Source organism: Oncorhynchus keta, unplaced genomic scaffold, assembly GCF_023373465.1.
Source record: "Oncorhynchus keta strain PuntledgeMale-10-30-2019 unplaced genomic scaffold, Oket_V2 Un_scaffold_5147_pilon_pilon, whole genome shotgun sequence".
Lineage (NCBI taxonomy): Eukaryota > Metazoa > Chordata > Actinopteri > Salmoniformes > Salmonidae > Oncorhynchus > Oncorhynchus keta.
Genome location: NW_026290952.1, coordinates 432,233 through 555,000, shown reverse-complemented (window position 1 = coordinate 555,000; position 122,768 = coordinate 432,233). Strand labels below are relative to the sequence as shown.

Genomic DNA, 122,768 nt, shown 5'->3' with positions numbered 1-122,768 from the left:
GGAGACAGAGAGGAGACAGAGAGGAGACAGAGAGGCAGAGAGGAGATAGAGAGGAGACAGAGAGGAGGCAGAGAGGAGACAGAGAGGAGACAGAGAGGAGACAGAGAGGAGACAGAGAGGAGACAGAGAGGCAGAGAGGAGACAGAGAGGAGACAGAGAGGAGACAGAGAGGAGACAGAGAGGCAGAGAGGAGACAGAGAGGAGACAGAGAGGAGACAGAGAGGCAGAGAGGAGGCAGAGAGGAGACAGAGAGGAGACAGAGAGGAGACAGAGAGGAGGCAGAGAGGAGACAGAGAGGAGGCAGAGAGAGGAGACAGAGAGGAGGCAGAGAGGAGACAGAGAGGAGGCAGAGAGGAGACAGAGAGGAGACAGAGAGGAGACAGAGAGGAGACAGAGAGGAGACAGAGAGGAGGCAGAGAGGAGACAGAGAGGAGACAGAGAGGAGGCAGAGAGGAGACAGAGAGGAGACAGAGAGGAGGCAGAGAGGAGACAGAGAGGCAGAGAGGAGACAGAGAGGAGACAGAGAGGAGACAGAGAGGAGGCAGAGAGGAGACAGAGAGGAGACAGAGAGGAGACAGAGAGGAGACAGAGAGGAGGCAGAGAGGAGACAGAGAGGAGGCAGAGAGGAGACAGAGAGGAGACAGAGAGGAGACAGAGAGGAGACAGAGAGGAGGCAGAGAGAGGCAGAGAGACAGGAGGAGCAGAGAGGAGACAGAGAGGAGACAGAGAGGCAGAGAGGAGACAGAGAGGAGACAGAGGGAGGCAGAGAGGAGGCAGAGAGGAGACAGAGAGGAGACAGAGAGGAGGCAGAGAGGAGACAGAGAGGAGACAGAGAGGAGACAGAGAGGAGGCAGAGAGGAGACAGAGAGGAGACAGAGAGGAGACAGAGAGGAGACAGAGAGGAGACAGAGAGGAGACAGAGAGGAGACAGAGAGGAGACAGAGAGGAGGCAGAGAGGAGGCAGAGAGGAGACAGAGAGGAGGAGACAGAGAGGAGACAGAGAGGAGACAGAGAGGAGACAGAGAGGAGGCAGAGCAGAGAGGAGACAGAGAGGCAGAGCGGAGACAGAGAGGAGACAGAGAGGAGACAGAGAGGAGACAGAGAGGAGACAGAGAGGAGGCAGAGAGGAGACAGAGAGGAGACAGAGAGGAGACAGAGAGGAGACAGAGAGGAGACAGAGAGGGAGACAGAGAGGAGACAGAGAGGAGACAGAGAGGAGACAGAGGAGACAGAGAGGAGACAGAGAGGAGACAGAGAGGAGACAGAGAGGAGACAGAGAGGAGACAGAGAGGAGACAGAGAGGAGACAGAGAGGAGACAGAGAGGAGACAGAGAGGAGACAGAGAGGAGACAGAGAGGCAGAGAGCAGAGAGGAGACAGAGAGGCAGAGAGGCAGACAGAGAGGGAGACAGAGAGGAGACAGAGAGGAGACAGAGAGGAGACAGAGAGGAGGCAGAGAGGAGACAGAGAGGAGACAGAGAGGAGACAGAGAGGAGACAGAGAGGAGACAGAGAGGAGGCAGAGAGGAGACAGAGAGGAGACAGAGAGGAGACAGAGAGGAGGCAGAGAGGAGACAGAGAGGAGACAGAGAGGAGACAGAGAGGAGGCAGAGAGGAGAGAGAGGAGACAGAGAGGAGGCAGAGAGGAGTGCATCTGGAGAATAGGAGTATGAATATTATAGTTCAATGTGGTCATCAGTTGTCTGACCAGGGACTGGGTCAATGTCTTCCGGTTGACCTTTGACTCCTTACAAGAGGAGTTTGACTGGGTTGGCTTCGCAAAGTAGCCTTGTCCTGTGGTTGTTTGCAGTTGTCCAAAGATAACCTTTGAAAGAGCAACAGAAAATGGGACGACAACTCTTTTACTCTTTATACGACACAAGCGTGAGCCGGTATTGTGTTACTGTCTCCAGGCAGAATCCCAATCTGGCAGTATCAGATTTCCAGGACTCGGGTGAGGCAGAGCTGCTTTGGGAACAACATTAGACCAGACTGTCTGTTTATCTGTCTGTACACAAACACCATGATTACGTGCCCAATGCAGCCCCACAGACCCTGTCCGTTTGTCTTGCTCTCCCATGTCTCCCAAGGCTGAGCCGATCCTTGATCTGATGCAACCAAGATTTTGATTGAACTCTCTCTCTCCCTTTTCAACACAACAGAGACAGGCGTGACGTTCACCTCCATCTTCACCTCTCCTCTTCTCGCTCTCCTCCTCTTCTCCCTCCACCTCCTCAGATATGCCTTTTCATGTGTAGCGCCAAATGGTCCGACCGTGAGAAACACCTGCAGAACGGACAGAAATGATGTCGTTAGCTTGTTGCCATGGTAGGAGGAACTATTGTTGAGTCAACAGTCTAACTGCTGCTGTTAGCTAGCCGCTAGTGAGTCAAGGCAATTCTAATGCACATGCAATTAAACATGTAATTCATAATCAACATTTCAATCCACATGTTCAACAGGGCTGGTAATGACTGCAGCTGCATTCTGAATAGGAATGGAATCTGTACATGGATCTGTTCAACCAGTGATGGAGATGTAACACGAACAACGTTTCTTCTACCATTAAGGCACAATTAGTTGAGCTGTCTGCCTGTATAAGAGATGTAACACAGACAACGTTTCTTCTACCATTAAGGCACAATTAGTTGAGCTGTCTGCCTGTATAAGAGATGCAACACAGACAACGTTTCTTCTACCATTAAGGCACAATTAGTTGAGCTGTCTGCCTGTATAAGAAATGCAACACAAACAACATTAGAACTAAATTAGTACAACATATTGAAATTGGACTGATATATTTGTTCGAGACCCACGTCAACAGAATAAAACATGAAATCACATTATGTACTAAATATGTAGATTTTATTCAATCATATTCATTACTTTTTCTTCTTTACTTTCCTCATTGATACAAATAAGGAAATATTTATGCCTGACTCATACTTCTGGATGAATGGAGATGTTAGACACACAGGTCCTGTCTGACTCATATGTCTGGATGAATGGAGATGTTGGACAAACAGGTCCTGTCTGACTCATACGTCTGGATGAATGGAGATGTTGGACACACAGGTCCTGTCTGACTCATACGTCTGGATGAATGGAGATGTTGGACAAACAGGTCCTGTCTGACTCATACGTCTGGATGAATGGAGATGGATGTTGGACACACAGGTCCCTGTCTGACTCCTACGTCTGGATGAATGGAGATGTTGGACACACAGGTCCCTGTCTGACTCCTACGTCTGGATGAATGGAGATGTTGGACACACAGGTCCCTGTCTGACTCCTACGTCTGGATGAATGGAGATGTTGGACAAACAGGTCCTGTCTGACTCATACGTCTGGATGAATGGAGATGTTGGACAAACAGGTCCTGTCTGACTCATACGTCTGGATGAATGGAGATGTTGGACAAACAGGTCCTGTCTGACTCATACGTCTGGATGAATGGAGATGTTAGACACACAGGTCCTGTCTGACTTATACGTCTGGATGAATGGAGATGTTGGACAAACAGGTCCTGTCTGACTTATACGTCTGGATGAATGGAGATGTTGGACACACAAGGTCCCTGTCTGGATGAATGGAGATGTTGGACACACAGGTCCCTGTCTGACTCATACGTCTGGATGAATGGAGTTGTTGGACACACAGGTCCCTGTCTGACTCATACGTCTGGATGAATGGAGTTGTTGGACACACAGGACAGGCAGGTGAGGTGACACACAGATGAGGTGTTGTTGTGAACATCAACATACTGTATTACTGTACAGCTAAGACAAGATGAGGTAAACACTGGTGCCCCAAGCTCCTCACACGTTGTCATGGTAATATAGTCTCCTATAAAAAAAGAATAACCTGAGGGCTCTGAACAGTTGTCATGGTAATATAGTCTCCTATAGACACCAGTATAACCTGAGGGTTCTGAACAGTTGTCATGGTAATATAGGCTCCTTGAGACAACAGTATAACCTGAGGGTTCTGAACAGTTGTCATGGTAATATAGTCTCCTATAGACAAATGTATAACCTGAGGGTTCAGAACAGTTGTCATGGTAATATAGTCTCCTATAGACACCAGTATAACCTGAGGGTTCAGAACAGTTGTCATGGTAATATAGTCTCCTATAGACACCAGTATAACCTGAGGGTTCAGAACAGTTGTCATGGTAATATAGGCTCCTTGAGACACCAGTATAACATGAGGGTTCAGAACAGTTGTCATGGTAATATAGGCTCCTTGAGACAACAGTATAACCTGAGGGTTCTGAACAGTTGTCATGGTAATATAGTCTCCTATAGACAAATGTATAACCTGAGGGTTCAGAACAGTTGTCATGGTAATATAGTCTCCTATAGACACCAGTATAACCTGAGGGTTCAGAACAGTTGTCATGGTAATATAGGCTCCTTGAGACACCAGTATAACCTGAGGGTTCAGAACAGTTGTCATGGTAATATAGGCTCCTTGAGACACCAGTATAACCTGAGGGTTCAGAACAGTTGTCATGGTAATATAGGCTCCTTGAGACAACAGTATAACCTGAGGGTTCAGAACAGTTGTCATGGTAATATAGGCTCCTTGAGACACCAGTATAACCTGAGGGTTCAGAACAGTTGTCATGGTAATATAGGCTCCTTGAGACACCAGTATAACCTGAGGGTTCAGAACAGTTGTCATGGTAATATAGGCTCCTTGAGACACCAGTATAACCTGAGGGTTCAGAACAGTTGTCATGGTAATATAGGCTCCTTGAGACAACAGTATAACCTGAGGGTTCTGAACAGTTGTCATGGTAATATAGGCTCCTTGAGACAACAGTATAACCTGAGGGTTCTGAACAGTTGTCATGGTAATATAGGCTCCTTGAGACAACAGTATAACCTGAGGGTTCTGAACAGTTGGACAGTGGATCTCTGTTCGTGTTTTTACTACGCTTCAGTTGTTTTTATACATTTCTTAAGGACTGGAAGACCAGCTCCTGGAGGGCTAAAATACATCCTTATCAAAACAAATCAAACAGTTGGGAGCAGAATGCAAACACATTGGAACCTAGACCGGACCCTGAAATGAATTTCTTAGTAAAGTTCATTTTTGTAGTCTTTTTTTTAGGCCTCTTTTAAGGCGTTCAAGTCCTCCCAACATGAAGGGTGCCTTTCTGATCTTTATGGTCTGGACTTAACATCACTACTATATGCCCTGTTCTACAGTGTTGCTTACTAGGGCTGGCTGCATCAGCCTGTTAAGTACTGTAACTGCCTTGCCAAACACTGAGCGTGAGTAACGCATGCCTCGCCTTCAGAGTCGATACACTTAACAGGCTTGTGTTGCTGCGTGTGTGTGTGTGTGTCTGTGTGTGTGTGTGTCTGTGTGTGTGTGTGTCTGTGTGTGTGCGTGTGTCTGTGTGTGTGTGTGTCTCTGTGTGTGTGTGTGTGTGTGTGTGTGTGTGTGTCTGTGTGTGTGTCTGTTTGTGTGCGTGTGTCTGTGTGTGTGTGTGTGTGTGTGTGTGTGTGTGTGTGTGTGTCTGTGTGTGTGTGTGTGTGTGTGTGTGTGTGTGTGTGTGTGTGTGTGTGTGTGTGTGTGTGTGTGTGTGTGTGTGTGTGTGTGTGTGTGTGTGTGTGTGTGTGTGTGTGTGTGTGTGTGTGTGTCTGGTTGTGTGTGTATGTGTGTGTGTCTGTGTGTGTGTGTGATGCCCTTGTGTTTTGACATACCTGTCACAGTGGTCACACTTAAAAGGCTTTGCACCCGTGTGTTTGCGGTAGTGTCTCGTCAGCTCATCGCTCCGGGCGAACCGCCACTCACAGCCCTCCCATGAGCACTTGTAGGGCTTCTCACCTGAGGACAGGAACAAACACTCCTGTTCAGTACTCATTCACCAATCACACGCATGTTTAACACTTATCCACCAATCATACGGATGGTTATAGCAAGCATCCACCAATCCCACCGCCCCCATCTCACGTATTAGAGCCTGATTATTACCACCTGGGTAAAGTGATATAACCATTAGAGTTTATGATGAACAGGATCGACGTTGTACAGAGCGGCTGCATGGCACCATCAAATCAAACATTAACATTGGGCTCAGTCAACTAGATGGGGGCATATTCCCACCGTACTGTGTTTCACATGCAGCTAAGTTGATAGGAGACTTCCATTTAGGAGTGTGTGTGTCTGTAGCAGCAGACTGGCCATCTGGCATTTCGGGCAAATGCCAGAAGAGCTGGTCCATTTTTTGCCCATTGGGCCTATCTGACTTGGGTTTTTTTTGCGCAAAATAATAATTTCTCAAATAATGGGCGTCTTAAGGAAAACATGAGCCGCTGTGTTAGAAACGCCATGGCTGATTCTGGTGCCAGTCTGCCCCTGTGTGTGTGTGTGTGTGTGTGTGTGTGTGTGTGTGTGTGTGTGTGTGTGTGTGTGTGTGTGTGTGTGTGTGTGTGTGTGTGTGTGTGTGTGTGTGTGTGTGTGTGAGAGAGAGAGACACACATTACATTACATGTTAGGTGTGTGTGTGTGTGTGTGTGTGTAGTGTGTTTTCATGGATGTGGAGGAGTTCCCAGTGGTCTCTTATCCTGCTGAACGGGCAGAAACGAAAAGGAGGAGAAGAGGAGGAGGAGAGGGGCAGGGATACTGGTGGGAGGTGTGTAGTAATTAGGCCAATGGTGTTGCTTAATGGGAGTTACTCTATATTTACAATCTGCCAGCTGCCTCCCTCTCTAAGGAGATGTCACACACATCCACCAATCATCCCAACTAGACCGCATAACACAGACATCAGACTAAATACAGTCTCATAGAGACATCAGATTAAATAAAGTCTCATAGAGACATCAGACTAAATACAGTCTCATAGAGACATCAGACTAAATACAGTCTCATAGAGACATCACAAGGAAAAACCCTGTCCTAACCCGGACGACGCTGGGCCAATTGTGTGCATCAGCCTTGTGTGCATCAGCCTGGGATCGAACCCGGATCTGTAGTGACCACCTTTAGCACCGCGATGCAGTGCCTTAGACCGCTGTGCCACTCAGGAGGGCAAAGCTTTTAAGTAGTTGATGACATGTGTGTCAGTGTTTGTTGGTTTGTACTAGTCTACAACACTATATATAATCTATATACTATAATATAACCTATATAATATATATATATATATATATATATATATATATATATACTATATTATAAATACTATAATATAACCTATATAATATATATACTATAATATAACCTATATAATATATATATATACTATATTATAAATACTATAATATAACCTATATAATATATATACTATAATATAACCTATATAATATCATCTATATACTATAATATAACTTATATAACATAACCTTTATAATATAATATATATATAGTATAATATAACCTATATAATATCATCTACATACTATAATATAACCTACATAATATAATATCCTCTATATACTATAATATAACTTATATTATATAACCTATATAATATATATACTATAATATAACCTACATAATATAATATAATCTATATACTATAATATAACTTATATTATATAACTTATATAAAATCATCTATATACTATAACATATAATATAACCTATATAATATATATAATATAATCTAACCTATTTAATATATATACAGTATACTATAATATAACTTATATAATATAGCCTATATAATATATATACTATAATATAACTTATATAATATAGCCTATATAATATATATACTATAATATAACTTATATAATATATCCTATATAATATAACCTATGTAATATATATATATTATAATATAACTTATATGATATAGCCTATATAATATATATAATATAACCTATATAATATACTATAATATAACTTATATAATATAACCTATATAATATATAAAATACCATATAACCTATATAATATATATACTATAATATAGCGTATATAATATAGCCTATATAATATATATAATATAACCTATATAATATATATAATATAGCCTATATAATATATAATATAACCTATATAATATATATATACTATAATGTAACTTATATAACCTATATAATATATATAATATAACCTATATAATATATATAATATAGCCTATATAATATATTTAATATAACCTATATAATATATATACTATAATATAACTTATATAATATAAAATATATAATATATTTAATATAACCTATATAATATATATATACTATAATGTAACTTATATAACCTATATAATATATATAATATAACCTATTTAATATATATATACAGTATACTATAATATAACTTACATAATATAGCCTATATAGTATATATACTATAATATCACTTATATAATATAGCCTATATAATATATATACTATAACGTATATAATATATATACTATAATATAACGTATATAATATATATACTATAATATAACTTATATAATATATATACTAGAATATAACTTATATAATATATATACTATAATATAACGTATATCCATCCATCGCATCCGCTACAAGACCATGGTGCTTGCCTACGGAGCTGTGAGGGGAACGGCACCTCAGTACCTCCAGGCTCTGATCAGGCCCTACACCCAAACAATGGCACTGCGTTCATCCACCTCTGGCCTGCTCGCCTCCCTACCACTGAGGAAGTACAGTTCCCGCTCAGCCCAGTCAAAACTGTTCGCTGCTCTGGCTCCCCAATGGTGGAACACACTCCCTCACGACGCCAGGACAGCGGAGTCAATCACCACCTTCCGGAGACACCTGAAACCCCACCTCTTTAAGGAATACCTAGGATAGGATAAGTAATCCTTCTCACCCCCCTTAAAATATTTAGATGCACTATTGTAAAGTGGCTGTTCCACTGGATGTCATAAGGTGAATGCACCAATTTGTAAGTCGCTCTGGATAAGAGCGTCTGCTAAATGACTTAAATGTAAATGTAATGTAATGTATATAATATATATACTATAATATAACGTATATAATATATATACTAGAATATAACTTATATAATATATATACTATAATATAACTTATATAATATATATACTATAATATCACTTATATAATATAGCCTATATAATATATATACTATAATATAACTTATATAATATAGCCTATATAATATATATACTATAACGTATATAATATATATACTATAATATAACGTATATAATATATATACTATAATATAACTTATATAATATATATACTATAATATAACTTATATAATATATATACTATAATATCACTTATATAATATAGCCTATATAATATATATACTATAATATAACTTATATAATATAGCCTATATAATATATATACTATAACGTATATAATATATATACTATAATATAACGTATATAATATATATACTAGAATATAACTTATATAATATATATACTATAATATAACTTATATAATATATATACTATAATATAACTTATATAATATATATACTAGAATATAACTTATATAATATATATACTATAATATAACTTATATAATATATATACTATAATATAACTTATACAATATATATAATAGCTCCCCGGTGTGTTTGGATGGTTTAATGAGGCACGGTTTGTTCCAGCAGTTGTCACACGTTTTATATCTCTTCAAGAGCTCCATCCAATCCACATAACACTTGCTTCATCAGCTTTCAGAATGCAATTAAGAAAGGAAGGAAGCATTTTGTGGTTTGCAGTGCTTTTATAATGACCTGCCTGCTATCTCCCCAACCGAGCTGCTGGAGAACGGAAAGGTACATTACCATAATAAAGCAAATGGGATGACGTGTGTCAGCAGGTGAAGATATATTTAGGAGGACTAGCCCCCTCTTCCTCTTGGGGCCAGCCTTCTTTGGTGTTACTCTGATGTTGTCCATAAGGAATTCACTACTCAACTACTTAAAATACCAGAGGCCATTCTTATATTCAGAGGCTAGCTGAGTGGTTGGTAACAGAGGCCATTCTTATATTCAGAGGCTAGCTGAGTGGTAGGTAACAGAGGCCATTCTTATATTCAGAGGCTAGCTGAGTGGTTGGTAACAGAGGCCATTCTTATATTCAGAGGCTAGCTGAGTGGTTGGTAACAGAGGCCATTCTTATATTCAGAGGCTAGCTGAGTGGTAGGCAACAGAGGCCATTCTTATATTCAGAGGCTAGCTGAGTGGTTGGTAACAGAGGCCATTCTTATATTCAGAGGCTAGCTGAGTGGTTGGTAACAGAGGCCATTCTTATATTCAGAGGCTAGCTGAGTGGTTGGTAACAGAGGCCATTCTTATCTTAGAGGATAGCTGAGTGGTAGGCAACAGAGGCCATTCTTATCTTTAGAGGCTAGCTGAGTGGTTGGTAACAGAGGCCATTCTTATATTCAGAGGCTAGCTGAGTGGTTGGTAACAGAGGCCATTCTTATCTTAGAGGATAGCTGAGTGGTAGGCAACAGAGGCCATTCTTATCTTTAGAGGCTACCTGAGAGGTAGGTAACAGAGGCCATTCTTATCTTTAGAGGCTAGCTGAGTGGTAGGCAACAGAGGCATTCATATCTTTAGAGGCTCGCTGAGTGGTTGGTAACAGAGGCCATTCTTATCTTTAGAGGCTAGCTGAGTGGTAGGTAACAGAGGCCATTCTTATCTTTAGAGGCTAGCTGAGTGGTAGGTAACAGAGGCCATTCTTATCTTAGAGGATAGCTGAGTGGTAGGCAACAGAGGCCATTCTTATCTTTAGAGGCTACCTGAGAGGTAGGTAACAGAGGCCATTCTTATCTTTAGAGGCTAGCTGAGTGGTAGGCAACAGAGGCATTCATATCTTTAGAGGCTCGCTGAGTGGTTGGTAACAGAGGCCATTCTTATCTTTAGAGGCTAGCTGAGTGGTTGGTAACAGAGGCCATTCTTATCTTTAGAGGCTAGCTGAGTGGTTGGTAACAGAGGACATTCTTATATTTAGAGGCTAGCTGAGTGGTTGGTAAGAAAGCCCATTCTTATCTTTACAGGCTAGCTTTGTGGTGGGTAACAGAGGTACAAGGTGTGTAACAGAATACTTATCACTCACATCCAACTCATTCCCCAAAACAGGTTCACATTTACCCTATCCTCCCCTCTCCTCTAGCCCCATCCTCCTCTCTCCTCTAGCCCCATCCTCCCCTCTCCTCTAGCCCCATCCTCCCCTCTCCTCTAGCCCCATCCTCCCTCTCCTCTAGCCCCATCCTCCATTCTCCTCCAGCCCCAACCTCCCCTCTCCTCTAGCCCCATCCTCCCCTCTCCTCTAGCCCCATCCTCCCCTCTCCTCTAGCCCCATGCTCCTCTGCCCCTCTAGCCCCATCCTCCCCACTCCTCTAGCCCATCCTCCTCTCTCCTCTAGCCCCATCCTCCTCTGTCCTTCCCTCTCCTCCTCTGTCCTCTCCTCTCCTCTCTTCCTCTGTCCTTTCCTCTAGCCCCATCCTCCGCTCTCACCTGTCCTTTCCTCTCCTCTAGTTCCATCCTCCTCTGTCCTTTCCTCTAGCCCCATCCTCCTCTGCCCTCTCCTCGAGCCCCATCCTCCTCTCTCCTCTAGCCCCATCCTCTCCTCTGTCCTTTCCTCTCCTCTGTCCTTTAATCTCCTCTAGCCCCATCCTCCCCTCTCCTCTCCTCTGTCCTTTCCTCTCCTCTAGCCCCATCCTCTCCTCTCCTCTCCTCTCCTCTCCTCTCCTCTCCTCTCCTCTCCTCTCCTCTCCTCTCCTCTGTCCTTTCCTCTCCTCTCCTCTGTCCTTTCCTCTCCTCTAGCCCCATCCTCCCCTCCCCTCTCCTCTGTCCTCTCCTCTCCTCTAGCCCCATCCTCTCCTCTGTCATTTCCTCTCCTCTAGCCCCACCCTCCCCTCTGTCCTTTCCTCTCCTCAAGCCGCATCCTCCCCTCTGTCCTTTCCTCTCCTCTAGCCCCATCCTCTCCTCTCCTCTGTCCCTTCCTCTCCTGTAGCCCCATCCTCCCCTCTCCTCTGTCTTTTCCTCTCCTCTAGCCCCATCCTCTCATCTGTCATTTCCTCTCCTGTAGCCCCATCCTCTCCTCTCCTCTGTCCTTTCCTCTCCTCTAACCCCATCCTCTCCTCTCCTCTGTCCCTTCCTCTCCTGTAGCCCCATCCTCCCCTCTCCTCTGTCTTTTCCTCTCCTCTAGCCCTATCCTCTCCTCTGTCCTTTCCTCTCCTGTAGCCCCATCCTCTCCTCTCCTCTGTCCTTTCCTCTCCTCTAGCCCCATCCTCTCATCTGTCATTTCCTCTCCTGTAGCCCCATCCTCCCCTCTCCTCTGTCCTTTCCTCTCTTCTAGCCCCATCCTCCCCTCGGTCATTTCCTCTCCTCTAGCCCCATCCTCCCCTCTGTCCTTTCCTTTCCTGTAGCCCCATCCTCTCCTCTGTCCTTTCCTCTGTCCTTTCCTTTCCTGTAGCCCCATCCTCCCCTCTCCTCTGTCTTTTCCTCTCCTCTAGCCCTATCCTCTCCTCTGTCCTTTCCTCTCCTGTAGCCCCATCCTCTCCTCTCCTCTGTCCTTTCCTCTCCTGTAGCCTCATCCTCCCCTCTGTCCTTTCCTCTCCTGTAGCCCCATCCTCCCCTCTCCTCTCCTTTCCTCTGTCCTTTCCTCTCCTCTAGCCTCATCCTCCCCTCTGTCCTTTCCTCTCCTGTAGCCCCATCCTCCCCTCTCCTCTCCTTTCCTCTGTCCTTTCCTCTCCTCTAGCCCCATCCTCCCCTCTGTAATTTCCTCTCCTGTAGCCCTCTCCTCTCCTCTCCTCTCCTCTCCTCTCCTCTCCTCTCCTCTCCTTTCCTCTCCTCAAGCCATATCCTCCCCTCTCCTCTCCTCTAGCCTTAAAAACAAGAGAGGCAGATTTAGGTCTGGCCCACTCCCTCCCTTCCTCACACCGGCCAATTATAGTCCCGGGAGGCATGGATGCCTGACTCAGTCTCCTAGCAACCGGGTAAGGGATGAAACACGAGGAGGAGGCAGCTAGTGCAGCTGGCTGGATCTGGCATTGGCAGCACACGCCGCTGTGCCACAAGCCAATTACCACTCACGCTGGCAGAAGAGAATGCAGTTGCCTAGCAACCTGCACTGTAACGCTGTACATTCTTGATGGGGGTAGGGGGTGTGGTGGTTGTGAGGGGGGAGGCATAGTGGAGACAGCATCGATACAGGCTGAGACCAGTGCCTAGAGCACAGAAGATAACCACTCCAGCTACACACTCCTCCATTGATACGCTATGGTTGCCTAGCAACACACACACACAACCCAGCCTCTCAGGTGGCTGAGTTGTGGTTAACTGCATTTCCTCCATTAGCTGGAGATGGACCGGGGTATCGTGGTCTCTGAGGTCATTATGGGGGCACTGGGAAAGCACTTTACAGACCAGTACTACTCACTCCTACAAGTTTACTGTTACACTAGTCAATGCTGGCTCCCTTTATATGAGCAGAGAGGGAGAGTGTGTGGGTGTGTGTGCATGTGTGTGAGAGAAAGGGAGAGATGGAGGAGACAGAGAGAGGAAGGGAGGAGGCAGGATAGAGAGGGAGAGTGTGTGGGTGTGTGTGAGAGAAAGGGAGAGATGGAGGAGACATAGAGAGGAAGGGAGGAGGCAGGACAGAGAGGGAGAGTGTGTGGGTGTGTGTGCATGTGTGTGAAAGAAAGGGAGAGATGGAGGAGACAGAGAGAGGAAGGGAGGAGGCAGGACAGAGAGGGAGAGTGTGTGGGTGTGTGTGAAAGAAAGGGAGAGATGGAGGAGACAGAGAGAGGAGGGGAGGAGGCAGGACAGAGAGGGAGAGTGTGTGGTGTGTGTGAGAGAAAGGGAGAGATGGAGGAGACAGAGAGAGGAGGGGAGGAGGCAGGACAGAGAGGGAGAGTGTGTGGGTGTGTGTGAAAGAAAGGGAGAGATGGAGGAGACAGAGAGAGGAGGGGAGGAGGCAGGACAGAGAGGGAGAGTGTGTGGGTGTGTGTGAGAGAAAGGGAGAGATGGAGGAGACAGAGAGAGAGGGGAGGAGGCAGGACAGAGAGGGAGAGTGTGTGGTGTGTGTGAGAGAAAGGGAGAGATGGAGGAGACAGAGAGAGGAGGGGAGGAGGCAGGACAGAGAGGGAGAGTGTGGGTGTGTGTGCATGTGTGTGAGAGAAAGGGAGAGATGGAGGAGACAGAGAGAGGAGGGGAGGAGGCAGGACAGAGAGGGAGAGTGTGTGGGTGTGTGTGAGAGAAAGGGAGAGATGGAGGAGACAGAGAGAGGAGGGGAGGAGGCAGGACAGAGAGGGACGTGTTTTACTCTTCCCCTCTTCAAAATCGAATTGCACAATTCCTTATCTGCGTTCAAACCTCCATTCATAAAACTCACTGCAGGGACGTGTAATTTCCACAAAGTCTGCTTGATTCCAGCTCTATTGTTAATCTCTTCTCTGTCAGTCATTTATGGGAATAACAAGTGAAGAAAAGAGGGGTTTGAGTAACACCGTCTCTTAAGTCATGTCCTGATGATTGAACGAGTGGAGGCCCATGGCACTATGTCTCAGACTGAAGTGTTCCTACCTCTCCTCCTCAGTGCTCGGTCCCTGTCTTGGTGCTGTCAGTGGCTAAAGTAACTATTTCAGCTAGCTGTAACAGTGACCCTGTGCTTTTAGAGCCAGCATGTCACGTGTTTACGGACATATTCAATCAATCCCTATACCAGTCTGCTGTCCCCACATGCTTCAAGAGGGCCACCATTGTTCCTGTTCAAAGGAGGCTAAGGTAACTGAGCTAAACGATTACCGCCCCGTAGCACTCACTTCCGTCATCATGAAGTGCTTTGAGAGACTAGTCAAGGACCATATCACCTCCACCCTACCTGACACCCTAGACCCACTCCAATTTGCTTACCGCGCAAATAGGTCCACAAACGATGCAATCTCAACCACACTGCACACTGCCCTAACCCATCTGGACAAGAGGAATACCTATGTGAGAATGCTGTTCATCGACTACAGCTCGGCATTCAACACCATAGTACCCTCCAAGCTCGTCATCAAGCTCGAGACCCTGGGTCTCGACCCCGCCCTGTGCAACTGGGTACTGGACTTCCTGACGGGCCACCCCCAGGTGGTGAGGGTAGGCAACAACATCTCCACCCCGCTGATCCTTAACACTGGGGCCCCACAAGGGTGCGTTCTGAGCCCTCTCCTGTACTCCCTGTTCACCCACGACTGCGTGGCCACGCACGCCTCCAACTCAATCATCACGTTTGCGGACGACACAACAGTGGTAGGCTTGATTACCAACAACGACGAGACGGCCTACAGGGAGGAGGTGAGGGCCCTCGGAGTGTGGTGTCAGGAAAATAACCTTACACTCAACGTCAACAAAACTAAGGAGATGATTGTGGACTTCAGGAAACAGCAGAGGGAACACCCCCCTATCCACATCGATGGAACAGTAGTGGAGAGGGTAGTAAGTTTTAAGTTCCTCGGCGTACACATCACAGACAAACTGAATTGGTCCACTCACACAGACAGCATCGTGAAGAAGGCGCAGCAGCGCCTCTTCAACCTCAGGAGGCTGAAGAAATTCGACACTGACTCAACTCCAGCCACTTTAATAATGGGAATTGATGGGAAATGATGTAAAATATATCACTAGCCACTTTAAACAATGCTACCTTATAATGTTACTTACCCTACATTATTCATCTCATATGCATACGTATATACTGTATATACTCTATATCATCTACTGCATCCTTACGTAATACATGTATCACTAGCCACTTTAACTATGCAACTTTGTTTACATACTCATCTCATATGTATATACTGTACTCGATACCATATACTGTATCTTGCCTATGCTGCTCTGTACCATCACTCATTCATATATCCTTATGTACATATTCTTTATCCCCTTACACTGTGTATAAGACAGTAGTTTTGGAATTGTTAGTTAGATTACTTGTTGGTTATTACTGCATTGTCGGAACTAGAAGCACAAGCATTTCGCTACACTCACATTAACATCTGCTAACCATGTGTATGTGACAAATAAAATTAGATTTGATTTGATTTAACAGTACAGGTGGACTGAGATGTTTCTAACTCTCCTCACTCTGTCACTGTCTTGGTGTTTTATGTCTCTGAGTGACTAAAACAACTGTTCCAGCTATATCCCTCACTCTCGTTCACGTGTTCCAGCTATATCCCTCACTCTCTTTCACGTGTTCCAGCTATATCCCTCACTCTCTTTCACGTGTTCCAGCTATATCCCTCACGCTCGTTCACGTGTTCCAGCTATATCCCTCACGCTCGTTCACGTGTTCCAGCTATATCCCTCACTCTCTTTCACGTGTTCCAGCTATATCCCTCACTCTCATTCACGTGTTCCAGCTATATCCCTCACTCTCTTTCACGTGTTCCAGCTATATCCCTCACTCTCTTTCACGTGTTCCAGCTATATCCCTCACTCTCTTTCACGTGTTCCAGCTATATCCCTCACTCTCTTTCACGTGTTCCAGCTATATCCCTCACTCTCTTTCACATGTTCCAGCTATATCCCTCACTCTCTTTCACGTGTTCCAGCTATATCCCTCACGCTCATTCACGTGTTCCAGCTATATCCCTCACTCTCTTTCACGTGTTCCAGCTATATCCCTCACTCTCTTTCACGTGTTCCAGCTATATCCCTCACTCTCTTTCACGTGTTCCAGCTATATCCCTCACTCTCTTTCACGTGTTCCAGCTATATCCCTCACTCTCTTTCACGTGTTCCAGCTATATCCCTCACTCTCTTTCACGTGTTCCAGCTATATCCCTCAATCTCTTTCACGTGTTCCAGCTATATCCCTCACTCTCTTTCACATGTTTCAGCTATATCCCTCACTCTCTTTCATGTGTTTCATTGACCACATACTACTCAAAATGCATGGCCGATGCATAGCTTCATTCTAAATGGGAAGCTAGTGTGGATATTGGAGCAGACCAGTTGAGGCTGTAGAACTGACATGGAGGGTTAGAGTCCGGGTCCATTCCATTTCAATTCAGGAAGTAAACAAAAATTCTAATTCAAATTCTCCTCAATGCCTTTCAATAAGATTTATTGTTGTTGTTGTAATAATCTGAATTGGTTTGGTTTACTTTTTGAATTGACTAGAATTTAAATTAAATTGACCACAAACCTGGTTATAATACAGGTGTTTGAGAAGTGCGAGATTTAGCCTATAGAAAGAGTACGTAGAGGCAGACTAAAATATACTGGGAAACCACGGCTTATCCAGGTCAATCCATCAATCACGGGGCAGTTAGTCACTCAGCGGACAGTTTCCTGACAGAGGTGTGAGTGGTTTGGGATTGAGATTGAGGAGAGTGAGAATTATGGCCATTTCCCCCTCTGGAAATCTGCTGAGGAAGTAGTGTGGTAACCTTGAGAAAGAATACTGATAGCAGAGTATACTGAGGGCCCTGGCAGCGCTGAACAGTACAGTAAACAGTAAACAGTAAAGTACTCATTTTGGCTGCTGGAGCCAGCATTCTAAGTTTAGGTGGTAATTATATTTTAGGGGCAATATTCTGTAATTGGTACTCAAGCAGTTGAACATTTGAGGAGCCAGTGAGCACTGGCCCAGGGTCAGGGTGAGGGTTAGGGTTAGGGTGAGGGTGAGGGTCAGGGTCAGGGTCAGGGTCAGGGTCAGGGTGAGGGTGAGGGTGAGGGTCAGGGTTAGGGTGAGGGTCAGGGTCAGGGTGAGGGTCAGGATTAGGGTGAGGGTCAGGATCAGGTTTAGGGTCAGGGTCAGGGTTAGGGTCAGGGTTAGACGAGGAAGAGGATGAAGAGGGTTAAGGTCAGGGTTAGGGTGAGGGTGAGGGTCAGGGTTAGATGAGGAAGAGGATGAAGAGGGTTAGGGTTAGGGTGAGTGTCAGGGTGAGGGTCAGGGTTAGATGAGGAAAAGGATGAAGAGGGTTAGGGTTAGGGTGAGGCGAGGAAGAAGATGAAAAGGGTTAGGGTTAGGGTGAGGGTCAGGGTCAGGGTTAGATGAGGAAGAGGATGAAGAGGCTGAGTAGGGTTAGGGTCAGGGTTAGGGTCAGGGTTAGGGTGAGGGTCAGGGTTAGGGTCAGGGTTAGATGAGGAAGAGGATGAAGAGGGTTAGGGTTAGGGTGAGGGTGAGGGTTAGGGTTAGGGTTAGGGTTAGGGTGAGGGTCAGAGGATGAAGAGGCTGAGTAGGGTTAGGGTCAGGGTTAGGGTTAGGGTCAAGGTTAGGGTTAGGGTTAGACGAGGAAGAGGATGAAGAGGCTAGTAGGATTAGGGTTAGACGAGGTAGAGGATGAAGAGGCTGAGTAGGATTAGGGTTAGACGAGGTAGAGGATGAAGAGGCTGAGTAGGATTAGGGTTAGACGAGGAAGAGGAAGAGGATGAAGAGGCTGAGTAGGAGGTAGAGGATGATAAAGAAGATCTGTTCTTTAACTGATAAATGAGGCTCCATTAACAGAAAAGGCCATGATGAGTACCAGGTATGATTAAAGAGAACCTGAGCTAAAAGTAAGAAACATGAACCATGGATGGACGTCTAAGAAGGTAAGGTATGATGTGTAGTAGTTCTGACGGTCTGGTGGTCTAGTCTGTCTGAGAGCTCGCCCTGCCTGTTAACGACTCAGATGATCTACCCCTTTGATAAATGATACTTATGTTTTCAGATTAAGTGAATTTCCCTGGGCAGAAGTGAGCAGTATTTCCCTGAGAAAAAGTGAGCAGTATTTCCCTGAGAAAAAGTGAGCAGTATTTCCCTGAGAAAAAGTGAGCAGTATATTTCCCTGAGAAAAAGTGAGCAGTATATTTCCCTGAGAAAAAGTGAGCAGTATTTCCCTGAGAAAAAGTGAGCAGTATTTCCCTGAGAAAAAGTGAGCAGTATATTTCCCTGAGAAAAAGTGAGCAGTATTTCCCTGAGAAAAAGTGAGCAGACCCCTCCTGTCTCAGCCTCCAATATTTATGCTGCAGTAGTTTGTGTGTCGAGGGGCTGGGGTCAGTTTGTTATATCTGGAGTACTTCTCCTGTCTTATCCGGTGTCCCGTGTGAATTTAAGTTTGCTCTCTCTAATTCTCTCTTTCTTTCCCTCTCTCTTTCAGAGGACCTGAGCCGTAGGACCATGTCTCAGGACTACCTGACATGATGACTCCTTGCTGTCCCCAGTCCACCTGGCCGTGCTGCTGCTCCAGTTTCAACTGTTCTGCCTGCGGCTATGGAATCCTGACCTGTTCACCGGATGTGCTACCTGTCCCAGACCTATTATTTGACCATGCTGGTCATTTATGAACATTTGAACATCTTGGCCATGTTCTGCTATAATCTCCACCCGGCACAGCCAGAAGAGGACTGGCCACCCCTCATAGCCTGGTTCCTCTCTAGGTTTCTTCCTAGGTTTTGGCCTTTCTAGGGAGTTTTTCCTAGCCAACGTGCTTCAACACCTGCATTGCTTGCTGTTTGGGGTTTTAGGCTGGGTTTCTGTACAGCACTTTGAGATATCAGCTGATGTACGAAGGGCTATATAAATACATTTGATTTGATATTTCCCTGAGCAAAAGTGAGCAGTATTTCCCTAATATTTATTTCCTATCACATACTTAATTAAGCTTGCCTAGTGCAGTGGGATGGAACAGAATAGTCCCAAAAGTGCCGTCCATTTGGTATTCAAGGCAGGCTCAATCTGATGCTCAAAGTATCTGAAATAAAAACCAATGCAATTTCGACTGTGCTGTAGACTGCAGAGTAGTGCTGATGAGTGTCACCTGTGTGTGTCCTCTGGTGGGCCTTGAGGTGGGAGCTCTTGGTGTAGACCTTCCTGCAGCCGTTAAACTGGCAGCGGTGGACCCTCTTCTTGTTCTCAGAGATACCCTCCACGCCCATCACACACGTGCCCCCCTGCTCGCCGTCGCTGTGCCCGCCTGTGGTGTCACGCCTTGTGGGCAGCGGTGGCGCGTATGTCGCTGCCAGCATGGCGGCGCTCAGCCCCACCTTCCTCGCCACCAGTTTGAGAGTGAGCGTGCCGTCCGCGGATGCCGTCAGAGTCTGGTGGGGGTCGGGCTTGACCAGGTGGCGTCCCAGCTCCGGGGACGAGGGCGGCGTCAGGGAGGTGACGGCGCTCAACTGGGCTGGGTGTACCCCTCCCCCTCCAGACCCTAACCCCATCCCGTCTCGAAGTTTGTCAGACTTCAAGGCCCCAGAGAGGTGCTTCCGAGAGGGGCAGAGCAGGGGCGGTAGAGGAGGGCTGGGGGGGTCCGGGAGGCTGGGGAGGAGGGGGTCTAGTAGTTCTTCTTCACTGTCCTCCTTCAGGTAGGCCGGGGTGAGCAGGCAGTCAAGCTCCTCGTCAAAGAGGTCCGACAGCCTCTTGGGCTCCGTCTGTAGATAACGCTCCAACTCCAGGCATGTCTGAAGGGAGAAGGGAGAGACAGGGGTCAGACTCACACATAAACCCTATGTCTTAACACTGATATACAGGTACTCGTATAGTGGTACTGCTATTCCCAGACTGGTTTACTCATAACCTTGGCTGAAGCACATGCTACATAGAATCACTACAGTGCAGATTTCAGTGGAATAATGGAATACTGTGCTGCTGATGGTGAACATCCCTCTAAAGCTGAGTGGATATTTCCTGTTCGGATTTGTTCACTAGATCACATCATTCAATTAAAACAACCTGACAACTCCCATAATTACTACACCAGTCAGAGCTGGGTGATATGTGGAGCTCTCTCATCAACTGATATCATGTATCCAAGTGAGCGGGCAACGAAGGCAATTGATTGATGAATAGCTCACCCCTGATGCCCTTAATTTCCCTTTGTGCCCACCACAGGAGGTTGGTAGCACCATAATTGGGGAGGACGGGCTGGTGGTAATGACTGGAGCGGAATCAGAGGAATGGTATCAAATATATCAAACACATGGATGCCATTCCGTTTGATGCCGTCCTCCCCTCAGCAGCCTCCTGTGGATTCCACTCTCATACCCTCATCATTCTGTATGTCTTTGTGACTGTGTACAGGTAGATCAGAGAAGTCACATCCCTGATTGGCAGATGAGTGACCACCCTGATTAGAAGCACCTGCTGCTCATTGGTTGTTCACCTGTGTTCCCTCCAAATGCTGTTGTGAATGAAAATGATTTGTACCTACACACTGAAGGCTGCCGGGCCGAAACGTCTGTGTACGCTGTCCCCTGATGCAGTGAAAATCCTTTAAAAAAAACACATTTTATGCGACATCTTTTTGAGTGTGGACCCATCAAACCTTTTTATATATATGGAGAAAGACTGCTGCTGTGTTTTTAGAACCCCAGGGAGGATAGTAGATGGTGGAACCAGCCCCACATTACCAGGCCTGGCAGCTCTGCAGAGATGGCTCATTACACACAGATTGATTACAATGGCTGGAGTGGGGAGAGGAGCCCTGAACCGACTAACCTCTCTCTCTCTCTCTCTCTCTCTCTCTCTCTCTCTCTCTCTCTCTCTCTCTCTCTCTCTCTCTCTCTCTCTCTCTCTCTCTCTCTCTCTCTCTCTCTCTCTCTCTCTCTCTCTCTCTCTCTCTCTCTCTCTCTCTCTCTCTCTCTCTCTCTCTCTCTCACACACACACACACACGCACAAGTCTCTCTTTATTGAGCACAGATAAGCCACGCGTGCAGTTTTACAACCCTCAGATAGGGGAAAGGACAGATTTATTAAGTCATCAGTCTGGGGATTTCCTTCTGGTTTGGCCGTATGCTAAAATAACAGAATATTCCATCATGAACCACCTGCATTTACCTAGTAGACCAACTCCATCAGACAAAGCCTGGCTCTCTTCAAGAGGGGACGTGTTGGGTTGGAGATGTAGGGACGCTGTTCAGACGCTGTTCAGCACAGCAGTGCTCTCCGCACAAAACCATAAAGGCGTTTTGTCTGACGGCAGGGCCGCCCTCCCTCCCTCCTCCTCTCTCTTTCTCTCTGATAGCTGTGAGTTGTGTTTGGCATGTAGAGGCTAAAGTACTCTGACAGTGGCAATGGGAGAAAACAGCCCTGCCGCCGGGCCTTATACCAACCATTTCAACTGAGCCAGAGGAGAATGACAGACAGCTCCATTATGGAGGTGGAGGCTGTACAGACGGCATCCATCTGACAGAGGAAGTTCATAGAACTCTTGTTTCTGTGTTCTGCACTCTAAAAATACTACAGTTCTTTATTATTTGTATCTGTTGCTGGGTGATACTTTTTTGGGGGTGGGGGTGGGGCTGTTAAACTAATTTGCATATTAACGTAAAATTGTAAGCACCCCCAAGAGTGTGTCAATAGAGAAATGCTACGGAAATGTCTTTCTTACCTGTTATAATGGGGACTTATTTTAAGATGCTTTAAAAAAATAACCTTTTCCGTGGTTTTACTGCTCCCTTGATTGCTGCGGTCATTGTAAAATGTAATTGGAATGAACTGAATTTACGAGAGAGGCAATTTAAGTGTTGGCGACATTAAGAAGTGATAAGAAAATGGTATGCTTCAATCTTCACTGAATTCAAATCATCGATACAGCCATTGGTCACTGTCTGAGTCTGCTAACACTAGAGAGCTCAATATGCTAATGCAGTGTATAGTTCATGATGTGGACATGTTCAGCTTTCATGATTCATTTCAAGCTATTGCTCTCCCTCCCTCCCTCCCTCCCTCCCTCCCTCCCTACTCATGGGGTTATGAGTAAAGAAAGAAAGAGGGGGAAGTAAAAATGGACGAGGAAGAGAGATGGCTGAAGAGGGAAGAGGGGAAAAGAGATGGAGAGAGAGACATGAGGGACAGAAATGAGGTATGGAAGAGAAACAGATGGATGAAGGAGGGGCTGAGGAAAACCGAGAATAGCCGGGGGTGCGAAGGTGTGAAAAAAGGGGAGACCGAGAGCGAGAGAGGGAGCGAGGGTGTGAAAAAAGGGGAGACCGAGAGCGAGAGAGGGAACGAGGGCTTGCCTTGGCTCTCACAGTGGGAAGTAAAACCAATCCTGGGCCTGTGACATTCACCGTAACGGTATCCTCACAGCAGGCTAACTAACATACGTCCAGGAGCCTTGCACTCTGAATCCTCACCTCAGGGAAAGGAGAGATGAGACTGTACTCTGAATACCCACCTCAGGGAAAGGAGAGATGAGACTGTACTCTGAATACCCACCTCAGGGAAAGGAGAGATGAGACTGCACTCTGAATACCCACCTCAGGGAAAGGAGAGATGAGACTGTACTCTGAATACCCACCTCAGGGAAAGGAGAGATGAGACTGTACTCTGAATACCCACCTCAGGGAAAGGAAATGAGACTGTACTCTGAATGGGAAAGACTGAGACTGTACTCTGAATACCCACCTCAGGGAAAGGAGAGATGAGACTGTACTCTGAATACCCACCTCAGGGAAAGGAGAGATGAGACTGTACTCTGAATACCCACCTCAGGGAAAGGAGAGATGAGACTGTACTCTGAATACCCACCTCAGGGAAAGGAGAGATGAGACTGTACTCTGAATACCCACCTCAGGGAAAGGAGAGATGAGACTGTACTCTGAATACCCACCTCAGGGAAAGGAGAGATGAGACTGTACTCTGAATACCCACCTCAGGGAAAGGAGAGATGAGACTGTACTCTGAATACCCACCTCAGGGAAAGGAGAGAAGACTGTACTCTGAATACCCACCTCAGGGAAAGGAGAGATGAGACTGTACTCTGAATACCCACCTCAGGGAAAGGAGAGATGAGACTGTACTCTGAATACCCACCTCAGGGAAAGGAGAGATGAGACTGTACTCTGAATACCCACCTCAGGGAAAGGAGAGATGAGACTGTACTCTGAATACCCACCTCAGGGAAATGAGACTGTACTCTGAATACCCACCTCAGGGAAAGGAGAGAGACTGTACTCTGAATACCCACCTCAGGGAAAGGAGAGATGAGACTGTACTCTGAATACTCACCTCAGGGAAAGGAGAGAAGACTGTACTCTGAATACCCACCTCAGGGAAAGGAGAGATGAGACTGTACTCTGAATACCCACCTCAGGGAAAGGAGAGAAGACTGCACTCTGAATACCCACCTCAGGGAAAGGAGAGATGAGACTGTACTCTGAATACTCACCTCAGGGAAAGGAGAGAAGACTGCACTCTGAATACCCACCTCAGGGAAAGGAGAGATGAGACTGTACTCTGAATCCTCACCTCAGGGAAAGGAGAGATGAGACTGTACTCTGAATACCCACCTGGGAAAGGAGAGATACTGTACTCTGAATACCCACCTCAGGGAAAGGAGAGATGAGACTGTACTCTGAATACCCACCTCAGGGAAAGGAGAGATGAGACTGCACTCTGAATACCCACCTCAGGGAAAGGAGAGATGAGACTGTACTCTGAATACCCACCTCAGGGAAAGGAGAGATGAGACTGTACTCTGAATACCCACCTCAGGGAAAGGAGAGATGAGACTGTACTCTGAATACCCACCTCAGGGAAAGGAGAGATGAGACTGTACTCTGAATACCCACCTCAGGGAAAGGAGAGATGAGACTGTACTCTGAATACCCACCTCAGGGAAAGGAGAGATGAGACTGCACTCTGATGAGACTGTACTCTGAATACCCACCTCAGGGAAAGGAGAGATGAGACTGTACTCTGAATACCCACCTCAGGGAAAGGAGAGAAGACTGTACTCTGAATACCCACCTCAGGGAAAGGAGAGATGAGACTGTACTCTGAATACCCACCTCAGGGAAAGGACAGATGAGACTGTACTCTGAATACCCACCTCAGGGAAAGGACAGATGAGACTGTACTCTGAATACCCACCTCAGGGAAAGGAGAGATGAGACTGTACTCTGAATACCCACCTCAGGGAAAGGAGAGATGAGACTGTACTCTGAATACCCACCTCAGGGAAAGGAGAGATGAGACTGTACTCTGAATACCCACCTCAGGGAAAGGAGAGATGAGACTGTACTCTGAATACCCACCTCAGGGAAAGGAGAGAAGACTGTACTCTGAATACCCACCTCAGGGAAAGGAGAGATGAGAAAGGAGAGATGAGACTGTACTCTGAATACCCACCTCAGGGAAAGGAGAGATGAGACTGTACTCTGAATACCCACCTCAGGGAAAGGAGAGATGAGACTGTACTCTGAATACCCACCTCAGGGAAAGGAGAGATGAGACTGTACTCTGAATACCCACCTCAGGGAAAGGAGAGATGAGACTGTACTCTGAATACCCACCTCAGGGAAAGGAGAGATGAGACTGCACTCTGAAAACGCACCTCAGGGAAAGGAGAGATGAGACTGTACTCTGAATACCCACCTCAGGGAAAGGAGAGATGAGACTGCACTCTGAATACCCACCTCAGGGAAAGGAGAGATGAGACTGCACTCTGAATACCCACCTCAGGGAAAGGAGAGATGAGACTGTACTCTGAATACCCACCTCAGGGAAAGGAGAGATGAGACTGTACTCTGAATACCCACCTCAGGGAAAGGAGAGATGAGACTGTACTCTGAATACCCACCTCAGGGAAAGGAGAGATGAGACTGTACTCTGAATACCCACCTCAGGGAAAGGAGAGATGAGACTGCACTCTGAATACCCACCTCAGGGAAAGGAGAGATGAGACTGTACTCTGAATACCCACCTCAGGGAAAGGTGGGATGAGACTGCACTCTGAATACCCACCTCAGGGCAAGGTGGGATGAGACTGTACTCTGAATACCCACCTCAGGGCAAGGTGGGATGAGACTACACTGTAGTGGTTCCGTATCAGTAAGTGTAGGTCTCTAACCAGTACAGCCAGAAGAGAACTGGCCACCCCTCTGAGACTGGTTCCTCTCTACCCAGTACAGCCAGAAGAGGACTGGTCTCCCCTCTGAGACTGGTTCCTATCTACCCGGTACAGCCAGAAGAGGACTGGTCTCCCCTCTGAGACTGGTTCCTCTCTACCTGGTACAGCCAGAAGAGGACTGGTCTCCCCTCTGAGACTGGTTCCTCTCTACCCGGTACAGCCAGAAGAGGACTGGTCTCCCCTCTGAGACTGGTTCCTCTCTACCCGGTACAGCCAGAAGAGGACTGGTCTCCCCTCTGAGACTGGTTCCTCTCTACCCGGTACAGCCAGAAGAGGACTGGTCTCCCCTCTGAGACTGGTTCCTCTCTACCCGGTACAGCCAGAAGAGGACTGGTCTCCCCTCTGAGACTGGTTCCTCTCTACCCGGTACAGCCAGAAGAGGACTGGTCTCCCTCTGAGACTGGTTCCTCTCTGGTCTACCTCTGGTACAGCCAGAAGAGGACTGGTCTCCCCTCTGAGACTGGTTCCTCTCTACCTGGTACAGCCAGAAGAGGACTGGTCTCCCCTCTGAGACTGATGGTTCTCTCTACCCGGTACCCAGGTTGGTCTCCCTGAGACTGGTTCTGAGCCAGAAGAGGACTGGTCTCCCCTCTGAGACTGGTTCCTCTCTACCTGGTACAGCCAGAAGAGGACTGGTCTCCCCTCTGAGACTGATTTCTCTGGTTCCTCTACCTGGTACAGCCAGAAGAGGACTGGTCTCCCCTCTGAGACTGATTTCTCTCTACCTGGACTACAGCCAGAAGAGGACTGGTCTCCCCTCTGAGACTCTGAGACTGGTCTCCCCTCTGAGACTGGTTCTCTCTACCTGGTACAGCCAGAAGAGGACTGGTCTCCCCTCTGAGACTGGTTTCTCTGAGACTGACCTGGTACAGCCAGAAGAGGACTGGTCTCCCCTCTGAGACTGATTTCTCTCTACCTGGTACAGCCAGAAGAGGACTGGTCTCCCCTCTGAGACTGATTTCTCTCTACCTGGTACAGCCAGAAGAGGACTGGTCTCCCCTCTGAGACTGGTTCCTCTCTACCCGGTACAGCCAGAAGAGGACTGGTCTCCCCTCTGAGACTGGTTCATCTCTACCTGGTACAGCCAGAAGAGGACTGGTCTCCCCTCTGAGACTGATTTCTCTCTACCTGGTACAGCCAGAAGAGGACTGGTCTCCCCTCTGAGACTGGTTCCTCTCTACCTGGTACAGCCAGAAGAGGACTGGTACTGAGCCAGAAGAGGACTGGTCTCCCCTCTGAGACTGATTTCTCTCTACCTGGTACAGCCAGAAGAGAGGTTTAAAAGCATTATGATTGGTGTTGAGGAGGAGACTGTTTGCCAGTGGAGAGGTTTAAAAGCATTATGATTGGTGTTGAGGAGGAGACAGTTTGCCAGTGGAGAGGTTTAAAAGCATTATGATTGGTGTTGAGGAGGAGACAGTTTGCCAGTGGAGAGGTTTAAAAGCATTATGATTGGTGTTGAGGAGGAGACAGTTTGCCAGTGGAGAGGTTTAAAAGCATTATGATTGGTGTTGAGGAGGAGACTGTTTGCCAGTGGAGAGGTTTAAAAGCATTATGATTGGTGTTGAGGAGGAGACTGTTTGCCAGTGGAGAGGTTTAAAAGCATTATGATTGGTGTTGAGGAGGAGTCCAGTGGAGAGGTTTAAAAGCATTATGATTGGTGTTGAGGAGGAGACAGTTTGCCAGTGGAGAGGTTTAAAAGCATTATGATTGGTGTTGAGGAGGAGACAGTTTGCCAGTGGAGAGGTTTAAAAGCATTATGATTGGTGTTGAGGAGGAGACAGTTTGCCAGTGGAGAGGTTTAAAAGCATTATGATTGGTGTTGAGGAGGAGACAGTTTGCCATGGGAGAGGTTTAAAAGCATTATGATTGGTGTTGAGGAGGAGACAGTTTGCCATGGGAGAGGTTTAAAAGCATTATGATTGGTGTTGAGGAGGAGACAGTTTGCCATGGGAGAGGTTTAAAAGCATTATGATTGGTGTTGAGGAGGAGACAGTTTGCCATGGGAGAGGTTTAAAAGCATTATGATTGGTGTTGAGGAGGAGACAGTTTGCCAGTGGAGAGGTTTAAAAGCATTATGATTGGTGTTGAGGAGGAGACAGTTTGCCATGGGAGAGGTTTAAAAGCATTATGATTGGTGTTGAGGAGGAGACAGTTTGCCATGGGAGAGGTTTAAAAGCATTATGATTGGTGTTGAGGAGGAGACAGTTTGCCATGGGAGAGGTTTAAAAGCATTATGATTGGTGTTGAGGAGGAGACAGTTTGCCAGTGGAGAGGTTTAAAAGCATTATGATTGGTGTTGAGGAGGAGACAGTTTGCCAGTGGAGAGGTTTAAAAGCATTATGATTGGTGTTGAGGAGGAGACTGTTTGCCATGGGAGAGGTTTAAAAGCATTATGATTGGTGTTGAGGAGGAGACAGTTTGCCATGGGAGAGGTTTAAAAAAAGCATTATGATTGGTGTTGAGGAGGAGACAGTTTGCCAGTGGAGAGGTTTAAAAGCATTATGATTGGTGTTGAGGAGGAGACAGTTTGCCAGTGGAGAGGTTTAAAAGCATTATGATTGGTGTTGAGGAGGAGACAGTTTGCCAGTGGAGAGGTTTAAAAGCATTATGATTGGTGTTGAGGAGGAGACAGTTTGCCAGTGGAGAGGTTTAAAAGCATTATGATTGGTGTTGAGGAGGAGACTGTTTGCCATGGGAGAGGTTTAAAAGCATTATGATTGGTGTTGAGGAGGAGACAGTTTGCCAGTGGGAGAGGTTTAAAAGCATTATGATTGGTGTTGAGGAGGAGACAGTTTGCCAGTGGAGAGGTTTAAAAGCATTATGATTGGTGTTGAGGAGGAGACAGTTTGCCAGTGGAGAGGTTTAAAAGCATTATGATTGGTGTTGAGGAGGAGACAGTTTGCCATGGGAGAGGTTTAAAAGCATTATGATTGGTGTTGAGGAGGAGACAGTTTGCCAGTGGAGAGGTTTAAAAGCATTATGATTGGTGTTGAGGAGGAGACAGTTTGCCATGGGAGAGGTTTAAAAGCATTATGATTGGTGTTGAGGAGGAGACAGTTTGCCAGTGGAGAGGTTTAAAAGCATTATGATTGGTGTTGAGGAGGAGACAGTTTGCCAGTGGAGAGGTTTAAAAGCATTATGATTGGTGTTGAGGAGGAGACAGTTTGCCAGTGGAGAGGTTTAAAAGCATTATGATTGGTGTTGAGGAGGAGACAGTTTGCCAGTGGAGAGGTTTAAAAGCATTATGATTGGTGTTGAGGAGGAGACAGTTTGCCAGTGGAGAGGTTTAAAAGCATTATGATTGGTGTTGAGGAGGAGACAGTTTGCCAGTGGAGAGGTTTAAAAGCATTATGATTGGTGTTGAGGAGGAGACAGTTTGCCAGTGGGAGAGGTTTAAAAGCATTATGATTGGTGTTGAGGAGGAGACAGTTTGCCAGTGGAGAGGTTTAAAGAGCATTATGATTGGTGTTGAGGAGGAGACAGTTTGCCAGTGGAGAGGTTTAAAAGCATTATGATTGGTGTTGAGGAGGAGACTGTTTGCCATGGGAGAGGTTTAAAAGCATTATGATTGGTGCATTGAGGAGGAGACAGTTTGCCAGGGAGAGGTTTAAAAGCATTATGATTGGTGTTGAGGAGGAGACAGTTTGCCAGTGGAGAGGTTTAAAAGCATTATGATTGGTGTTGAGGAGGAGACAGTTTGCCAGTGGAGAGGTTTAAAAGCATTATGATTGGTGTTGAGGAGGAGACTGTTTGCCAGTGGAGAGGTTTAAAAGCATTATGATTGGTGTTGAGGAGGAGACAGTTTGCCATGGGAGAGGTTTAAAAGCATTATGATTGGTGTTGAGGAGGAGACAGTTTGCCAGTGGAGAGGTATAAAAGCATTATGATTGGTGTTGAGGAGGAGACAGTTTGCCAGTGGAGAGGTTTAAAAGCATTATGATTGGTGTTGAGGAGGAGACAGTTTGCCATGGGAGAGGTTTAAAAGCATTATGATTGGTGTTGAGGAGGAGACAGTTTGCCAGTGGAGAGGTTTAAAAGCATTATGATTGGTGTTGAGGAGGAGACAGTTTGCCAGTGGAGAGGTTTAAAAGCATTATGATTGGTGTTGAGGAGGAGACAGTTTGCCAGTGGAGAGGTTTAAAAGCATTATGATTGGTGTTGAGGAGGAGACAGTTTGCCATGGGAGAGGTTTAAAAGCATTATGATTGGTGTTGAGGAGGAGACAGTTTGCCAGTGGAGAGGTTTAAAAGCATTATGATTGGTGTTGAGGAGGAGACAGTTTGCCAGTGGAGAGGTTTAAAAGCATTATGATTGGTGTTGAGGAGGAGACTGTTTGCCATGGGAGAGGTTTAAAAGCATTATGATTGGTGTGAGATAAGCCTGGGCTAGAAGGACTTTCCACCATATTATTTACAACTTTCCTTTTAAACCCAGGAAGGGAAGTGAACAGTGCACACTAGTCAAGGGGTTAGAGAATTGGGATGCAGACAGGGTGTCTGAGGGGTTTATTGGAAGGTAGAAGATGGAGAGAGGATGGAGGGCTGGGAGAGACAGCAGACTCTCTCTCTCACTAAAGGAATGTTGTTCAAGAGGAGTTATTCAGAATTTTCTTCACTTGTCTGTGTATCTTTCTCTGCAATGTGTGTGGTTTTCCTCTCTTTGTCAGGTTTAAAAGCAGTGCTCTGGCATCGCTCGGAGGCTGATTTCTCCCAAAGGGCAAGATGGGGCGGCAGGTAGCCTAGTGGTTAGAGTGTTGGACTAGTAACCGAAAGGTTGCAAGATCAAATCCCTGAGCTGACAAGGTACAAATCTGTTGTTCTGCCCCTGAACAAGGCAGTTAACCCACTGTTCCTAGGCCGTCATTGAAAATAAGACTTTGGTCTTAACTGACTTCTCAAGTTAAATAAAGGTCAAACAAAAGATAAAGAGGACTTAACAAGCCACTTGGACTGACAGAATAATTAACTGACACGGATCTAAAAAGTCAACATGGATCGTCTCCACACAAAGATGTCTTTAAGTCTCTCAGGTTTAAAGCAGACTCCTTTTCTATGCATGACTTAAAAGAAAAGAGAAACCCTCTTTGGACCGCCAAGTTGGAGCGGAACTGAGGAGAAGTTATCCAATGACCTGCTGCACAAGCAAAGTTGTCCAAAGACAGATCTTTCCACTCCAACCTGGCGGCCCATTTAGTGCTAACAGTGAAGACATGCCCACAGCCAACAGTTGGATTCAGCCATGACCCTGTCTGAGTCAGCATGTTGGGCAAACAAACGTTCCGTGATGACATTTTGCTGCCATGATAACAAAGCCTTTGGGCGGAGCTGAGCTGTGTGTTAGTGAGTTAGTCCCCAAGCCACCAGGGATATTATTTATGACTGGAGAACTGACCTGTTTCTCTCTGCCCCATGGCAAAATGTGTTGAACAAACCCCTCAATGGCTATCTAGTATTCTTATGCTTGACAGAGGCTCTCTCCAATACTAGTTTTTGTTTCCTTTCTCACACCAAGCTAGTCAGTGGTTTACCCAGACAGAGTGAGTCATGTGTCACACGCTGAAGTGAGAGCAGCTCAGAATAGCAGAGTGAAATAGGCAGCGAGAACAAAACACCACAGAGCCAATCGTCAGGCTGGGGTGAACGATACAGATAACAACGTTTTTCCCCTATATATATCCTATCTAACTGATACATATAGTAGCGTATCCTGCCTCTGTCTTAGCCTCTACCACTGCAGTACAACTGTTACCTCATCTATCTCAACACAGCCTTCCCCCAACATTAATTTCTGACCCACATGGGCACCACTAGTGCCCTCCCTGCAGATAGCAAGCCTGCCAACACAGGCTATCCCTCCTCTCTCCCCCTTTAGCATCCCTCCCCTCAGCCCAGCACACAGCATGTCATTAGTATCAAAGTGCTAGCTAAGCTACCACCCACAGTTGGCTGCCTGGCTAACTGCTGGAGAGGCTGGTAAAAACACAGGTTAGCCTATAAAAACACACAGATTTCACAGACCCCTGACTTGAGGCCAGACACAAGACACTTAAGTGAGATAAGGTGGATATGGGTCATTAACGTTGTGAAGATTTAATCCTGTTGCTTCAATTATTAGCCTGTTAGTGGCCAGCCTGTTAGTGGCCAGCCTGTTAGTGGCCAGTGTAGTGGCCAGCCTGTTAGTGGCCAGCCTGTTAACTTGTATGATTCTTGCCATTCTCCTTGGACCTCTCATCAACGAGCTGTTTTCAGCCACAGAACTGCCGCTGACTGGATGGTTTTTGTTTGTCGCACCATTGTCGGTGAACCCTAAAGAGTCCGTGGGAGAGAACCATTTTCGGTGAACCCTAGAAAGTCCGTGGGAGAGAACCATTTTCGGTGAACCCTAGAGAGTCCGTGGGAGAGAACCATTTTCGGTGAACCCTAGAGAGTCCGTGGGAGAGAACCATTTTCGGTGAACCCTAGAGAGTCCGTGGGAGAGAACCATTTTCGTGAACAGGGTGGTGTACCTAATAAACTGAGTGTATAGTGGCATCACTATTAGCTCCATGAAATCTGCAACGACATGGGTCATCTGTCAAGTCAGGTGACTGTTCTGTCTACCAATGAGAAGCTTTGATGTGCTGCCTCACTCTGATGTGACACCAGCCAAATGACTCTTCTCCAGCAGCCTGACTCAAGCAGAATCGTTTGGTCGCCTGGCTCCATCCCTGTGTGTGGGTGTGTGTGTGTGACCCTCCCAGAGGGTGATTTATGACTTTGCTGAGCAATACTTAGAAATGTCCCTCCTGCCTCCCCACATCCTATCCCCTTCCCCATGCTCCTCAGCCCCTCTCCTCCTGCCTGCACCTGCACTCAGCCAGGTGAAGATCTAAGAAGCTGTAGAGAACAGAGAGATACACAGCATGACCAAAAGCATGTGGACACCTGCTTGTCGAACATCTCATTCCAAAATCATTGGCACTAATATGGACTTGGTCCTCCCTTTTCTGCTATAACATCCTCCACTCTTCTGGGAGGGCTTTCCACTAGGTGTTGGAACATTTCTGCTGGGACTTGCTTCCATTCAACCACAAGAGCATTAGTGAGGTCGGGCACTGATGTTGGGCGATTAGGCCCGGCTCGCAGTCAGCGTTCAAATTCATCCCAATGGTGTTTGATGGGATTGAGGTCAGGGCTCCACACGGATCTCGACAAACTCTTTCTGTATGGACCTCGCTTTTTACATGGGGGCATTGTCATGCTGAAACAGGAAAAGGCCTTCCCCAAACTGTTGCCACAAAGTTGGAAGCACAGAATCGCCTACAATGTCAATGCCTAGCCAGAACCATGAAAAACAGCACCAGACCATTATTCCTCTTCCACCAAACTTTGCAGTTGGCACTATACATTGGGACAGGTAGCCAAACCCAGATTCATCTGTCGGATTGCCAGATGGTGAAGCGTGATTCATCACTCCAATGGCAGCCGACGCTTGTCATTGTGCATGTTAATCTTAGGCTTGTGTTCGGCTGCTCGGCCATGGAAACCCATTTCATGAAGCTCCAGACGAACAGTTATTGTGCTGACGTTGCTTCCAGAGGCAGTTTGGAACTCGGTAGTGAGTGTTGCAACTGAGGACAGATGACTCTTATGCACTACACGCTTCAGCACTCGGCAGTCCTGTTCGGTGAGCATGTGTGGCCTACCACTTCGCGGCAGAGCCGTTGTTCTCCTAGACGTTTCTCCTAGATGTTTCTACTCCTAGACATTGCTCTTAAACATTTCTAGAATAACAGCATTTACAGTTGCCTGGGGCAGCTATAGCAGGGCCGGAATTGGACAAACTGACTTCATGGAGAGGTGGCATCCAATGAAGGTTACACGTTGAAATTCACTGATTTCTTCATTAAGGCCATTCTACTGACATTGTTTTTCCTATGGAGATTGCATGGCGATGTGCTCGATTTTATACACCTGTCAACAACAGGTGTGGCTGAAATAGCAGAATCCACTAATTTGAGGTGGTGTCCACATACTTTTGTAAATATAGTTTACTAGCAGCAGCACAGGCTTGACTGACTTGACTGTTCACAGGAAAGAAGACAGTACTCCATTTTCCGTACTGATCTGAGTGAGAGAACACTTAGACTATAGCCTCTGTTTATTACCATTTTTAAACTACTGAGCCAAGCCTAAACAAATATTTCACATTCATTTTTTTATTTTATTTAACCTTTATTTAACTAGGAAAGTCAGTTAAGAACAAATGTATATTTACAATGACGGCCTACACCGGCCAAACCCAGACGACGCTGGGCCAATTATGTGCCGCCCTATGGCGGTTAGGGTTGCAAAGGGATTAGGGTTGCAAAGGGTCGGAAAATTCTAGGTCTTGGGGATAGTTTAACCAAAATATGCTACAATTCAATGGAATTGCAACCCTCTTCATGCACAGTGCATTCTTCCATCACATGTACAGCTGATTCTCAAGATCTTTCACACTAATGAGATGCTATTGAGCCCACACTACTACCTTGTCAGAGCCAAGGACTTCATGCTTTCTGGTACATTGTGATTACAATACTGGGTGGGGTGAATATATTTTATATGACATACATAATTTTTAGTTAACTAGTATATAGTAGCCTACTACAAAGTGTGTTTAAATCATTTCTAACTTGTTAACAATTTCTGCTAGTTAGTTTTTGCTACCATGTGGGTTTTAGCTTGCTTGAGCCTGCTAACTGAGGAGTGTTAATTCACCTGTTTCCATACATGCTTTATTTAAAACATGTATCTTACAAAGGAGTTGTTTAATCTAACTGTTTAACTATTTATCTGTACATGGAATTGTATGGTTTTTTAAACTCAATCTTTACAGGAAAATGCCACGGCACTATCTGATGTGTGGAGACATTTCACTGCAGCTAATGTAGAAGGAAAAGCTATGTATATTTGCAAATACTGGGCCAAATTATAGGTGAAGAATGCAACAAAGATGCAGAATCATCTGGCCAAGTGCATAAAGTTCCCTCAGCGCTCACAACAAGCAACCTCTGACAGAAGTCCCTCTACTTCTATTCGAGGTCAGACAACTTATCGATAGCAACAGCTCATGTCCTCCTGGAATCAGACACCTTATTGATAGCAACAGCTCATGTCCTCCTGGAATCAGACACCTTATTGATAGCAACAGCTCATGTCCTCCTGGAATCAGACACCTTATTGATAGCAACAGCTCATGTCCTCCTGAAATCAGACACATTATCGATAACAACAGCTCATGTCCTCCTGGAATCAGACACCTTATCGATAGCAACAGCTCATGTCCTCCTGGAATCAGACACCTTATCGATAGCAACAGCTCATGTCCTCCTGGAATCAGACACCTTATCGATAACAACAGCTCATGTCCTCCTGGAATCAGACACATTATCGATAACAACAGCTCATGTCCTCCTGGAATCAGACACCTTATCGATAACAACAGCTCATGTCCTCCTGGAATCATACGTTTCTTTACTCAATGGAGGAACGCAGTCAGAGAAATGCTAATGAATGTCTTGCTCGAGCTGTGTATGCAACTGGTCCACCTCTGATGCTCACAGGAAATGTGTATTGGAAGAGATTTCTGAATGTTCTTGGCCCAGCATACACCCCTCCAACCAGACATGCTTTATCTACTCATTTGCTGGATGCAGAGTTCAAGTGAAGGTCAAGCAAATCATAGAGAAAGCAGCTTATATTGCAATCATCTCTGAGAAGTTGTCGAATGTTCATGGGCAAGGAATAATTAACTACATCATCTCCACCCCTCAACCAGTATTCTACAAGAGCACAGACACAAGGGACAACAGACACATCGGTCTCTTCATTGCAGATGGGCTGAGATGGGCAGTCATCAATGACCTTGGGCCACAAAAGGTATTGCATTGGTGACAGACAACGCTGCGAACATGAAGACTGCTTGGTCTAAAGTGGAGAAGTCCTACCCTCACATCACACCCATTGGCTATGCTGCTCATGCATTTATTCTGCTCCTCAAGGACATCATGGCACTGAAAACAATGGATACACTCTACAAGAGAGCCAAGGAAATGGTTAGGTATTTGAAGGGTCATCAAGTTATAGCAGCAATCTACCTCACCAAACAAAGTGAGAAGAATAAGAGCACCACATTGAAGCTGCCCAGCAGCACCCGTTGGGGTGGTGTTGTCATCATGTTTGACAGTCTCCTGGAGGGGAAGGAGTCTCTCCAAGAAATGGCCATATCACAGTCTGCCGATATGGACAGCCCCATCAAGAGGATCCTCGTGGATGATGTATTTTGGGAGAGAGTGGTAAGTAGCCTGAAACTCCTGAAAACTATAGCAGTAGCCATTGCATGAATTGAGGGAGACAATGCCATCCTGTCTGATGTTCAGACTCTGCTTGCAGATGTAAGAGAAGAAATCCGTACTGCCCTGCCCACTTCACTGGTGCTCCAAGCAGAGGAAACTGCAGGTCTGAAATACATCAAAAAGCGTGAAGACTTCTGCCTGAAGCCCATACACGCCACAGCGTACATCTTGGACCCCAAGTATGCTGGCAAGATCATCCTGTCTTGTGCAGAGCTCAACAAGACCTATGGTGTTATCACTACCATATCTCGCCACCTTGGCCTGGATGAGGGAAAGGTTACTGGCAGTCTGGCGAAGTACACTTCCAAACAAGGGCTTTGGGATGGAGATATGCCATAAGCAATATGGCAGTCGTGCCAACATACAGTATCTCATCAGCTACCTGGTGGAAGGGACTTTGTGGATCTGAGGCTCTTTCCCCTGTTGCCTCCATCATCCTCCAAATCCCACAAACATCATCCACCTCAGAGCTCAACTGGTCTTTGTTTGGGAACAGACACCCCAAAGCACACAACAGGCTGACCAATACAAGGGTTGAAAAATTGGTGGCCATCCGGGCAAATTTGAGGCTTTTTGAGCCTGACAACGAGCCATCCTCAACAGGGTTGGAAAGTGACAGTGAAGATGAGGCCTCAGAGTCTGATGATCAAGAGGTGGACATTGAGGAGATCCAGGGAGAAGACATGGAAGCCTGAGAGGAAAACAACCAAAGCTTTAGTTTCTAGACTATCATTTTACAGAAGATGAATGTTGAAAATGTTTTTGGGAGATGCGATGGATCATTGGGGATCATTCAATATTCCCTTTCTTTTGTTAAGTGAAATCATCCCATGTGAAGAGTCAACTCATTTAATTAAAGTTAAATTCTTGACTAAACAGTTTTTTATATTTCTATTGGAAGGATTTAATCATTTGCAATTATGTCTACTTATGGTAAGGTAAAAGGTTTATGTTTCTGTCTCCATATGATATGGTAAATATATCCAATGCGAAAACATCTACATTTAAATGTTATTAATTAGCATATATTTCCATTAATTCCCATATATTCCCATTAATTCCCACAGAAAGTTTCCACCTCTGAATATTCCCCAAAATGTGCAAACCCTAGTTGTGATACAGCCTGGATTCGAACAAGGGTGTCTGTAGTGATGCTTCTAGCACTGAGATGCAGTGCCTTAGACCGCTGTGCCACTCTGGATCCATGGGGTGGTAGAGGTTGGGTTCAGCGAGATCTAACACCTTCTGCCACCACTTAAGAGGCGTTAGAGACCGGTGCAGCCAAGCAGAGCAGAGATGTGAGATAATTACACACACAGCCCTTATCAGACGACATTACCCTCACAATATAATCTCCCAGATCCTTCAGGGCATGTTTAAAGGGCTTTGCTACCAGATCCTTCATGGCAGGATTAAAGGGCTTTGCTACCAGATCCTTCAGGGCAGGATTAAAGGGCTTTGCTACCAGATCCTTCAGGGCAGGATTAAAGGGCTTTGCTACCAGATCCTTCATGGCAGGATTAAAGGGCTTTGCTCCTATATCCTCCAGGCCAGGATTAAAGGGCTTTGCTACCAGATCCTTCAGGGCTGGATTAAAGGGCTTTGCTACCAGATCCTTCAGGGCAGGATTAAAGGGCTTTGCTACCAGATCCTTCAGGGCTGGATTAAAGGGCTTTGCTACCAGATCCTTCAGGGCTGGATTAAAGGGCTTTGCTACCAGATCCTTCAGGGGGGCTTTACTACCAGATACTTCAGGGCAGGATTAAAGGGCTTTGCTCCCAGATCCTTCAGGGCAGGATTAAAGGGCTTTGCTACCAGATCCTTCAGGGCAGGATTAAATGGCTTTGCTACCAGATCCTTCAGTGCAGGATTAAAGGGCTTTGCTACCTGATCCTTCAGGGCAGTTTTAAAGGGCTTTGCTACCAGATCCTTCAGGGCAGGATTAAAGGGCTTTGCTACCAGATCCTTCAGGGCAGGATTAAAGGGCTTTGCTACCAGATCCTTCAGGGCAGGATTAAAGGGCTTTGCTACCAGATCCTTCATGGCAGGATTAAAGGGCTTTGCTCCTATATCCTCCAGGCCAGGATTAAAGGGCTTTGCTACCAGATCCTTCAGGGCAGGATTAAAGGGCTTTGCTACCAGATCCTTCAGGGCAGGATTAAAGGGCTTTGCTACCAGATCCTTCAGGGCTGGATTAAAGGGCTTTGCTACCAGATCCTTCAGGGCAGGATTAAAGGGCTTTACTACCAGATACTTCAGGCAGGATTAAAGGGCTTTGCTCCCAGATCCTTCAGGGCTGGATTAAAGGGCTTTGCTACCAGATCCTTCAGTGCAGGATTAAAGGGCTTTGCTACCAGATCCTTCAGGGCAGTTTTAAAGGGTTTTGCTACCAGATCCTTCAGTGCAGGATTAAAGGGCTTTGCTACCAGATCCTTCAGGGCTGGATTAAAGGGCTTTGCTACCAGATCCTTCAGGGCAGGATTAAAGGGCTTTGCTACCAGATCCTTCATGGCAGGATTACAGGGTTTTGCTACCAGATCCTTCAGGGCAGGATTAAAGGGCTTTGCTACCAGATCCTTCATGGCAGGATTAAAGGGCTTTGCTACCAGATCCTTCAGGGCAGGATTAAAGGGCTTTGCTACCAGATCCTTCAGGGCAGGATTAAAGGGCTTTGCTACCAGATCCTTCAGGGCAGGATTAAAGGGCTTTGCTACCAGATCCTTCAGGGCAGGATTAAAGGGCTTTGCTACCAGATCCTTCAGGGCAGGATTAAAGGGCTTTACTACCAGATCCTTCAGGGCAGGATTAAAGGGCTTTGCTCCCAGATCCTTCAGGGCTGGATTAAAGGGCTTTGCTACCAGATCCTTCAGTGCAGGATTAAAGGGCTTTGCTACCAGATCCTTCAGGGCAGTTTTAAAGGGCTTTGCTACCAGATCCTTCAGTGCAGGATTAAAGGGCTTTGCTACCAGATCCTTCAGGGCTGGATTAAAGGGCTTTGCTACCAGATCCTTCAGGATTAAAGGGATTTGCTACCAGATCCTTCAGGGCAGGATTAAAGGGCTTTGCTACCAGATCCTTCATGGCAGGATTAAAGGGCTTTGCTACCAGATCCTTCAGGGCAGGATTAAAGGGCTTTGCTACCAGATCCTTCATGGCAGGATTAAAGGGCTTTGCTACCAGATCCTTCAGGGCAGGATTAAAGGGCTTTGCTACCAGATCCTTCAGGGCAGGATTAAAGGGCTTTGCTACCAGATCCTTCAGGGCAGGATTAAAGGGCTTTGCTACCAGATCCTTCAGGGCAGGATTAAAGGGCTTTGCTACCAGATCCTTCAGGGCAGGATTAAAGGGCTTTGCTACCAGATCCTTCAGTGCAGGATTAAAGGGCTTTGCTACCAGATCCTTCAGGGCAGGATTAAAGGGCTTTGCTACCAGATCCTTCAGGGCTGGATTAAGGGCTTTGCTACCAGATCCTTCAGGGCTGGATTAAAGGGCTTTGCTACCAGATCCTTCAGGGGGCTTTACTACCAGATACTTCAGGGCAGGATTAAAGGGCTTTGCTCCCAGATCCTTCAGGGCAGGATTAAAGGGCTTTGCTACCAGATCCTTCAGGGCAGGATTAAATGGCTTTGCTAGATCCTTCAGTGCAGGATTAAAGGGCTTTGCTACCTGATCCTTCAGGGCAGGATTAAAGGGCTTTGCTACCAGATCCTTCAGGGCAGGATTAAAGGGCTTTGCTACCAGATCCTTCAGGGCAGGATTAAAGGGCTTTGCTACCAGATCCTTCAGGGCAGGATTAAAGGGCTTTGCTACCAGATCCTTCATGGCAGGATTAAAGGGCTTTGCTCCTAGATCCTCCAGGCCAGGATTAAAGGGCTTTGCTACCAGATCCTTCAGGGCAGGATTAAAGGGCTTTGCTACCAGATCCTTCAGGGCAGGATTAAAGGGCTTTGCTACCAGATCCTTCAGTGCAGGATTAAAGGGCTTTGCTACCAGATCCTTCAGGGCTGGATTAAAGGGCTTTGCTACCAGATCCTTCCAGGGCAGGATTAAAGGGTTTTGCTACCAGATCCTCCAGGGCAGGATTAAAGGGTTAAGGATTAAAGGGCTTTGCTACCAGATCCTTCAGGGCTGGATTAAAGGGCTTTGCTACCAGATCCTTCAGGGCAGGATTAAAGGGCTTTACTACCAGATACTTCAGGGCAGGATTAAAGGGCTTTGCTACCAGATCCTTCAGGGCTGGATTAAAGGGCTTTGGATCCTTCAGTGCAGGATTAAAGGGCTTTGCTACCAGATCCTTCAGGGCAGGATTAAAGGGCTTTGCTACCAGATCCTTCAGGGCAGGATTAAAGGGCTTTGCTACCAGATCCTTCAGGGCAGGATTAAAGGGCTTTGCTACCAGATCCTTCAGGGCAGGATTAAAGGGCTTTGCTACCAGATCCTTCATGGCAGGATTAAAGGGCTTTGCTACCAGATCCTTCAAGGATTAAAGGGCTTTGCTACCAGATCCTTCAGGGCAGGATTAAAGGGCTTTGCTACCAGATCCTTCAGGGCAGGATTAAAGGGCTTTGCTACCAGATCCTTCAGGGCAGGATTAAAGGGCTTTGCTACCAGATCCTTCAGGCAGGATTAAAGGGCTTTGCTACCAGATCCTTCAGGGCAGGATTAAAGGGCTTTGCTACCAGATCCTTCAGGGCAGGATTAAAGGGCTTTGCTACCAGATCCTTCAGGGCAGGATTAAAGGGCTTTGATCTTCAGGGCAGGATTAAAGGGCTTTGCTACCAGATCCTTCAGGGCAGGATTAAAGGGCTTTGCTACCAGATCCTTCAGGGCAGGATTAAAGGGCTTTGCTAAGATCCTTCAGGGCTGGATTAAAGGGCTTTGCTACCAGATCCTTCAGGGCTTCAGATCCTTCAGGGCAGGATTAAAGGGCTTTGCTACCAGATCCTTCAGGGCAGGATTAAAGGGCTTTGCTACCAGATCCTTCAGGGCAGGATTAAAGGGCTTTGCTACCAGATCCTTCAGGGCAGGATTAAAGGGCTTTGCTTTTCAGGGCTACCAGATCCTTCAGGGCAGGATTAAAGGGCTTTGCTACCAGATCCTTCAGGGCAGGATTAAAGGGCTTTGCTACCAGATCCTTGGGCAGGATTAAAGGGCTTTGCAGATCCTTCAGGGCAGGATTAAAGGGCTTTGCTACCACCTTCAGGGCAGGATTAAAGGGCTTTGCTACCAGATCCTTCAGGGCAGGATTAAAGGGCTTTGCTACCAGGGCAGGATTAAAGGGCTTTGCTACCAGATCCTTCAGGGCAGGATTAAAGGGCTTTGCTACCAGATCCTTCAGGGCAGGATTAAAGGGCTTTGCTACCAGATCCTTCAGGGCAGGATTAAAGGGCTTTGCTCTCCTTCAGGGCAGGATTAAAGGGCTTTGCTACCAGATCCTTCAGGGCTGGATTAAAGGGCTTTGCTACCAGATCCTTCAGGGCAGGATTAAAGGGCCTTGGGCTTAAAGGGCTTTGCTACCAGATCCTTCAGGGCAGGATTAAAGGGCTTTGCTACCAGATCCTTCAGGGCAGGATTAAAGGGCTTTGCTACCAGATCCTTCAGGGCAGGATTAAAGGGCTTTGCTACCAGATCCTTCAGGGCAGGATTAAAGGGCTTTGCTACCAGATCCTTCAGGGCAGGATTAAAGGGCTTTGCTACCAGATCCTTCAGGGCAGGATTAAAGGGCTTTGCTACCAGATCCTTCAGGGCAGGATTAAAGGGCTTTGCTACCAGATCCTTCAGGGCAGGATTAAAGGGCTTTGCTCCTATATCCTCCAGGGCAGGATTAAAGGGCTTTACTACCAGATACTTCAGGGCAGGATTAAAGGGCTTTGCTACCAGATCCTTCAGGGCAGGATTAAAGGGCTTTGCTACCAGATCCTTCAGGGCTGGATTAAAGGGCTTTGCTACCAGATCCTTCAGGGCAGGATTAAAGGGCTTTGCTCCCAGATCCTTCAGGGCAGGATTAAAGGGCTTTGCTACCAGATCCTTCAGGGCTGGATTAAAGGGCTTTGCTACCAGATCCTTCATGGCAGGATTAAAGGGCTTTGCTACCAGATCCTTCAGGGCAGGATTAAAGGGCTTTGCTACCAGATCCTTCATGGCAGGATTAAAGGGCTTTGCTACCAGATCCTTCAGGGCAGGATTAAAGGGCTTTGCTACCAGATCCTTCAGGGCAGGATTAAAGGGCTTTGCTACCAGATCCTTCAGGGATTAAAGGGCAGGGGGCTTTGGATCCTTCAGTGCAGGATTAAAGGGCTTTGCTCCATATCCTCCAGGGCAGGATTAAAGGGCTTTGCTCCTATATCCTCCAGGGCAGGATTAAAGGGCTTTACTACCAGATACTTCAGGGCAGGATTAAAGGGCTTTGCTACCAGATCCTTCAGGGCAGGATTAAAGGGCTTTGCTACCAGATACTTCAGGGCTGGATTAAAGGGCTTTGCTACCAGATCCTTCAGGGCAGGATTAAAGGGCTTTGCTCCCAGATCCTTCAGGGCAGGATTAAAGGGCTTTGCTACCAGATCCTTCAGGGCTGGATTAAAGGGCTTTGCTACCAGATCCTTCAGGGCAGGATTAAAGGGCTTTGCTACCAGATCCTTCAGGGCAGGATTAAAGGGCTTTGCTACCAGATACTTCAGGGCTGGATTAAAGGGCTTTGCTACCAGATCCTTCAGGGCAGGATTAAAGGGCTTTACTACCAGATACTCCTCAACCATGCTGATCTATTTCAGACAGAGTTATACCACCAGTCTGACAGGGACCAACGTGTGGAGTTAACAGGAGTTATACCACCAGGAGTTATACCACCAGGAGTTATACCACCAGTCTGACAGGGACCAACGTGTGGAGTTAACAGGAGTTATACCACCAGGAGTTATACCACCAGGAGTTATACCACCAGGAGTTATACCACCAGTCAGACAGGGACCAACGTGTGGAGTTAACAGGAGTTATACCACCAGGAGTTATACCACCAGTCTGACAGGGACCAACGTGTGGAGTTAACAGGAGTTATACCACCAGGAGTTATACCACCAGGAGTTATACCACCAGGAGTTATACCACCAGTCAGACAGGGACCAACGTGTGGAGTTAACAGGAGTTATACCACCAGGAGTTATACCACCAGGAGTTATACCACCAGGAGTTATACCACCAGTCAGACAGGGACCAACGTGTGGAGTTAACAGGAGTTATACCACCAGGAGTTATACTACCAGTCAGGCAGGGACCAACGTGTGGAGTTAACCTGTGACCTGGCCTTCTCTTCCTGGGGCAGCCAATCAAAAACGTTGACAGTGAAGTGCCGTCAGCACTGAGTACAGAAAGGGGAGCTTCAATCAAAGAAAGAGCTGAGGTCAAGCTTCCTGCTATACTCCACAGACCCCACATGTTCTGACCAGTTTGGATGTCAGAGACTAACTCCAGCCCTCTTATGAAGCACACAAAGAGACGACCCCGCCAGACATCTCTAAACTATGACAACCAGTCATGGAGGGAAGGAACAGGGAAGTACAAAGTCATTCACCTCCAGGGAAAGGCCACCGCTCACAGAGTGCAGAGAGATGTCAGACCTGGTGACCTGGTGACCTGGTCTAAACGGAGAGGAAAGACATTTCCCGTTGCTTTTCTGACGCAGCATCGTGAGCTGCTCACCCTACTATCCCCACACATCTTTCTTCAGCCAATGATCCAGCATGGCAGCTCATTTCAGGTGGCTGCTAACCTGGCTTTTATCCCAAATGGCACCCTATTCTCTTTGGGTCTGTGTCAAAAGTAGTGCACTACATAGGGATTAGGGTCCTGGTTAAAAGTAGTGCATTATATAGGGATTAGGGTCCTGGTTAAAAGTAGTGCACTACATAGGGAATAGGGCTCTGGTCTAAAGTAGTGCACAACCCCATCTCACAGTTAGGCTTACATCATAATTCAATGCCAATAAAAACAGCAGGGAGTTATACACTTCCACTGGACACATGCTGTCAGTATACAACCTATTGTCAGTATACAACCTATTGTCAGTATATAACCTATTGTCATTATACAACCTATTGTCAGTATATAACCTATTGTCAGTATATAAACTATTGTCAGTAAACAACCTATTGTCAGTAAACAACCTATTGTCAGTATACAACCTATTGTCAGTATACAACCTATTGTCAGTATACAACCTATTGTCAGTAAAACAACCAGTATACAACCTGTCAGTAAACAACCTATTGTCAGTATACAACCTATTGTCAGTATACAACCTGTCAGTATACAACCTATTGTCAGTATACAACCTATTGTCAGTATACAACCTATTGTCAGTAATAACCTATTGTCAGTAAACAACCTATTGTCAGTATATAACTGTCAGTATACAACCTGCATTGTCAGTATATAACCTAGTTTCTGTACAACTAGTATATAACAACTGTCAGTATACAACCTATATAAGTATATAACCTGATTGTCAGTATTTGACCTATTGTCAGTATACAACCTATTGTCAGTATACAACCTATTGTCAGTATACAACCTATTGTCAGTATACAACCTATTGTCAGTATACAACCTATTGTCAGTATACAACCTATTGTCAGTATACAACCTATTGTCAGTATACAACCTATTGTCAGTATACAACCTATTGTCAGTATTGTCAGTATATAACCTATTGTCAGTATACAACCTATTGTCAGTATACAACCTATTGTCAGTATACAACCTATTGTCAGTATACAACCTATTGTCAGTATACAACCTATTGTCAGTATACAACCTATTGTCAGTATACAACCTATTGTCAGTATACAACCTATTGTCAGTATATAACCTATTGTCAGTATACAACCTATTGTCAGTATACAACCTATTGTCAGTATACAACCTATTGTCAGTATACAACCTATTGTCAGTATACAACCTATTGTCAGTATACAACCTATTGTCAGTATATAACCTATTGTCAGTATACAACCTATTGTCAGTATATAACCTATTGTCAGTATACAACCTATTGTCAGTATACAACCTATTGTCAGTATATAACCTATTGTCAGTATACAACCTATTGTCAGTATACAACCTATTGTCAGTATATAACCTATTGTCAGTATACAACCTATTGTCAGTATACAACCTATTGTCAGTATATAACCTATTGTCAGTATACAACCTATTGTCAGTATACAACCTATTGTCAGTATACAACCTATTGTCAGTATATAACCTATTGTCAGTATACAACCTATTGTCAGTATACAACCTATTGTCAGTATACAACCTATTGTCAGTATACAACCTATTGTCAGTATACAACCTATTGTCAGTATACAACCTATTGTCAGTATACAACCTATTGTCAGTATATAACCTATTGTCAGTATACAACCTATTGTCAGTATACAACCTATTGTCAGTATACAACCTATTGTCAGTATACAACCTATTGTCAGTATACAACCTATTGTCAGTATACAACCTATTGTCAGTATACAACCTATTGTCAGTATACAACCTATTGTCAGTATACAACCTATTGTCAGTATACAACCTATTGTCAGTATACAACCTATTGTCAGTATACAACCTATTGTCAGTATACAACCTATTGTCAGTATACAACCTATTGTCAGTATACAACCTATTGTCAGTATACAACCTATTGTCAGTATACAACCTATTGTCAGTATACAACCTATTGTCAGTATATAACCTATTGTCAGTATACAACCTATTGTCAGTATACAACCTATTGTCAGTATATAACCTATTGTCAGTATACAACCTATTGTCAGTATACAACCTATTGTCAGTATACAACCTATTGTCAGTATATAACCTATTGTCAGTATACAACCTATTGTCAGTATACAACCTATTGTCAGTATACAACCTATTGTCAGTATACAACCTATTGTCAGTATACAACCTATTGTCAGTATACAACCTATTGTCAGTATATAACCTATTGTCAGTATACAACCTATTGTCAGTATATAACCTATTGTCAGTATACAACCTATTGTCAGTATATAACCTATTGTCAGTATACAACCTATTGTCAGTATACAACCTATTGTCAGTATACAACTGTCAGTATATAACCTATTGTCAGTATATAACCTATTGTCAGTATAACAACCTATTGTCAGTATAACAACCTATTGTCAGTATACAACCTATTGTCAGTAAACAACCTATTGTCAGTAAACAACCTATTGTCAGTAAACAACCTATTGTCAGTAAACAACCTATTGTCAGTATATAACCTATTGTCAGTAAACAACCTATTGTCAGTAAACAACCTATTGTCAGTATACAACCTATTGTCAGTATATAACCTATTGTCAGTAAACAACCTATTGTCAGTAAACAACCTATTGTCAGTATACAACCTATTGTCAGTATATAACCTATTGTCAGTATACAACCTATTGTCAGTATACAACCTATTGTCAGTATATAACCTATTGTCAGTAAACAACCTATTGTCAGTATACAACCTATTGTCAGTATACAACCTATTGTCAGTATACAACCTATTGTCAGTATACAACCTATTGTCAGTAAACAACCTATTGTCAGTATACAACCTATTGTCAGTATACAACCTATTGTCAGTAAACAACCTATTGTCAGTATACAACCTATTGTCAGTAAACAACCTATTGTCAGTATACAACCTATTGTCAGTATACAACCTATTGTCAGTATACAACCTATTGTCAGTATACAACCTATTGTCAGTATACAACCTATTGTCAGTAAACAACCTATTGTCAGTATACAACCTATTGTCAGTATATAACCTATTGTCAGTATACAACCTATTGTCAGTATACAACCTATTGTCAGTAAACAACCTATTGTCAGTATACAACCTATTGTCAGTATACAACCTATTGTCAGTATACAACCTATTGTCAGTATACAACCTATTGTCAGTATACAACCTATTGTCAGTATACAACCTATTGTCAGTAAACAACCTATTGTCAGTATATAACCTATTGTCAGTATACAACCTATTGTCAGTATACAACTGTCAGTATATAACCTATTGTCAGTATACAACTGTCAGTATACAACCTATTGTCAGTATACAACCTATTGTCAGTATACAACCTATTGTCAGTATACAACCTATTGTCAGTATACAACCTATTGTCAGTAAACAACCTATTGTCAGTATACAACCTATTGTCAGTATACAACCTATTGTCAGTATATAACCTATTGTCAGTATATAACCTATTGTCAGTATACAACCTATTGTCAGTATACAACCTATTGTCAGTAAACAACCTATTGTCAGTATACAACCTATTGTCAGTATACAACCTATTGTCAGTATACAACCTATTGTCAGTATACAACCTATTGTCAGTATACAACCTATTGTCAGTATACAACCTATTGTCAGTATACAACCTATTGTCAGTATACAACCTATTGTCAGTATACAACCTATTGTCAGTATACAACCTATTGTCAGTAAACAACCTATTGTCAGTATATAACCTATTGTCAGTAAACAACCTATTGTCAGTATACAACCTATTGTCAGTATACAACCTATTGTCAGTATACAACCTATTGTCAGTATATAACCTATTGTCAGTAAACAACCTATTGTCAGTAAACAACCTATTGTCAGTATACAACCTATTGTCAGTATACAACCTATTGTCAGTAAACAACCTATTGTCAGTATACAACCTATTGTCAGTATATAACCTATTGTCAGTAAACAACCTATTGTCAGTATATAACCTATTGTCAGTATACAACCTATTGTCAGTATATAACCTATTGTCAGTATACAACCTATTGTCAGTAAACAACCTATTGTCAGTAAACAACCTATTGTCAGTAAACAACCTATTGTCAGTATACAACCTATTGTCAGTAAACAACCTATTGTCAGTAAACAACCTATTGTCAGTATACAACTGTCAGTATACAACCTATTGTCAGTAAACAACCTATTGTCAGTATACAACCTATTGTCAGTATATAACCTATTGTCAGTATACAACCTATTGTCAGTAAACAACCTATTGTCAGTATACAACCTATTGTCAGTATATAACCTATTGTCAGTATATAACCTATTGTCAGTAAACAACCTATTGTCAGTATATAACCTATTGTCAGTAAACAACCTATTGTCAGTATATAACCTATTGTCAGTATATAACCTATTGTCAGTATACAACCTATTGTCAGTAAACAACCTATTGTCAGTATACAACCTATTGTCAGTATACAACCTATTGTCAGTATACAACCTATTGTCAGTAAACAACCTATTGTCAGTATACAACCTATTGTCAGTATATAACCTATTGTCAGTAAACAACCTATTGTCAGTATACAACTGTCAGTATATAACCTATTGTCAGTATACAACCTATTGTCAGTAAACAACCTATTGTCAGTATACAACCTATTGTCAGTATACAACCTATTGTCAGTATACAACCTATTGTCAGTAAACAACCTATTGTCAGTAAACAACCTATTGTCAGTAAACAACCTATTGTCAGTATACAACCTGTCAGTATATCCTATTGTCAGTATACAACCTATTGTCAGTATACAACCTATTGTCAGTAAACAACCTATTGTCAGTATACAACCTATTGTCAGTATATAACCTATTGTCAGTAAACAACCTATCAGTATACAACCTATTGTCAGTATACAACCTATTGTCAGTATACAACCTATTGTCAGTATACAACCTATTGTCAGTAAACAACCTATTGTCAGTAAACAACCTATTGTCAGTATACAACTGTCAGTAAACAACCTATTGTCAGTATACAACCTATTGTCAGTAAACAACCTATTGTCAGTAAACAACCTGTTGTCAGTAAACAACCTATTGTCAGTATACAACCTATTGTCAGTATACAACCTATTGTCAGTAAACAACCTATTGTCAGTATACAACAGTATACAACCTATTGTCAGTATACAACCTATTGTCAGTATACAACCTATTGTCAGTATACAACCTATTGTCAGTAAACAACCTATTGTCAGTATACAACCTATTGTCAGTATACAACCTATTGTCAGTATACAACCTATTGTCAGTAAACAACCTATTGTCAGTATACAACCTATTGTCAGTATACAACCTATTGTCAGTATACAACCTATTGTCAGTATACAACCTATTGTCAGTATACAACCTATTGTCAGTAAACAACCTATTGTCAGTAAACAACCTATTGTCAGTAAACAACCTATTGTCAGTATACAACCTATTGTCAGTATACAACCTATTGTCAGTATACAACCTATTGTCAGTAAACAACCTATTGTCAGTATACAACCTATTGTCAGTATACAACCTATTGTCAGTAAACAACCTATTGTCAGTATACAACCTATTGTCAGTATACAACCTATTGTCAGTATACAACCTATTGTCAGTATACAACCTATTGTCAGTAAACAACCTATTGTCAGTAAACAACCTATTGTCAGTAAACAACCTATTGTCAGTAAACAACCTATTGTCAGTATACAACCTATTGTCAGTAAACAACCTATTGTCAGTATACAACCTATTGTCAGTATACAACCTATTGTCAGTATACAACCTATTGTCAGTAAACAACCTATTGTCAGTATACAACCTATTGTCAGTATACAACCTATTGTCAGTATACAACCTATTGTCAGTATACAACCTATTGTCAGTATACAACCTATTGTCAGTAAACAACCTATTGTCAGTATACAACTGTCAGTATACAACCTATTGTCAGTATACAACCTATTGTCAGTATACAACCTATTGTCAGTATACAACCTATTGTCAGTAAACAACCTATTGTCAGTATACAACTATTGTCAGTATACAACCTATTGTCAGTATACAACCTATTGTCAGTATACAACCTATTGTCAGTATACAACCTATTGTCAGTAAACAACCTATTGTCAGTATACAACTGTCAGTATACAACCTATTGTCAGTATACAACCTATTGTCAGTATACAACCTATTGTCAGTAAACAACCTATTGTCAGTATACAACCTATTGTCAGTAAACAACCTATTGTCAGTAAACAACCTATTGTCAGTATATAACTGTCAGTATACAACCTATTGTCAGTAAACAACCTATTGTCAGTATATAACCTATTGTCAGTATATAACCTATTGTCAGTAAACAACCTATTGTCAGTATACAACCTATTGTCAGTATACAACCTATTGTCAGTAAACAACCTATTGTCAGTATACAACTGTCAGTATATAACCTATTGTCAGTATACAACTGTCAGTATACAACCTATTGTCAGTAAACAACCTATTGTCAGTATACAACCTATTGTCAGTATATAACCTATTGTCAGTAAACAACCTATTGTCAGTATACAACTGTCAGTATATAACCTATTGTCAGTATACAACCTATTGTCAGTATATAACCTATTGTCAGTATACAACCTATTGTCAGTATACAACCTGTCAGTATATAACCTATTGTCAGTATACAACCTATTGTCAGTATACAACCTATTGTCAGTATACAACCTATTGTCAGTATACAACCTATTGTCAGTAAACAACTGTCAGTATACAACCTATTGTCAGTATACAACTGTCAGTATACAACCTATTGTCAGTATATAACTGTCAGTATACAACCTATTGTCAGTAAACAACTGTCAGTATACAACCTATTGTCAGTAAACAACCTATTGTCAGTAAACAACCTATTGTCAGTAAACAACCTATTGTCAGTATACAACCTATTGTCAGTAAACAACCTATTGTCAGTAAACAACCTATTGTCAGTAAACAACCTATTGTCAGTATACAACCTATTGTCAGTATACAACCTATTGTCAGTAAACAACCTATTGTCAGTATATGTCACGTTCTGACCTTTATTTTCTGTGTTTTGTGTTTAGTTAGTATGGTCAGGGCGTGAGTTGGGTGGGTAGTCTATGTTTGTTTGTCTAGGTTTTGGGAATTTCTATGTTTCGGCCTAGTATGGTTCTCAATCAGAGGCAGGTGTCATTAGTTGTCTCTGATTGAGAATCATACTTAGGTAGCCTGGGTTTCACTGTGTGTTTGTGGGTGATTGTTTCCTGTCTCTGTGTGTGCACCAGATAGGACTGTAATTTGAGTTTTCACATTTTTTGTTTTGTTAGTTTGTTCATGTGTACCTGATAGCATTAAAAAGTACCATGGAAAATTACCACGCCCGTATTGGTCCTCTGATCCGTTTCGCCTCTCCTCTTCGGAAGAAGAGGAGGAAACTCGTTACAGAATCACCCACCACAATCGGACCAAGCGGCGTGGTAAAGGACAGCGACAGACAGCAGCAGCAGCAACAACAACAGCGGCCAGCATCAGAGCTGAATCTGGACTACACAACTTGGGAGGAGATAGATAGGTGGGCGGTCGACCCAGGAGAGTGCCGGAGCCCGCCTGGGATTCGATGGAGCAATGCAAGGAAGGTTACAGGAGAATGAGGTTGGCTGGGAAAAATCGCAGCCCCAAAGCAGAGCTGGAGGCAGCGAAAGCTGATCGGCGGCAATATGAGGAGCCAGCACGGCAGTGCGACAGGTATTGGCAGCCCCAAATTTTTTTGGGGGCACACGAGGTGTGGTACTAAGCCAGGTAGCAGACCTGAGCTCACTCCTCGTGCTTATTATGAGCAGCGCATTACTGGTCAGGCACCGTGTTATGCGGTTGAGCGCACGGTGTCGCCAGTGCGTGTCCATAGCCCGGTGCGCTATAGGGCAGCCCCCCGAGAGTGCCATGCGAGTGTGGGCATTGAGCCAGGGCGTATGGTGCCTGCTCAGCGGGTCTGGTCGCCGGTACGCAGTCTTGGTCCAGGTTATCCTGCGCCGGCTCTGCGTGCTGTGTCTCCGGGCGCTGGGAGGGTGCAGTGCGTCCTCTGCCTGCGCTCCGCTCGTACCGGGCAACTGTGGGAGTGGAGCCTAGGGGAGAGGTGCGTGTAGTAAGCACTAGATCTCCGTGCTTACCCACAGCCCGGTTCAACCTGTGCCTGCACTCTTGAGGGTCCGGGCTCGAGTAGTTGTCCAGCCTGGGGAAGTGGTGCCAGGTTGCGCACCAGAGCTCCAGTGCTCCCCCACAGCCCGGTCTTTCAGGCTCCTCCTAACACCAAGCCTCCTGAAAGTCTCCCCAGCCTGGTAGTTCCTGTGGCAGCCCCACGCACCAGGCTGTCTCTCAGTCTCCTCCCTGCAGGTGCTCCCGCCTGTCCGGCGCCGCTGCCGGAGCGTTCCGCCTGTCCGGCGCCGCTGCGGGAGCCTCCCGCCTGTCCGGCGCCGCTGCCGGGCCTCCCGCCTGTCCGGCGCCGCTGCCAGCCTCCCGCCTGTCCGGCGCCGCTGCCAGCCTCCCGCCTGTCCGGCGCCGCTGCAAGCCTCCCGCCTGTCCGGGCCTCCCGCCTGTCCGGCGCCGCTGCCAGCCTCCCGCCTGTCCGGCGCCACTGCCGGAGCCTCCCGCCTGTCCGGCGCCGCTGCCGGAGCCTCCCGCCTGTCCGGCGCCGCTGCTGGAGCGTCCCGCCTGTCCGGCGCCGCTGCCTCCTGTAGCAGCTCCACGCACCAGGCTGTCTCTCTGTCTCCTCTCTGCAGGTGCTCCCGCCTGTCCGGCGCCGCTGCCGGAGCCTCCCGCCTGTCCGGCGCCGCTGCCGGAGCCTCCCGCCTGTCCGGCGCCGCTGCCGGAGCCTCCCGCCTGTCCGGCGCCGCTGCAGGAGCCTCCCGCCTGTCCGGAGCCTCCCGCCTGTCCGGCGCCGCTGCCGGAGCCTCTCGCCTGTCCGGCGCCGCTGCGGAGCCTCCCGCCTGTCCGGCGCTGCTGCCGAGCCTCCCGCCTGTCCGGCGCCGCTGCGGGCGTCCCGCCTGTCCGGCGCCGCTGCTGGAGCGTCCCGCCTGTCTGGCGCCGCTGCCGGGCGTCCCGCCTGTCTGGCGCCGCTGCCGGGCGTCCCTCCTGTCCGGCGCCGCTGCCGGAGCCTCCCGCCTGTCCGGCGCCGCTGCAGCGTCCCGCCTGTCCGGCGCCGCTGCCGGTAGCCCCTCAGCCCAGAGGCGCCAGAGCCCCTCAGCCCAGGGCGCCAGAGCCCCTCAGCCCAGAGGCGCCAGAGCCCCTCAGCCCAGAGGCGCCAGAGCCCCTCAGCCCAGAGGCGCCAGAGCCCCTCAGCCCAGGCGCCAGAGCCCTGTCCCTTTGTCCAGAGCCCCTGTCCCTCTGTCCAGAGCCCCTGTCCCTCTGTCCAGAGCTTCTGCCCCTCTGTCCCGAGCTGCCCCTCTGTCCAGTGGGGTCATTGAGAGGGGTTGCCATGGTGAAAAGCCACGGAGGCGGACAAAGACAATGGTGAAGTGGGGTCCGCGTCCCGCGCCAGAACCGCCACCGCGGACAGATGCCCACCCAGACCCTCCCCTATAGGTCAGGTTTTGCGGCCGGAGTCCGCACCTTTGGGGGTACTGTCACGTTCTGACCTTTATTTTCTGTGTTTTGTGTTTAGTTAGTATGGTCAGGGCGTGAGTTGGGTGGGTAGTCTATGTTTGTTTGTCTAGGTTTTGGGAATTTCTATGTTTCGGCCTAGTATGGTTCTCAATCAGAGGCAGGTGTCATTAGTTGTCTCTGATTGAGAATCATACTTAGGTAGCCTGGGTTTCACTGTGTGTTTGTGGGTGATTGTTTCCTGTCTCTGTGTGTGCACCAGATAGGACTGTAATTTGAGTTTTCACATTTTTTGTTTTGTTAGTTTGTTCATGTGTACCTGATAGCATTAAAAAGTACCATGGAAAATTACCACGCCGCGTATTGGTCCTCTGATCCGTTTCGCCTCTCCTCTTCGGAAGAAGAGGAGGAAACTGTTACAGTAAACAACTGTCAGTATACAACCTATTGTCAGTAAACAACTGTCAGTATACAACCTATTGTCAGTAAACAACTGTCAGTATACAACCTATTGTCAGTAAACAACCTATTGTCAGTAAACAACTGTCAGTATACAACCTATTGTCAGTAAACAACTGTCAGTATACAACCTATTGTCAGTAAACAACCTATTGTCAGTAAACAACCTATTGTCAGTAAACAACTGTCAGTATACAACCTATTGTCAGTATACAACCTATTGTCAGTAAACAACCTATTGTCAGTAAACAACCTATTGTCAGTAAACAACTGTCAGTATACAACCTATTGTCAGTAAACAACCTATTGTCAGTAAACAACTGTCAGTAAACAACCTATTGTCAGTAAACAACCTATTGTCAGTAAACAACCTATTGTCAGTAAACAACTGTCAGTATACAACCTATTGTCAGTATACAACCTATTGTCAGTATACAACCTATTGTCAGTAAACAACCTATTGTCAGTATATAACCTATTGTCAGTATACAACCTATTGTCAGTATACAACCTATTGTCAGTATACAACCTATTGTCAGTATACAACCTATTGTCAGTATATAACCTATTGTCAGTATACAACCTATTGTCAGTATACAACCTATTGTCAGTAAACAACCTATTGTCAGTATACAACTGTCAGTAAACAACCTATTGTCAGTATACAACTGTCAGTATACAACCTATTGTCAGTATATAACTGTCAGTATACAACCTATTGTCAGTATATAACTGTCAGTATACAACCTATTGTCAGTATATAACCTATTGTCAGTAAACAACCTATTGTCAGTATATAACCTATTGTCAGTAAACAACCTATTGTCAGTAAACAACTGTCAGTATACAACCTATTGTCAGTATATAACTGTCAGTATACAACCTATTGTCAGTAAACAACTGTCAGTATATAACCTATTGTCAGTATATAACTGTCAGTATATAACCTATTGTCAGTATATAACTGTCAGTATATAACCTATTGTCAGTATATAACTGTCAGTAAACAACCTATTGTCAGTATATAACCTATTGTCAGTAAACAACCTATTGTCAGTATACAACCTATTGTCAGTATATAACCTATTGTCAGTAAACAACCTATTGTCAGTATATAACCTATTGTCAGTAAACAACCTATTGTCAGTATACAACCTATTGTCAGTATACAACCTATTGTCAGTATACAACCTATTGTCAGTAAACAACCTATTGTCAGTATATAACCTATTGTCAGTAAACAACCTATTGTCAGTAAACAACCTATTGTCAGTAAACAACCTATTGTCAGTATATAACCTATTGTCAGTAAACAACCTATTGTCAGTATATAACCTATTGTCAGTAAACAACCTATTGTCAGTAAACAACCTATTGTCAGTATACAACCTATTGTCAGTATATAACCTATTGTCAGTATATAACCTATTGTCAGTATATAACCTATTGTCAGTATATAACCTATTGTCAGTATATAACCTATTGTCAGTAAACAACCTATTGTCAGTATATAACCTATTGTCAGTAAACAACCTATTGTCAGTATACAACCTATTGTCAGTATATAACCTATTGTCAGTATATAACCTATTGTCAGTAAACAACCTATTGTCAGTAAACAACCTATTGTCAGTAAACAACCTATTGTCAGTAAACAACCTATTGTCAGTAAACAACCTATTGTCAGTAAACAACCTATTGTCAGTATATAACCTATTGTCAGTAAACAACCTATTGTCAGTATATAACCTATTGTCAGTAAACAACCTATTGTCAGTATACAACCTATTGTCAGTAAACAACCTATTGTCAGTATACAACCTATTGTCAGTAAACAACCTATTGTCAGTAAACAACCTATTGTCAGTAAACAACATATTGTCAGTATACAACATATTGTCAGTAAACAACCTATTGTCAGTATATAACCTATTGTCAGTAAACAACCTATTGTCAGTAAACAACCTATTGTCAGTATACAACCTATTGTCAGTATATAACCTATTGTCAGTATATAACCTATTGTCAGTAAACAACCTATTGTCAGTATATAACCTATTGTCAGTATACAACCTATTGTCAGTATATAACCTATTGTCAGTAAACAACCTATTGTCAGTATATAACCTATTGTCAGTAAACAACCTATTGTCAGTAAACAACCTATTGTCAGTATACAACCTATTGTCAGTATATAACCTATTGTCAGTATACAACCTATTGTCAGTAAACAACCTATTGTCAGTATATAACCTATTGTCAGTAAACAACCTATTGTCAGTATATAACCTATTGTCAGTAAACAACCTATTGTCAGTATACAACCTATTGTCAGTATATAACTGTCAGTAAACAACCTATTGTCAGTAAACAACCTATTGTCAGTATATAACCTATTGTCAGTAAACAACCTATTGTCAGTATACAACCTATTGTCAGTAAACAACCTATTGTCAGTAAACAACCTATTGTCAGTAAACAACCTATTGTCAGTATACAACCTATTGTCAGTATACAACCTATTGTCAGTAAACAACCTATTGTCAGTAAACAACTGTCAGTATACAACCTATTGTCAGTAAACAACCTATTGTCAGTATACAACCTATTGTCAGTATACAACCTATTGTCAGTATACAACTGTCAGTATACAACCTATTGTCAGTATACAACCTATTGTCAGTATACAACCTATTGTCAGTATACAACCTATTGTCAGTATACAACCTATTGTCAGTATACAACCTATTGTCAGTATACAACCTATTGTCAGTATACAACCTATTGTCAGTATACAACTGTCAGTATACAACCTATTGTCAGTATACAACCTATTGTCAGTATACAACCTATTGTCAGTATACAACTGTCAGTATACAACCTATTGTCAGTATACAACCTATTGTCAGTATACAACCTATTGTCAGTATACAACCTATTGTCAGTATACAACCTATTGTCAGTATACAACCTATTGTCAGTATACAACCTATTGTCAGTATACAACCTATTGTCAGTAAACAACCTATTGTCAGTATACAACCTATTGTCAGTAAACAACCTATTGTCAGTATACAACCTATTGTCAGTAAACAACCTATTGTCAGTATACAACTGTCAGTATACAACCTATTGTCAGTAAACAACCTATTGTCAGTATATAACTGTCAGTATACAACCTATTGTCAGTATATAACTGTCAGTATACAACCTATTGTCAGTATACAACCTATTGTCAGTATATAACCTATTGTCAGTATACAACCTATTGTCAGTATACAACCTATTGTCAGTATACAACTGTCAGTATATAACCTATTGTCAGTATACAACCTATTGTCAGTAAACAACCTATTGTCAGTATACAACCTATTGTCAGTAAACAACCTATTGTCAGTATACAACCTATTGTCAGTATACAACCTATTGTCAGTAAACAACCTATTGTCAGTATACAACCTATTGTCAGTATATAACCTATTGTCAGTAAACAACCTATTGTCAGTATACAACCTATTGTCAGTATATACAATACAACCTATTGTCAGTAAACAACCTATTGTCAGTATACAACTGTCAGTAAACAACCTTGTCAGTATACAACCTATTGTCAGTATACAACCTATTGTCAGTATATAACCTATTGTCAGTATACAACCTATTGTCAGTATACAACCTATTGTCAGTATACAACCTATTGTCAGTATATAACCTATTGTCAGTAAACAACTGTAGTATACAACCTATTGTCAGTATACAACCTATTGTCAGTATATAACCTATTGTCAGTATACAACCTATTGTCAGTATACAACCTATTGTCAGTATACAACCTATTGTCAGTATACAACTAACAACTGTCAGTATACAACCTATTGTCAGTAAACAACCTATTGTCAGTATACAACCTATTGTCAGTAAACAACCTATTGTCAGTAAACAACTGTCAGTATACAACCTATTGTCAGTATATAACTGTCAGTATACAACCTATTGTCAGTATATAACTGTCAGTATACAACCTATTGTCAGTAAACAACCTATTGTCAGTATACAACTGTCAGTATACAACCTATTGTCAGTAAACAACCTATTGTCAGTAAACAACCTATTGTCAGTATACAACCTATTGTCAGTATACAACCTATTGTCAGTATATAACTGTCAGTATACAACCTATTGTCAGTATATAACTGTCAGTATACAACCTATTGTCAGTATACAACCTATTGTCAGTATACAACTGTCAGTATACAACCTATTGTCAGTATATAACCTATTGTCAGTATACAACCTATTGTCAGTATATAACTGTCAGTAAACAACCTATTGTCAGTATACAACCTATTGTCAGTATACAACCTATTGTCAGTATACAACCTATTGTCAGTATACAACCTATTGTCAGTATATAACTGTCAGTATACAACCTATTGTCAGTATATAACTGTCAGTATACAACCTATTGTCAGTATACAACCTATTGTCAGTATACAACCTATTGTCAGTATACAACTGTCAGTATACAACCTATTGTCAGTATATAACTGTCAGTATACAACCTATTGTCAGTATACAACCTATTGTCAGTATATAACTGTCAGTATACAACCTATTGTCAGTATACAACCTATTGTCAGTATATAACTGTCAGTAAACAACCTATTGTCAGTAAACAACTGTCAGTAAACAACCTATTGTCAGTAAACAACCTATTGTCAGTAAACAACCTATTGTCAGTAAACAACTGTCAGTAAACAACCTATTGTCAGTAAACAACTGTCAGTATACAACCTATTGTCAGTATACAACCTATTGTCAGTAAACAACCTATTGTCAGTAAACAACCTATTGTCAGTATACAACCTATTGTCAGTATACAACCTATTGTCAGTATACAACTGTCAGTATACAACCTATTGTCAGTATATAACCTAGTAAACAACCTGTCAGTAAACAACCTATTGTCAGTAAACAACTGTCAGTAAACAACCTATTGTCAGTATACAACCTATTGTCAGTATATAACCTATTGTCAGTATACAACAAGTAAACAACCTATTGTCAGTATACAACCTGTCAGTAAACAACCTATTGTCAGTAAACAACCTATTGTCAGTAAACAACTGTCAGTAAACAACCTATTGTCAGTAAACAACCTATTGTCAGTAAACAACCTATTGTCAGTATACAACCTATTGTCAGTAAACAACCTATTGTCAGTAAACAACCTATTGTCAGTATATAACCTATTGTCAGTATACAACTGTCAGTATACAACCTATTGTCAGTATATAACCTATTGTCAGTATACAACCTATTGTCAGTATACAACCTATTGTCAGTATATAACTGTCAGTATACAACCTATTGTCAGTATACAACCTATTGTCAGTATATAACTGTCAGTATACAACCTATTGTCAGTATATAACCTATTGTCAGTATATAACTGTCAGTATACAACCTATTGTCAGTATATAACTGTCAGTATACAACCTATTGTCAGTATATAACTGTCAGTAAACAACCTATTGTCAGTATACAACCTATTGTCAGTATACAACCTATTGTCAGTATATAACTGTCAGTATACAACCTATTGTCAGTATATAACTGTCAGTATACAACCTATTGTCAGTATACAACCTATTGTCAGTATACAACCTATTGTCAGTATACAACCTATTGTCAGTATATAACTGTCAGTATACAACCTATTGTCAGTATACAACCTATTGTCAGTATACAACCTATTGTCAGTATACAACCTATTGTCAGTATACAACCTATTGTCAGTATACAACCTATTGTCAGTATACAACCTATTGTCAGTAAACAACCTATTGTCAGTATATAACTGTCAGTAAACAACCTATTGTCAGTATATAACTGTCAGTATACAACCTATTGTCAGTATATAACCTATTGTCAGTAAACAACCTATTGTCAGTATACAACCTATTGTCAGTATACAACCTATTGTCAGTATACAACCTATTGTCAGTATACAACTGTCAGTATACAACCTATTGTCAGTATATAACCTATTGTCAGTATACAACTGTCAGTATACAACCTATTGTCAGTATACAACCTATTGTCAGTATACAACTGTCAGTATACAACCTATTGTCAGTATACAACCTATTGTCAGTATATAACCTATTGTCAGTATACAACCTATTGTCAGTATACAACCTATTGTCAGTATACAACCTATTGTCAGTATATAACCTATTGTCAGTATACAACCTATTGTCAGTAAACAACCTATTGTCAGTAAACAACCTATTGTCAGTAAACAACCTATTGTCAGTAAACAACTGTCAGTAAACAACCTATTGTCAGTAAACAACCTATTGTCAGTAAACAACCTATTGTCAGTAAACAACCTATTGTCAGTAAACAACCTATTGTCAGTATATAACTGTCAGTATACAACCTATTGTCAGTATACAACCTATTGTCAGTATACAACTGTCAGTATACAACCTATTGTCAGTATATAACCTATTGTCAGTATACAACCTATTGTCAGTATACAACCTATTGTCAGTATACAACCTATTGTCAGTATATAACCTATTGTCAGTATATAACTGTCAGTATACAACCTATTGTCAGTATATAACTGTCAGTATACAACCTATTGTCAGTATATAACCTATTGTCAGTATACAACCTATTGTCAGTATACAACCTATTGTCAGTATACAACCTATTGTCAGTATATAACCTATTGTCAGTATACAACCTATTGTCAGTATACAACCTATTGTCAGTATACAACCTATTGTCAGTATACAACCTATTGTCAGTATATAACCTATTGTCAGTATACAACCTATTGTCAGTATACAACCTAAGTATACAACCTATTGTCAGTATACAACCTATTGTCAGTATACAACCTATTGTCAGTATACAACCTATTGTCAGTATACAACCTATTGTCAGTATAACTGTCAGTATACAACCTATTGTCAGTATACAACCTATTGTCAGTATACAACCTATTGTCAGTATACAACCTATTGTCAGTATACAACCTATTGTCAGTATACAACCTATTGTCAGTATACAACCTATATACAACCTATTGTCAGTATACAACCTATTGTCAGTATACCTATTGTCAGTATATAACCTATTGTCAGTATACAACCTATTGTCAGTATACAACCTATTGTCAGTATACAACCTATTGTCAGTATACAACCTATTGTCAGTATACAACCTATTGTCAGTATACAACCTATTGTCAGTATATAACCTATTGTCAGTATACAACCTATTGTCAGTAAACAACCTATTGTCAGTATATAACCTAGTTATAACCTATTGTCAGTATACAACCTATTGTCAGTATACAACCTATTGTCAGTATACAACCTATTGTCAGTAAACAACCTATTGTCAGTATACAACTGTCAGTATACAACCTATTGTCAGTATACAACCTATTGTCAGTATACAACCTATTGTCAGTATACAACCTATTGTCAGTAAACAACCTATATACAACTGTCAGTATACAACCTATTGTCAGTATACAACCTATTGTCAGTATACAACCTATTGTCAGTATACAACCTATTGTCAGTATACAACCTATTGTCAGTATACAACCTATTGTCAGTATACAACCTATTGTCAGTATACAACCTATTGTCAGTATACAACCTATTGTCAGTATACAACCTATTGTCAGTATATAACTGTCAGTATACAACCTATTGTCAGTATACAACCTATTGTCAGTATACAACCTATTGTCAGTATACAACCTATTGTCAGTATATAACTGTCAGTATACAACCTATTGTCAGTATACAACCTATTGTCAGTATACAACCTATACAACCTATTGTCAGTATCAGTCAGTATACAACCTATTGTCAGTATACAACCTATTGTCAGTATACAACCTATTGTCAGTATATAACCTATTGTCAGTATACAACCTATTGTCAGTATATAACTGTCAGTATACAACCTATTGTCAGTATACAACTGTCAGTATACAACCTATTGTCAGTATATAACTGTCAGTAAACAACCTATTGTCAGTAAACAACTGTCAGTATACAACCTATTGTCAGTATACAACCTATTGTCAGTATACAACCTATTGTCAGTATACAACCTATTGTCAGTATACAACTGTCAGTATACAACCTATTGTCAGTATACAACCTATTGTCAGTATACAACCTATTGTCAGTATATAACCTATTGTCAGTATATAACTGTCAGTATACAACCTATTGTCACTATATAACCTATTGTCAGTATATAACCTATTGTCAGTATACAACTGTCAGTATACAACCTATTGTCAGTATACAACATATTGTCAGTATATAACCTATTGTCAGTATACAACTGTCAGTAAACAACCTATTGTCAGTATATAACCTATTGTCAGTATACAACCTATTGTCACTATATAACCTATTGTCAGTATATAACCTATTGTCAGTATATAACTGTCAGTATACAACCTATTGTCAGTAAACAACCTATTGTCAGTATACAACTGTCAGTATACAACCTATTGTCAGTATATAACCTATTGTCAGTATACAACCTATTGTCAGTATACAACCTATTGTCAGTATACAACCTATTGTCAGTATACAACCTATTGTCAGTATACAACCTATTGTCAGTATACAACCTATTGTCAGTATATAACTGTCAGTATACAACCTATTGTCAGTATACAACCTATTGTCAGTATACAACCTATTGTCAGTAAACAACCTATTGTCAGTATACAACCTATTGTCAGTATACAACTAACAACCTATTGTCAGTATATAACCTATTGTCAGTATACAACTGTCAGTATACAACCTATTGTCAGTATATAACCTATTGTCAGTATAAGTATACAACCTATTGTCAGTATATAACCTATTGTCAGTATATAACTGTCAGTATACAACCTATTGTCAGTATACAACCTATTGTCAGTATACAACCTATTGTCAGTATACAACCTATTGTCAGTATATAACCTATTGTCAGTATACAACCTATTGTCAGTAAACAACCTATTGTCAGTAAACAACCTATTGTCAGTAAACAACCTATTGTCAGTATACAACCTATTGTCAGTATACAACCTATTGTCAGTATATAACCTATTGTCAGTAAACAACCTATTGTCAGTATACAACCTATTGTCAGTATACAACTATTGTCAGTATACAACCTATTGTCAGTATACAACCTATTGTCAGTATATAACTATTGTCAGTATACAACCTATTGTCAGTATAAACAACCTATTGTCAGTATACAACCTATTGTCAGTATACAACCTATTGTCAGTATACAACCTATTGTCAGTATACAACCTATTGTCAGTAAACAACCTATTGTCAGTATACAACCTATTGTCAGTATATAACCTATTGTCAGTAAACAACCTATTGTCAGTAAACAACCTATTGTCAGTATACAACCTATTGTCAGTATACAACCTATTAAACAACCTCAGTATACAACCTATTGTCAGTATAGTATACAACCTAATACAACCTATTGTCAGTAAACAACCTATTGTCAGTATACAACCTATTGTCAGTATACAACCTATTGTCAGTATACAACCTATTGTCAGTATATAACTGTCAGTATACAACCTATTGTCAGTCAATACAACCTATTGTCAGTATACAACCTATTGTCAGTATACAACCTATTGTCAGTATACAACCTATTGTCAGTATACAACCTATTGTCAGTATACAACCTATTGTCAGTATACAACCTATTGTCAGTATACAACCTATTGTCAACTGTCAGTATACAACCTCAGTATACAACCTTGTCAGTATACAACCTATTGTCAGTAAACAACCTATTGTCAGTATATAAACCTATTGTCAGTATATAACCTATTGTCAGTATACAACCTATTGTCAGTAAACAACCTATTGTCAGTATACAACCTATTGTCAGTAAACAACCTATTGTCAGTATACAACCTATTGTCAGTATACAACCTATTGTCAGTATACAACCTATTGTCAGTAAACAACCTATTGTCAGTATACAACTGTCAGTATACAACCTATTGTCAGTATACAACCTATTGTCAGTATACAACCTATTGTCAGTATACAACCTATTGTCAGTAAACAACCTATTGTCAGTATACAACCTATTGTCAGTATACAACCTATTGTCAGTAAACAACCTATTGTCAGTATACAACCTATTGTCAGTATACAACCTATTGTCAGTATACAACCTATTGTCAGTATACAACCTATTGTCAGTATACAACCTATTGTCAGTATACAACCTATTGTCAGTATACAACCTATTGTCAGTAAACAACCTATTGTCAGTAAACAACCTATTGTCAGTATACAACCTATTGTCAGTAAACAACCTATTGTCAGTATACAACCTATTGTCAGTATACAACCTATTGTCAGTAAACAACCTATTGTCAGTATACAACCAGTATACAACCTATTGTCAGTACAACTGTCATACAACCTATTGTCAGTATACAACCTATTGTCAGTATACAACCAGTATTGTCAGTAAACAACCTATTGTCAGTATAAACCTATTGTCAGTATACAACCTATTGTCAGTAAACAACCTATTGTCAGTATACAACCTATTGTCAGTATACAACCTATTGTCAGTAAACAACTATACAACCTATTGTCAGTATACAACCTATTGTCAGTATAACCTATTGTCAGTATACAACCTATTGTCAGTAAACAACCTATTGTCAGTAAACAACCTATTGTCAGTAAACAACCTATTGTCAGTATACAACCTATTGTCAGTATACAACCTATTGTCAGTATACAACCTATTGTCAGTAAACAACCTATTGTCAGTAAACAACCTATTGTCAGTAAACAACAACAACCTATTGTCAGTATACAACCTATTGTCAGTATAACAACCAGTAAACAACCTTTGTCAGTATACAACCTATTGTCAGTATACAACCTATTGTCAGTATACAACCTATTGTCAGTAAACAACCTATTGTCAGTATATAACCTATTGTCAGTAAACAACCTATTGTCAGTATACAACCTATTGTCAGTAAATTGTCAACCTATTGTCAGTAAACAACCTATTGTCAGTATATAACTGTATACAACCTATTGTCAGTATACAACCTATTGTCAGTAAACAGTATACAACCTATTGTCAGTATACAACCTATGTCAGTAAACAACCTATTGTCAGTAAACAACCTATTGTCAGTAAACAACCAGTATTGTCAGTAAACAACCTATTGTCAGTAAACAACCTATTGTCAGTATTCAGTCAGTAAAACAACCTATTGTCAGTATACAACCTATTGTCAACCTATTGTAGTAAACAACAACCTATTGTCAGTATACAACCTATTGTCAGTATACAACCTATTGTCAGTAAACAACCTATTGTCAGTAAACAACCTATTGTCAGTATACAACCTATTGTCAGTATAAACAGTATACAACCTATAAACAACTGTCAGTATACAACCTATTGTCAGTAAACAACCTATTGTCAGTAAAACCTATTGTCAGTACCCTATTGTCAGTAAACAACCTATTGTCAGTAAACAACCTATTGTCAGTATACAACCTATTGTCAGTAAACAACCTATTGTCAGTATACAACCTATTGTCAGTAAACAACCTATTGTCAGTAAACAACCTATTGTCAGTATACAACCTATTGTCAGTATACAACCTATTGTCAGTAAACAACCTATTGTCAGTAAACAACCTATTGTCAGTAAACAACCTATTGTCAGTATACAACCTATTGTCAGTATACAACCTATTGTCAGTAAACAACCTATTGTCAGTAAACAACCTATTGTCAGTAAACAACCTATTGTCAGTAAACAACCTATTGTCAGTAAACAACCTATTGTCAGTATACAACCTATTGTCAGTAAACAACCTATTGTCAGTAAACAACCTATTGTCAGTATACAACCTATTGTCAGTATACAACCTATTGTCAGTAAACAACCTATTGTCAGTATACAACCTATTGTCAGTATACAACCTATTGTCAGTAAACAACCTATTGTCAGTAAACAACCTATTGTCAGTAAACAACCTATTGTCAGTATACAACCTATTGTCAGTAAAACAACCCTATTGTCAGTAAACAACCTATAACCAGTAAACAACCTATTGTCAGTAAACAACCTATTGTCAGTAAACAACCTATTGTCAGTATACAACCTATTGTCAGTATACAACCTATTGTCAGTAAACAACTGTCAGTAAACAACCTATTGTCAGTAAACAACCTATTGTCAGTAAACAACCTATTGTCAGTATACAACCTATTGTCAGTAAACAACCTATTGTCAGTAAACAACCTATTGTCAGTAAACAACCTATTGTCAGTATACAACCTATTGTCAGTAAACAACCTATTGTCAGTAAACAACCTATTGTCAGTAAACAACCTATTGTCAGTAAACAACCTATTGTCAGTAAACAACCTATTGTCAGTAAACAACCTATTGTCAGTAAACAACCTATTGTCAGTAAACAACCTATTGTCAGTAAACAACCTATTGTCAGTAAACAACCTATTGTCAGTAAACAACCTATTGTCAGTATACAACCTATTGTCAGTATACAACCTATTGTCAGTATACAACCTATTGTCAGTATACAACCTATTGTCAGTATACAACCTATTGTCAGTATACAACCTATTGTCAGTATACAACCTATTGTCAGTATACAACCTATTGTCAGTATACAACCTATTGTCAGTATACCCTATTGTCAGTAAACAACCTATTGTCAGTATACAACCTATTGTCAGTATACAACCTATTGTCAGTATACAACCTATTGTCAGTAAACAACCTATTGGCAGTAAACAACCTATTGTCAGTAAACAACCTATTGTCAGTAAACAACCTATTGTCAGTATACAACCTATTGTCAGTATACAACCTATTGTCAGTAAACAACCTATTGTCAGTAAACAACCTATTGTCAGTATACAACCTATTGTCAGTAAACAACCTATTGTCAGTATACAACCTATTGTCAGTATAACAACCTATTGTCAGTATACAACCTATTGTCAGTATACAACCTATTGTCAGTATACAACCTATTGTCAGTATACAACCTATTGTCAGTATACAACCTATTGTCAGTATATAACCTATTGTCAGTATAAACAACAACCTATTGTCAGTATACAACCTATTGTCAACCTATTGTCAGTATATAACCTATTGTCAGTATACAACCTATTGTCAGTATATAACCTATTGTCAGTACAACCTATTGTCAGTATACAACCTATTGTCAGTATAAACAACCTGTCAGTATATGTCAGTATACAACCTATTGTCAGTATAAGTCAGTATACAACCTATTGTCAGTATAACAATACAACCTATTGTCAGTATACAACCTATTGTCAGTAAACAACCTATTGTCAGTAAACAACCTATTGTCAGTAAACAACCTATTGTCAGTATAACAACCTATTGTCAGTATATAACCTATTGTCAGTATACAACCTATTGTCAGTATACAACCTATTGTCAGTATACAACCTGTCAGTATACAACCTATTGTCAGTATATAACTGTCAGTATACAACCTATTGTCAGTACAACCTATTGTCAGTATATTGTCAGTATACAACCTATTGTCAGTATACAACAACCTATTGTCAGTATATAACCTATTGTCAGTATACAACCTATTGTCAGTATACAACCTATTGTCAGTATATAACCTATTGTCAGTATACAACCTATTGTCAGTATATAACCTATTGTCAGTATACAACCTATTGTCAGTATACAACCTATTGTCAGTATACAACCTAAGTAAACAACCTATTGTCAGTATATAACCTATTGTCAGTATACAACCTATTGTCAGTATACAACCTATTGTCAGTATACAACCTATTGTCAGTATATTGTCAGTAAACAACCTATTGTCAGTATACAACCTATTGTCAGTAATAACCTAAGTATACAACTATTGTCAGTATACAACCTATTGTCAGTATACAACCTATTGTCAGTATATAACTGTCAGTATACAACCTATTGTCAGTATACAACCTATTGTCAGTATATAACTGTCAGTATACAACCTATTGTCAGTAAACAACCTATTGTCAGTAAACAACCTATTGTCAGTAAACAACCTATTGTCAGTAAACAACCTATTGTCAGTAAATAACTGTCAGTAAACAACCTATTGTCAGTATACAACCTATTGTCAGTAAACAACTGTCAGTATACAACCTATTGTCAGTATACAACCTATTGTCAGTATATAACTGTCAGTATACAACCTATTGTCAGTATATAACCTATTGTCAGTAAACAACCTATTGTCAGTATATAACCTAGTAAACAACCTATTGTCAGTATATAACCTATTGTCAGTATATAACCTATTGTCAGTATACAACCTATTGTCAGTATACAACCTAAGTAAACAACCTATTGTCAGTATATAACCTATTGTCAGTATACAACCTATTGTCAGTATATGTTCTGACACATTCTACAGTAAATGGACAGACTGCTTCGAGATTTCAAATCCTTCTAGAAGAAAAGTAATTAAAGATTAGGAGAATTACTAAGGCAACATCATGCAGTGCCTCAGAAAAGCAAACCAAATGTTTTCTTCTGATCAGCAGTCTAATTTGATTGTGACGTGCTGTGAAAACGCCTGTGTGTCCTGGCAATGAAGAGAGGATGGAGAGGACAGGGGAGATGAGAGGAAGGCAGGAGCAGAGGAGTGAGAACAGAGGGTGGAAATGAGAGGAGAGGATGGAGAGGACAGGGGAGATGAGAGGAAAGCAGGAGCAGAGGAGTTGAGAACAGAGGGTGGAAATGAGAGGAGAGGAAGAGAGAGGATAGGGGGAAGAGTGTCAGGACTTGAGAGGAGACGAGACGAGAGGAAAAGGTGACAATGAGAGGAGAGGAGAAGGGGAAGACATGAGAGAAGAGGAGAGATTAGAAGACAGGAGATGAAGAGTGAAATAGGAGAAAGAGGAGAGGAGGAGGGAGACAAGAGAGAGAAAGGGGAGAGGAGAAAAGAGGAGAGGGAGAGGAGATAGTTTTGGTGAAATAGAGAAGTTGTGGGGAGAGGAGCCAAGCCCAGTGGATTATCCCAGTGACTGGAGAGACTAGCGTGACGGTAGTGGAGCTCACTGGGGAGAGGATCCTTGTCTCTTTAACTGGCTTTGGTTGAGCTGCTGTTTATCGGTGTAGCGACTCGCCAAGAGGTCCCCTCTCAGCGACCAAATCCACGCTAATCTAATCAGGAAACAGCCATTCCCATTCAACCAGTGAACCGGAAACAGTTGGAGTGCGTTAGGATAGGGGTTGGGTGGGAGACAAGCGTTTTACACCAGGGTTAACAGTTAGCGGGGGGATTTGGAGTTGTCTGTATTCTGGATTTGGGTACCCCATTGTGAGCCACAAGCTAGCTAATCTTCATTACCACACACAATGACAGGGCAGAAAGAATGGCACTCGGCTGGAAATGAGTTTGGCGAAACAAAAGAGCTGTGAGGGAGAGAAAGAGGGGGGGGGGGGGAATAACAGAGGCAGAGGAGAGAGAGGGGAGAGATAAAGGGAACAGCGAACCGGAAAAAGTCAGCTTCCTCTTCATACAGGCTTGGTGCAGATACAGAATGGGCACCCAAGTCACGTCGTCCAGAATGGAGAACAGGCTAAACTGGGTCTGTACAGATAGGACCTGTTAGGTTTTGTTTCTGTCTGCTGCACGGTGCTACGGGCGGCAAGGTACTTAGTGGTTAAGAACATTGGGACAGTAACAGAAAGGTCACTGGTTCAAATCCCGAGCAGACTAGTTTAAAAATCTGTAGATGTGCCCTTGTGCAAGGCACTTAACCCTGATTGCTCCTGTAAGTGGCTCTGGATAAGAGCATCTGCTAAAGGACTAACATGTAAACGATTTGCCAAGGTCAAACACAGTCTGGTAGTGAGGGCTGAGGTGTGATGTCTACAGATGTGCAGTGTTTAAAGAAAGGGGTTGTGAAAGGCTATTTCACAGCCAGTCATGGGACTGATTATTGCCAACCACTGAGGTTCACTAGGGGTCAAGCGGGTCATCTCCACTGATTACAGCATTGTGATATTGACCCCTAGTTAACCTCAGTGGGGGCATTTGGTCAACTCCACCAACCACCGATTACAGCATTGAGATACGCCCCCACTGAGGTTAACTAGGGGTCAAGAGGGTCAACTCCACCAACCACCGATTACAGCATTGAGATATGCCCCCACTGAGGTTAACTAGGGGTCAAGAGGGTCAAGTCCACCAACCACAGCATTGAGATATGCCCCCATTGAGGTTAACTAGGGGTCAAGAGGGTCAAGTCCACCAACCACAGCATTGAGATACGCCCCCACTGAGGTTAACTAGGGGTCAAGAGGGTCAAGTCCACCAACCACAGCATTGAGATATGCCCCCATTGAGGTTAACTAGGGGTCAAGAGTGTCAAGTCCACCAACCACTGATTACAGCATTGAGAAACGCTTCCAATGAGGTTCATTAAGGTTCAAGAGGGAAAAAAGGCGGGATCTTTGGAAAGCAGGTAACCACACCCTGTTAGAGCCTCAGGTGACGGGGTTAAAGTTCATGAGGTCAAAATTGTTTACACGTGTGTGTGTGTGTGTGTGTGTGTGTGTGTGTGTGTGTGTGTGTGTGTGTGTGTGTGTGTGTGTGTGTGTGTGTGTGTGAGCAACTTCCCTCTCCCAGATTTAACTGGGAGGGTGTATGAGTCAGAAGAAAGAGATAATGTGCCATGCTGCTGCTCCAGACCTGAGCCCCAGGACTACCTGACACGATGACTCCTTGCTGTCCCCAGTCCACCTGGCCATGCTGCTGCTCCAGTTTCAACTGTTCTGCCTTGTTATTATTCGACCATGCTGGTCATTTATGAACATTTGAACATCTTGGCCATGTTCTGTTATAATCTCCACCCGGCACAGCCAGAAGAGGACTGGCCACCCCACATAGCCTGGTTCCTCTCTAGGTTTCTTCCTAGGTTTTGGCCTTTCTAGGGAGTTTTTCCTAGCCACCGTGCTTCTACACCTGCATTGCTTGCTGTTTGGGGTTTTAGGCTGGGTTTCTGTACAGCACTTTGAGATATCAGCTGATGTACGAAGGGCTATATAAATAAATTTGATTGGATTTGATTTGATGTGTCGTTCTCACCCGTCTTCATTCACACAGGAACGCTTTTAAAACAAACCTCAGGAACACAGATTAGCCAAGCTGCTTAAATATTGAACAACATACCTCTCTGTTGCCACTGCAGTGGGCTCTCCTCCAGAGATAGAACGGAAGAAAAGCCTGTTTAGTGTTCTGTGCTGATTGAGGACTGTGCCGTGGAAGGAAGCACGCTACTCTGCTTGAACCTGCTCACCCCTCTCTGCCCAGAGTCTGCCTCCTCAGTGAAATACTGAAACAGAGTGCAAGCACTTTAATCCCAATTTCATCCCTATAACTAAACCTGTTTTTATAGCCGAGCCTCTTCTTAATAGCCGAGCCTCTTCTTAATAGCCGAGCCTCTTCTTAATAGCTGAGCCTCTTCTTAATAGCCGAGCCTCTTCTTAATAGCCGAGCCTCTTCTTAATAGCCGAGCCTCTTCCTAATAGCCGAGCCTCTTCCTAATAGCCGAGCCTCTTCCTAATAGCCGAGCCTCTTCCTAATAGCCGAGTATCTTTTTAGTGAAGATAGAAGCACTACAACCAGACTTTTGCTTCTGTGTGTGTTGTGTGAGTGAGTGTGTGTGTGCTGCGTGAGCTGTCTGTCACATGGACGAAGGGCATAGTATGAGTCAGACACTGTAAAAATAAACAAGAGACTGGATTTCGGTTTTGTAAGCCTCTATTTTATTGGTTCAGGCTTGGAAGTCTATTTTGTAAGCCGGTGTTTGATTGGTTCAGGCATGGAAGCCTGTTTTGTAAGCTCGTATTTGATTGGTTCAGGATTGGCAGGCAGGTCCCATTTAAAAGGAAATTAGTGCAGTATAGTATGAAAGGTGAAACTGAAGTTTATCTGATAAGGGCAACAACACATCTGCCACACTGATCATCAACACAGGGGCCCCTCAGGGGTGCGTGCTTAGTCCCCTCCTGTACTCCCTGTTCACCCACGACTGCGTGGCCAAGCACGACTCCAACACAATCATTAAGTTTGCTGACAACACAACAGTAGGCCTGATCGCCGACAGCGATGAGACAGCCTATAGGGAGGAGGTCAGAGACCTGGCAGTGTGGTGCAAGGACAACAACCTCTCCCTTAACCTGAGCAAGACAAAGGAGCCGATTGTGGACTACAGGAAAAGAAGGGCCGAACACACCCCCATTAACATCAACAGGGCCGTATGTGGAGCGGGTCGAGAGTTTCAAGCTCCTTGGTGTCCACATCACCAACAAACTATCATGGTCCAAACACACCAAGACAGTCGTGAAGAGGGCACAACAAAACCTTTTCCCCATTAATACATTCATATAGGTAGAAAAGTCAGTCCCAGAGCCCCATCCAATCTAAACCACAGGTTCACATCTCAAGACAAAACAACTCTTTCATGGTACAGGGATCTTTTGTTACCCACATTAGTCATGTAGCACACGACCTCATCTCAACCCAAACACAACCTTCCCCCAACTCATCTTGCTACGAGCCATATCTGGGCTAGTATTACCTGTGTTTGTTCACCACTCACCGAGAGAGCGCCATTCACTTTGCACACAGAGATCAGTCACATGTGCTTGAGGTGAGTGTTTGAATGAATGCTTCCCATAATGGACTGTGTGCAGAGTTGTGCTTGATGTTGCCTGGTTGGTTGGAGCTATGGGGGACTGTTTGGAAGGAAAACACCGGCCCACAGTCCCTTGGCTGTGGGTTCACTGGTTGCACCAGTTCAGGCTTAAATAATTCCAACTAGTTGCGATTTAAGTGAACACATGGGACCTACTCTACTGAACCTCATAGACAGAGTGGTCCCAGCAGACACCTGGGACCTGCTCCACTGAACCTCATAGACAGAGTGGTCCCAGCAGACACCTGGGACCTGCATAGACAGAGTCCCACTGAACCTCATAGACAGAGTGGTCCCAGCAGACACCTGGGACCTGCTCCACTGAACCTCATAGACAGAGTGGTCCCAGCAGACACCTGGGACCTGCATAGACAGAGTGGTCCCAGCCAGCTACGACAAGAACACATCATTATACAGTAGGGCATGTAGAAGCATACAGGTAATAATGTACACAGATCACTGCCTTCCTATAGCTCCCTCTCTCATTCACTCTCTCTCACACACACACACACACACACACACACCGCCTCCCCCTCCAGACACACAGACACACACACACACCGCCTCCCCCTCAGACACACAGACACACAGACTCCAAAATTATTGATGGTCTCTCTTATAAAACCCAGTCTGTTCCCTAAGGTATTCCCGGCAACATCACCGGGACTAAAATATCTAGCGACCCAAATAACTTCCCCCTGTTGGAACTGTCTGAGGCGCCCAACGTTACACTGAAGCCATTTGTTTGACTGGGTAATTAATTTCCTCCTTTTAATAACCAAATGTTTATGGCCTATCTAGGCCAAGAGTGTACAGTAGTGGGCCAGGGAGAGGTGGGGGATGCAGTCTATTGTATATTGCCTGGGAGACAGAAGATCATAGACATACATTTGCTCTAAAATGGCTGCAGGACAGGAACTGGGGTCACAAGATTACAGTAAATAGGATCAACTGCTTGAACTCTTTGGCCAAATATAGGCCTTCTATAGGTCTATACTGGTAGTGCAATGAGACAGACCAATAGTACTGACCTTTAACCAGGCCACTGATGTCAGAAGAAGACCGTGAAGAATTCATCAGGATTCAGGATTCATCAAATCATTGGGGGAGAAGAGACCATTAGAGACCATTTGCCAGTTCAGCAACCTAGCATTAGTTTCTGTAAAACCAGCCACCCTCCTCTCCTCCAATCCCAGCAGAGTTAGCCTGTAGCTGCTATTGTGGTGAACCACAATGTACAACCACAACCAGGGTTCAAATCTAGGTCTGAACTTAGCCCTCTGAGCTAAAGCCTGGGCATTACTGTCTATAGTATAGCCGTAGCCTAACCACCACTGATGCACTACAGCTGATGGTGCATATTGTATTCCAGTAGCCGGGTCCAGCCAGCAGCCTGCGTTGCTCTGAGTGAGAGACAGCAGAGGGAGGGAGGGGGGAGGACATTACATCGAGGTCCTGACACACACTGGCTGACTGGAGAGCGGCCAGGTCGTGTTGGAACTGAGGAAATGATTACTCAGAGCATATGGAAATACCGCTGGGTTTGCATATTGGGCCACAGAGCTGAAGACACACAGAACACACACACACACAAGCTCTCTCACACACACACACACACACACACACACACACACACACACACACACACACACACACACACACACACACACACACACACACACACACACACACACACACACACACACACACACACACACACACACACACACACACACACACACACACACACACACACACAGCTCTTATTGGGCAACTCAAAACCACCACATCTTCAGCATCCTACCTTTTCTCAGTAAAGGAAGCCAAGGTCACTTTACATTCTGAACCTAACCACATGCCTCCATGTTCCCATTACTAAACTGTTCTCTCATGTGATCAGTCCCTCACTCTCTCATTCATCCCAATCTCCCTCACCATCATCCATGGGTAACTCTATATCCCAATCTCCCTCACCGTCATCCATGGGTAACTCTATATCCCAATCTCCCTCATCCATGGGTAACTCTATATCCCAATCTCCCTCACCGTCATCCATGGGTAACTCTATATCCCAATCTCCCTCACCGTCATCCATGGGTAACTCTATATCCCAATCTCCCTCATCCATGGGTAACTCTATATCCCAATCTCCCTCACCGTCATCCATGGGTAACTCTATATCCCAATCTCCCTCACCGTCATCCATGGGTAACTCTATATCCCAATCTCCCTCATCCATGGGTAACTCTATATCCCAATCTCCCTCACCATCATCCATGGGTAACTCTATATCCCAATCTCCCTCACCGTCATCCATGGGTAACTCTATATCCCAATCTCCCTCACAGTCATCCATGGGTAACTCTATATCCCAATCTCCCTCACCATCATCCATGGGTAACTCTATATCCCAATCTCCCTCACCGTCATCCATGGGTAACTCTATATCCCAATCTCCCTCACCGTCATCCATGGGTAACTCTATATCCCAATCTCCCTCACCGTCATCCATGGGTAACTCTATATCCCAATCTCCCTCACCGTCATCCATGGGTAACTCTATATCCCAATCTCCCTCACAGTCATCCATGGGTAACTCTATATCCCAATCTCCCTCACCATCATCCATGGGTAACTCTATATCCCAATCTCCCTCACCGTCATCCATGGGTAACTCTATATCCCAATCTCCCATCACCGTCATCCATGGGTAACTCTATATCCCAATCTCCCTCACCGTCATCCATGGGTAACTCTATATCCTCCTCACCGTCATCCATGGGTAACTCTATATCCCAATCTCCCTCACCGTCATCCATGGGTAACTCTATATCCCAATCTCCCTCACCATCATCCATGGGTAACTCTATATCCCAATCTCCCTCACCGTCATCCATGGGTAACTCTATATCCCAATCTCCCTCACCGTCATCCATGGGTAACTCTATATCCCAATCTCCCTCACCATCATCCATGGGTAACTCTATATCCCAATCTCCCTCATCCATGGGTAACTCTATATCCCAATCTCCCTCATCCATGGGTAACTCTATATCCCAATCTCCCTCATCCATGGGTAACTCTATATCCCAATCTCCCTCACCGTCATCCATGGGTAACTCTATATCCCAATCTCCCTCACAGTCATCCATGGGTAACTCTATATCCCAATCTCCCTCACCGTCATCCATGGGTAACTCTATATCCCAATCTCCCTCACAGTCATCCATGGGTAACTCTATATCCCAATCTCCCTCACCATCATCCATGGGTAACTCTATATCCCAATCTCCCTCATCCATGGGTAACTCTATATCCCAATCTCCCTCATCCATGGGTAACTCTATATCCCAATCTCCCTCATCCATGGGTAACTCTATATCCCAATCTCCCTCACCGTCATCCATGGGTAACTCTATATCCCAATCTCCCTCACCGTCATCCATGGGTAACTCTATATCCCAATCTCCCTCACCGTCATCCATGGGTAACTCTATATCCCAATCTCCCTCACCGTCATCCATGGGTAACTCTATATCCCAATCTCCCTCATCCATGGGTAACTCTATATCCCAATCTCCCTCACCGTCATCCATGGGTAACTCTATATCCCAATCTATATCCCATGGGTAACTCTCCCAATCTCCCTCACCATCATCCATGGGTAACTCTATATCCCAATCTCCCTCATCCATGGGTAACTCTATATCCCAATCTCCCTCATCCATGGGTAACTCTATATCCCAATCTCCCTCATCCATGGGTAACTCTATATCCCAATCTCCCTCACTGTCATCCATGGGTAACTCTATATCCCAATCTCCCTCACAGTCATCCATGGGTAACTCTATATCCCAATCTCCCTCACCGTCATCCATGGGTAACTCTATATCCCAATCTCCCTCACCATCATCCATGGGTAACTCTATATACCAATCTCCCTCATCCATGGGTAACTCTATATCCCAATCTCCCTCATCCATGGGTAACTCTATATCCCAATCTCCCTCACCGTCATCCATGGGTAACTCTATATCCCAATCTCCCTCACAGTCATCCATGGGTAACTCTATATCCAAATCTCCCTCACCATCATCCATGGGTAACTCTATATCCCAATCTCCCTCATCCATGGGTAACTCTATATCCCAATCTCCCTCATCCATGGGTAACTCTATATCCCAATCTCCCCCAATCTCCCTCACCATCATCCATGGGTAACTCTATATCCCAATCTCCCTCACCGTCATCCATGGATAACTCTATATCCCAATCTCCCTCACAGTCATCCATGGGTAACTCTATATCCCAATCTCCTCACCGTCATCCATTGGTAACTCTATATCCCAATCTCCCTCACCGTCATCCATGGGTAACTCTATATCCCAATCTCCCTCACCGTCATCCATGGGTAACTCTATATCCCAATCTCCTCACCATCATCCATGGGTAACTCTATATCCCAATCTCCCTCATCCATGGGTAACTCTATATCCCAATCTCCTCACCATCATCCATGGGTAACTCTATATCCCAATCTCCCTCATCCATGGGTAACTCTATATCCCAATCTCCCTCACCGTCATCCATGGGTAACTCTATATCCCAATCTCCCTCACCGTCATCCATGGGTAACTCTATATCCCAATCTCCTCACCATCATCCATGGGTAACTCTATATCCCAATCTCCTCACCGTCATCCATGGGTAACTCTATATCCCAATCTCCTCACCATCATCCATGGGTAACTCTATATCCCAATCTCCTCACCGTCATCCATGGGTAACTCTATATCCCAATCTCCCTCACCGTCATCCATGGGTAACTCTATATCCCAATCTCCCTCACCGTCATCCATGGGTAACTCTATATCCCAATCTCCCTCACCATCATCCATGGGTAACTCTATATCCCAATCTCCCTCACCGTCATCCATGGGTAACTCTATATCCCAATCTCCCTCACCATCATCCATGGGTAACTCTATATCCCAATCTCCCTCACCGTCATCCATGGGTAACTACCAATATGACAGAGGCTGAACCGTGCCTAAGCCACAGACGTTTATCCTGCACTATGTTCCTGTCTGTAAGGCTTCCCCATTCTGTCTCTGGGTGAATCTGAAAGGGCATCCCTTTTCATATCTAGTGCACTACTTCTGATCTAAAGTGCACTACTTCTGATCTAAAGTGCACTACTTCTGATCTAAAGTGCACTACTTCTGATCTAAAGTGCACTACTTCTGATCTAAAGTGCACTACTTCTGATCTAAAGTGCACTACTTCTGATCTAAAGTGCACTACTGTTTAACTCTCTCCTTCCACGTCACAGTAAAGGACTCTTTGGCTGTTACTAGATGTCAATCCTTTCTTCCTCCGTCCTTAATATATGCCATTTAGCAGACGCTTTTATCCAAAGCGACTTACTTGTTTCCTCCATTCCTCTCCTCTCTCTCAAAGAGCATAGGAGGAGGAGGTCAGAGGGCAGGGTCCTGGGATCCTCTCCTCCATTCCTCTCCTCTCTCAAAGAGCATAGGAGGAGGAGGTCAGAGGGCAGGGTCCTGGGATCCTCTCCTCCAATCCACTTTACCAGAAAGGTGAGGAATGGAATAAACGAGGATGGAGAAAACAGATTTGACATCTCCCTTCTAAAGACCTTCGATGTTCCATGGGTAGGTGGGATTATTGTTCCAGACTAAACAAACAAATGATCCTAAGCCTGCCTGGTGCTCGGTGCCGGCTGCTTAGCAACAGGTGTTGCTAGACTAGAGAGATCTGAGGTTGATTTGTGTTTGGTTGTCAACAGCGGTTGATCACTGACACCTTCCATGTTAGGACACCTTCCACTAACGTTTGTCTGGGGTTAAAGGTTATAGAAGAATAGGGCAGACAAGTAAAGTACCATGTATCCTTGGTACACTGTGTTCAGTTGGAACCAAACTCCATGGTCTTAGATAACAACAATGATGAACCTTCTCAGTCTTCCAGTTCCTCACCGATGCTGAGTGTGAGAGACAGACAGGAGAGAGAACGAAACAGAGACAGGCAGCCAGACAGGCAGGCAGGAAGACAGGCAGGAAGACAGGCAGGCAGGAAGACAGACCGAGACCGAGAGAGGATAGAAGAATTGCCAAAATGCCAAATTTTAAGGACATGTCGGAAATGTCTGAACCCTCTCTCTCGCTCTGGTTGCAATGCCAGGATGAATTGCGACGAGGCATGTCAGATCACTCTAAAGCACTGTAACAGCTTCCCATCTCCACTCAAATGATGTGAAAGTCATTGCCTGGCCATGTGTGAGTCTGGTGTGAGAATAAATGACTGGCTCCCTCTCCCCACTGTTAATCAAATCCCCCCAGGGCAGGGTTGCCAGATATGCTCGACGTGCTCGTCCAGCGCGGAGATGACAGAATCCATACATAAAGATGTGCTTTCCCTCCCCTTTTCTCCTCCTCCTCCTCATCCCCTCTTCCCCCCTCTCCTCTCATCGTCTCTCCAAGAGGGTGCTACTGACGTGACAGTCACTCCTCTGAATGAGACGAGCCAGACAAATGAACGCATCGTGTCCTCCCTCCATCCTCTTCTTTACTTCATCAACACTACACCTCTCCTCCTCCTCCTCATACCCTCTTCCCCCCTCTCCTCTCATCGTCTCCTCCCTCCATCCTCTTCTTTAGTTCATCAACACTCCACCTCTCCTCCTCCTCCTCATCCCCTCTTCCCCCCTCTCCTCTCATCGTCTCCTCCCTCCATCCTCTTCTTTACTTCATCAACACTCCACCTCTCCTCCTCCTCCTCATCCCCTCTTCCCCCCTCTCCTCTCATCGTCTCCTCCCTCCATCCTCTTCTTTAGTTCATCAACACTCCACCTCTCCTCCTCCTCCTCATCCCCTCTTCCCCCCTCTCCTCTCATCGTCTCCTCCCTCCATCCTCTTCTTTACTTCATCAACACTCCACCTCTCCTCCTCCTCCTCATCCCCTCTTCCCCCCTCTCCTCTCATCGTCTCCTCCCTCCATCCTCTTCTTTACTTCATCAACACTCCACCTCTCCTCCTCCTCCTCATCCCCTCTTCCCCCCTCTCCTCTCATCGTCTCATCCCTCCATTCTCTTCTTTAGTTCATCAACACTCCACCTCTCCTCCTCCTCCTCATCCCCTCTTCCCCCCTCTCCTCTCATCATCTCCTCCCTCCATCCTCTTCTTTACTTCATCAACATTAGCCTGGTGGTCCAGTCTGTCCTTTTTAATGCATCACCCACCCTGGTCAGTCTGTGTTCATCTTCTGTTATCATTATATTAGAATGACGTGGTCCATCTCTTGGAGGAGCAGGCAGAGTGCATTGTGGTCCGATCACTTAAAAGATGTGTTCTGAGGTCAGAGAGGGTGACACAGACAGACTCACACAACATGATGATTATGAAACTATTCACAGTGTAGTGCTTGAATGCAAGTTGAATAATGAGGGCTTGCTTTTAGCAACAGCCTTCTAATGCTTGTTTGCATGTCATTTTTCTCCCTGACAGTGCAATAGGAATCTCATAAAGAATCTCCTTGCTGTCAGTCTTTGTATCTGGTCTGAATTGCACTCTGAACTCTATTGTTCAGTGTTAGATACGTTAGATTGACCTGGTTGTCCAGTCTGTGTTAGTTTATATACATTAGATTAGCCTGGTGGTCCAGTCTGTGTTAGTGTATATACATTATATTAGCCTGGTGGTCCAGTCTGTGTTAGTTTATATACATTATATTAGCCTGGTGGTCCAGTCTGTGTTAGTTTATATACATTAGATTAGCCTGGTGGTCCAGTTTGTTAGTTTATATACATTATATTAGCCTGGTGGTCCAGTCTGTTAGTTTATATACATTATATTAGCCTGGTGGTCCAGTCTGTTAGTTTATATACATTATATTAGCCTGGTGGTCCAGTCTGTTAGTTTATATACATTATATTAGCCTGGTGGTCCAGTCTGTTAGTTTATATACATTATATTAGCCTGGTGGTTCAGTCTGTTAGTTTATATACATTATATTAGCCTGGTGGTCCAGTCTGTTAGTTTATATACATTATATTAGCCTGGTGGTCCAGTCTGTTAGTTTATATACATTATATTAGCCTGGTGGTCCAGTCTGTGTTAGGTTTAGCCAGTCCCTCTCTGTCAATTCATTGTCATGCCAGTGTCTGACGACGATACAAGAGTTAGCTACAGCAACTAGAACAGAATATAACTGTATTAGACTTAGATACAGCAACTAGAATATAACTCAATTAGACTTAGATACAGCAAATAGAACAGAATATATCTCTATTAGACTTAGATACAGCAACTAGAATATAACTCTATTAGACTTAGATACAGCAACTAGAATATAACTGTATTAGACTTAGATACAGCAACTAGAATATAACTCAATTCGACTTAGATACAGCAAATAGAACAGAATATATCTCTATTAGACTTAGATACAGCAACTAGAATATAACTCTATTAGACTGAGATACAGCAACTAGAATATAACTGTATAATACTTAGATACAGCAACTAGAATATAACTCTATTAGACTTAGAAAAGGCTGTTGCGCAGCAACTCACTGCCTTCCTGAAGACAAACAATGTATATGAAATGCTTCAGTCTGGTTTTAGACCCCATCATAGCACTGAGACTGCACTTGTGAAGGTGGTAAATTACATTTTAATGGCATCGGACCGAGGCTCTGCATCTGTCCTCGTGCTCCTAGACCTTAGTTCTGCTTTTGATACCATCGATCATCACATTCTTTTGGAGAGATTGGAAACCCAAATTGGTCTACACGGACAAGTTCTGGCCTGGTTTAGATCTTATCTGTCGGAAAGATATCAGTTTGTCTCTGTGAATGGTTTGTCCTCTGACAAATCAACTGTACATTTCGGTGTTCCTCAAGGTTCCGTTTTAGGACCACTATTGTTTTCACTATATATTTTACCTCTTGGGGATGTTATTCGAAAACATAATGTTAACTTTCACTGCTATGCGGATGACACAAAGCTGTACATTTCAATGAAACAGGGTGAAGCCCCAAAATTGCCCTTGCTAGAAGCATGTGTTTCAGACATACAGTGCCTTGCGAAAGTATTCGGCCCCCTTGAACTTTGCGACCTTTTGCCACATTTCAGGCTTCAAACATAAAGATATAAAACTGTATTTTTTTGTGAAGAATCAACAACAAGTGGGACACAATCATGAAGTGGAACGACATTTATTGGATATTTCCAACTTTTTTACCAAATCAAAAACTGAACAATTGGGCGAGCAAAATTATTCAGCCCCTTTACTTTCAGTGCAGCAAACTCTCTCCAGAAGTTCAGTGAGGATCTCTGAATGATCCAATGTTGACCTAAATGACTAATGATGATAAATACAATCCACCTGTGTGTAATCAAGTCTCCGTATAAATGCACCTGCACTGTGATAGTCTCAGAGGTCCGTGAAAAGCGCAGAGAGCATCATGAAGGACAAGGAACACACCAGGCAGGTCCGATACTGTTGTGAAGAAGTTTAAAGCCGGATTTGGATACAAAAAGATTTCCCAAGCTTTAAACATCCCAAGGAGCACTGTGCAAGCGATAATATTGAAATGGAAGGAGTATCAGACCACTGCAAATCTACCAAGACCTGGCCGTCCCTCTAAACTTTCAGCTCATACAAGGAGAAGACTGATCAGAGATGCAGCCAAGAGGCCCATGATCACTCTGGATGAACTGCAGAGATCTACAGCTGAGGTGGGAGACTCTGTCCATAGGACAACAATCAGTCGTATATTGCACAAATCTGGCCTTTATGGAAGAGTGGCAAGAAGAAAGCCATTTCTTTAAGATATCCATAAAAAGTGTTGTTTAAAGTTTGCCACAAGCCACCTGGGAGACACACCAAACATGTGGAAGAAGGTGCTCTGGTCAGATGAAACCAAAATTGAACTTTTTTGGCAACAATGCAAAATGTTATGTTTGGTGTTAAAGCAACACAGCTCGTCACCCTGAACACACCATCCCCACTGTCAAACATGGTGGTGGCAGCATCATGGTTTGGGCCTGCTTTTCTTCAGCAGGGACAGGGAAGATGGTTAAAATTGATGGGAAGATGGATGGAGCCAAATACAGGACCATTGTGGAAGAAAACCTGATGGAGTCTGCAAAAGACCTGAGACTGGGACGGAGATTTGTCTTCCAACAAGACAATGATCCAAAACATAAAGCAAAATCTACAATGGAATGGTTCAAAAATAAACATATCCAGGTGTTAGAATGGCCAAGTCAAAGTCCAGACCTGAATCCAATCGAGAATCTGTGGAAAGAACTGAAAACTGCTGTTCACAAATGCTCTCCATCCAACCTCACTGAGCTCGAGCTGTTTGCAAGGAGGAATGGGAAAAAATTTCAGTCTCTCAATGTGAAAAACTGATAGAGACATACCCCAAGCGACTTACAGCTGTAATCCAGGCAAAAGGTGGCGCTACAAAGTATTAACTTAAGGGGGCTGAATAATTTTGCAGGCCCAATTTTTCAGTTTTTGATTTGTTAAAAAAGTTTGAAAAATCCAATAAATGTCGTTCCACTTCATGATTGTGGCCCACTTGTTGATTCTTCACAAAAAATACAGTTTTATATCTTTATGTTTGAAGCCTGAAATGTGGCAAAAGGTCGCAAAGTTCAAGGGGGCCGGATACTTTCGCAAGGCACTGTAAGGAAGTGGATGGCTACAAACTTTCTACTTTTAAATTAGGACAAAAAAGAGATGCTTGTTCTAGGTCCCAAGAAACAAAGAGATCTTCTGTTGAATCTGACAATTAATCCATGCTTTTGTCACTTCTAGGTTAGACTACTGCAATGCTCTACTATCCGGCTACCCGGATAAAGCATTAAATAAACTTCAGTTAGTGCTAAATACGGCTGCTAGAATCCTGACTAGAACCAAAAAATGTTATCATATTACTCCAGTGCTAGCCTCCCTACACTGGCTTCCTGTCAAAGCAAGGGCTGATTTCAAGGTTTTACTGCTAACCTACAAAGCAGGGCTTGCTCCTACCTATCTCTCTGATTTGGTCCTGCCATACATACCTACACGTACGCTACGGTCACAAGACGCAGTGCTCCTAATTGTCCCTAGAATTTCTAAACAAACAGCTGGAGGCAGGGCTTTCTCCTATAGAGCTCCATTTTTATGGAACGGTCTGCCTACCCATGTCAGAGACGCAAACTCGGTCTCAGCCTTTAAGTCATTACTGAAGACTCATCTCTTCAGTGGGTCATATGATTGAGTGTAGTCTGGCCCAGGAGTGGGAGGGTGAACGGAAAGGCTCTGGAGCAACGAACCGCCCTTGCTGTCTCTGCCTGTCCGGTTCTCCTTTCCACTGGGATTCTCTGCCTCTAACCCTATTACAGGGGCTGAGTCACTGGCTTACTGGGGCTCTCTCATGCCGTCCCTGGAGGGGGTGCGTCACCTGAGTGGGTTGATTCACTGTTGTGGTCATCCTGTCTGGGTTGGCGCCCCCCCTTGGGTTCTGCCATGGCGGAGATCTTTGTGGGCTATACTCAGCCTTGTCTCAGGATGGTAAGTTGGTGGTTGAAGATATCCCTCTAGTGGTGTGGGGGCTGTGCTTTGGCAAAGTGGGTGGGGTTATATCCTTCCTGTTTGGCCCTGTCCGGGGGTGTCCTCGGATGGGGCCACAGTGTCTCCTGACCCCTCCTGTCTCAGCCTCCAGTATTTATGCTGCAGTAGTTTATGTGTCGGGGGCTAGGGTCAGTTTGTTATATCTGGAGTACTTCTCCTGTCCTATTCGGTGTCCTGTGTGAATCTAAGTGTGAGTTCTCTTATTCTCTCCTTCTTTCTTTCTTTCTCTCTCTCGGAGGACCTGAGCCCTAGGACCATGCCCCAAGACTACCTGACATGATGACTCCTTTCTGTCCCCAGTCCACCTGGCCGTGCTGCTGCTCCAGTTTCAACTGTTCTGCCTTATTATTATTTGACCATGCTGGTCATTTATGAACATTTGAACATCTTGGCCATGTTCTGTTATAATCTCCACCCGGCACAGCCAGAAGAGGACTGGCCACCCCACATAGCCTGGTTCCTCTCTCGGTTTCTTCCTAGGTTTTGGCCTTTCTAGGGAGTTTTTCCTATCCACCGTGCTTCTACACCTGCATTGCTTGCTGTTTGGGGTTTTAGGCTGGGTTTCTGTACAGCACTTTGAGATATCAGCTGATGTACGAAGGGCTATATCAATACATTTGATTTGATTTGTTTTGATTTAGATACAGCAACTCGAATATAACTCTATTAGACTTAGATACAGCAACTAGAATATAACTGTGTTAGACTTTGATACAGCAACTAGAATAGAACTTCATTAGTCCATCTGAGATGGAAATTCTTATTTTATTCTGCTCCAGGTCACCAAAGCCTATTTCCTCTTGAATTCTGTCCTCCTGTTTTCTAAGAAATGGCCGCTCAGTCATAAGATAGTGTCTCCTGAGCGCTGAGTAACGCCCTCCTGAGAAATAACGTTCAACAACATGAGGCTCCCTTTCATAAAGCGTGTGTCATGAGTGATGTCATCTCAGGACAATCTCTGTCCTCTCCTCCACATGGTGATGATCTATTGGATTCCTAGGACAAAGCTTTGCACACCAACCTCTTTCTTCTTGCTGATTCCTTTGAGATGGTTTGATACAATTGCTATTACGTCGCTTCATTACTTGGAAATGTAGAGATCTGCATCATATCAGATGATGATAGTGATTTATCATACAAGTTACTGCACGTCTGACAATATTTCAGGGTTTTCTCACTACGAATTGAGAAATTAATGAAAAATGTATGGAAAAATACTATAATTGAATTGAATGAATCCCTCCATAAGTGAACGGCTGAATTGAAGACTGCTCCTATATCTGAAGGCAGATATAGAATAAGCTAGAGAGGACTGCAGGCTTGGTGGTGAAGACAGATATAGAATAAGCTAGAGAGGACTGCAGGCTTGGTGGTGAAGACAGATATAGAATAAATTAGAGAGGACTGCAGGCTTGGTGGTGAAGACAGATATAGAATAAGCTAGAGAGGACTGCAGGCTTGGTGGTGAAGACAGATATAGAATAAATTAGAGAGGACTGCAGGCTTGGTGGTGAAGACAGATATAGAATAAGCTAGAGAGGACTGCAGGCTTGGTGGTGAAGACAGGTATAGAATAAGCTAGAGAGGACTGCAGGCTTGGTGGTGAAGACAGATATAGAATAAGCTAGAGAGGACTGCAGGCTTGGTGGTGAAGACAGATATAGAATAAGCTAGAGAGGACTGCAGGCTTGGTGGTGAAGACAGATATAGAATAAGCTAGAGAGGACTGCAGGCTTGGTGGTGAAGACAGATATAGAATAAGCTAGAGAGGACTGCAGGCTTGGTGGTGAAGGCAGATATAGAATAAATTAGAGAGGACTGCAGGCTTGGTGGTGAAGACAGATATAGAATAAGCTAGAGAGGACTGCAGGCTTGGTGGTGAAGGCAGATATAGAATAAGCTAGATATATCCTGTATCTCCCCATACAGAACATGCACTCACAACACACTGGAGCTTATCAGAAACACAGTCTCAGAGGTCATGTCCTCACACATGTGTGTGTTTGTGTGTGTGTGTTTGTGTGTGTGTGTATTTGTTTTTGTGCGTGTTTGGTGTGTGTTTGGTGTGTGTTTGGTGTGTGTGTGTGTGTGTGTGTGTGTGTGTGTGTGTGTGTGTGTGTGTGTGTGTGTGTGTGTGTGTGTGTGTGTGTGTGTGTGTGTGTTTGGTGTGGTGTGTGTGTGTTTGGTGTGTGTGTGTGTGTGATTTGACACGTCCTCTTACACACTAACCAGAGTGCTGCAGTCTGAAAATCCCGTTGGGAGTTGATTCTTCATTTCATATGAACGAGCTAAGGAGGTGGGAAGGAGGGAGAAAAGGAGGAAGGGAAGGAGAGAGGGAGAGAAGGAGGGAGGGAGGGAGGGAAGGAGAGAAGAAGAGGGGAGGAGGGAGGGAGGGAGAGAGGGAGAGTGTAAGTGCTCTCCTCCTCCAGTCTGCATGCTGTGTGAGAAAGCAGCTGGGGCCCTACTGAGGATTACAACACACACACACGCACGCACGCACGCACGCAGCCGGCTGGCTGAAGACAGGGTCAGGATAACACAAGAGATACTCCGGGGCAGATTCCCTGGCCAGTCAAAGGGAAAGCCGGTCAGTCAGTCCAGCTCCATGTCTGTCTCTTCATGCTTTTCTTTTTCTTTGACTCTCTATCTCTCTCTATCTCTACATCTATCTGCTCCTGCAGGCTTGGCCCAGTGGACTGTGAAATGTGAAACCCTGCAGTAGCAAATGTGCATGCTTGGCACTTCACTCCTTTATCTCACTGTCCTCCTCTCCTCTCCCAGCCTCTTCTTGCCTCTACTCTCTCTCCTCATCTCCTTGCCTCTACTCTCTCTCCTCTCCCAGCCTCTTCTTGCCTCTACTCTCTCCTCCTCTCCTCTCTCCTGAACTCCCTCTCCTCCTACTCTCTCCTCCTCTCCTCCTGCTCTCTCCTCCTCTCCAGTCCTCTCCTCCCCTCTTGTCTTCTCTCCTCTCCTTTCCTCTTCTCATTTTTCCTCTCCTCCTTTTCCCTTCTCTCCTCTTCTTGCCTCCACTCTCTCTCCTTGCGTCTACTCTCTCTCCTATCCTCTCCTCCTCTTCTGTCCTGTTCTCTTCTTGTTTCTCCTCTCGTTTCTCCCCTCTCCTTCCCTCTCCTCTTGTCTCCTCTCCTCTCTGCTTTCTTCTCCTATCCTCACTCCTCTTTCTTCTACTCTCTCTCCCTCTCTCCTCCTATTCTCTCCTCTCCTCCTCTCCTTCTTGCCTGTACTCCCTCTCCTCCTATTCTCTCCTCTCTTCTTCCATCCTCTCATGTTCTGGTCTGGTCTGGTCTGGTCTCCTCTCCTCTCCTCTCCTCTCCTCTCTTCTCAGCTTTCTTCTCCTGCCCTCTCCTCATCTCCTCTCGTCACTCCTCTTGCTCTCCCTCTCCCCCTCTCTCTCCCTCCCTCCTCTCTTTATCATCAACCACCACTGCTACCTGTGTGGTGATCTCCACACACATGCACACACACACACACAGCTCCTCTATACAGACATGCTATATCCCTTTCACTCCATTTAGAAACCAAGCACATCTCTGATACAGTAGAGTGATATTCGGCCATGTTGCCTGAGTACTGACTAGACATCCCTTATTGTGAGTGAACCCTGAAGGACAAAGTGAGTGTGTTGGAGGACAGACAGACTGTGTCTGTAGGTCAATGTCAGCCAGCCCTTGTGTTGTGGCTGTAGTATTACAGTGTAGTCATGAGGTCCATGTGATGTGGCCAGTGATAATTCTACATCTACCAACTGGGTAGACAGGGAATAACAAAACACTCTACAAATTATATCAAAACAGCTGGTCAGTCAGTCATGTGACAAAATAGTCAATGTGCTCCTACTCAGGTTATGGTTGGGTGCTGAATCTGTGTATTGTATTGCACGTCCTATTCATGTTCTATGGTCGGGCAGTCTCACCTCATGTAGGCCTAGCAGCTGATGCCATAACCACCTGATTTATGCCCTGTAGACAGGGAGGAGGGAACACCACCACAACGCCAGTGGTGACTAACACGCAGTGCCCTTTAAAACCAAGGTTCTATCACAGCATCACTTAAAGCATCACATGTCTACTGTGGGCCACAGCATTAAGACAACATTGTTCCATGTGCCAGGCAGAGTTGTATGTGTTTTATACAGGCAATATTTCAACATGGAGGTGGACAATGCCAGTCGCTTGTCCCTGAGTGGCTGCCGTCAGGTAGACAGGTCTGTTATAATGACTTATCTGGTCTGGGGATGTCAACTCCAGACCTTGAGACATTTTTCATTCACTCACACAAACATCTAGGAAATATTGCAAGCATATACATTGTAAGCACAATAGGCTGTGTCTCTAGAGTACAACATTTTGAAACTACACCAGGCCTATGTCAGCCTGCATTTACCACTCATTCTACCAGATTTATCAAAGGTATTATTCCCCCAGGCCAGTATTCTACCAGATTGATGAGAGGTATTATTCCCCCAGGCCAGGACTCTACCAGATTGATGAGAGGTATTATTCTCCAGGCCAGGACTCTACCAGATTGATGAGAGGTATTATTCCCCCAGGCCAGGACTCTACCAGATTGATGAGAGGTATTATTCCCCCAGGCCAGGACTCTACCAGATTGATGAGAGGTTTTATTCCCCCAGGCCAGGATTCTACCAGATTGATGAGAGGTATTATTCTCCAGGCCAGGATTCTACCAGATTGATGAGAGGTATTATTCTCCAGGCCAGGATTCTACCAGATTGATGAGAGGTATTATTCCCCCAGGCCAGGACTCTACCAGATTGATGAGAGGTATTATTCCCCCAGGCCAGGATTCTACCAGATTGATGAGAGGTATTATTCCCCCAGGCCAGTATTCTACCAGATTAATGAGAGGTATTATTCCCCAGGCCAGGATTCTACCAGATTAATGAGAGGTATTATTCCCCCAGGCCAGGATTCTACCAGATTGATGAGAGGTATTATTCCCCCAGGCCAGGATTCTACCAGATTGATGAGAGGTATTATTCCCCCAGGCCAGGATTCTACCAGATTGATGAGAGGTTTTATTCTCCAGGCCAGGATTCTACCAGATTGATGAGAGGTTTTATTCTCCAGGCCAGGATTCTACCAGATTGATGAGAGGTATTATTCCCCCAGGCCAGGATTCTACCAGATTGATGAGAGGTTTTATTCTCCAGGCCAGGATTCTACCAGATTGATGAGAGGTATTATTCCCCCAGGCCAGGATTCTACCAGATTGATGAGAGGTTTTTATTCTCCAGGCCATGATTCTACCAGATTGATGAGAGGTTTTATTCTCCAGGCCAGGATTCTACCAGATTGATGAGAGGTTTTATTCTCCAGGCCAGGACTCTACCAGATTGATGAGAGGTTTTATTCTCCAGGCCAGTATTCTACCAGATTGATGAGAGGTATTATTCCCCCAGGCCAGGATTCTACCAGATTGATGAGAGGTTTTATTCCCCCAGGCCAGGATTCTACCAGATTGATGAGAGGTATTATTCTCCAGGCCAGGATTCTACCAGATTGATGAGAGGTTTTATTCTCCAGGCCAGGATTCTACCAGATTGATGAGAGGTATTATTCCCCCAGGCCAGGACTCTACCAGATTGATGAGAGGTATTATTCCCCCAGGCCAGGATTCTACCAGATTGATGAGAGGTATTATTCCCCCAGGCCAGGATTCTACCAGATTGATGAGAGGTATTATTCCCCCAGGCCAGGATTCTACCAGATTGATGAGAGGTATTATTCCCCTAGGCCAGGATTCTACCAGATTGATGAGAGGTATTATTCCCCAAGGCCAGGATTCTACCAGATTGATGAGAGGTATTATTCCCCCAGGCCAGGATTCTACCAGATTGATGAGAGGTTTTATTCTCCAGGCCAGGATTCTACCAGATTGATGAGAGGTTTTATTCTCCAGACCAGGATTCTACCAGATTGATGAGAGGTATTATTCCCCCAGGCCAGGATTCTACCAGATTGATGAGAGGTATTATTCCCCAAGGCCAGGATTCTACCAGATTGATGAGAGGTTTTATTCCCCCAGGCCAGGACTCTACCAGATTGATGAGAGGTTTTATTCTCCAGGCCAGGATTCTACCAGATTGATGAGAGGTTTTATTCTCCAGACCAGGATTCTACCAGATTGATGAGAGGTATTATTCCCCCAGGCCAGGATTCTACCAGATTGATGAGAGGTATTATTCCCCTAGGCCAGGATTCTACCAGATTGATGAGAGGTATTATTCTCCTAAGCCAGGATTCTACCAGATTGATGAGAGGTATTATTCCCCCAGGCCAGGATTCTACCAGATTGATGAGAGGTATTATTCTCCAGGCCAGGATTCTACCAGATTGATGAGAGGTATTATTCTCCAGGCCAGGATTCTACCAGATTGATGAGAGGTTTTATTCTCCAGGCCAGGATTCTACCAGATTGATGAGAGGTTTTATTCCCCAGGCCAGGATTCTACCAGATTGATGAGAGGTTTTATTCTCCAGACCAGGATTCTACCAGATTGATGAGAGGTATTATTCCCCCAGGCCAGGATTCTACCAGATTGATGAGAGGTATTATTCCCCCAGGCCAGGATTCTACCAGATTGATGAGAGGTATTATTCCCCCAGGCCAGGATTCTACCAGATTGATGAGAGGTATTATTCCCCCAGGCCAGGATTCTACCAGATTGATGAGAGGTATTATTCCCCCAGGCCAGGATTCTACCAGATTGATGAGAGGTATTATTCCCCCAGGCCAGGATTCTACCAGATTGATGAGAGGTATTATTCCCCAGGCCAGGATTCTACCAGATTGATGAGAGGTTTTATTCCCCAGGCCAGGATTCTACCAGATTGATGAGAGGTTTTATTCTCCAGGCCAGGATTCTACCAGATTGATGAGAGGTATTATTCTCCAGGCCAGGATTCTACCAGATTGATGAGAGGTTTTATTCCCCAGACCAGGATTCTACCAGATTAATGAGAGGTTTTATTCTCCAGGCCAGTATTCTACCAGATTGATGAGAGGTATTATTCTCCAGGCCAGGATTCTACCAGATTGATGAGAGGTTTTATTCTCCAGGCCAGGATTCTACCAGATTGATGAGAGGTATTATTCTCCAGGCCAGGATTCTACCAGATTGATGAGAGGTATTATTCCCCCAGGCCAGGATTCTACCAGATTGATGAGAGGTTTTATTCTCCAGGCCAGGATTCTACCAGATTGATGAGAGGTTTTATTCTCCAGACCAGGATTCTACCAGATTGATGAGAGGTATTATTCTCCAGGCCAGGATTCTACCAGATTGATGAGAGGTTTTATTCCCCAGACCAGGATTCTACCAGATTAATGAGAGGTTTTATTCTCCAGGCCAGTATTCTACCAGATTGATGAGAGGTATTATTCTCCAGGCCAGGATTCTACCAGATTGATGAGAGGTTTTATTCTCCAGGCCAGGATTCTACCAGATTGATGAGAGGTATTATTCCCCCAGGCCAGGATTCTACCAGATTGATGAGAGGTATTATTCCCCCAGGCCAGTATTCTACCAGATTGATGAGAGGTTTTATTCCCCCAGGCCAGGATTCTACCAGATTGATGAGAGGTATTATTCCCCCAGGCCAGGATTCTACCAGATTGATGAGAGGTTTTATTCCCCAGGCCAGGATTCTACCAGATTGATGAGAGGTATTATTCCCCCAGGCCAGGATTCTACCAGATTGATGAGAGGTATTATTCCCCCAGGCCAGGATTCTACCAGATTGATGAGAGGTATTATTCCCCCAGGCCAGGATTCTACCAGATTGATGAGAGGTATTATTCCCCCAGGCCAGGATTCTACCAGATTGATGAGAGGTTTTATTCCCCCAGGCCAGGATTCTACCAGATTGATGAGAGGTTTTATTCTCCAGGCCAGGATTCTACCAGATTGATGAGAGGTATTATTCCCCCAGGCCAGGATTCTACCAGATTGATGAGAGGTATTATTCCCCCAGGCCAGGATTCTACCAGATTGATGAGAGGTTTTATTCTCCAGGCCAGGATTCTACCAGATTGATGAGAGGTATTATTCCCCAGGCCAGGATTCTACCAGATTGATGAGAGGTATTATTCTCCAGACCAGGACTCTACCAGATTGATGAGAGGTATTATTCTCCAGGCCAGGATTCTACCAGATTGATGAGAGGTTTTATTCTCCAGGCCAGGATTCTACCAGATTGATGAGAGGTATTATTCTCCAGGCCAGGATTCTACCAGATTGATGAGAGGTATTATTCTCCTAAGCCAGGATTCTACCAGATTGATGAGAGGTATTATTCCCCCAGGCCAGGATTCTACCAGATTGATGAGAGGTATTATTCCCCCAGGCCAGGATTCTACCAGATTAATGAGAGGTATTATTCTCAAGGCCAGGATTCTACCAGATTGATGAGAGGTATTATTCCCCCAGGCCAGGATTCTACCAGATTGATGAGAGGTTTTATTCTCCAGGCCAGGATTCTACCAGATTAATGAGAGGTATTATTCTCCAGGCCAGGATTCTACCAGATTGATGAGAGGTTTTATTCTCCAGGCCAGGATTCTACCAGATTGATGAGAGGTATTATTCCCCCAGGCCAGGACTCTACCAGATTGATGAGAGGTTTTATTCCCCCAGGCCAGGATTCTACCAGATTGATGAGAGGTTTTATTCTCCAGGCCAGGATTCTACCAGATTGATGAGAGGTTTTATTCTCCAGGCCAGGATTCTACCAGATTGATGAGAGGTTTTATTCTCCAGGCCAGGATTCTACCAGATTGATGAGAGGTATTATTCCCCCAGGCCAGGATTCTACCAGATTGATGAGAGGTTTTATTCTCCAGGCCAGGATTCTACCAGATTGATGAGAGGTATTATTCCCCCAGGCCAGGATTCTACCAGATTGATGAGAGGTTTTATTCTCCAGGCCAGGATTCTACCAGATTAATGAGAGGTATTATTCTCCAGGCCAGGATTCTACCAGATTGATGAGAGGTTTTATTATCCAGGCCAGGATTCTACCAGATTGATGAGAGGTATTATTCCCCCAGGCCAGGACTCTACCAGATTGATGAGAGGTTTTATTCCCCCAGGCCAGGACTCTACCAGATTGATGAGAGGTATTATTCCCCCAGGCCAGGATTCTACCAGATTAATGAGAGGTATTATTCTCCAGGCCAGGATTCTACCAGATTGATGAGAGGTATTATTCCCCAGACCAGGATTCTACCAGATTGATGAGAGGTATTATTCCCCAGACCAGGATTCTACCAGATTGATGAGAGGTTTTATTCTCCAGGCCAGGACTCTACCAGATTGATGAGAGGTTATATTCTCCAGACCAGGATTCTACCAGATTAATGAGAGGTATTATTCTCCAGGCCAGGATTCTACCAGATTGATGAGAGGTTTTATTCTCCAGGCCAGGATTCTACCAGATTGATGAGAGGTATTATTCCCCCAGGCCAGGATTCTACCAGATTGATGAGAGGTTTTATTCCCCAGGCCAGGATTCTACCAGATTGATGAGAGGTTTTATTCTCCAGGCCAGGATTCTACCAGATTGATGAGAGGTATTATTCTCCAGGCCAGGATTCTACCAGATTGATGAGAGGTATTATTCCCCTAGGCCAGGATTCTACCAGATTGATGAGAGGTATTATTCCCCAGGCCAGGATTCTACCAGATTGATGAGAGGTATTATTCCCCCAGGCCAGTATTCTACCAGATTGATGAGAGGTTTTATTCTCCAGGCCAGGATTCTACCAGATTGATGAGAGGTTTTATTCTCCAGACCAGGATTCTACCAGATTGATGAGAGGTTTTATTCTCCAGACCAGGATTCTACCAGATTGATGAGAGGTATTATTCTCCTAAGCCAGGATTCTACCAGATTGATGAGAGGTATTATTCCCCCAGGCCAGGATTCTACCAGATTGATGAGAGGTTTTATTCCCCCAGGCCAGGATTCTACCAGATTAATGAGAGGTTTTATTCTCCAGGCCAGGATTCTACCAGATTGATGAGAGGTATTATTCCCCCAGGCCAGGATTCTACCAGATTGATGAGAGGTTTTATTCTCCAGGCCAGGATTCTACCAGATTAATGAGAGGTATTATTCTCCAGGCCAGGATTCTACCAGATTGATGAGAGGTTTTATTATCCAGGCCAGGATTCTACCAGATTGATGAGAGGTTTTATTCCCCCAGGCCAGGATTCTACCAGATTGATGAGAGGTTTTATTTTCCAGACCAGGATTCTACCAGATTGATGAGAGGTATTATTCTCCCAGACCAGGATTCTACCAGATTGATGAGAGGTTTTATTCTCCAGGCCAGGACTCTACCAGATTGATGAGAGGTTTTATTCTCCAGACCAGGATTCTACCAGATTGATGAGAGGTATTATTCCCCCAGGCCAGGATTCTACCAGATTGATGAGAGGTTTTATTCTCCAGGCCAGGATTCTACCAGATTGATGAGAGGTATTATTCCCCCAGGCCAGGATTCTACCAGATTGATGAGAGGTTTTATTCTCCAGGCCAGGATTCTACCAGATTGATGAGAGGTTTTATTCTCCAGGCCAGGATTCTACCAGATTGATGAGAGGTATTATTCCCCCAGGCCAGGATTCTACCAGATTGATGAGAGGTTTTATTCTCCAGGCCAGGATTCTACCAGATTGATGAGAGGTATTATTCCCCCAGGCCAGGACTCTACCAGATTGATGAGAGGTATTATTCCCCCAGGCCAGGATTCTACCAGATTGATGAGAGGTATTATTCCCCCAGGCCAGGATTCTACCAGATTGATGAGAGGTTTTATTCTCCAGGCCAGGATTCTACCAGATTGATGAGAGGTTTTATTCTCCAGGCCAGGATTCTACCAGATTGATGAGAGGTATTATTCCCCCAGGCCAGGATTCTACCAGATTGATGAGAGGTTTTATTCCCCCAGGCCAGGATTCTACCAGATTGATGAGAGGTTTTATTCCCCCAGGCCAGGATTCTACCAGATTGATGAGAGGTTTTATTCTCCAGGCCAGGATTCTACCAGATTGATGAGAGGTATTATTCTCCAGGCCAGGATTCTACCAGATTGATGAGAGGTATTATTCTCCAGGCCAGGATTCTACCAGATTGATGAGAGGTATTATTCTCCAGGCCAGGATTCTACCAGATTGATGAGAGGTTTTATTCTCCAGGCCAGAGCAGAGCCATGTCAGTAATACAGTAATATGACATTTATCAATGGTTACATAGTCTTTCAAATGACTGCAGTAATATCTGGTGTGTGACTGGACAGTGATCTTGAGTGAAGTCTGGATGTTTGAGTGGCTGACAGCAGGAAGCCAATTAAGAAGGTGACTGGAGAGGGTAAAGCCATGGTCATGGACCGCTAGCCTTCATTTACACACAAGAACTCTACTGGCACAAGTAGCCGGCATCAAATGACCACGCACTGCTGTTGTCTGCAGCCCAGCGATGCTGGTGGCGAAAATGATCATCCCAAGCCGCTTCCATCAGCGCAGGTGGATGGCATGCTGCATGGAAACCGCGTGCTTCTTTAAATGCCTTTACACGCACCGCGTAAAACAAGAAACATCGAGACTTTATGCACATAGAGAAACCTGAACGTGTATATGTTGTCTTTCTTGCATAGTAAGTGAAACAGTTTACTTCCCAGCAGACCAGAGTTGAATAACGCCTGCAGCCCAACGGAGAGTAGAGCGGTACGTTGGTTTCACCATGTGTCCCCCGGCGTGACATTTCACCATAGAGGCTGGGCTTATAAAAACTATGACAAAATGTGACTCGGAAACCTCGAGGCTTGACTCCTGGACCATATCATTCCCCCATTATAATCCCCCTCTTCCTATTCCCCATTTCCACAGCATCTTGTAAAAAGACCACTTGCTTATCTCGAACGGCAACCCTATACATCTGCGTTAATACATTATGCATTTGAATGGGGAACCTCCTCGCCTCATGCCGCCGAGGGTTTCAAAACATGTAATCCGACGGAAGCAGATGTATTATTTATGTACAAAGCACTGGTTTTATTATTCAGAGATCTACATCATCCCTGTCGAAATTATGACCGCTTTTCCCTAATAGCTGTTGACAGCTGAGACCATGCGCACCGGTGAAGGATACATTAGCGGCAGCGAATAACAACCTGCGCTCGGCTCAACACAGAACAGCACTCCGCCGGTATGATCTAATATCATAACACAATCATACTTAGTACAAGTTTACATTGCGACACTGTTAATATTAGACTACATGCTTCAAGTTAATCACACAGGGTAATATTCTTAACAATAGCGTAACAATACATCGTGCAGATTAAATTGCCTAGATTTAATTGCAATAGCGCAGCGGTTTCCTTTCATAGACTCATCTATTTGACAAGTTACTATTACATTTAGGCTATAGTACCTCACTCTCTGAACTTGTGATGCAAGATATTGGAGGAAAGTTGACGCCTATGTCAGTGATTCGGGCGCACTTCGGTGGCTTTGCCAAACCACCATCAGCAATATAGCTACAGTTAACGATTAATATAGCTAACGATCGAAACTCTATAGTCACCTGCTGCCAGTTCTCCTCCAGCGAAGGCATCGCAGAGAAGTATCCGGTGTCATGCACGAGCTGGAGTTCCTGAAAAATACCGTGATTCGCCAAAACGTCCATGGTGATGCTCTATGTGCGGAGCGCAGAAAGGAGACTGTTCCACGAAAAAAACGGAATCCGGCTGCACCTAATCAAATGTCCAAATCCACGTTCATGCCTTTCAGGAAATATAATGCATAGAAAGAAACATAAGCAGATCCGAAAGAAGGAAATATATAGGTTCACTATTTGCTGGAGACTCTAATGAACGAGTTTAGACTTGGTGATAAACGCAAACTTGCAGAGATGATGGAGGCTCCATGTGTATCCGTAGGATATTGCTCGGTAGTAACCTTGCTCATCCCCACGAGACTTTTCCCCAGCGCTCCGCTTCCGTAGGAAAATGTTCGGGCAGGATGGTAGAAGGCTACAGGCATCGCAAGACAAACGGGGAGGAGAGTCGCGAGTGGAGGGGCGTGTACATACTGTCAATCAACTTCGTGCGTGGCTATATAAGGTAAATGGCTTTGACGAACCCGCCAAAGGGGCGATTTGACAGGTTAAGGTGTGTAAGAGGAGGAGATATGCAAATCATTGGACCACAATAGGCTCTCCCTCCCTGTCACTCAAGCCATATATACGTTTGAAAGGTGAGCTATTTATCCGAGGCTAAATAAATATGGTAATCGGCTCATCTCGGACTGTCTACTAAAATAAGTTAGAGCATAAACGTCCAGTCGTTTTCGTGGGCTCCTCGAATAGATAGGGAAACCAGGCTATATTCGGTTATAGGCCTACACATTAACCATATACTCTATGTCTGACTAAAGTAGTATACCAAAGAATTTAGAAAGACAAACACAGACCTTGGAGTTGCTTTGAAGTCACCAGGTCACCCAGTGATACAAGTCTGTATTCGACATCCATCCATGTCTGAGGAAGTACGGAAATGACGTGGAAAAGGCCACTAGGGGCAATTGTGAGAGCTGTTACCTTTTTAAGTAGGTTTCGTTTTGTTTGGGTGTTGGGGATGGTGAATGGGGGTGTAAGCATCTGCTACTGTTGCAGAAAGTTGAACCCAGTGATAAAAGTAATTTTTGAGACTTTTGTTTTAAACCTGTCCCAAACCTTAACCCTTACGTTAACCGTTTGGAGTTAATGACTAACCTTCCTCTAGTGCAACAGGTTGTATGTTCGAATCCAATGATAGAAAGTTGTTTTTGAGATTTTTGTTTTAAGCCTATCTCAAACCTTTACCCTTAATCATTCAAAGTTCATGTCTAACCTTAACCACTTCAAAATTGTGCGTTTGGAACAACTTCAAAATGATGAAAGTCTAATTGTGACGTGAGACTGTGAGAGTTTGTTGAAGGAACCAACATTGTGCAGTACATGTACAGTAGGATATACCCTGTGTCTTTCTCATTTGGGTTCACCAATTTACACAAGGCCCATTATGTGAGGTAAACAGGATATAGTGTATATAACAGTATTCTTCAGTGCAATGAAGTTGTTGGAATACGCCTCAGTTTGTGAATGGAACATAACTCTCGTTTGACAATAGACTACCATTGTGTGTTAGGGGTGCTTGTCACTACGACCTCTTCTGAAAGAGGACGTGAAGGAAGACTCCCCATGTGAGAATTAACTCAACCTTTCACCCCCAGACCCTACATTTTCTTAGTCTATGTAGACAAGATTGTTGGCATCTTACTTAAAAGTCCTGCTGAGACTGAGGCTGCCCTAATATGGACACCGTAATACAAACATACAGTACCAGTCAAAGGTTTGGACATACCTACTCATCCAGGGGTTTTTCTTTATTTTGACTATTTTCTACATTGTAGAATAATAGTGAAGACATCAAAACTATGAAATAACACATATGGAATCATGTAGTAACCAAAAAAGTGTGAAACATTTTAGCCACCCTTTGCCTTGATGACAGCTTTGCACTCTTGACATTCTCTCAACCAGCTTCACCTGAAATGCTTTTCCAACAGTCATGTGCTGAACACTTGTTGGCTGCTTTTCCTTCACTCTGCTGTCCAACTCATCCCAAACCATCTCAATTGGGTTGAGGTCGGGTGATTGTGGAGGCTAGGTCATCTGATGCAGCACTCCATCACTCTCCTTCTTGGTAAAATAGCCCTTACACAGCCTGGAGGTGTGTTGGGTCATTGTCCTGTTGAAAAACAAATGATAGTCCCACTAAGCCCAAAACAGATGGGATGGTGTATTGCTGCAGAATGCTGTGGTAGCCATGCTGGTTAAGTGTGCCTGGAATTCAAAATAAATCACAGACAGTGTCACCAGCAAAGCACCATCACACCTCCTCCTCCATGCTTTACGGTAGGAAATACACATGCAGAGATCATCCATTCACCCACACTGTGTCTCACAAAGACACGGCGGTTGGAACCAAAACATCTCAAATTTGGACTCATCAGACCAAAGGACAGATTTCCACCAGTCTAATGTCCATTGCTCGTGTTTCTTGGCCCAATCACGTCGTTTCTTCTTATTGGTGTCCTTTAGTAGTGGTTTCTTTGCAGAAATTCGACCATGAAGGCCTGATTCACACAGTCTCCTCTGAACAGTTGATGTTGAGATGTGTCTGTTACTTGAACTCTGTGAAGCATCTATTTGGGCTGTAATTTCTGAGGCTGGTAACTCTAATGAACATCCTCTGTAGCAGAGGTAACTCTGGGTCTTCCTTTCCTGTGGCGGTCCTCATGAGAGCCAGTTTCATCATAGCGCTTGATGGTTTTTGCAACTGCACTTGAAGAAACTTTAAGAGTTCTTGAAATGTTCCGCATTGACTGACCTTCACGTCTTAAAGTAATGATGGACTGTCATTTCTCTTTGCTTATTTGAGCTGTTCTTGCCATAATATGGACTCTGTCTTTTACCAAATAGGGCTATCTTCTGTATACCCCCCCTACCTTGTCACAACACAACTGATTGACTCAAACACATTAAGAAGGAAAGACACCCCACAAATGAACTTTTAAGAAGGCACAATTGAAATGTTAATTGAAATGCGTTCCAGGTGACTACCTCATGAAGCTGGTTGAGAGAATGCCAAGAGCGTGCAAAGCTGTCACCAAGGCAAAGGGTTGCTATTTGAAGAATCTCAAATAAAAAATATTTGGATTTGTTTAACACTTTTTTGATTACTACATGATTCCATATGTTTTATTTTTTAATTTTGATGTATTTCACTGTTATTCTACAATGTAGAAAATAGTAAAAATAAAGAAAAAACCTTGAATGAGTAGGTGTTCTAAAACGTTTGACCAGTAGTGTATATGAGACTGAGGCTGTCCTAATATATATTGACTCAGGAGACTAAAAACAGGTAGACGAAAACTATTCTGATGCCTTCTTTCACCTCATCTGTTTTTATGTGAGTAACAGAGCTTATTTGCCTAGATTTGTGTCAGTCTAGTTTATACTGAGTTACCTTACACACACACACACACACACACACACACACACACACACACACACACACACACACACACACACACACACACACACACACACACACACACACACACACACACACACACACACACACACACACACACACACACACACACACACACACACACACACACACACACACGGTGGCATGCAGCAGAGCCGTAATCTTATTACAGTGTTCTGGGAGGCTGGCTGACGGCCCTGGATGTGTGACTTACACATGGCATTTGGGGAGGGAGAGCACGCTGTGAGCTGATGAAGCACTGACTGACATTTATCCATTTGACTCGTTCAGCTCTCACTCTCTCTATGTCTCTCTTTTTCTCTCTCACAGACACAGAGACACAGACAAACACACGCATGCACACATGTAACCACACAGTCTCTTTCTCTCTACCTCCTCTCTACACTTCTCCCTCTCCATTTTTCTCCCTACGTGTTGAGCCAGAGAGAGAGAGCTCAGATTAGATGCTCTCCCTACATGTTGCGCCAGAGAGAGAGAGCTCAGATAAGATGTTCTCTCTACGTGTTGAGTCAGAGAGAGAGAGCTCAGATAAGATGTTCTCCCTACGTGTTGAGTCAGAGAGAGAGAGCTCAGATAAGATGTTCTCCCTACATGTTGAGTCAGAGAGAGAGAGCTCAGATAAAATGTTCTCCCTATGTGTTGAGTCAGAGAGAGAGAGCTCAGATAAGATGTTCTCCCTACGTGTTGAGTCAGAGAGAGAGAGAGCTCAGATAAGATGTTCTCCCTACGTGTTGAGTCAGAGAGAGAGAGCTCAGATAAGATGTTCTCCCTACGTGTTGAGTCAGAGAGAGAGAGATGTTCTCAGATCAGAGATGCTCAGATCTCCCTGTTGAGTCAGAGAGAGTTGAGAGAGCTGTTGTTCTCCCTAGTTGAGTCAGAGAGAGAGAGCTCAGATAAGATGTTCTCCCTACGTGTTGAGTCAGAGAGAGAGAGAGCTCAGATAAGATGTTCTCCCTACGTGTTGAGTCAGAGAGAGAGAGAGCTCAGATAAGATGTTCTCCCTACGTGTTGAGTCAGAGAGAGAGAGAGCTCAGATAAGATGTGCTCCCTACGTGTTGAGTCAGAGAGAGAGAGCTCAGATAAGATGTTCTCCCCACGTGTTGAGTCAGAGAGAGAGAGAGAGAGAGCTCAGATAAGGTGAAAGAAAAACTAACGATAGAGCTCATGAAAAAACACAGACCAAGACATGTAGCACCAACACACACACAGGCATTTTGCTTATCGCTGCATGGTTGACTGAGGTGTAAATATTTAACAACTGCTGGTGAGGACCCTGGTGGGCATCTCTGGGGGGTAAACCTACCATCACACACACACACACACACACACACACACACACACACACACACACACACACACACACACACACACACACACACACACACACACACACACACACACACACACACACACACACACACACACACACACACACACACACACACACACACACACACACACACAGTATGACCTTATCATACCAGCCTATGTTATGTGGCAGTAAACACACACACGGCGTATCACCGTATCATCCCAGCCCATGTTGCATAGTGGTAAAGTGCATGCATACACACGCTGCTATTGCAACATAAAAGCTTCCGTCAGTTCCATTGAGAGTCCCTGTGTGCATGCATATCATAGATAAAAGACAAACCGTCCACCACTCTGCTCACACTGTTGCACAGGGATGCTGACGTCGCTTTCACCTGGCAGTTAGTGCTTTTACAGTATAAATAATTGAACGACTGCGATCCATCATTGGAATATGAGGCAGCAGGGCTGCTAATCCCGGCAGCTGAATGCAGGGCTTTTATTGAGGAAGATGGATCAGGACAATTTCAATGGACTTTAGTAGAGCAGAGAGCACAATGACAGATGCCCTTTACCCAAAAGGCAGTGGCTGGGTGTGTCACTGACAGGAGTTCACTCATTCAGGTATTTAAACAGGATGAGATTAATGGGGACCTCTATGCTCGGTGTTCATTGGTTCTAGTCTATTATGGTAAGCCTGCAGTGGAGTGGAACATCCATATGACCACACATTTCAATGGTGATGTCTATGTGTGTGTTACCGTGGTTGCACTTCCTGGGACAGTTTCTGGGACTCAGATTCTATCTATTCTCGGACGATTAAATGTTTTCAATGGAGATGCTTCATTGAAGCGATCACTGGTGTCGTGGTGGAGAAGTGGGTATACTCTCATTTTGCCAAAACATTTCCCAAACGGACCGCCCGGCGAAGGAATGGCGGCCTGTGTGAAAAATCATATGAGAATTGTACTCTGAATGACCTAAAATGATCAATGCCATATTGGTCTTTCACAGTAAGACCAACCCAAGCTGTGCCGGTCAGTAGGCTAATAGTAGACTAGCATTAAAATAGATGAGTCAGAAATGAACCGGTCTCTGATTGTTCCCATTTCTTTCAGGGTTTAGCTCTCAAAGTCACGCTTTTTAAATAGAAAATCAACAACATTGGATGTTCTAAGTCCACAATAATGCTTAAATCACACCAGGAGACCACTTTTGAGGACTGGGTCAAATCTAAGAAATGTATATTTTTGTTGTTGTGTCGTTACCCTTTAATGAAATTGTACAGGCAACCAGTGTGTCTGTAGCACACATGAGATGGAGCAGAACAAATGGCCACTGGATCATGATATCATTTGGCCAGGAAGACAGGCTACTTTAGTTAACATTTCATTGAGAAGGTTTTGGGGAAGCCGTTCCATCTGAAAACAGTTGCATGTGTGGTGTACGTTTCAGAACAGTGTTCTCCAGCTGATGACATTCTGGAACATTGGCATGTTGGTTTAACCACCGTGTGCACATCGCTGCACTTACATGTGCAGAAATAATACTTTATCAACATTTTAAGATAAACATTCTGATCTGTTCCATCAACCTTATTAATTGATACAGCATATACCTCCACTACACTACTTTGATACACATCAGTGGGAATTATGAAGTGTGTATATGCAATGCCCACTGAAGAAAAGGTGTGTATATACCTGCATATAGAGTACCACAGTATGAGTCATTATAACCATAACATCTATCGGTCAAACAGGGAATTGGTTCCAATCGTTTTTCCACCATTCATTTTCCCCATAGGGGGTTTCAGAAACACTTCAAATAAGGGCTGTGTTTCGTGTCTTCTTACCCTGACGTGACATTTTGATAACCGTGTAAATATCTCTCGGACAAGGTGACTTTTATCAATATATTTGCCTCTATTTACTCTCAGAATCGAAAATGCTAATTAGCAAAATCCCCTATGGGGAAAAATGAATAGTGGAAAAACGATTGGAACCATTTCCCTGTTTGACCGCTAAGTTTTATGGGTATTATGACACCTCCCCTGTGGGGCTCTATACCCTTCACTACACCACTGGAAGAGATTGTTCCTCAGCACGGGAAACAGGGTTCAGCATGATGCAGTGCCTACACCCTGGATGTCTAGATGTGTATGTACATAGATAACTACACATCTGCACTACCAGTTTGCAGTGGGAAGTCAAGACCACAGCTGAAATCTAAGGCCTTTTGTAGCACCCTAATGGACAGTTCTCCTCTTCAGACTATTTTCTAAGACTCTATGCTTGGGCCCTGAATGCTGCAGACCTCCTCACTACCATCCTCCATTACTCATCTGAGCAAGGAGACAGGAGGGAGGAAGAGAGGAGGGAGGGACTGGAGGGATTTGGAGTGACAGGCTGAGAAAAACAGAAAAACGATAATGAATGCTAGGGGTTTCGGAGGTTCAGTCTCTGAAATAGAGAACCAGGGATGGGGGAGGGAGACAGAGCCAGAGAAAGTGCCCTTTCAGCTGGGTGATATTTAGTGCTGCGCTGGTCCTTCCTAAGCCAGAACACGCAGAGGAAATAGAACACAGACAAGGCCACCGTGGCCAGCTGTTTAGAACCAATTAAAGCCCGTTGAGTGTGAGAGAAAGAGAGAGAGAGTGACAGTGTGTGAAACGGACTGTTTCTAGCATTGTCTAGGCCTGCCAGTCTGTTGAAGGTTATCTCCATGATACCGTGGCCCTTCTGTGCTGAGTGTGGCCATGATTTGCGACACCCATGTCCTTTTCACACTAGCAGAGCCGATCCGAGGCCAATCCAACTAATGGAGTAGACCAGCAATTCAACAGCATGGCGATCCAGTTTTGAATAAAGGATTGTGATGATTGTGAAAGAAAATGTGTGGTTTTTGGTTGCAGTGAGATCGGCATTGATTAAATATGATTTGTGACAGTAAAAGGAGCAGTTTTCAGTAGGTTGTGAATTGGTTTTTATCTAAATTGATTAAATATAATTTGTAACAGTATAATGAGAAAGTGACAGTGTGAAACAGACGTTTTATACCACTGTCTGGGTCTGGGCCTGCCAGTCTGTTGAAGGTTATGTCCATGATACTCCATGAAAATACACAAGCCAGCTTCCTATGCTTTGTGTGGACACGACAGTGTGAATACGGTACCATTCAGGTTTGTCCGTCTCGTCTCAACCTGAATGGCAATGAAAAGGAGTGGGAAAGGGCCCGTTTGTGCCATTGGTGGTACAGCCTTGTCATATCATGTCATACAGGTGTAGGATCTTAATTTGACCTGTATTGACTGTTAAATAGCCATCACTAGCCGGCTACCACCCGGTTACTCAACCCTGCACCTTTGAGACTGATGCCATTTATACATAGACATGGAATCACTGGCTGTAACGGGATTCTTCTGTCGAAGGAGAGGCGGACCAAAATGCAGCATGGTTGAAATTCATGTTTGTTTTTAATAAGAAAACTATACATGAATAAACTACAAAAACAACAAACGTGTAAACACGAAACAGTCCCGTGTGGCACAAACACTGACACAGGAGACAACCACCCACAAAACCCAACACAAAACAGGCTACCTAAATATGGTTCCCAATCAGAGACAATGACTAACACCTGCCTCTGATTGAGAACCATATCAGGCCAGACATAGAAATAGATAAACAAGACATCCATCATAGAATGCCCACTCAGATCACACCCTGACCAAACAAAACATAGAACATACAAAGCAAACTATGGTCAGAGTGTGACACTGGCCACCTTAATAATGGAACGTTAGTCACTTTAGTAATGTTTACATACTGCTTTACTCATCTCATACTGTATGCATATACTATATTATATTCTACTATATTTTAGTCAATGCCACACCGACATTGCTCGTCCTGTATATATTTCTTAATTCCATTCTTTTACTTTTAGATTTGTGTATTGATGTGAATTGTTAGATATTACTGCACTGTTGGAGTGAGGAACACAAGCATTTAGCTGCACCTGCAATAACATCTGCTAACCATGTGTATGTGACCAATAACATCTGCTAACCATGTGTATGTGACCAATAACATCTGCTAACCATGTGTATGTGACCAATAACATCTGCTAAATATGTGTATGTGACCAATAACATCTGCTAACCATGTGTATGTGACCAATAACATCTGCTAAACGTGTGTATGTGACCAATAACATCTGTTAACCATGTGTATGTGACCAATAACATCTGCTAAATATGTGTATGTGACCAATAACATCTGCTAACCATGTGTATGTGACCAATAACATCTGTTAACCATGTGTATGTGACCAATAACATCTGTTAACCATGTGTATGTGACCAATAACATCTGCTAACCATGTGTATGTGACCAATAACATCTGCTAAACGTGTGTATGTGACCAATAACATCTGTTAACCATGTGTATGTGACCAATAACATCTGCTAAATATGTGTATGTGACCAATAACATCTGCTAAATATGTGTATGTGACCAATAACATCTGTTAACCATGTGTATGTGACCAATAACATCTGCTAAATATGTGTATGTGACCAATAACATCTGCTAAATATGTGTATGTGACCAATCAAATTTGATTTGATTTGGATTTTGATTTGGTTGTCAAAAAAATAATCTGGCAGCAACAGGATTTTAATGTTTAGTCCATAATGTTGCTTGATCGCTGGTTAGAATTAATATAACCGTGTGTTAATGGGGGTTTTCAGTGAATTTAGGTAAATCACGAAGCTCATCTGCACTTCCTGTGGTGCAGTGAAAATTCTCAGCAACAAAAGAGTGATCAAAAAAACATCCTACATCTGTAGCTTTGAATTCTCAATGGGTGGATTCCTAATGGCATTCATGACTTGTCTTCTGCTCAGTGACAAACATGACAAGGTGTGATGAGACACAGGAAACTCTAATAGCCGCTTGGTTTTGGAGCATGAATAGAGACTGGAAGGTATTCATCCACAGATGCTGAACGCCATGTATTATCTTGTCAAAAATAAAGCAGTGATTTTGATGTGTGTCTGTCTGTGTGTGTGACCTTTCTCTCTCGCTTTCTCTCACACACGCTCTCTCTCTAGTGGTGTGTTTTCTCTCACACACTCTCTCTCTCTAGTGGTGTGTTTTCTCTCACACTCTCTCTCTCTCTAGTGGTGTGTTTTCTCTCACACACTCTCTCTAGTGGTGTGTTTTCTCTCACTCTCTCTCTCTCTCTAGTTGTGTGTATTTTCTCTCACACACTCTCTCTCTCTAGTGGTGTGTTTTCTCTCACACACTCTCTCTCTCTAGTTGTGTGTATTTTCTCTCACACACTCTCTCTCTCTAGTTGTGTGTGTTTTCTCTCACACACTCTCTCTCTCTAGTTGTGTGTGTTTTCTCTCACACACTCTCTCTCTCTAGTTGTGTGTGTTTTCTCTCACACACTCTCTCTCTCTAGTTGTGTGTTTTCTCTCACTCTCTCTCTCTCTCTAGTTGTGTGTATTTTCTCTCACACACTCTCTCTCTCTAGTGGTGTGTTTTCTCTCACACACTCTCTCTCTCTAGTTGTGTGTATTTTCTCTCACACACTCTCTCTCTCTAGTGGTGTGTTTTCTCTCACACACTCTCTCTCTCTAGTTGTGTGTATTTTCTCTCACACACTCTCTCTCTCTAGTGGTGTGTTTTCTCTCACTCTCTCTCTCTCTAGTTGTGTGTGTTTTCTCTCACACACTCTCACACTCTCTCTCTCTCTAGTTGTGTGTGTTTTCTCTCACACTCTCTCTCTCTCTAGTGTGTGTGTTTTCTCTCACACACTCTCTCTCTCTAGTGTGTGTGTTTTCTCTCACACACTCTCTCTCTAGTGGTGTGTTTTCTCTCACACACTCTCTCTCTCTAGTCTAGTGGTGTATTTTCTCTCACACACTCTCTCTCTAGTGGTGTGTTTTTTCTCTCACACACTCTCTCTCTCTAGTGGTGTGTTTTCTCTCACACACTCTCTCTCTCTAGTTGTGTGTGTTTTCTCTCACACACTCTCTCTCTCTAGTGGTGTGTTTTCTCTCACACACTCTCTCTCTCTAGTGGTGTGTTTTCTCTCACACTCTCTCTCTGGTGGTGTGTTTTCTCTCACACTCTCTCTCTCTGGTTGGTGTGTTTTCTCTCACACACTCTCTCTGGTGGTGTGTTTTCTCTCACACTCTCTCTCTCTAGTGGTGTGTTTTCTCTCACACTCTCTCTCTCTAGGTGGTGTGTTTTCTCTCACACACTCTCTCTCTCTAGTTGTGTGTGTTTTCTCTCACACACTCTCTCTCTCTAGTGTGTGTGTTTTCTCTCACACACTCTCTCTCTCTCTAGTTGTGTGTGTTTTCTCTCACACACTCTCTCTCTCTCTAGTGTGTGTTTTCTCTCACACACTCTCTCTCTAGTTGTGTGTGTTTTCTCTCACACACTCTCTCTCTAGTTGTGTGTGTTTTCTCTCACACACTCTCTCTCTAGTTTTGTGTGTTTTCTCTCACACTCTCTCTCTCTCTGGTGGTGTGTTTTCTCTCACACACTCTCTCTCTCTAGTTGTGTGTGTTTTCTCTCACACACTCTCTCTCTGGTTGTGTGTTTTCTCTCACTCTCTCTCTCTCTAGTGGTGTGTTTTCTCTCACTCTCTCTCTCTAGTGTGTGTGTTTTCTCTCACACACTCTCTCTCTCTAGTGGTGTGTTTTCTCTCACTCTCTCTCTCTCTAGTGGTGTGTTTTCTCTCACTCTCTCTCTCTCTAGTGTGTGTTTTTCTCTCACTCTCTCTCTCTCTAGTGGTGTGTTTTCTCTCACACTCTCTCTCTCTAGTTGTGTGTGTTTTCTCTCACACACTCTCTCTCTCTAGTGTGTGTGTTTTCTCTCACACACTCTCTCTCTCTAGTTGTGTGTGTTTTCTCTCACACACTCTCTCTCTCTAGTTGTGTGTGTTTTCTCTCACTCTCTCTCTCTCTCTAGTTGTGTGTGTTTTCTCTCACACACTCTCTCTCTCTAGTTGTGTGTGTTTTCTCTCACACACTCTCTCTCTCTAGTTGTGTGTGTTTTCTCTCACACTCTCTCTCTCTCTAGTTGTGTGTGTTTTCTCTCACACACTCTCTCTCTCTAGTGGTGTGTTTTCTCTCACACTCTCTCTCTCTCTAGTTGTGTGTATTTTCTCTCACACACTCTCTCTCTCTAGTGGTGTGTTTTCTCTCTCACTCTCTCTCTCTAGTTGTGTGTATTTTCTCTCACACACTCTCTCTCTCTAGTTGGTGTGTTTTCTCTCACACTCTCTCTCTCTAGTTGTGTGTGTTTTCTCTCACACACTCTCTCTCTCTAGTTGTGTGTTTTCTCTCATTTTCTCTCACACTCTCTCTCTCTAGTGGTGTGTTTTCTCTCACACACTCTCTCTCTCTAGTGGTGTGTTTTCTCTCACACACTCTCTCTCTCTAGTGGTGTGTTTTCTCTCACACTCTCTCTCTCTCTAGTGGTGTGTTTTCTCTCACACACTCTCTCTCTCTAGTGGTGTGTTTTCTCTCACACTCTCTCTCTCTCTAGTGGTGTGTTTTCTCTCACACACTCTCTCTCTCTAGTTGTGTGTGTTTTCTCTCACACACTCTCTCTCTCTCTAGTGGTGTGTTTTCTCTCACACACTCTCTCTAGTGGTGTGTTTTCTCTCACACTCTCTCTCTCTAGTGGTGTGTTTTCTCTCACACTCTCTCTCTCTAGTGGTGTGTTTTCTCTCACTCTCTCTCTCTCTAGTGGTGTGTTTTCTCTCACACTCTCTCTCTCTAGTGGTGTGTTTTCTCTCACACTCTCTCTCTCTAGTGGTGTGTTTTCTCTCACACTCTCTCTCTCTCTAGTTGTGTGTGTTTTCTCTCACACACTCTCTCTCTCTAGTGGTGTGTTTTCTCTCACACACTCTCTCTCTCTCTAGTTGTGTGTGTTTTCTCTCACACACTCTCTCTCTCTAGTTGTGTGTGTTTTCTCTCACACACTCTCTCTCTCTAGTTGTGTGTGTTTTCTCTCACACACTCTCTCTCTCTAGTTGTGTGTGTTTTCTCTCACACTCTCTCTCTCTCTAGTTGTGTGTGTTTTCTCTCACACTCTCTCTCTCTCTAGTTGTGTGTGTTTTCTCTCACACACTCTCTCTCTCTAGTTGTGTGTGTTTTCTCTCACACACTCTCTCTCTGGTGGTGTGTTTTCTCTCACTCTCTCTCTCTCTAGTGGTGTGTTTTCTCTCACTCTCTCTCTCTAGTGGTGTGTTTTCTCTCAAAGTTGTGTGTGTTTTCACACTCTCTCTCTCTAGTGGTGTGTTTTCTCTCACTCTCTCTCTCTCTAGTGGTGTGTTTTCTCTCACTCTCTCTCTCTCTAGTGGTGTGTTTTCTCTCACTCTCTCTCTCTCTAGTGGTGTGTTTTCTCTCACACTCTCTCTCTCTAGTTGTGTGTGTTTTCTCTCACTCTCTCTCTAGTGGTGTGTTTTCTCTCACTCTCTCTCTCTCTAGTGGTGTGTTTTCTCTCACACTCTCTCTCTCTCTAGTGGTGTGTTTTCTCTCACTCTCTCTCTCTCTAGTGGTGTGTTTTCTCTCACTCTCTCTCTCTCTAGTGGTGTGTTTTCTCTCACTCTCTCTCTCTCTAGTGGTGTGTTTTCTCTCACTCTCTCTCTCTCTCTAGTGGTGTGTTTTCTCTCACACTCTCTCTCTAGTTGTGTGTGTTTTCTCTCACTCTCTCTCTAGTGGTGTGTTTTCTCTCACACACTCTCTCTCTCTAGTGATGTGTTTTCTCTCACATACCTCTCTAGTTGTGTGTGTTTTCTCTCACACTCTCTCTCTAGTTGTGTGTGTTTTCTCTCACACTCTCTCTATCTCTAGTTGTGTGTGTTTTCTCTCACACACTCTCTCTCTCTCTAGTTGTGTGTGTTTTCTCTCACACACTCTCTCTCTAGTTGTGTGTGTTTTCTCTCACACTCTCTCTCTCTCTCTGTTTTCTCTCAGTGGTGTGTTTTCTCTCACTCTCTCTCTAGTGGTGTGTTTTCTCTCACTCTCTCTCTCTCTAGTGGTGTGTTTTCTCTCACACTCTCTCTCTCTAGTTGTGTGTGTTTTCTCTCACACTCTCTCTCTCTAGTGGTGTGTTTTCTCTCACACTCTCTCTCTCTAGTTGTGTGTGTTTTCTCTCACACACTCTCTCTCTAGTGGTGTGTTTTCTCTCACTCTCTCTCTCTCTAGTGGTGTGTTTTCTCTCACACTCTCTCTCTCTAGTTGTGTGTGTTTTCTCTCACACACTCTCTCTCTAGTTGTTGGTGTGTTTTCTCTCACACTCTCTCTCTCTAGTTGTGTGTGTTTTCTCTCACACTCTCTCTCTCTCTAGTTGTGCGTGTTTTCTCTCACACACTCTCTCTCTCTAGTTGTGTGTGTTTTCTCTCACACACTCTCTCTCTAGTTGTGTGTGTTTTCTCTCACACTCTCTCTCTCTCTCTAGTTGTGTGTGTTCTCTCACACACTCTCTCTCTCTAGTTGTGTGTGTTTTCTCTCACACTCTCTCTCTCTAGTTGTGTGTGTTTTCTCTCACACTCTCTCTCTCTAGTTGTGTGTGTTTTCTCTCACACTCTCTCTCTCTAGTTGTGTGTGTTTTCTCTCAGTTGTGTGTGTTTTCACTCTCTCTCTCTCTAGTTGTGTGTGTTTTCTCACACACTCTCTCTCTCTAGTTGTGTGTGTTTTCTCTCTCACTCTCTCTCTCTCTAGTTGTGTGTGTTCTCTCACACACTCTCTCTAGTTGTGTGTGTTTTCTCTCACACACTCTCTCTCTAGTTGTGTGTGTTTTCTCTCACAGTTGTGTGTGTTTTCTCTCTCTCTCTAGTTGTGTGTGTTTTCTCACACACTCTCTCTCTCTAGTTGTGTGTGTTTTCTCTCACACACTCTCTCTCTCTCTAGTTGTGTGTGTTTTCTCTCACACTCTCTCTCTCTAGTTGTGTGTGTTTTCTCTCACACACTCTCTCTCTAGTTGTGTGTGTTTTCTCTCACACACTCTCTCTCTCTCTAGTTGTGTGTGTTTTCTCTCACACACTCTCTCTCTAGTTGTGTGTGTTTTCTCTCACACTCTCTCTCTCTAGTTGTGTGTGTTTTCTCTCACACTCTCTCTCTCTAGTTGTGTGTGTTTTCTCTCACACTCTCTCTCTCTAGTTGTGTGTGTTTTCTCTCACACACTCTCTCTCTAGTTGTGTGTGTTTTCTCTCACACACTCTCTCTCTAGTTGTGTGTGTTTTCTCTCACACACTCTCTCTCTCTAGTTGTGTGTGTTTTCTCTCACACTCTCTCTCTCTAGTTGTGTGTGTTTTCTCTCACACACTCTCTCTCTAGTTGTGTGTGTTTTCTCTCACACTCTCTCTCTCTAGTTGTGTGTTTTCTCTCACACACTCTCTCTCTCTAGTTGTGTGTATTTTCTCTCACACACTCTCTCTCTCTAGTTGTGTGTGTTTTCTCTCACACTCTCTCTCTCTAGTTGTGTGTGTTTTCTCTCACACACTCTCTCTCTCTAGTGGTGTGTTTTCTCTCACACTCTCTCTCTCTCTAGTTGTGTGTGTTTTCTCTCACACTCTCTCTCTAGTGGTGTGTTTCCTCTCACACACTCTCTCTCTCTCTAGTTGTGTGTGTTTGATTTGATTGCAGCTTCTCCGTGAGGTGAGTGGGCATAAAAGAGAAGACAAGAGGTCAAAGAAACTAGGCCATCCACCGGGGAGCCATGGCAACAGCACACAGCCAAGCAGCTGTCAGGTATTGACCTCCACAGCACACAGCCAATCAGCAGCTGTCAGTTATTGACCTCCACAGAGGGAGAAAAGAAGACCCTGAGCAACCCAAAGCAAAAAAACATTTATCATTTATTACCATCTAACACCTCTCCACAAAACACAGAACTGCCTGGGACAGATATACTACTCTGCACATAGGCCTACATATGCAGTACACTGTACACCAGCATAGCAATCCCAGTTTTGAATAGGATTGTGATTATTGTGTGTGTTTAAACATTTTCTTTTGTGATTTTCAATGTGGTTACAGTAAGATCTGCATTGATTCAATATTAACACATATAGATATTTTCTATGGGCAGTACATTTGATTGAATCTGAATGGATTGAATAGGATTTGAAAGTCAATGTGCTGTTTCCAATATGCTTTCATTGATATATGGACGTTGATAGTCAGGGCGTGTGTGATTGCAATGCATTCCTAGTCGCTGTCTGTGAACGATCCATTGGAATATGGTCTGGTAGTCTAGTCTAGCTGGTTGCTATGTGTCTTCAACAACTTGATTTCCCCTGATTGTCCTATCTTGTGTCCCAAATGGCACCCTAATCTTCATGGGTCCTGGTCAATTGTAGTGCACTATAAAGTGAATAGGGCCCTGGTCAAATGTTGTGCACTATAAAGTGAATAGGGCCCTGGTCAATTGTAGTGCACTATATAATGAATAGGATACCATTTGGGAGGCATGCCATTTGGGAGACATGTGAGAGGTGACCGTATTGCATCTGTATATTAATGTGTGTACTTTCCTCTCTTAATCCTATTTGGTACCCAGGTGGCCGTCTGACTCTGTCAGGAGAGATCTGCCCGTTCGTAGTGAATGGTCCAATATTGACAGGACACCTCCTGCATCAATGAGCAGTGTTGCTGTGCAGAGAACAGAGAAAGCCCTCCCTCTGAGACGCAGCTGGAATCATTCTGGGGGAAAGTGTGTTTTATCCTATGGTAATTCATGTTAATGTATATCAAGACAATCCAAAAGGTGTTCTTTAGACTAGTTCCTATCTGTTCAGTGTGGAGATAACATTAACAGAAACCTAATGAGAAAGTAGGATAAATAATTTGTATATATAACATAGAGAGGGAGGGAGGGTAGCTTGTGGGATCTGGACCCAGATTTTCAAAAGTTAGCTATCTGGATTTCGCCTATTGGATGGGATTAAAAGCGTAGAAATAGAATGAAGAGAACGGGAGTCCCCATTCAAGTCAATGATTTGTCCGTTCTGTTCATTCTGTTTCTATGTATTTAATCCTATCCGATAGGTGCAGTTTTTTGTATCTTGTAACTCTATAGTGTAATTAGTCGTGCATCATCTGATGAAGTGCTAAATGTTTCTTTGCTAAAGAGATGGGAAAGGTTGGTGCTGGAACCATTTCCAACTGCTGTCTTCATCAGCGAGAGGCGTAATGATGCTCACCATAGGTCCTCTCTCCACGAGGCTGACGATCACATTCTCTCTGGGTAACCTGCTCTGACCCCAGGAGGCATCAACCCTGTCACCTGATCCCTGATCAGTAGATAGACCGAGGTGAAAAGGTGACGGGGAAGGATGAACTTCTTTCATCTCTGGATTGTTGTTCATAATATTGGAGCTTCCCTCATCTTTTTCAAGGGGCTTTGCCGTTTCAAAGGCATGTGTGAAAATGATTTACGAGAAAAGAAGTTCTCAGATTCTCAGATTCTGAAAGTCTCTCTCTCTCTTACTATCTCGCTCTTTGTTTTTCACCCTTTCATGAATACATTTATATATTTCTGTGAAGAGTGTGAGAATGATTGAGCCTCAGTTCCCCGCTGCTCTTTCAAGGTGCATCACCAGTCAGCCAGCAGGCCGTACGTCATTACCAGTGACATTAACAGATGCCACCGCAGAGTCTCAGAACACACTAACACTGTGAGGTTCAAAGAGCCTTATCTGGATAAACATAACAGAGGGAGAGAGAGTGGGATAGAGAGTGCATGTGTGCATGTGTGTGTTCGCGTGCACGCATGAGAGAGACTCAGACTAACACTGTGAGATAAAGAAATGGTTGAGGGTAAATCGAGTCTCTCCACACGTGACGATCATATACTCCCTTCTTACCTATGTCTCCAATCTCTACCGTACAGAAGTCAGCCATTCAGATAAAACCACTGGTGACTATCGATTAAGGTTAAACACCAGTAAACCTCTCCATTAACACCTCCACGCCAGTAAACCTCTCCACTAACCTCTCCACACCAGTAAACCTCTCCACACCAGTAAACCTCTCCATTAACACCTCCACGCCAGTAAACCTCTCCACTAACCTCTCCACACCAGTAAACCTCTCCACACCAGTAAACCTCTCCACTAACATCTCCATGCCAGTAAACCTCTCCACTAACATCTCCACGCCAGTAAACCTCTCGACTAACACCTCCACGCCAGTAAACCTCTCCACACCAGTAAACCTCTCGACTAACACCTCCACACCAGTAAACCTCTCCACGCCAGTAAACCTCTCCACTAACACCTCCACACCAGTAAACCTCTCCACACCAGTAAACCTCTCGACTAACACCTCCACACCAGTAAACCTCTCCACACCAGTAAACCTCTCGACTAACCTCTCCACACCAGTAAACCTCTCGACCAACACCTCCCACACCAGTAAACCTCTCCACACCAGTAAACCTCTCCACTAACAACTCCACACCAGTAAACCTCTCCACACCAGTAAACCTCTCCACTAACACCTCCACACCAGTAAACCTCTCCACACCAGTAAACCTCTCCACACCAGTAAACCTACCAGTAAACCTCTCCACCAGTAAACCTCTCCACTAACACCTCCACACCAGTAAACCTCTCCACTAACACCTCCACACCAGTAAATCTCTCCACTAACACCTCCACACCAGTAAACATCTCCACACCAGTAAACCTCTCCACACCAGTAAACCTCTCCACCAGTAAACCTCTATACTAACACCTCCACACCAGTAAACCTCTCCACACCAGTAAACCTCTCCACACCAGTAAACATCTCCACACCAGTAAACATCTCCACACCAGTAAATCTCTATACTAACACCTCCACACCAGTAAACCTCTCCACTAACACCTCCACACCAGTAAACCTCTCCACACCAGTAAACCTCTCCACACCAGTAAACATCTCCACACCAGTAAACTTCTCCACACCAGTAAACCTCTCCACTAACACCTCCACACCAGTAAACCTCTCCACACCAGTAAACATCTCCACACCAGTAAACTTCTCCACACCAGTAAACCTCCCCACTAACACCTCCACACCAGTAAACCTCTCCACTAACATCTCCACACCAGTAAACATCTCCACACCAGTAAACCTCTCCACACCAGTAAACCTCTCCACTAACACATCTGATGTCCAGTCAAGGCAAATACTTAGCCACAATAGTTGTTAGTGAACTAAACAGTGGAAGTTACCACCTTTCTTTCAACAGTCATTGCACAGTTACGGTGGACAGACACGTTTATCTTGTTATGCCTCAGAACAAGTTCAGAAAGGAAACGCCGCGTGTACATTCAACCATTTATTAGAAAAGATTACAACGCATAGTCTTGGCGTTAGGCTCTGCTCCTTCAGGGTAGCTCACTGCCAGAGCCAAGCATCATATAAAGATGATAAAACATCTACAGGCAATGAGCACAATAGTCTGAAGGAAGAAACCCAGAACCCAGACAGGTGGAGGCTGGAGTGGATATCAGAAAACAGCCAGCATAGTGACTAACAGCTATTTACAGCAGCAGCGCAATGGCAGCAAGATACATCCTGCATTGAGGAAGTATGTGTAGAACTGGTCAACTTAAATAGACCGAATGTGAGTTGTATGAATCCAGTTGGTGTGATATCCGCTGATGTGATCAGCTGGTGGCACCACACTGGCGTGCTCCTTCTGAACTGGCCTCACTTCATTCATACTCCCCTTTAGACTAGTACGTATAGTCACATGAAAATCATTCTATCAATGAACCCAATAAATTAAATAGCCTGAAACGCAAACAATCCGCCCCTCCTTAGACACATTCAGGAACAATGTACTTTACTTCCTCAGTGATTCTGGTCTGGTGTGTACAATTCCTGGTAGCTACATGGATAGAGGTCAAGTAGTGCACTATATAGGGAATAGGGTGCCATTTGGGATGTAGTCAGTGTACATTTTACATAACCGCCTCATCTTCCGCTGTCTGCATAATGAGGTGAATAGCTGCGAGGTAGACGGTTGTTGGGTCTGTTTTGATTTTCAGACGCGCTTTCGGCACATTACAAAATCTCCTTTTCAATTTGTTGTCCCCGAGCTTGAACACGCTGTCTCGCTCCCCTGGCATGGGCCTAAAATGACTTTTCTGCATCCCTGGCAAACAAGGGCTACATTCCAAATGGCTCCCTATGCCCTACATTGTGCCCTATAGGCCCTGGTCAAATTAAGTGGAGTATGTAGGGCATAGGGTTCCATTTGGGACGTAGCCCTTGTTGTCCAGGGCTGGCAGACAAACCCATCATCAGGCTGGAATAATAGAAACGGGGTCGCTGATAAACTAGAACAATTATGGCATCCTCTGTGGTGTAAATGGGCCTGTTCAGACTGACCTCTCAGAGTGGAGAGGAGGGGGGCTTGGAGAGAGGAGAGGAGTTGGGCTTGGAGAGGGGATTGTCGAGGAGTTAGGTATTGTATAAAGCTGCAGGGCAGGCTAGTGCCCTCCACCCCTCCACTTTGCATCTGCATGAAGAGTGGCTCCATTGTGCCTGGGCTAATTTCAAGTAATTAGACTCATTCTGCAGGGGTTAATCAAGGATGACTTACACCCATTACAACCAGAGAGGATGAATCAGATGCAGCTGGCAGCCCGGAGCCTCGACACTGACACTGCCGGCGCTAGCAGACGTATCCTTCCATCCTGTGCCCTCAGGAGGAGGGATTCACTGTCGTGAGAGGCACGACAATATAGTTATTACATTTAATAATATAGAAATAAATATATTTTTAATCTCTTGGAGTTCAATCTCAACCGTGGTTAGGACACATACATTTCCTAGCATTAATTGGCGCTAAGTGATTATAAAGGCAAAACTGTAACGTGTACGCTAAGAATTGGGAAGCAAGTACATGGAGTGAATATAATAAATAACGGCACATGGAACGCAGCACGAGTAGCGTACAGACATAAAACAGAGTCAAATACGCCTGGGAAATGAACCAAAGGGAGTGATAGATATAGGGGAGGTAATCAGGAAGGTGATGGAGTCCGGGTGAGTCTCCTGAGGCACAGGTGCGCGTAATAATGGTGGCAGGTGTGTGTAATAATGAATAAACTGCTGCCGGGGAGTGGGAGTAGAAGAGACAGTACCCCCTCCCTGATGCGCGACTCCAGCTGCAGGACGTTGACCAGAGGGACGGTCCCGAGGACCAGGAGCGGGCCGGTCGCTTCTGCTGAGGTGCGGGGACCTGTAAAGCCAGCTGGGGCACGGGAACCTGTGGAGCTGGCTGGGCGCGAGAACCTGTGGAGCCGGCTGGGGCGCGGGAACCTGTGAGGGCTGGCTGGGGTGCGGGAATCTGTGGAGCCGGCTGGGGGTGCGGGAACCTGTGGAGCCGGCTGGGGCGTGGGAACCTGTGGAGCCGGCTGGGGCGCGGGAACCTGTGAGGGCTGGCTGGGGCACGGGAACCTGTGGAGCCGGCTGGGGGTGCGGGAGCGTAACAAGCCGGCTGGGGCGCGGGAGCCTGACGAGCCAGCCGAGGCACTTGGACCCAAGGTCACCAGTAAATCCCTGATGCTTTCCTTTGGTGAGACGTTGTTTTGTAAAATGTACGCTAAGAATCGGGAAGTAAGTACAGGGAGTGAATTTAATTAATAACGGAACATGGAACAAAACAAGAAACACGAGTAGTGTACAGACATAAAACAGAGTCAATAACACCTGGGGAATGAACCAAAGGGAGTGACAGATATAGGGGAGGTAATCAGGAAGGTGATGGAGTCCAGGTGAGTCTCATGAGGCGCAGGTACGCGTAACTATGGTGGCAGGTGTGCATAATAATTAATAAACTGGCGATGTTGAGCGCCAGTGAAGGGGATGGGAGAAGACGTGACAAAAACATGCCAATGCAAAGCTAAATCCTCCTACTGACTAACCTGGTCAAATGATTTGATGTGTTCTGCCCTGTCCTGTCGGTTGTGAGGATGAAGCAGTGAGGCTAGCTCCTGCTGAAAGACACACTGGTCTCCATATTGGGCAGTGAGGCTAGCTCCTGCTGAAAGACAACACTGGTCTCCATATTGGGCAGTGAGGCTAGCTCCTGCTGAAAGACAACACTGGTCTCCATATTGGGTAGTGAGGCTAGCTCCTGCTGAAAGACAACACTGGTCTCCATATTGGGTAGTGAGGCTAGCTCCTGCTGAAAGACAACACTGGTCTCCATATTGGGTAGTGAGGCTAGCTCCTGCTGAAAGACAACACTGGTCTCCATATTGGGTAGTGAGGCTAGCTCCTGCTGAAAGACAACACTGGTCTCCATATTGGGTAGTGAGGCTAGCTCCTGCTGAAAGACAACACTGGTCTCCATATTGGGTAAGGCACTGGTCTCCATATTGGGTAGTGAGGCTAGCTCCTGCTGAAAGACAACACTGGTCTCCATATTGGGTAGTGAGGCTAGCTCCTGCTGAAAGACAACACTGGTCTCCATATTGGGTAGTGAGGCTAGCTCCTGCTGAAAGACAACACTGGTCTCCATATTGGGTAGTGAGGCTAGCTCCTGCTGAAAGACAACACTGGTCTCCATATTGGGTAGTGAGGCTAGCTCCTGCTGAAAGACAACACTGGTCTCCATATTGGGTAGTGAGGCTAGCTCCTGCTGAAAGACACACTGGTCTCCATATTGGGTAGTGAGGCTAGCTCCTGCTGAAAGACAACACTGGTCTCCATATTGGGTAGTGAGGCTAGCTCCTGCTGAAAGACAACACTGGTCTCCATATTGGGCAGTGAGGCTAGCTCCTGCTGAAAGACAACACTGGTCTCCATATTGGGTAGTGAGGCTAGCTCCTGCTGAAAGACAACACTGGTCTCCATATTGGGTAGTGAGGCTAGCTCCTGCTGAAAGACAACACTGGTCTCCATATTGGGTAGTGAGGCTAGCTGCTGCTGAAAGACAACACTGGTCTCCATATTGGGTAGTGAGGCTAGCTCCTGCTGAAAGACACACTGGTCTCCATATTGGGTAGTGAGGCTAGCTCCTGCTGAAAGACAACACTGGTCTCCATATTGGGTAGTATAACCTGCCCTCATTCTTCTCCTTTCCTTTAAAAAGGCCAGTGCTGTCCATTCAGGAGGAACCTGAATCACTGTACTGCACCTGAGTAAAGGCCTCTGGGACTAGACTCATTATGGCTGGGGCCCACACAACAGATAGAGAGTAATGGGTCTGCTCAGGGTGCTAATGGTGAGTGTGTGTGTGTGCCATGTAACCTGCATGTTTGGTTTTTGTATGTTCTATTACAAATGGAATGGTATGGGCTATGTGGTTTCCTCAATAGATCTCTTGGAGCAGTCTGATTGTCCACAGACCAACAGACCAACTAACAGCTGTTTGCTTTCAACTATTCATTTTCTACGACCAACCATCAAGGAAACGGCATTTGCGAACGACACATAGCTGCTCTTTACTGCTCTACTTGTTCCACCTTCAGTCATTGATCCAGATGGGGACTTCTTTCACAGTGGGACGCTACAAAAATGTCCTCTCATATCTTATGTGACTGCTGTTTGAATGCCTCTGAATGGGATTGTCTGTCTGTCTATGGTTCTTCATGGTACCGTTAGCAGGAAGCTGCAGAACGGCTATTAGGGAGGTAATTCTGCACATAGCTAGCTGAGAGAGAGAGAAAGGGAAAGATAGGGAGAGAGGGAGATCGAAAGAGAGAGACAGAGAGAATGGAATGAGAGGTGGAGAGGGAGATGGAGAGAGAGAGACGGAGGGAGAGAGATGGATTAGCTGGCTTCTATGATCACACACACACACACACACACACACACACACACACACACACACACACACACACACACACACACACACACACACACACACACACACACACACACACACACACACACACACACACACACACACACACACACACACACACACACACACACACACACACACACTTCAAACACACTCATCACACCGACATTTCTCCAGTGAGACATCTAAACCACCTCACTCAATCCATAAAACACTTGACAGTTGCTGGAACACTAACAGAAGGACCCTCCCATTGGTCACATGATATAGTCTCAACTTTTTTGAGACTATGCACACTCACTGCACTCTACCCACACAGTCACACATACTTACACTGACACCCCAACACACACACACACACTGGACTCTACCCACACAATCACACCTACTTACACTGACACCCCAACACACACACACACACACACACACACACACACACACACACACACACACACACACACACACACACACACACACACACACACACACACACACACACACACACACACACACACACTGGACTCTACCTACACACTCACACATACTGTACTTACACTGACACCCCAACACACACCACCTACTCTGATGCCACTGTTTATTATCTGTCCTGTTGCCTAGTCACCTTGCCTATATGTACAGTATATAGCTACCTCAATTACCTCGTACCCCTGCACAGTGATTCAGTACTGGTACTCTCTATATATAGCCATTGTTTTTATTAATTCATTATTCACTGTGTATATATTCTTTCTGTCACTATCTCTATTATTTTATTTTTTATCTTGTAACTCTGCATTGTTGAAAAAGGACCCGCAAGTAAACATTTCACTGTTAGTCAACACCTGTTGTCTACGAAGCATGTGACAAATCAAATTTGATTTGACTAGGAACCCTCATAATGGTTACATGATATTTAGTCTCAACTATAGACCGTCTCAATGGTCACATGATATCAAGCCTTAACTGTGGACGCTCCCAAAGATCACATGATATCAAGCCATAACTGTGGACGCTCCCAATGGTCACATGATATCAAGCCTTAACTGTGGACGCTCCCAAAGATCACATGATATCAAGCCATAACTGTGGACGCTCCCAATGGTCACATGATATCAAGCCATAACTGTGGACGCTCCCAATGGTCACATGATATCAAGCCTTAACTGTGGACGCTCCCAATGGTCACATGATATCAAGCCTTAACTGTGGACGCTCCCAATGGTCACATGATATCAAGCCTTAACTGTGGACGCTCCCAATGGTCACATGATATCAAGCCTTAACTGTGGACGCTCCCAATGGTCACCAAGCCTTAACTGGGACGCTCCCAAAGATCACATGATATCAAGCCTTAACTGTGGACGCTCCCAATGGTCACATGATATCAAGCCTTAACTGTGGACGCTCCCAATGGTCACATGATATCAAGCCTTAACTGTGGACGCTCCCAATGGTCACATGATATCAAGCCATAACTGTGGACGCTCCCAATGGTCACATGATATCAAGCCTTAACTGTGGACGCTCCCAATGGTCACATGATATCAAGCCTTAACTGTGGACGCTCCCAATGGTCATATGATATCAAGCCTTAACTGTGGACGCTCCCAATGGTCATATGATATCAAGCCATAACTGTGGACCTTCACAATGGTCACATTGAGTGATTGACAGTTAGTGGATTAATACCAATCAAACCTGATGCTGTTTAAGGCTGAGCTAGACACAGGCTGTGGGGTGATGCTGTTCAAGGCTGAGCCAGACACAGGCTGTGGGGTGAT

At 43.9% G+C, this 122,768-nt stretch overlaps 1 protein-coding gene and 3 long non-coding RNA genes across 15 annotated transcripts; 2 read left to right on the top strand and 2 right to left on the bottom strand.

The window, feature by feature from the left end:
* Positions 1-1,409: 1,409 nt before the first annotated feature.
* LOC118381157 (Krueppel-like factor 7) lies at positions 1,410-97,723 on the bottom strand. 2 transcript variants are annotated; one of them, XM_052516562.1, is made up of 5 exons: positions 97,296-97,723; positions 86,893-86,951; positions 19,735-20,374; positions 5,716-5,839; positions 1,410-2,284 (listed from the first exon to the last, which is right to left on the bottom strand). In XM_052516562.1, the coding sequence occupies exons 2-5, from the start codon at positions 86,935-86,937 to the stop codon at positions 2,233-2,235; spliced, it is 861 nt and encodes a 286-aa protein (XP_052372522.1). In that variant the 5' UTR covers positions 86,938-86,951; positions 97,296-97,723; the 3' UTR covers positions 1,410-2,232. The 2 variants fall into 2 exon arrangements, with proteins under 2 accessions (XP_052372522.1, XP_052372521.1); XM_052516561.1 differs by lacking the exon at positions 86,893-86,951.
* Positions 27,658-30,116, top strand: LOC127928939 (uncharacterized). Of its 5 annotated transcripts, none has more exons than XR_008132955.1 (3): positions 27,658-27,839; positions 27,893-28,051; positions 29,967-30,116. It is a non-coding gene; the product is annotated as an uncharacterized LOC127928939 (long non-coding RNA). The 5 variants fall into 5 exon arrangements; XR_008132956.1 differs by lacking the exon at positions 29,967-30,116 and adding an exon at positions 29,755-29,838; XR_008132957.1 differs by lacking the exon at positions 29,967-30,116 and adding an exon at positions 29,596-29,679.
* LOC127928938 (uncharacterized) lies at positions 54,476-66,469 on the bottom strand. Of its 6 annotated transcripts, none has more exons than XR_008132954.1 (3): positions 58,802-58,871; positions 56,479-56,528; positions 54,476-54,524 (listed from the first exon to the last, which is right to left on the bottom strand). It is a non-coding gene; the product is annotated as an uncharacterized LOC127928938 (long non-coding RNA). The 6 variants fall into 6 exon arrangements; XR_008132953.1 differs by lacking the exon at positions 54,476-54,524 and adding an exon at positions 55,764-55,830 and having other exon boundaries at positions 56,497-56,528; XR_008132949.1 differs by lacking the exons at positions 54,476-54,524; positions 56,479-56,528 and adding exons at positions 55,782-55,848; positions 66,432-66,469 and having other exon boundaries at positions 58,802-58,865.
* LOC127928940 (uncharacterized) lies at positions 90,109-94,510 on the top strand. Of its 2 annotated transcripts, none has more exons than XR_008132961.1 (3): positions 90,109-90,172; positions 91,171-91,253; positions 94,442-94,510. It is a non-coding gene; the product is annotated as an uncharacterized LOC127928940 (long non-coding RNA). The 2 variants fall into 2 exon arrangements; XR_008132962.1 differs by lacking the exon at positions 94,442-94,510 and adding an exon at positions 91,875-91,943.
* Positions 97,724-122,768: the final 25,045 nt, after the last annotated feature.

Excerpts from the sequence above, each read along its gene's own strand:
- LOC118381157 (XM_052516561.1), bottom strand. The coding sequence starts at position 97,397 with ATGGACGTTTTGGCGAATCACGGTATTTTTCAGGAACTCCAGCTCGTG. Across the intron at positions 20,375-97,295 it reads TGGAGGAGAACTGGCAGCAG|ACATGCCTGGAGTTGGAGCG; the intron begins GTGACTATAGAG and ends TTCTCCCTTCAG. Across the intron at positions 2,285-5,715 it reads AAGTGTGACCACTGTGACAG|GTGTTTCTCACGGTCGGACC; the intron begins GTATGTCAAAAC and ends TCCGTTCTGCAG.